This window comes from Nicotiana tabacum, chromosome 16 (assembly GCF_000715075.1).
Source record: "Nicotiana tabacum cultivar K326 chromosome 16, ASM71507v2, whole genome shotgun sequence".
Lineage (NCBI taxonomy): Eukaryota > Viridiplantae > Streptophyta > Magnoliopsida > Solanales > Solanaceae > Nicotiana > Nicotiana tabacum.
In genome coordinates this window covers 91,127,307-91,271,485 of record NC_134095.1, presented here as the reverse complement: position 1 = coordinate 91,271,485, position 144,179 = coordinate 91,127,307, and the positions used below count along the sequence as shown (strand labels likewise).

General features: G+C 37.8%; 2 protein-coding genes and 1 pseudogene across 2 annotated transcripts in view; all 3 read left to right on the top strand.

The window, feature by feature from the left end:
* Positions 1-54,766: 54,766 nt before the first annotated feature.
* Positions 54,767-79,108, top strand: LOC107829632 (protein NRT1/ PTR FAMILY 3.1). Its single transcript, XM_016657082.2, is given in 5 exon segments — positions 54,767-55,065; positions 73,223-73,440; positions 73,518-74,077; positions 78,022-78,193; positions 78,195-79,108. Coding segments are annotated over 5 exon segments (1,815 nt in total). The 5' UTR covers positions 54,767-54,932; the 3' UTR covers positions 78,927-79,108.
* Positions 79,109-87,255: 8,147 nt separating this feature from the next.
* LOC142170729 (glutamate-1-semialdehyde 2,1-aminomutase, chloroplastic-like) lies at positions 87,256-101,501 on the top strand (annotated as a pseudogene).
* A 38,497-nt stretch (positions 101,502-139,998) lies between these two features.
* The window catches only part of LOC107815022 (glutamate-1-semialdehyde 2,1-aminomutase, chloroplastic-like), a 6,856-nt gene continuing 2,675 nt past the window's right edge, over positions 139,999-144,179 (top strand). The window contains 1 exon segment of the mRNA XM_075233051.1: positions 139,999-140,327. Within this exon segment, the coding sequence (XP_075089152.1) occupies positions 140,121-140,327 (207 nt within the window). The 5' untranslated portion in view covers positions 139,999-140,120.

The following is a 144,179-nucleotide window of genomic DNA, read 5'->3' as shown; positions in this document are numbered from 1 at the left end:
ATGAACGATGGACTCGATCTACCACAATAGAATTACCCACCGGTGTAGACACATAAATGGGAGCATGCCCAGATACGGTGCAAAATAGGATGACACATAGGAGTATGTAGACCTTGGATCAAATAAAACTGAAGCATCTCTGCCACAAACCAGAACAGTACCTGTGATAACTGCATCGGAAGCCTTAGCCTCAGGCCTGGCTGGAAGAGCATAACATCGAGGTTGGGCCCCACTACCCTGGACTACATTTCTAGGATGCCCTGCAGCTGGCTGGCCTCCACCTCTAACGGTCTAAGCTTCACCTCTAACACCTCTACTTCCACCTCTAGCACCTCTACCCCCACCCCTAGCTGGCGGAGCGGGCGGTGGAACACCTGGTGCCTAAACCATAGCATGGGAACCCTGCTGCTGCGACTGAGTACCCACCAACCTCGGACAAGCCCTCCGGATGTGACCATACTCACCACACTCAAAATATCCACCTAAATGTTGTGGCTGAGGAAACTGAGACTAACCCTGACGACCTGAATGACCACCCCCGAAAACTCTGGAGCGGCGGTACACTGATAGGAGCTGGTGGTGCACTGTAGGGCTGTTGATCAGAATATTGCATGTGAGAACCACGACCACCTGAAGCACCGGGAGAAACCTGAAGGGCTGATTGAAAAGGCCTAGTAGGATGGCCTCTACCATACGAATCTCTACCTCTAAATGAGGTACCACTGAATCGGCCTGAATGACGAGGCCTCTTGTCAGACCCCTGACCACCTTCTTATGATAGAACCATCTCAACTCTCCTAGACACATTGGCCGCCTCTTGGAAGGAAATCTCACTCCCCGTCTCCTTGGCCATCTGAAGTCGGATAGGCGGGATAAGTCCCTCAATGAATCTCCTCACCCTCTCTCTCTCTCTCGGTGGGAAGTATGATAAGAGCATGACGAGCCAAATCGGTGAATCTGGTCTCATACTGAGTAACAGTCATAGAACCTTGTTGGAGACGCTCAAACTGCCTCCGATAGATCTCTCTCTGAGTAATAGGGAGAAACTTCTCCAGAAATAGCTGAGTAAACTGCTCCCAAGTCAAATTTGGTGATCCGTCTGATCTAGCCAAGCAATAATCTCTCCACCAAGTCTTGGCGGATCCAGACAAGCGAAAAGTAGCAAAATCAACCCTATTAGTTTTCACTATCCCCATATTCCTGAGAACCTCATGACAGCTGTCTAGAAAATCCTGGGGATCCTCAGAAGATGCACCACTGAAAGTAGTAGGGAAGAGCTTGGTAAACCTGTCCAATCTCCACAAAGCATCGGCAGACATAGCTGTTCCCCCACCGGTCTGAGTTACCACGCCTGGCTGAATTGCTGGAGTTTGGAACTGGGGAGATACCTGCTCTGGAGTGCGAGTAGCAGGATTCTAGGATCCTCCTCCACCCTGAGAGATGGTTGGTGCTACAGGAAGCAAGCCTGCCCGGGTGACACTCTCCATAAGGCCCACTAGACAGATCAGAGCGTCCTGGAATACTAGGGTAGCAATAAACCCTTCTGGGACCTGAACTGGGCCCACCGGAACTGTCTAGGCCGGAACCTCATCATCAAAGTCAACATGAGGCTCTGTCGCTGGTGCTGCTGCTCTGGGATGAGCTCTACCCCAATCTCGGCCTCTAGCACGGCCTCGCCCTCTGCCCCTCGTAAGAGCTGCTGTTGTGGGCTCGGGCTACTGATCGGTAGATGAGGAAGCGCGTGTTCTCGCCATCTGCGAAAGAATAGAGTAGAAATTCAATTAGCTTTGAGAAACCAAACCACACAACAGGGAGAATAAATGAGAAGTTTTTCCTAACTCCGTAGCCTCTAGGGGATAAATACAGACGTCTCCGTACCAATCCCTCAGACTCTACTAAACTTATCTGTGAATTGTGAGGCCTATGTAACCTAGAGTTCTGATACCAATTTGTCGCGACTCGGATTTTCCACCCTCGGGGGTCGTGATGGCGCCTACTCATGAAAGCTAGGCAAGCCGCGTAATATAGAATCCCTAACTCTTTTATTTAGCCTTTTTAACAATTTAAACTAACATGTGATTAACAGTGAAATATTAACGATAAATAGATACAAGCGGAAGACTTAATCTGATAATTAACCATAAACAGTACGACAATGCCAACATACATCTCTACCCAGAATCCGATGTCACAATATCACGGACTGTCTATGAATATTACATACAAGTGTCTGAAAAGAAAGTAAAATCTGTCTCGGAAGCAAATGAAAACAGAATACACATAAAGATAGAAGAGAACGCCGGGCATGCGGCTGCCTGCAGGACTACCTCAGGATCTCTAGCTGGACTGAAGGCAGCCACCCAATGCTACGGTCCAAAAGTTGTCGCTCCGGGATCTGCACATAGTGCAGAGTGTAGTATCAGTACAACCGACCCCATGTGTTGCTAAGTGTCTGGCCTAACCCCGGCGAAGTAGTGACGAGGCTAGGACTAGACTACCAAATAAACTTGTGCAATTATATAATATGCAACAGAAAATAAAATAGGAATAAACAAGTAAAGATGGGAGGGTTACATATTATGGGAATATCAATACCAACAGTAAATTAAGAGAAAAGCATAAAAACAATTTAGAATTTTACAACCAAACAATAAGGAACTCGTAACCAATCTATGAACACTTCGTATAATCAATTGTTGCGGCGCGCAACTCGATCCCAAAACATAATAACTCTATTACGGCATGCAACCTGATCCATATCATTTATCACTGTTGCGGCGTGCAACCCGATCCAATTATATTATTAGCAACCCTATCCAAATATAGTATTGTTGCAGCGTACAACCCGATCCAAATATAACATTGTTGCGGCGTGCAACCCGATCCAAATATATTATTGTTGCGACGTGCAACCCGATCCAAATATAATATTGTTGCGGCATGGTCCAATTATAATATTATTGCGGCGTGCAACCCGATCCACATATATAGTTCAACACCAATCACAACAAGAGTCCCGGCAAGGGATCAATTAAGAAACAACACCATCCCGACAAGGGAATCGACAGTATAAGTAACTACGTCCCGGCAAAGAAAATCAGCTATAACCAAACTTGTTCCAACATCTAACTACCTCAATTAGCACCAATACTCAATCATAAGTACTTCCCACGAGAATAATCATAATCCTTGCAACACAGAGAATCAACAACTTAGGCATTTGTAGGATTTATCAAGAACATAATAATTTCAATTTAGGACTCACAGTCATGCTTGACACCAACGTATAGATACTCGTCACCATGTCTATACTTTGTACTCAATAAATAACATGTAGCACATAGGACACAACTCCTAATCCATCAAGCTAGGGTTAGACCAAACACTTACCTCGATGCCACGAACACAATTCAAGCCTCTACTATCACTTTACCTCGTGATTCCACCACCAACTCGCTCATATCTAGCCACAAGTTACTTAATTACATCACTAAACGCTAAATAAATCAATTCTAATGCATGAAAATGAGTTTTCTAAAGTTTTACCCAAAAAGTCAAAAATCGCCCCTGGGCCCACATGGTCAAAAATCGAGGTTCGAACCAAAACCCGATTACCCATTCCCCCACGAACCCAAATATATAATTTGTTTTGAAATCAGACCTCAAATCGAGGTTCAAATCCCCAATTTTTAAAAAACCTAGGTTCTACCCAAAACACTCAATTTCCCCCATGAAAATCATTGATTTTGAGTTGAAATCATGTGAAAAGATGTTAATGATTGAAGAAAACGAGTTAAAATTGACTTACAATTTATTTGGAAGAAGAGTTGTCTTTGAAAAATTGCCCAAGAGTGTTTTGGTTTTGAAAGAGTGTAAAAAATGGGAGATTTTCGGTTAAGCTATAAAATTGCAGGTTGTAGATATGGGAATTGCGACCAGGGTTCGCAATTGCGACCAGGGTTCGCAATTGCGACCAGGGTTCGCAATTGCGAACCCCGACCTCTGCTATGTTCGCATTTGCGAAGGGGTTCTCGCATTTTCGAGATGGGAAATGTGAACAAAGGATCGCATTTGCGATAACAAGCCCAAAAGGGGCGTATTGTATTTGCGAAGGGAATCTCGCATTTGCGAGGAAGAGCTGGCCTGGGCTTTTTCGTATTTGCGACTCAGCCTTCGCACTGCGAAGCCTAGCAGGCCTGATCACACCAGCTAAAAACCTGCAATTCACCAAGTCCAAAATCCACTTTGTGGCATATCCAAAACTCACCCGAGCCCTCGGGGCTCCAAACCAAACATGCACACCAACCTAAAAATATCATACAGACTCGCCCGTGCATTCAAATCACTAAAATAACATCAACAACTATGAATTTAATATCAAAATCATGAAAATACTCAAGAACTTCAACTTTTTCATTTTTCTCAAATGTGATCCGATTCACGTCGTTTCAAGTCCGTTTCTTACCAAATTTCATAGACTTATCTTAAATCACATATAAGACTTGTACCGGGCGCCGGAACCAAAATACGGGCCCGATACAATCGAGTTTTAAACTCATTTCATTTCCAAAGCTTAGAAACAATTTCAGAAAATAATTTTCTTTAAAAATTCATTTCTCATGCTTGGGACCTCGGAATTCGATTCCTGACATACGCCCAAGTCCCATATTTTCCTTCGGACCCTCCGGGACCGTCAAATCACGGGTCCTGGTCCGTTTACCCAAAATATTGAGTCAACTTAAATCCATTTTAAAGGCAAAATTTTGTCATTTTTCACAGATTTTTACATAACAGCTTTCCAACTACACGCCCGGACTGTGCACGCAAATCAAGGTGATGCCGAAAGAGGTTTTTAAGGCCTCAGAACGCAGAATTAACTTTAAAAGGTCATCACACCAAAGTTGGTCGGTTTTTAAAATGACCGGCAGAATTTACCGACCAAAGTTGGTCGGTTTTTTTAATATTAATTTTTATTTATTTTAATTGTAAAAATCGATCAAAGTTGATCGGTTTCTTGAAAAATAAATTTTGCGGGACTAAAAAATAGTTTCCTGCATTTTTGCGCCAAAGAAAACCAACCAAAGTTGGTCGGTTTCGTAAAAAAATTAAAAATTAAAATATTTTGAAAATTTAAAAATTAAAAATGTTGATTTTGGCCGATTTTTTGATCGACCAAAGTCGGTTTTTTTTGATCGGTTTTTGCGAATTTCTAGTAGTGAAAATCACATTAAGATGCGAAGAAGTCCTTAACTTTACAGAGTATTGTGAATGAAATGTCGTAACCTTTACCTAAAAGAATAAAAATTGGAGTAATAGGATACTGTTGACATCAGCGCTTACGTGAACTGGGATAAATGATTGAAGATGTTGATAGTCACAGGGCGCATGCATCAAAATCACAGTCACCAATTCCACTTACTATAATATTGATAAGGTCAGTCAGTGTAGCAACAGTTATAAATCAGTCAAAGCACAGAACCCACACACTTCATTCTTTCTTGTATTTTTTTAAAGTTCTCCCAAAAACAAATGTATGACCCTATTTACAGTTACGTTACACTTACTATAGGATAAAAGGCAGCTCATGGTCTGCATGCTTGTCGACCGTGGGTTAATCCTGTCAATTGTGGCAACTTTGCCTCCATACGCTGATTAACGCTCTACAAGCTGAACGTTTGGCATCGAAAGACAAAATGAACCATTCCGTAAAGTAACAAATTCTTCCTTTATTCCAATTTAGGTGACATTTTTTTTTCTAATCAGTTTATAAAAAAATATTATTTATATTTAATAATAATTTATTTTTAAAATATTTATTTTATCTTTAATGAGATGATTTACAATCCTCCAGCAACACTTTTAAGATCCTGCTCCAATGTTGCGAAGACTAATCCTTAATAAAATTAGGGGTAGCAAATAGACGGGTTGGGCTGAATTTAGGTGAGTCAAGATGGATTGAATCATTAAATAGGTCATTGTCCAACCTTGCCCAAAGTATACTTGGGCTAATATGGACTGGGTCAAGATGGACTAAACAATGGGTCATAACTCAATCCGTCCAACTTGACCCATGTTTTAGAATCATGCTCCATCTTGCATAAACACAACGTTTTAGCCTTTATACACCTATGTATGTTTCCTACTTTCTTGACTTCCTCAAAATTTAATTATTCCATGCACGGCGATGAATTGCTATATATCTAATTTTAAATTTTTAGCTGAGAAACACATGGATTAATCTTATACTCAACTATTTATAAGCTTTTAACTTTAAACTAAATAATTATTTAAAAGTGTAAAAGAAAGAAGAAGAAAAAGCAAAGAAAATAGCAGTTAAAAATAAAAAGTCAATATTACAGAAAATCTTTTGAAGAAAAGTTTTGTGCAAGATAAAGATTTGGCTAGTTGATTTTTTTTTTCTCGTGTTGAAATTGTTCCATAAACAATTCACTTAGAAAAGAGCCTTCCGGACACACGAAATTTTCAAAAAAAAATTGTCGATATCTTTTAGAGAAAAATAACCCAGACAATTTTTTGTACAAACTTTGATTTATATATATGTTTTTTCTTTGTAATGTAACATAAAAAGCCCTACTCTCCACTTAAGAAGTACTCCCTCCTTTCCAAAAAAATATTATTAATATTTTGAGAATCAATTATATTTTTTTAAAATAACAAATTAGTATTTAAAATTTGTAAGTTGAAAAATATCTTTAATATTATTTCTAAATAAGTAAATTTCACCATAACTCAGTTACAAAATTATTCATATTTACATCAAAACATAAAAACCTTGATTCTCATTTTTAAACTTAGATACATGACTAATGATAGGGCAACTAAGTAAATTTTTAGAAAATCGTTCCGTTCGGTTGAGATTCTTTTATTTTGGGTGAGCTTCATGAGTTGTATTTGCACTACTTTATGGGTCAGAATAGATTATATTTGGGCTAACTTAGACTCAACCTATAAAGATCCATAAACTAAAATATTTGCATTCCAACTCATTTATCTCTAGATAGGTTAAGCAGATTGGATGGGATTGGGCTCAAATTAATACCCCTAAATTAAATGCAAGGGAACTGTGATTGAGGCAAGTCTATGATAAAATTAAATTGGTATCTGACAAAGAGAAAATGACCAGCCATGATAATAGAAGTGGCGAGCTCACAGAACAAGTTAATGATTTTTGAGATTAAAAAGTCTCCATTTAGGTTAAGATGTGACATTAATAAATAAGGCCCAGTCTCCTTATTTATACTCTTTCATTTGAGGTTCTTAGAATTAATTAGTTTTAGTTTACTTGTGTTTCACGTGTGCATTATGTTAATCAATATAAAATATATACAAATTATTAAAAATAGCAATGGAGGTAAAACAAAACGCAATATACGTTTAAATGATGACAATAAATATTAGTACATTGATACAATATATAGTTGAATTCAACATTTTCTGAATGAATTTAGTGTAATTAGTTCAGTAATATTTATAGTTATAAATATTTTATTATATAAGATTAATATGCTATGTTGGTGTATCTCTGTAACGACCCGACCGGTCGTTTTGGGTTTTGGTGTTTTGTTCGATGATTTAAGTTCTTGAGTAGATTCATATGATGTATTATAACTTTTGTGTGTGCTTGGTTTCGATTTTCGGGCAGTTCGTGATGGATTTGGAAGAGTGATTTTTATTTTAGAAGCTTAAGTTGCAAAAGTTGACTGAAAGTTTGGCTTTTGTATAGACGATTCCGTAATAGAGTTTTGACATTTCCAATAGCTTCGTATGGTGATTTTGGACTTTGGCGTATATCCGAATTTCGATTTGGAGGTGTGTAGGTTGGTTTGGCGCTTTTTGGCGAAAGTTGGAAAGTTAAAAGTTTAGAAGGTTGAGAAGTTTGACCGAGAGTTGAATTTGTCGATATCGGGTTCGGATTTCATTTTCGGAGTTGGAGTAGGTCTGTTGTGTCATTTATACATGTGTGCAAAATTTGAGGTCTGTAACGACCCGGTCGGTCGTTTTGAGTGTTGTAGCCATGTTCCCCCATTTGTTGCTTATTCAATGCTCAATTGTTATTTCGTGACTTGTCGGGGTAGTTGGTTTGGTTCCGGGGATGTTTCGGAATGAATTGGGACACTTTGTCCAAAGCTTGGAAGCCTAAGTTGAAAGAGTTGACCGGATATTGACTTATGTGTAAATAGCTCCGGAATGGAGTTCTGATGATTTTGATAGCTCTGTATGGCAATTTTGGACTTAGGAGTGTGTTCGGATATTGATTTGGAGGTCGTAGGTGATTTTGGCTTGAAATGACGAAAGTTGGAAAATTAGAAGATTGGAGAGCTGAGAAGTTTGATCAAGAGTTGACTTTGTAGTTGTTCAACTCAGATTTTGGTTCCGGAAGTTGGAATAGGTCCATTGTGTCATTTATGAGTTGTGTGCAAAATTTGAGGTCAATCGGAGTTGATTTGGTAAGTTTCGGCATCGATTGTAGAAGTTGGAATTCATTAGGCTTGAATTGGGGTGCGATTCATGTTTTTTATGTTGTTTGGTGTGATTTGAGGTCTCGACTAAGTTCGTATCATATTTTGGGACTTGTTGGTACTTTTGGTTGAGGTCCCGGGGGCCTCGGGTGGATTTCGGATGGTTAAAGGATCGAATTTGGCTTAAGTATTATGTTGAGGTGCTTCAGGTCTGGTGTCATCGCACCCGCGGAGGGATTGGCCGCAGGTGTGGAGCAGCAGAAGCGGCTAGGAATGAGTAGATACAAAGAGGAAGAAGGCTACTGGGGATCGCAGGTGCGGAAGGATTTTCGTAGATGCGGATGCGCATCTGCGCATGATCAACTGCAGAAGCGGAAGTGGCCAGGAGGCTGTGGAGTCGCAGAAATTTGGGGTGGTTCATAGATGCGGTCCCGTAGGTGCGAAGCTGGGACTTTGTTTAGTGGGATTCGCAGAAGCAACGTTTTCTCCTCTAAAGCAGGATCGCAGGTGTGAGCCCAGGCTTCGCAGGTGCGGAATGCCTGGGCAGTGTACAAGAATGAAGAGTTCCGAGATTTTTATTCATTTTTGGACTTTGGGAGCTCGGATTAAGATAATATTTTAAGGGGATTGCACGAGATTTGTTGAGGTAAGCCACTTTTGATTATTTTTATTCAATAATATTGATTACCCATTGAATTTCCCACCTAGTTTATGTATTTTTAAGGTGGAATTTTGTGCATTTTGGACTAGGGATTGGAGAGTGAGATTTGGGGATTTGATTGACGATTTAGTGTCAGAATTTGGTAAATTTGGTATTGTTGGACTCGTGGTTGAATGAGTATTTGGATTTTGTAATTTTTTAGGATTCTGAGACGTGGGCTTGTGGTTAACCTTTGAGTTGACTTTTTGATTTTTGTTAAAGAACTTTATTTTTTCATATTGAATTGATTCCTATAGCTTGAGTTGATTGTATCGAGTTGTTTTTTGCTAAATTGGAGGCATTCGGAGGCCAATTCGCGAGGCAAGAGCTTATTGGAGTAGAGATTTGCAAGATTTGAGGTAAGTAACACTTCTAAAATTGGTCATGAGGGTATAAATTCTTTAATTACGTGTTATGTGATTGGTATTGAGGTGATGCACATGCTAGGTGACGGCATGTGGGCGTATACCGTAGAAATTGTGACTCAGTCGATTCCGTGGAACTGTGTCTCGTCATCTTATCTGAATATTATTATTGTACTATATGTGTTGGAGAATTTGAGCTGTGATTTGTGTTAGAAATCATGTTTAGGCTATGTGTTGGTACTATTGGGACCCATAGTGGTCATTATTTGCTGTTGAGTTATTTGCTTAATTTGTAGTTATGTACTTAGTCGCATTCATCATTGCATATCATATCTCACTCTCTGTTATCATATATTATCACATCATGGATCATTGATTTGGACTGCTTGGCATAAGTGTTGTGAGGCCGAGAGACTGGATAGATTGATGTCTAAGTGAGGCCGAAGGTCTGTTTGTGAGTGATATTGATGGGATCGAGCTGCACGATGTAGCGGGTACTATTGACTCATAATGGGATTGGGTTGCACGGCGCAACATGTATTATTGACTCATGATGGGATCGGGTGGCACGCTGCATCAGGTATTATTGATTCATAATGGGATCGGAATGCGTGCCGCAATATGTTTTGTTAGCGCTTGGGCAGGATCCGCTCCTCCGGAGTTTGACATACCAGTAGTGAGCATAGGTACCGTACAATGTTGAGTGATTGAGCGTGATGAGCGAGGATTGAGGCAGTCAGATTGAGTACTCTGAGAGTGTGAGTACGTGAGGTCTTCATTGTGTTGCATCACATGTGACATGTACATTAACATGCAGATATAGAGATGTAACATTCCTCATATCAGTCATGCTTGGCATATTTTATCTGAATTAAGCTTAACTGTTAAACACCTGAAAGCATGTTTACGTTTCTATACTGTGTACCAATAGATTCTGAGTTTCTCTGAGATATTATTATAATATTTTTGTCATTTCTGTAACGTTAAACTTTGTATTTGGACTGTATTGGTTGAGCTCGTCACTGCTTTTAACCCAAAGGTTAGTCTTGTTACTTATTGAGTATATTGATCGGTTGTACTCATACTACACTCTGCACTTCGTGTGCAGATACAGGTATTTTCGGGCATAGTGGTTACAGATATTGGAGCTTTATCAGTTCGAAGATTATCGAGCTAGCTGCTTTGGCATCCGCTGACCTTGACTCTCCTCCTTTTTCCTTTTAGTTTATTTATATTGTTCTACTTTCCTAGACAGTGTTTTCAGCAGGCAGAATATGTTATTGTATAGATGCTCATGTACCCACTGACACCCGAATTTTGAGGAATATTATATTGAGTCGTGGTATTTTCTTATCAGTATTTATAAGATTTCTCTCTTGAACTTATATTACTATGTATTACAAATTTTAAAGATACTTAGTTTTATTGTGATTGTCGGCTTGCTAGTATTGTGATAGCTGCCATCATGACATGTGATATTTAGGTCGTGACAAGTTGGTATCAGACCCTAGGTTACATAGGTCTCATGAGTCATGAGCATGTTTAGTAGAGTTTTTGCGGATCGGTACGGAGACGTATGTACTTATCTTCTAGAGGCTGTCGATACCTTAGGAAAACTTCAATTTTTTGTATTCTTATCGTGCGAATTTGTTAATTCTGGAAATTAAAATTTTGTAATTCTATTCTCTCACAGATGGTAAGGACACGTGCTACCGTACCGGGCGGACGGTCACTAGTACCACCAGTTAGAGCCACAAGAAACTGGGTCTATGGTAAAGGCCGAGGGCCGGCTCGTACAGCAGCTAGAGCAGCCCCTGTAAACCCACCAGTTGCTCCAGCTCAGGAGTAGATTCCATATGTGGTTGAACTGATGGGACCATCTCAGGCACCAGCTATGACCATTGTGATTCCAGGCCTTTAAGAGGCTCTAGCCCAGATATTAACTGTTTGCACTAGCCTTGCTCAGGCGGTTTTGGTTCTGGCCGCACCAGCCACTTCTCAGGTCGGGGGAGGTGCTCAGACTCCCGTCGCCCGTACTCCAAAGCAGGTGGTGTAGAGACTTCAGATGTCGGGGGTACTAACAGCCCAGCCAGTTGCAGTTGCTCAGGCCCAGGTGGGTCTCATTATGAGTGATGAGGAGAAGAAGAGACCAGAGAGGTTCGGGAGGCTCAAGCCTCCATCATTCAGTGGGACTGAGTCAGCGGATGCTCAGGAATTCTTGGATAGTTTCTAGCGAATTCTTCGCACGATGGATATTTTGGATACTAATGGGGTCTTATTTACTACTTTTCAGCTGACAAGGACAGCCTTCAGATGGTGGGAGACCTATGAGCAGAGCAGTCCAGCCAGTGATGCACCACTTTCATGGCACAAGTTCTACGTTCTCTTCTTGGAGAAGTTTGTGCCACCGACTCGTAGGGAGGAGTTTCATAGGCTGTTTGAGCAGCTATGCTAGGAGGGCATGTCTGTGAATCAGTCAAGCTGATATTTTCAGAGTTGGCTCGTCACGCGGTGATGTAAAAGAAGAATCTATGTTAAATTATATTAATTTTGGCCAAAATCATGTTTTAGAGCTCAACTCCAAACATATAGACTTATTTTCAAGAAGCACAAGAAGTCCAAGAAGCTCAAGATTGATTTCAAGAAGCCAAGATTCTTTCCTTCTTAAAATAGGATTTATTTTATTCCTTTTAGAATAATGATTTTTCTTTTAGTAGGATTCTAGTTCCTTTTCCTTGTAGAATATGGAGTTTGCTTTTCTTGTCTTTAGTTATTTTATTTCCTTATTAGAATAGGAATTATAGTCATCAAATAAGAGACCTAAGCCTATATAAAGGGTTCTCTTGCCTTGTAGAATAAAGAATTGATGTTTTAAGGCTTGCCCAGTTTTACAATAGCAATTTTTCTCTATTTTGTCTTCTTTATCCTTGTTTTTGGTTCCAAGCAAGGTGGTGATATTCTTTATCTTGTTAACAATTACGTGTGATATTTCTTTATCACGTTAATTGATTTCAAGTGATGACTTTAGGAACTTATTTAGTTCTTGATCTTTCAAGAACACGTTTCTTGATCTAAATTCGTTCTTTTGATATCATAGAATCATAACTTTCATTGAATTGGTGCAACATCAATATTTAATTATTTTGAACAAGTAAATAGTCCTTCTTATAGTTCATACCGTCATCTTTCAATTCGTTTTTGAATCATCAGATTCCAAGTTCTAAAACTTGAGATATGTTGTTTCTTAAAATCAGCCCGTTCTTTATTAACTCGAACAATCACATCAATTTGGTATCAGAGCTTGATGAATTATCACATCAATTTGGTATCAGAGCTATAACCACAGGTCCAACGGTTGAGAAATCTTCATGTCTAAGATTCAACCAAGAGGAAGATTCAAGAAGATGAAGAAACGAGACAACATGAATTTTTTTCACACTAGATATACCTCCCATGGAAAAGTTTGTTCATTGATCATTGATCATGGGAGTCATATAAATATCGTTTCTGAAGAGATGGTTACTAAATTTAGTTTGCCAACTAAACTTCATCTATATCCGTACATCATCGAAGTTGAAGGTGATGATGGTATAGAGGTAACTCGTCAATGCCTAGTCACTTTTTCTATTGGCAAGATCTATAAAGACCAAATTTGGTATGACATAGTAAAAATGGATACTTGTAACTTATTACTTGAAAGACCATCGATTTATGATAGGTGTGCTAAATATGATGAAGACCTTAGCACCTATTCTTTTACAAAGGATGAACATAATATTATTTTAGTACCATTGAATCCCGAAGAAATTGCTAAAAATCTGAAGCCCAAGAATGACTCTTTTGTGACTAAATTACAAACAATTGACCTAACCAATAAAGAAATGTCTTTAAATGTTTGTATTACTGTGGAGGAGCACAAAGAGGAGGAGCATGCTCTAGATCCACAAGTTGAGGATTTACCTCTGAAGTTTGATGATGATATGTTGGAGCATCCCATATGTGAGCTTAACTTTTCACCTAATAGAGATGCTCAACATAATATTGATTTGATTGTTGATTCTATCCTTCCAAACGAGGCAACATATTGCATTAATCCAGAAGTCTGCGAAATTTTGCAAATACGAGAGAAGGGTTGCTTAAAAGGAGTCCATAATGGAGAGTTTGAGTTCATATTTTGTTCTAGCTTTTTTCTTGCCCCCAAAGGATGAATATTTTCAACAATATGTAGGAACAAGAAATCTCAACACAAATTTCATCTATGTTTATGATCTAGTTCAATATGAGAGCATTGTTGATGATGAATTCCCAAGAAAATATATTTCGATCTCTAAGCTTGATCCAAAGGTACTTGAATTTGATTCTTTTAAAGTTTTTTGTGGTACTAAATCAACTTTTTTGGGCATATCCCATAAGCACCACATTGACATGGAGAAGTTCAAGATTCCTAAAGATAAAAAGAAAATAACTTATGATTATGGATTAATGTTTGAAAATCTATTTCGGAGGATTTATTGCAGAAATATTGGTATAAAGTTACTATTGAGAAAGTGAGATTTAGTTTGGCCACATGCTAAGCTTTGTTACTATAAGATAAAGCTCTTTGACAAGTTAGAAAAATGCAACTTAGAGTCTGGTGAATATGAGTTCAATCAAATCATGGAAATTTCCAATCTTGTGCCATTTGTGGAACCCTTAGACTCAAGGACGAGTCTTTCTCAACCACAGGAGAATGATGTAAAAAAGAATCTATGTTAAATTATACTAATTTTGGCCAAAATCATATTTTAGAGGTCAAGTCCAAACATATAAACTTATTTGCAAGAAGCGCAAGAAGTCCAAGAAGTCAAGATTGATCTCAAGAAGCCAAGATTCTTTCCTTCTTAAAATAGGATTTATTTTATTCCTTTTAGAATAAGAATTTTTCTTTTAGTAGGATTCTAGTTTCTTTTCTTTGTAGAATATGGATTTTACTTTCCTTGTCTTTAGTTATTTTATTTCCTTATTAGAATAGGAATTGTAGCCATCAAAGAAGAGACATAAGCCTATATAAAGGATTCTCTTGCCTTGTAGAATAGAGAATTGACGTTTTTGAGGCTTGCCCTAGTTTTACAATAGCAGTTTTTCTCTATTTTGTCTTATTTATCCTTGTTTTTGGCTCCAAGCAAGGTGGTGATAGTCTTTATCTTGTTTTTAATTACGTGTGGTATTTCTTTATTATATTAATTGATTCCAAGTAGTGACTTTAGGAACTTGTTTAGTTCTTGATCTTTCAAGAACACGTTTCTTGATCTAAATTAAATCTTTTGATATCCTAGAATCATAACTTTTATTGAACTGGTGCAACATCAATATTTACTTATTTTGAATCAGTAAATAGTCTTTCTTATAGTTCAGATCGTCATATTTTACCTCATTTTTGAATCATCAAATTCTGAGTCCTAAAACTTCAGATATGTTGTTTCTTGAAATCAGCCCATAAACCACATTTTCATTTCAAGATCTTGATCTTGGTCGGTTGATTCTTTGTTAACTCGAAGAATCACATCACGCAGTTTGGTTGGTTCCCACAGAGAGGGAGAGGATTAGGAGGTTCATTGATGGCCTCAAGTATGGACTGCACTTTGTTATGGTTCGAGATAATGTATCAGGGGCTATGTTCGACGAGGTTGTTGATATTGCTAGGCTGCTAGAGCTGGTCCGTAGTCAAGAGCGTGAGGAGACGAAGGCCAAGAAGCCTCATGGATCGGGTGGTTTCAGTAGTGTTTCTTCTGGGGGTCAGTCCCACTACAGCATGGGTCGTCCTTATAGGTCTGCTCAATTGCTCGTCGGGGTGATTGTGACGCATAAACTAGCCATGGTTCATACAGTGCTAGCTCGGGTCATTCATCTCTCAGTGCACTTCCAGTTTAGACTTTATCGTGTGCTCCATCAGTTCAGGGTTCATCTATGCCAAGCCCCTCTAATAGTTATTTTGTTTCTCTAGATCCGCTTCAGTACTTGCCGCCATTGTCAGAGCGGGGTTTCTTTGAGTGTTGAGAGTTTGGTCATGTTAAGAGGCATTGTGCCGGCCTTTTAGGAGGTCTAGTTCACTAGATGAGTCAGGTTACGATTTTTTCACTAGTTACTTCACCACCCGCTCAGCTAGTTTGAGGTGGGCTCAGGCAGCTAGGGGTCGCCCTATAGGGGGAGGCCGATTAGGTGGTGGTCAGGCTCGATTCTATGTTATTCCTACTAGGATAGAGGTCGTTGCTTCAGACATAGTGATCACAGGTATTGTCTTAGCATGCAACAGTGATCACAGGTATTGTCTCAGATACAGTTTTGTCATTTGGAACTTGTCCCTAAAGTTTGGCGTCATTCCTAGTTGATTAGATAGGAATTGGACGCGTAGTTATGTTTTAAAAACTTCTTGAGTTTCATGTTGATTCCATATGTTTTGGAGGTCTGATTCATGATTTCGGATGTATTTTGATGATTTGATCGCACGAGCGAGTTCATGTTATTTTATTAGAATTATTAAAACCATTTTTCAACATTTCAACGGCTACCATGACTGATGAATCAGATACCCTTGGAGTCGGCACGCACTTCCCTTCAGGAATTTTCTCTACCGATACCGTGTCAAAAACCTGATAAACCCACGGCCCCTTGTCGTCTTCAAACTCCATGAATGGAACAATGACATCACTGGAAACACACAAATTGTCTTCGCCATATATAACAATTTCCTGTCTATCCCATTCAAACTTAACCATTTGATGCAAAGTGGACAGGACGGCTTTGGCAGCATGAATCCAGGGTCGACCTAACAACAGATTGTAAGAAATAGCCACATCAAGCACCTGGAATTCCATAGTAAATTCAACTGGCCCTATTGTAAGCTCGAGCACTATATCCCCGACTGAATCTTTCCCTCTACCATCAAATCCCCGAACGCAGATACTGTTCTTGTGAATTCTTTCATCATCCACCTTCAACTTGTTCAGAGTGGAAAAAGGGCAAATATTTGCACTAGAACCATTGTCAACTAGTACCCGAGTAACCACGGAATCTTCACATTTCACCGCCAGATAGAGGCTCTATTGTGCTCAGTACCCTCAAATATCTTGTTAGCTATCTTTTCCAAGTGGTTTACTAAGATTTTGTCGGGAACATGGGCTTCGTTCAAGATCTTCATCAAAGCCCGACAGTGCTCGTCTGAATGGATCAATAATGACAAGAGCGAGATCTGAGCCGGTGCCTTCCTTAACTGCTCCACAATGGAATAGTCCTGTACTTTCATCTTTCTCAGAAATTCTTCTGCTTCTTCCTCGGTCACCACTTTCTTCACGAACATTGGATTATCTTTTGAGGTCTTAGCTTTTCTCAACTCTTCAGGGGCAAAGCAACTCCCCGATCGAGTCAAACCATGAGTCTCACATACTTCTTCTTTAACCTCTTTCCCCTTGTAAGTCACTGTCACTCGTTCATAATTCCATGGGACTGCCTTGCTGTGACTATGGGTAATTGAGTTACCAGTTTGATAATGACAAAATCTGTGTGGGCGCCCTTCACAATTACTACAGGCTTGTTCATCATTCCTGGCACAACCACATTCGCTCTTTCGTGTTTTCCTGCAATGTCACTTGAGGACCCCTTCTTGACCTCCACAGATGGTTCATTATTTGCCTTGTTCAACTTGATCACAAACTTCTCACTTGTTGACTTTTCAAATGGTTTGGCTTCACTAGCCCGAATCATCATAACGGTTTGCGAAGGCTTCTTAGCTCCCCTACCTTATGCACTATCTCAATCATATTAGTCTCATGATGGGCCGGCAACGGGTTTTGGTTGATGTTGGGTGCCTCCGGGGCTTGGACCTCAATCCGATTAGTATCAATGAGTTCTTGAATAGTTGTTTTCAATTTCCAGCATTTCTCTGTGTCGTGACCCGGGGTCCCTGAACAATACTCACAACTCACCGAGCAATCAAGATTTCTGGGAGGGGGATTTGGCAGTTTAGCCTTGATTGGGTTCAACATACCCAACTGTCTCAGTCGGTGGAATAGATTAGCATATGATTCTCCAAATGGAGTGAAAGTCTTCTGCCTCTGCAACCTCTCATTCTTAAAGGCTTGATTTGGCTGAAAACCTGTTCCAGGGGGATTTCTGTAGGCTCTTGGGGGTGGATGGGCATTTTGTGGAGCTAGGTATGGACTTGGTGGAGCCGGCGCATGCCATTGTGCATAAGTAGGAGGTTGGGTATAGGTTTGTGTGTGATGGACGGAAAAATGGGGATCGGGCGGTAGGTATTAGTGTTGTGGTGGACTATATGGAGTGTGGGGGTAAGTTTGGTGGTAGGGTCGAGGTGGGTTATAGTAACAAGGAAGGTTCCTGGATCCAACCCAAGCTCCCGACTCAATTGTAGCAACATCCTCTTTCTTCTTCTTCCCGAGTACACCTCCAGTACCGTTTTGAATGGCCTGGGTGGTTGCTTTGATTGCTGAATAACTCATGATCTTGTTGGACTTGAGTCCCTCCTCAACCATGCCTCCCATTTTTACAAATTCATTAAAGGACTTGCCCACTGCTGACACCAAGTGACCAAAATAAGTGGGTTCCAAAGCCTGCAAGAAATAATCAACCATCTCACTTTCTTTCATCGGAGGGTCAACCCTCGCTGCTTTCTCTCTCCAACGGAATCCATATTGCCTGAAGCTCTCACCGGGCTTCTTCTCAATCTTTGTCAATGACAGATGGTCTGGGATAGTTTCGAGGTTGTATTGAAAATGGCAGACAAAGTCTTGGGCCAAATCGTCCCATGTGTACCACCTGCTGTGATCTTGTCTGGTATACCATTCTAATGCCGATCCACTCAAACTTTAGCATAAATATGCCATCAGCAATTCATCTCTTCCACCTGCTTCTCTCATCTTGCTACAAAATCCTCTTAAGTGTGCTACTGGGTCACCATGCCCGTCGTACAGATCAAACTTGGGCATTTTGAACCCTGCTGGTAACTGAATATCTAGGAACAGACATAAATCTTATAATCCACACTTACTTGACCTCACAACCCCCTTATATCTCTGAACGATTGTTCTAAGCTTTTGACTTTTCTGATCATCTCTTTATGCTCGGGATTTTTGGGTGGCTTCTCGGTCTCTTCCGAGAAATCAAGATGAGGGGTGTAAGAATATGGTTCTGGAACTTTGAAGGTGGGTTCAGGGGGATAGTACTGGTTGGCGTGAGTTTGGAACAGAGGTTCACTGGAAGATCGGTGTAATGTAGCAGGTGGAGGTGCCACAAAAACAGGTGTAATTGGTGGGGGAGGGTATGGGACTTGTTTGGGTGATGGAGCTTGAGAAGTATGGGAAGTGGTGCCATAGCATTGTTGGTAGAGGGGAAAGGCTAGAGATGAGTTCACAATGGGAGGCTCCGGAGGTTGGGCTGATGGTGGGATATAAGCAGGGTTGGCGGGATAAACCGGTGGTGGATGCCCCTTTGCCCAGGCTTGGTACATTTCAGCCATATGCTGCTTTAACTTATACATCACTTCCTTCATTGCATTAACATCCAGTTCTTCCACCTCTTTTGACGGGTCAACAATACTTGTCTCTGGTTCTTGGTTGGCCATATTCAGCCTGTCTTTTAATCGGGTGTTGTATGAGTGAGTTGCCAGAATGCCAAGCAACTAACCACCTGCCTAGACTCAATACATCAACAACAACCTTGTTAGCGATTAGGATTTACACAGATTGGTAACCACATTTTGGGGAATGAATGCACCTAAGCAGTTAATCGCTTCTATTATGCATTTAATCGGCTGCTTGCGTCATCCCGACTTTTCCATTTTCAACTTCCTTCTTTCTTCTTTTTTTCCATTCTGGCCTTTGCTTTTCTTTGTTTTTATCCTCTCATTTCCCTCTTGTTTTGCCATTGTTTTTCTCTTACTTTCTTTCTTTTCTTTCTCTTGTTTTTCCTCTCTTCTCTTTTTTTTCCTCATTTGGTTATGGTCGAATCCTATGGAGATTGCCTACGTATCATGACCCCGCATGAATTAGACCGAGCGTAGTTCTGGGAGATAAGTACGAAAGTAAAAAATAATTTTTGGGATTTTCAACTTCATAAAAAGCAAACGCTTTGATTACAAAGACTCAATACTAACGGATTCCAAAAGAAACTAACAGACGGTGATGAAAAGATGAAATACAGACTCCAAAACAAACTATCATACTCCGACAAAAGAAAATACAGACTCGAACACAATTGACAGACTCCAGCAAAAGAAAATACAAACTCAACACAACTGACAGACTCTAACGGAAAAAGAAATACAGACTAAAATGAAAAATCGTGAATACATCAATGCTCCTGGTGCCTGCGGGACATCATTCGGTCTCGCCACGGGCCTATATTCAAGATCCCTGGCCCCCAAAGTTTGCTCGGCCACTTGATTTTGCTCCTAAAGTTGTTGCAGATCTATTTCTAATTGTGCCAATGCCGTATAACAATGTTCTCCTTCAACCTTGAAGTCTTTCCCCTGTTTGATCATTTTGTTTTCTGTGGCGATGGCCCTTTTCTTTAATCCCGCGACCTCATCATTGTACTTTTCTTTCAACTGCTTAACCAGGCGTGCTCGTTCATCTGCATTTTTAGCCAACTATTTTCGAGCCTTGGCTAGTTCACCTTCTGCTTTGTTCAAATCAAAACGATAGTCACTCACTTTCTACCTCAAGTTAGCTATGAGTTTCTCATCTTTGGCACTTCGGACTGGGTTTTCTGCCGCTATTTTCATTTTCCGAATCTGGGCTCGAAGGTCCTCATTTTATATGGCTAGCTTTTTCTTTTCTCCTTCATCCGCCACGGCCTGCAAGCTATTTTCAAACTGAAGGTCCCTGACTTATTTTTCCAATTTGCTTATGGTAGCCCTATACTCATTTTCTTTGGCCAACCAGTCCCATTGCACTTGTGCTCCGTTGGTGAACTGTTGGACATAGGGTCTTTTTGCGGGCCTTTCGGGCTCATGTTGAAACCGGGACCTTTTACCATACCAAGAAGTATAACTAGGCTCTACCTCGCCTCTGGATAGATCTCGTACTTGAGTATTGGGCCCTAAGAATTTGCACTGATGTCAGATCCGGCGCACTTTATCTTCTGGGAAGGCAGCTTTTGGCACTAGCTTAATGACATGCCGACTCAAATCTTCATCGTGTGGGATGGTCTGGTATCGGCCTAACTGACGTAGTACTCTGTGCGGAGCATAAGGCTGGATACTCCGAAGACCCATTAACAACAGAAAGCATTCCTCAGCCGACATGTAGATTACCTCACCGATCGAGAGCCACCCGAATGTCCATTCGATCTTATTTGCAGTCAAAAATCTCAAATGAGCATGCCATGCTTCCGTACCATCCGGGAACCCATAACCCTCTACCTGCTTTTCTTGTTTTTTAATGCACTCGAGGCCAGTCATACCACAAGTCAAGTATCCAGGACGGTGGCCAAGGTGTTCCTCCATCCATAATTGTAACAGCATATTGCACCCTTCAAAAAACTTTCCCCCTTCCCGACAGAGGGTCAGAGCTCGGTAAATTTCCTCCAAGATCAATGGCACTATAGTCCCATTTGCCTTTTTCATCATAAAGTCAGCTATCCCTACAAGTCCCAACTCTATGTTCCCATTTTTCTAGGGCAAACCAAAATACCCAGGAATGTCGCTATAAAAGCTAATCCTCTCTGAGTTTCCCACTTGTTTTGGTTTCCCGCGTGAGTAAGACCGGTATCTGGCGTTTCGAATCCATGGGGATTCCCGTAAAGTCGATACAGAAAGTAGAAGGTATAGAATCATTTGGCCAAATTTCCGTCTCGAATGTCACAACTGATGCTTAACAAGTTCAAAAATTTATGAGGGGTTACTATTCTCGGTGCCACCGGGTATTGACTTCTAAGATTCCCTTCAAAACCGGCATAACCTGCTATCTCTTCCAGTGTAGGAGTTAACTCGAAATCGGCAAAGTGAAATACAATATGTGTTGGGTCCCACAATGGTATTAAGGCCTCGATCGCGTCTTTTCTTGGCTTAACCTTCAAGAGCCTGATAAGACCGCCCAATGCTTTTGTCACAGCTTTTCTTCTATCTTCCCCCAAATCATGCCACCACATATGTAACTCTAAAGAGATCTATTCACAGACTGAGAAAGGTTCATTTTGAATTGTGCTCATCCTGCACATTTATTAAGGTGATTTTAATTAAAAGGAAACTACGACTCGTTTTGACTCAAGAAAAATGACCATCTTTTTTTCCAAAATTTTCACACAAATATTCAGCTTTTCCAATACAGCCTTTCAGCACTTCGAAAACGAAGATTTTAAGGCTGTGTCGGCTAGCCAGCCAAAACCTTTAAAAGTGATTAAAAGTGGTTGTTCTTGCCAAAACAGCCTTCCGGCGCCCTTCTAGGGACATTTGGCTATTTCTGACAAGAATGGCATCACCCTAATTATTTTCAAATTAAAGTAAATTTTTTGTTCTTTTGTGTTATTTTTGCAAAAAAGAAGTTGGACCCGATGGGGGTTGCCTACGTATCTCACACCCTGTGAGAATCAAACTGGCGTAGTTCGGGAAAAAAAATTTAAGAAAATAAACCCAACTTCTTTTTTTCTTTTCCCAAAACACAAAGATTTTTTTTCCTATTTTTCTTTAAAATTCACAAAATTCCCCTCTTTTTTCAAAATTTCGGCAGAGTTTAAGTATACTTTTAAGGACATTGGTTTTCACCGCAGGTAATTAGCTCACACTGCTATTTTCTTTTCCCAAATTCTCTCTCTTTTATTCAAAAGCCGGTTAGCATGCAGGTCCAAAGCAAATAAATGCACAAGTAGCAAGTAAGATGCATCAGGATGGTCTTTTTTATTTTGGGTGCACCTGTCCTAGACAGACCCAACCCCTGTGTTGAGTCTCCAAAGTCAAAATGCACATGATGCAAACAAACGTTCCTACTAGGGATCCGGTATGATGTATTGTTATACTAGGTTTAAAAACCTGGGTTTACTTGTTTTAGACCTGGCTTACCCGAGCAGACAGCTCGAGCCGAGGGGGGTAACGTACCGGGAATATAGAAGCTTCACCAGCTTTGAAACTTGTCCGAACCTCGTTCTAATTTTGGAATATGACTCTAACAGAAAAGAAGTCACACGAAGTGCACACTTCTTCATGATTTAGAAGACTCAGAGAGAAGAGGGATTTCGCAACAGTTTATATACAGTTCATAGAATATCAAAGCGGTAAAAGCAACACTTAGCACATTAGACCCAAACACGCAAAAACCAGATAATAAACAAAACCAACTATAACAATTATTCCAAGCTCGAATTCTGAACCCTGAACCAGAGATTCTGGGTTCGATCCCCGGCAGAGTCGCATGAGCTGTCACACCTCCTTTTTCCTACCCTCGGAAGGGCGTAAAGGAGTTTTTTAAATTAAAGGACAATTGAAACGGGATTATTATTAAAAGATTCAGAGTCGCCACTTGGGAGATTTATGGTGTCCCAAGTCACCGGTTGAATCCCGAATAGAGGAAAGGGTTGACTCTGTTCAACAGTCCGCGAACCAGAAATCCGAGTAAGGAATTTCGTTAACCTGGGAGAAGGTGTTAGGCATTCCCGAGTTCCTTGGTTCTAGCACGGTCGCTCAACTGTTATATTCGACTTAATTATCTAATTTTAAGACATTTTTAAACCTATGTGCATCTTAACTTTAAAACCGCTTTTAATTATTTTAAAGAAGATTTCAACGTTATCTAAAACACATCTTTGGACCACGCCACATGAAATGCACTCGCAGTCCGAGACACATTTTATTTAACGTCGTTAAGATTTGGAGTTGGGTCACATGAAATACACACCCGAGTTTAGGAAGGTAATATTATTAAAATACATGCCTAAAGCAACTACGCATTTGCAGCTTTGCGAGGGCCATGGTAAATTCGCTAAATGGCACGCCTCAATTTATTTGAACTTGATTAAAGAAATGAAAGTCCTAACAGTAATCTAAAACACCTTATTGAAATCCTAATATCTATTTTTTGAAAAGTCCAAAGCCTACTATATTTAATCATTAGTGGACCAGTTACTATTTCAATTCATAAGCCCAAAGGAGCCCAATCCATATAAGGTGCGTACAAGATAAAGACCCCCCAATAGCTGAAGACGGTCAGGCCTTAGCATGCCAGGCCGGAATTGATATTGGGCTTGCGACATACCCAATTCGAACAAAAGCATGCCCAAGTCGAATGAGGAAGAGATCAGAGGATCGAGTCCAAACAACCGCAGGAGGAAAGTTTTCAAACTAAAAAACTGCATGAACGACTGAACTTTAAAAATTTGCAGATTTCCAAACTCGAATCGAATGACCACAAAAACTGAAGCTATGGCAACTGACTACTAAAACATCCATTCACCACAGGGTTAATACTTGTACCAAACACACATTAATCACTTTCATGCTCACATAATATTTCCAACTTTTAAACCTAAACTAACATTTAAACATGAAGCAACTTTGAAGATACTTGACCGGAAACAGTACCCTTATAAATCAAACCACTAATGACTTCCATACTTTGTGAATAACATAGCTCAATTATTAAAGTTCGACCAAATTGTTATATGAAGGTCAAGCTTACACATGCTGACAGTAATGGAACCTAACAATTTCCTAATAACTTCTACATACAGATAACAAGGATTGCAAAATTGGCCTATAACACTAAAGCTAAATAAACAGCAAGATCCAAATATATCATAGTCTCCACAGTTCACAACTAATTACAGCATGAGAATTCAATTACTTAAATGGAATTTAACTAGGACTATACTATGAATAAATGAGGGAATATAAACATCAAGCAAAGAAACAAAGAACTAAAGCACGATGGTGCTTCCATTTCATCCTTGAATCAAGCCTTACATCATGAAAGGTTTAGAACTTGTACCTGGAATTCGAAAAGAAAAATAGAAAAATGGAGAATCAGCAACAGAACAGTAGCAGGCCAATACGAGCAACACCAGCTCAACCAAGATGAACTTGAAAATAAATAGAAGACAATCCCACTCGAACAATACCCAAAACAACTTCAAAATCAAACCTCAAACACCCAATCTCAGTCCATTTTAATACTATATCAATCAGAAACGCTTTTCAAGATTTAAAACCTGAAGGAATTACAGAGCGAATTTTGATGAAACAGTAAGTTTACTCTAATTTTCAGCCGTTTTCCCTTTTTCTAAATTTCAGCTCTCTAATCTCTTGGGTCTGCCTTGAAAGGCAAGAATGATGCCTTTATAGGCAAGAAAGTAGGGCAGCCTCAGCTTGCACTTTGCCCCCTTTCGAATTTTGTTTTTTGCTTAAGTGTCCCTAGCTTAATTTTCCAGAAATCAAATAGGTCCCAAGGTCAGCTTCTAAGAAGCTTCCTATTTCTGTTACAGTAAGATTCCCTATGATGATTGCCCGGAATACCCCTCAAACCCTGGTTAATTACCTTTCAAAAACTAGAACAGGTCCAAATGTGGGCCAAATTGGCTCAACCAAATTGGTATAGGTCTGCAGACCCAAATAAGATCCTACTTAGGCTTTCAATTTTTCAGAAACCAATTAGAAATAGACAGGGATCCCCAAATTAAGAACTGAACCAGAATTCCCAAGAGAAGAAACCCAGAACTTACCAAAGAAGAGGGAGAGAAAGAAGAAAAGGAAAACAAAACATAAGACGGAACACAACTTGAACTCAGAAATTCTAAACGAATTTTAACCAAATTAAAGAAAAGAGGGGGTAAGAGGATAATGAAACTGTGAGAGAAAGAAAAATGCAAGGAGAGCATAGGAACTTACCAAATCGAACCATCGCAACTGGACAGGGACAACGGACTCAACCAAACTTATGTCGATCCTTTGTTCTTTATCAAGAACAATTGAACGACATCAGTTTCGTTTAGTCCAAACCTCAAAGTTTGAAAGAATTGCACTCCATGATTTTGCATGTTACCAGACTTGACTAAAATATGACTTTGAATTTTCTAAGGGTCAGACTCGGCCTCCAGATTTGAAAAGTTTGGGGTTGATTCGAGGGTAAAGGGTTGGATATTTGGGATGGGGAGGTTGTAGATGTGTTGTGGTGTTAGTTTGGTGAGGATTGGAGTGGTCTATGGCGTCGCCGTCGGGCTGAGGCGGTGGAATACTGGGCGGCAGGCTAGGGTTCTAAGGAGATGAGAGACAGGGGTGATGAACACAAGGGAAGAGGGGTTGTTCTGAGTTAATCTCAGAACTTTTGGACATATTTAATCACTGTACAAGAAGCCATCTCCACCGTTGGATGAGCCAAGATTAAAGGCTCAGATCATTTTAAACCTACTAACTCGAAATGACGTCGTATGGTACAGGGGGGTTTGGACCGGGTTGGACCCGGATCTGGGCGGGGTATGGGGGCAATTTGATCGGGTATTAGGTGTAATTGTTTGGGCCTGGAAGAAATTTGATGGGAAAGCCCAAAAAATCCAATTTCTTCTTATTTCCCTTCTTTTCTTTTCCAATTTCAAATCCTTTTCTTTTTTTTCAACTTAAAAATAAAACCTAAATTAAATTTTTGACTAAATTATCCTACCCAATTAGATTAACCAATCACCCTAGTATTTACAATAATTAATTAAATCCTAAGTTCAAAGAAAATATAAAATTCAAAACTAAAGAGTTAAAAATGCAAAATGAGCTATTTTTGTGATTTTTATATCTTATAAAATACTAAATTACTAATTAATTCAAAAAATTAAATCCAAATGCAAATGCAGCATATTTTTGTATTTTCCATTAACTAAAATGTACAAACAAAATGCAAACAATTAACAGAAAATGCCACAAAAATCCACAAAATTGCAAACACTGAAAGAAATTATTTTGTTTTGAATTTATGGGAGTAATTCATATAAGGAAAAAATTACGTGCTCACAATAATTCTCCCTTTACTCTTAATGAGATGATTTATAGCCACAAAAATATTTAAGGCTTGCCGTATATTATATATTTCAAAAGTTTTTTATATTTTCTTAAACTTTATTCTTAGTCAAACGATGCCATAAATTTGGAGAATGTAATTACACGAAGGAACACTACTAGAAATCCAGTAAATACCGACAAAAAAACTGACCAAAATGCGACCAAATACACTTGGACGGTATTTTGATGGTCGTTTTAATATATTGACCAAAGTTGGTCGGAAATTACCGACCAACGTTGGTCGGTCAATTAAATTCAAAAAAAAGTATTGCAAATAAAACCGGCCAACTTTGGTCGGTATTTTAATTATGTAATCAAAAGATTCACCATCTGGGAATCGAACTGGGTGCGTACTGTGGCAGGATACTATTTTACCACTACACTATTGGTGCATTTTGTTTTAAGATTGTTTTATTTTTTATTTATACTCTTTAATTGTATTTTCGCATGAAAATAACCGACCAAAGTTGGTCGATTTTATTAAAAAATAAAATTACCGACCAAATGTCACGACCCAGATTTTCCACCCTCGGGAGTCGTGATGGCGCCTACTCGTGAAAGCTAGGCAAGCCGCGTAATATAGAATCCCTAACTCTTTTATTTAGCATTTTTAACAATTTAAACTAACATGTGAATAACAGTGAAATATTAACGATAAATAGATACAAATGGAAGACTTAATCTGATAATTAATTATAAACAATACGACAATGCCAACATACATCTCTACCCGGAATTCGGTGTCACAATATCACGGACTGTCTATGAATACTACATATAAGTGTCTGAAAAGAAAGTAAAATTTGTCTCGGAAGCAAATGAAAACAGAATACACATAAAGATAGAAGAGAACGTCGGGCCTGCGGACGCCTGCAGGACTACCTCAGGATCTCTAGCTGGACTGAAGGCAGCCACCCAATGCAACGGTCCAAAAGTTGCCGCTCTGGGATCTGCACAAAGTGCAGAGTGTAGTATCAGCACAACCGACCCCATGTGTTGCTAAGTGCCTGGCCTAACCCCGGCGAAGTAGTGACGAGGCTAGGACCAGACTACCAAATAAACCTGTGTAGTTATATAATATGCAGCAGAAAATAAAATAGGAATAAACAAGTAAAAGATGGGAAGGGTACATGTTGTGGGGGAATATCAGTACCAACAGTAAATTAAGAGAAAAGCATAAGAACAATTTAGAATTATACAGCCAAACAATAAGGAACCCTTAACCAATCTATGATCACTTCATATTATCAATTGTTGCGGTGCGCAAACCCGATCCCAAAACATAATAACTCTGTTGCGGCGTGCAACCCAATCCATATCATTTATCACTGTTGCGGCGTGCAACCCGATCCAATTATATTATTGTTGTGGCGTGCAATCCGATCCAAATATAGTATTGTTGCGGCGTACAACCCGATCCAAATATAACATTGTTGCGGCGTGCAACCCGATCCAAATATATTATTGTTGCGACGTGCAACCCGATCCAAATATAATATTGTTGCGGCATGGTCCAATTATAATATTATTGTGGCGTGCAACCCGATCCACATATACAGTTCAAAACCAATCACAACAAAAGTCCAGGCAAGAGATCAATTAAGAAACAACACCATCCCAGCAAGGGAATCGACAGTATAAGTAATTACGTCTCGGCAAAGGAAATCAGTTATAACCAAACTTGTTCCAACATCTAACTACCTCAATTAGCACCAATACTCAATCATAAGTACTTCCCACGAGAATAACCATAATCCTTGCTCAACATGGAGAATCAACAACTTAGGCATTTGTAGGATTTATCAAGAACACAATAATTTCAATTTAGGACTCACGGTCATGCTTGACACCAACGTATAGATACTCGCCACCATTCCTATGCATCGTACTCAACAAATAACATGTAGCACATAGGACACAACTCCTAATCCCTCAAGCTAGGGTTAGACCAAACACTTACCTCGATGCCACGAACACAATTCAAGCCTCTACTATCACTTTACCTCGTGACTCCACCACCAACCCGCTCGTATCTAGCCACAAGTTACTTAATTACATCAATAAATGCTAGATGAATCAATTCTAATGAATGAAAATGAGTTTTCTAAAGTTTTACCCAAAAAGTCAAAAATCGCCCCCGGGCCCACATGGTCAAAACCCGAGGTTCGAACTAATACCCAATTACCCATTTCCCCACGAATCCAAATATATAATTTGTTTTGAAATCGGACATCAAATCAAGGTCCAAATCCCCAATTTTTGTAAAACCTAGGTTCTACCCAAAACACCCAATTTCCCCCATGAAAATCATTGATTTTGAGTTGAAATCGTGTGAAAAGATATTAATGATTGAAGAAAACGAGTTAAAATTGACTTACAATCGATTTGGAAGAAGAGTTGTCTTTGAAAAATCGCTCAAAAGTGTTTTGGTTTTGAAAGAGTGTGAAAAATGGGAAATTTTCGGTTAAGTTATAAAATTGTAGGTTGCAGATATGGGAATTGCGAACCCCGACCTCTGCTATGTTCGTATTTGCAAAGGGGTTCTCGCATTTGCGAGTTGGGAATGCGAACAAAGGATCGCATTTGCGATAACAGGCCCAAAAGGGGCGTATCGCATTTGCAAAGGGAATCTCGCATTTGCGAGGAAGACCTAGCCTGGGCTGTTTTGCATTTGCGACTCAGCCTTCGCATTTGCGAACTCGCATTTGCGAGCGAAGCCTGCAGGCCTGATCACACCAGCTAAAAACCTGCAATTCACCAAGTCCAAAATCCACCCCGTGGCCTATCCAAAACTCACCCGAGCCTTATGGGCTCCAAACAAAACATGCACACTAACCTAAAAACATCATACGGACTCGTTCGTGCATTTAAATCACTAAAATAACATCAACAACTATAAATTTAATATCAAAATCATGAAATTTCTCAAGAACTTCAAATTTTCCATTTTTCTCAAATATGATCCGATTCACGTCGTTTCAAGTTCGTTTCTTACCAAATTTCACAGACTTATCTTAAATCACATATAAGACTTGTACCGGGCGCTGGAACCAAAATACGGGCCCGATACCATCGAGTTTTAAACTCGTTTCATTTCCAAATCTCAAAAATAATTTCAGAAAATAATATTTTTAAAAATTCATTTCTCGGGCTTGGGACCTCGGAATTCGATTTCGGGCATACGCCCAAGTCCCATATTTTCCTACCGTCCCTTTGGGACCGTCAAATCACGGGCCTGGGTCCGTTTACTCAAAATTTGACCGAAGTCAACTTAAATCCATTTTAAAGGAAAAATTTACCATTTTTCACAGATTTACACATAATAGCTTTCCTTCTACGTGCCCGGACTACGCACGCAAATCGAGGTGATGCCGAAAGAGATTTTTAAGGCCTTGGAATGCAGAATTTACTTTTAACACAAGTGATGACCCTTTGGGTCATCACATCCTCCACCTCTAAAACAACTGTTCGTCCTCGAACGGACAAAAGAAGGAAGTACCTGAGTCGGGGAAAAGATGGGGATAACAGCTCCGCATATCGGACTCAGACTCCCAGGTCGATGCCTCATCGAGCTGACCTCTCCATTAAACACGAACAGAAGGAAAACTCTTCGATCTCAACTGGCAAACCTACCGGTCTAAAATAGCTACTGGCTCCTCCTCATAAGACAAGTCCTTGTCCAACTGGACAGTGCTGAAATCTAACACGTCAGATGGATCGCTGTGATATTTCCGAAGCATGGACACATGAAACACTGGATGCACGGCTGATAAGCTCGGCGGCAACGCAAGTCTGTAAGCCACCTCTCCCTATCGATCAAGAATCTCAAATGGGCCAATGAATCTAGGGCTAAGCTTGCCCTTCTTCCCAAATCTCATCACGCCCTTCATAGGCGACACTCGAAGCAATACTCGCTCAGCGACCATGAATGCCAATTCATGAACCTTGTGGTCGGCATAACTCTTTTGTCTGGACTGAGCCGTACGAAGCCTATCCTGAATGATCTTGACCTTGTCCAAGGCGTCCTGAACCAGATCCGTACCCAACAACCGAGCCTCCCCCGGCTCAAACCATCCAACCGGCGACCGACACCACCTACCATACAAAGCCTCATAAGGAGCCATCTGGATACTCGACTGGTAGCTGTTGTTATAGGCAAACTCCGCTAAAGGCAAAAACTGATCCCACGAGCCTCCAAAGTCAATGACACAAGCTCGGAGTATATCCTCCAAAATCTGAATAGTCCGTTTAGACTTCCCGTTCGTCTGAGGATAAAACGTTGTGCTCAACTCAACCCGTGTGCCAACTCCCGCTAAATTGCTCTCCAGAAATGTGAGGTAAACTACGTACCTCGATCCGAAATGATAGACACGGGCACACCATGAAAACAAATAATCTCCTGGATATAGATCTCAGCTAACCTCTCGAAAGAATAGGAGACTGCCACAGGAATAAAATGTGCTGACTTGGTCAGCCTATCAACAATAACCCAAATGTCAAACTTCATCTGAGTCTATGGGAGTCCAACAACGAAGTCCATAGTGATACGCTCCCACTTCCACTCAAGAATATCAATCTTTTGGAGAAAACCACCAGGCCTCTGATGCTCGTACTTAACCTGCTGACAATTCAAACACCGACCCACATATGCAACGATATCCTTCTTCATTCTCCTCCACCAATAATGCTGCCGCAAATCCTGATACATCTTCGTGTCCCCCGGGTGAATAGAGTACCGGGAACTATGGGCCTCCTCTAAAATCAACTCTCGGAGTCCATCTACATTAGGCACACAAATTCGACCCTGCAAACTCAAAACTTCATCATCACCTAAGGTAACCTGCTTGGCACCTCCGTGATGCACCGTGTCTCTAAGGACACACAAATGGGGATCATCATACTGTCAATCACAGATACGCTCCAATAAAGAAGAATGAGTGACCGTGCAAGCTAACACACGGTTGGGCTCAAAAACATCCAACCTCACGAACTGATTGGCCAAAGCCTGAACATCCAAAGCAAGTGGTCTCTCATCAACCGGAATATAAGCTAAGACTGCCCATACTGGCTGACTTCCTACTCAAAGCATCGGCCACCATATTTGTCTTTTCCCGGATGATAAAAGATGGTGACATCATAGTCCTTTAATAGCTCCAACCACCTTCTCTGCCTCAAATTTAGCTCCTTCTGCTTGAACAAATACTGTAGACTCTTGTGATCCGTGAATACCTCATATGCCACGCTATACAGATAATGCCTCCAAATCTTCAATGCGTGAAAAATGGCTGCCAACTCCAAATCATGAACCGGATAGTTTTTTCATGAATCTTCAACTGCCGTGAAACATAGGCAATGACTTTCTCATCCTGCATCAACACCGCACCAAGTCCAATACGAGATGCATCACAATAAACTGTATAAGGTCTTGAACCTGTGGGCAAAACCAACACCGGTGTCGTAGTCAAAGCTGTATTGAGCTTCTGAAAGCTCGCCTCGCACTCGTCCAACCACCTGAATTGGGCACCCTTCTGGGTCAGCCTGGTCATCGGGGCTGCAATGGACAAAAACCCCTCCACAAACCAATGATAGTGGCCTGCCAAACCCAAGAAACTTCGGTTCTTTGTAGCTGATGTTGGTCTAGGCCAGTTTTTGACTACCTCAATCTTCTTCGGATCAACCTGAATACCTTCTGCTAACACAACATGACCTAGGAATGCAACTGAACTCAACCAAAACTCACACTTCGAAAATTTAGCATACAACTGACTATCCCTCAAAGTTTGAAGAACCACTCTAAGATGCTGCTCGTGCTCTTCCCGGCTGCGGGAATAGATCAAGATATCATCAATGAAGACTATCACAAATGAATCCAAATAATGCCTGAACACTCGGTTCATCAAATCCATAAAAGTTGCTGGGGCATTTGTCAACCCGAATGACATCACCAAGAACTCATAATGCCCGTACCGAGTGCGGAAAGTTGTCTTAGGGACATCGGATGCCTTAATCCTCAACTGATGGTAGTTAGATCTCAAGTCAATCTTCGAAAATACCTTGGCACCCTGAAGTTGATCAAACAAATCATCAATCCTCGACAATGGATACTTATTATTGATAGTAACCTTGTTCAACTACTGGTAATCAATACACATTCTCATCGATCTGTCCTTCTTCTTAACAAAAAACACCGATGCACCCCAAGGCGAAACACTAGGTCTAGTGAAACCCTTTTCAAGCAAGTCTTGCAACTACTCCTTCAACTCTTTCAACTCAGACGGGGACATACGATATGACGGGATAGAAATGGGCTGAGTGCGGAGCCAAATCAATGCAGAAGTCAATATACTTGTTGGGTGGCATACCAGCAAGTCTGAAGGGAATACCTCAGGGAACTCACGAACAACCGGCACAGAATCAATAGAAGGAACCTCGGCACTAGAATCACGAACATATGCCAAATAGGCCAAACACCCCTTCTCGACCATAAGCCAAGCCTTCACATAAGAGATAACACTACGGGTAGAATAACCAGGAGTCCCCCTCCACTATAAATGAGGTAATCCCGGCAAGGCTAAGGTCACAGTCTTGGCATGACAGTCCAAGATAGCGTGATAAGGTGATAACCAGTCCATCCCTAATATGACATCAAAATCAACCATGTCCAGGAGTAATAAATCCACACGAGTCTCAAGACCCCCCAATCACAACTATACATGAACGATGGACTCGATCTACCACAATAGAATTACCCACCGGTGTAGACACATAAATGGGAGCATGCCCAGATACGGTGCAAAATAGGATGACACATAGGAGTATGTAGACCTTGGATCAAATAAAACTGAAGCATCTCTGCCACAAACCAGAACAGTACCTGTGATAACTGCATCGGAAGCCTTAGCCTCAGGCCTGGCTGGAAGAGCATAACATCGAGGTTGGGCCCCACTACCCTGGACTACATTTCTAGGATGCCCTGCAGCTGGCTGGCCTCCACCTCTAACGGTCTAAGCTTCACCTCTAACACCTCTACTTCCACCTCTAGCACCTCTACCCCCACCCCTAGCTGGCGGAGCGGGCGGTGGAACACCTGGTGCCTAAACCATAGCATGGGAACCCTGCTGCTGCGACTGAGTACCCACCAACCTCGGACAAGCCCTCCGGATGTGACCATACTCACCACACTCAAAATATCCACCTAAATGTTGTGGCTGAGGAAACTGAGACTAACCCTGACGACCTGAATGACCACCCCCGAAAACTCTGGAGCGGCGGTACACTGATAGGAGCTGGTGGTGCACTGTAGGGCTGTTGATCAGAATATTGCATGTGAGAACCACGACCACCTGAAGCACCGGGAGAAACCTGAAGGGCTGATTGAAAAGGCCTAGTAGGATGGCCTCTACCATACGAATCTCTACCTCTAAATGAGGTACCACTGAATCGGCCTGAATGACGAGGCCTCTTGTCAGACCCCTGACCACCTCCTTATGATAGAACCATCTCAACTCTCCTAGACACATTGGCCGCCTCTTGGAAGGAAATCTCACTCCCCGTCTCCTTGGCCATCTGAAGTCGGATAGGCGGGATAAGTCCCTCAATGAATCTCCTCACCCTCTCTCTCTCTCTCGGTGGGAAGTATGATAAGAGCATGACGAGCCAAATCGGTGAATCTGGTCTCATACTGAGTAACAGTCATAGAACCTTGTTGGAGACGCTCAAACTGCCTCCGATAGATCTCTCTCTGAGTAATAGGGAGAAACTTCTCCAGAAATAGCTGAGTAAACTGCTCCCAAGTCAAATTTGGTGATCCGTCTGATCTAGCCAAGCAATAATCTCTCCACCAAGTCTTGGCGGATCCAGACAAGCGAAAAGTAGCAAAATCAACCCTATTAGTTTTCACTATCCCCATATTCCTGAGAACCTCATGACAGCTGTCTAGAAAATCCTGGGGATCCTCAGAAGATGCACCACTGAAAGTAGTAGGGAAGAGCTTGGTAAACCTGTCCAATCTCCACAAAGCATCGGCAGACATAGCTGTTCCCCCACCGGTCTGAGTTACCACGCCTGGCTGAATTGCTGGAGTTTGGAACTGGGGAGATACCTGCTCTGGAGTGCGAGTAGCAGGATTCTAGGATCCTCCTCCACCCTGAGAGATGGTTGGTGCTACAGGAAGCAAGCCTGCCCGGGTGACACTCTCCATAAGGCCCACTAGACAGATCAGAGCGTCCTGGAATACTAGGGTAGCAATAAACCCTTCTGGGACCTGAATTGGGCCCACCGGAACTGTCTAGGCCGGAACCTCATCATCAAAGTCAACATGAGGCTCTGTCGCTGGTGCTGCTGCTCTGGGATGAGCTCTACCCCAATCTCGGCCTCTAGCACGGCCTCGCCCTCTGCCCCTCGTAAGAGCTGCTGTTGTGGGCTCGGGCTACTGATCGGTAGATGAGGAAGCGCGTGTTCTCGCCATCTGCGAAAGAATAGAGTAGAAATTCAATTAGCTTTGAGAAACCAAACCACACAACAGGGAGAATAAATGAGAAGTTTTTCCTAACTCCGTAGCCTCTAGGGGATAAATACAGACGTCTCCGTACCAATCCCTCAGACTCTACTAAACTTATCTGTGAATTGTGAGGCCTATGTAACCTAGAGTTCTGATACCAATTTGTCGCGACTCGGATTTTCCACCCTCGGGGGTCGTGATGGCGCCTACTCATGAAAGCTAGGCAAGCCGCGTAATATAGAATCCCTAACTCTTTTATTTAGCCTTTTTAACAATTTAAACTAACATGTGATTAACAGTGAAATATTAACGATAAATAGATACAAGCGGAAGACTTAATCTGATAATTAACCATAAACAGTACGACAATGCCAACATACATCTCTACCCAGAATCCGATGTCACAATATCACGGACTGTCTATGAATATTACATACAAGTGTCTGAAAAGAAAGTAAAATCTGTCTCGGAAGCAAATGAAAACAGAATACACATAAAGATAGAAGAGAACGCCGGGCATGCGGCTGCCTGCAGGACTACCTCAGGATCTCTAGCTGGACTGAAGGCAGCCACCCAATGCTACGGTCCAAAAGTTGTCGCTCCGGGATCTGCACATAGTGCAGAGTGTAGTATCAGTACAACCGACCCCATGTGTTGCTAAGTGTCTGGCCTAACCCCGGCGAAGTAGTGACGAGGCTAGGACTAGACTACCAAATAAACTTGTGCAATTATATAATATGCAACAGAAAATAAAATAGGAATAAACAAGTAAAGATGGGAGGGTTACATATTATGGGAATATCAATACCAACAGTAAATTAAGAGAAAAGCATAAAAACAATTTAGAATTTTACAACCAAACAATAAGGAACTCGTAACCAATCTATGAACACTTCGTATAATCAATTGTTGCGGCGCGCAACTCGATCCCAAAACATAATAACTCTATTACGGCATGCAACCTGATCCATATCATTTATCACTGTTGCGGCGTGCAACCCGATCCAATTATATTATTAGCAACCCTATCCAAATATAGTATTGTTGCAGCGTACAACCCGATCCAAATATAACATTGTTGCGGCGTGCAACCCGATCCAAATATATTATTGTTGCGACGTGCAACCCGATCCAAATATAATATTGTTGCGGCATGGTCCAATTATAATATTATTGCGGCGTGCAACCCGATCCACATATATAGTTCAACACCAATCACAACAAGAGTCCCGGCAAGGGATCAATTAAGAAACAACACCATCCCGACAAGGGAATCGACAGTATAAGTAACTACGTCCCGGCAAAGAAAATCAGCTATAACCAAACTTGTTCCAACATCTAACTACCTCAATTAGCACCAATACTCAATCATAAGTACTTCCCACGAGAATAATCATAATCCTTGCAACACAGAGAATCAACAACTTAGGCATTTGTAGGATTTATCAGGAACATAATAATTTCAATTTAGGACTCACAGTCATGCTTGACACCAACGTATAGATACTCGTCACCATGTCTATACTTTGTACTCAATAAATAACATGTAGCACATAGGACACAACTCCTAATCCATCAAGCTAGGGTTAGACCAAACACTTACCTCGATGCCACGAACACAATTCAAGCCTCTACTATCACTTTACCTCGTGATTCCACCACCAACTCGCTCATATCTAGCCACAAGTTACTTAATTACATCACTAAACGCTAAATAAATCAATTCTAATGCATGAAAATGAGTTTTCTAAAGTTTTACCCAAAAAGTCAAAAATCGCCCCTGGGCCCACATGGTCAAAAATCGAGGTTCGAACCAAAACCCGATTACCCATTCCCCCACGAACCCAAATATATAATTTGTTTTGAAATCAGACCTCAAATCGAGGTTCAAATCCCCAATTTTTAAAAAACCTAGGTTCTACCCAAAACACTCAATTTCCCCCATGAAAATCATTGATTTTGAGTTGAAATCATGTGAAAAGATGTTAATGATTGAAGAAAACGAGTTAAAATTGACTTACAATTTATTTGGAAGAAGAGTTGTCTTTGAAAAATTGCCCAAGAGTGTTTTGGTTTTGAAAGAGTGTAAAAAATGGGAGATTTTCGGTTAAGCTATAAAATTGCAGGTTGTAGATATGGGAATTGCGACCAGGGTTCGCAATTGCGACCAGGGTTCGCAATTGCGACCAGGGTTCGCAATTGCGAACCCCGACCTCTGCTATGTTCGCATTTGCGAAGGGGTTCTCGCATTTTCGAGATGGGAAATGTGAACAAAGGATCGCATTTGCGATAACAAGCCCAAAAGGGGCGTATTGTATTTGCGAAGGGAATCTCGCATTTGCGAGGAAGAGCTGGCCTGGGCTTTTTCGTATTTGCGACTCAGCCTTCGCACTGCGAAGCCTAGCAGGCCTGATCACACCAGCTAAAAACCTGCAATTCACCAAGTCCAAAATCCACTTTGTGGCATATCCAAAACTCACCCGAGCCCTCGGGGCTCCAAACCAAACATGCACACCAACCTAAAAATATCATACAGACTCGCCCGTGCATTCAAATCACTAAAATAACATCAACAACTATGAATTTAATATCAAAATCATGAAAATACTCAAGAACTTCAACTTTTTCATTTTTCTCAAATGTGATCCGATTCACGTCGTTTCAAGTCCGTTTCTTACCAAATTTCATAGACTTATCTTAAATCACATATAAGACTTGTACCGGGCGCCGGAACCAAAATACGGGCCCGATACAATCGAGTTTTAAACTCATTTCATTTCCAAAGCTTAGAAACAATTTCAGAAAATAATTTTCTTTAAAAATTCATTTCTCATGCTTGGGACCTCGGAATTCGATTCCTGACATACGCCCAAGTCCCATATTTTCCTTCGGACCCTCCGGGACCGTCAAATCACGGGTCCTGGTCCGTTTACCCAAAATATTGAGTCAACTTAAATCCATTTTAAAGGCAAAATTTTGTCATTTTTCACAGATTTTTACATAACAGCTTTCCAACTACACGCCCGGACTGTGCACGCAAATCAAGGTGATGCCGAAAGAGGTTTTTAAGGCCTCAGAACGCAGAATTAACTTTAAAAGGTCATCACACCAAAGTTGGTCGGTTTTTAAAATGACCGGCAGAATTTACCGACCAAAGTTGGTCGGTTTTTTTAATATTAATTTTTATTTATTTTAATTGTAAAAATCGATCAAAGTTGATCGGTTTCTTGAAAAATAAATTTTGCGGGACTAAAAAATAGTTTCCTGCATTTTTGCGCCAAAGAAAACCAACCAAAGTTGGTCGGTTTCGTAAAAAAATTAAAAATTAAAATATTTTGAAAATTTAAAAATTAAAAATGTTGATTTTGGCCGATTTTTTGATCGACCAAAGTCGGTTTTTTTTGATCGGTTTTTGCGAATTTCTAGTAGTGAAAATCACATTAAGATGCGAAGAAGTCCTTAACTTTACAGAGTATTGTGAATGAAATGTCGTAACCTTTACCTAAAAGAATAAAAATTGGAGTAATAGGATACTGTTGACATCAGCGCTTACGTGAACTGGGATAAATGATTGAAGATGTTGATAGTCACAGGGCGCATGCATCAAAATCACAGTCACCAATTCCACTTACTATAATATTGATAAGGTCAGTCAGTGTAGCAACAGTTATAAATCAGTCAAAGCACAGAACCCACACACTTCATTCTTTCTTGTATTTTTTTAAAGTTCTCCCAAAAACAAATGTATGACCCTATTTACAGTTACGTTACACTTACTATAGGATAAAAGGCAGCTCATGGTCTGCATGCTTGTCGACCGTGGGTTAATCCTGTCAATTGTGGCAACTTTGCCTCCATACGCTGATTAACGCTCTACAAGCTGAACGTTTGGCATCGAAAGACAAAATGAACCATTCCGTAAAGTAACAAATTCTTCCTTTATTCCAATTTAGGTGACATTTTTTTTTCTAATCAGTTTATAAAAAAATATTATTTATATTTAATAATAATTTATTTTTAAAATATTTATTTTATCTTTAATGAGATGATTTACAATCCTCCAGCAACACTTTTAAGATCCTGCTCCAATGTTGCGAAGACTAATCCTTAATAAAATTAGGGGTAGCAAATAGACGGGTTGGGCTGAATTTAGGTGAGTCAAGATGGATTGAATCATTAAATAGGTCATTGTCCAACCTTGCCCAAAGTATACTTGGGCTAATATGGACTGGGTCAAGATGGACTAAACAATGGGTCATAACTCAATCCGTCCAACTTGACCCATGTTTTAGAATCATGCTCCATCTTGCATAAACACAACGTTTTAGCCTTTATACACCTATGTATGTTTCCTACTTTCTTGACTTCCTCAAAATTTAATTATTCCATGCACGGCGATGAATTGCTATATATCTAATTTTAAATTTTTAGCTGAGAAACACATGGATTAATCTTATACTCAACTATTTATAAGCTTTTAACTTTAAACTAAATAATTATTTAAAAGTGTAAAAGAAAGAAGAAGAAAAAGCAAAGAAAATAGCAGTTAAAAATAAAAAGTCAATATTACAGAAAATCTTTTGAAGAAAAGTTTTGTGCAAGATAAAGATTTGGCTAGTTGATTTTTTTTTTCTCGTGTTGAAATTGTTCCATAAACAATTCACTTAGAAAAGAGCCTTCCGGACACACGAAATTTTCAAAAAAAAATTGTCGATATCTTTTAGAGAAAAATAACCCAGACAATTTTTTGTACAAACTTTGATTTATATATATGTTTTTTCTTTGTAATGTAACATAAAAAGCCCTACTCTCCACTTAAGAAGTACTCCCTCCTTTCCAAAAAAATATTATTAATATTTTGAGAATCAATTATATTTTTTTAAAATAACAAATTAGTATTTAAAATTTGTAAGTTGAAAAATATCTTTAATATTATTTCTAAATAAGTAAATTTCACCATAACTCAGTTACAAAATTATTCATATTTACATCAAAACATAAAAACCTTGATTCTCATTTTTAAACTTAGATACATGACTAATGATAGGGCAACTAAGTAAATTTTTAGAAAATCGTTCCGTTCGGTTGAGATTCTTTTATTTTGGGTGAGCTTCATGAGTTGTATTTGCACTACTTTATGGGTCAGAATAGATTATATTTGGGCTAACTTAGACTCAACCTATAAAGATCCATAAACTAAAATATTTGCATTCCAACTCATTTATCTCTAGATAGGTTAAGCAGATTGGATGGGATTGGGCTCAAATTAATACCCCTAAATTAAATGCAAGGGAACTGTGATTGAGGCAAGTCTATGATAAAATTAAATTGGTATCTGACAAAGAGAAAATGACCAGCCATGATAATAGAAGTGGCGAGCTCACAGAACAAGTTAATGATTTTTGAGATTAAAAAGTCTCCATTTAGGTTAAGATGTGACATTAATAAATAAGGCCCAGTCTCCTTATTTATACTCTTTCATTTGAGGTTCTTAGAATTAATTAGTTTTAGTTTACTTGTGTTTCACGTGTGCATTATGTTAATCAATATAAAATATATACAAATTATTAAAAATAGCAATGGAGGTAAAACAAAACGCAATATACGTTTAAATGATGACAATAAATATTAGTACATTGATACAATATATAGTTGAATTCAACATTTTCTGAATGAATTTAGTGTAATTAGTTCAGTAATATTTATAGTTATAAATATTTTATTATATAAGATTAATATGCTATGTTGGTGTATCTCTGTAACGACCCGACCGGTCGTTTTGGGTTTTGGTGTTTTGTTCGATGATTTAAGTTCTTGAGTAGATTCATATGATGTATTATAACTTTTGTGTGTGCTTGGTTTCGATTTTCGGGCAGTTCGTGATGGATTTGGAAGAGTGATTTTTATTTTAGAAGCTTAAGTTGCAAAAGTTGACTGAAAGTTTGGCTTTTGTATAGACGATTCCGTAATAGAGTTTTGACATTTCCAGTAGCTTCGTATGGTGATTTTGGACTTTGGCGTATATCCGAATTTCGATTTGGAGGTGTGTAGGTTGGTTTGGCGCTTTTTGGCGAAAGTTGGAAAGTTAAAAGTTTAGAAGGTTGAGAAGTTTGACCGAGAGTTGAATTTGTCGATATCGGGTTCGGATTTCATTTTCGGAGTTGGAGTAGGTCTGTTGTGTCATTTATACATGTGTGCAAAATTTGAGGTCTGTAACGACCCGGTCGGTCGTTTTGAGTGTTGTAGCCATGTTCCCCCATTTGTTGCTTATTCAATGCTCAATTGTTATTTCGTGACTTGTCGGGGTAGTTGGTTTGGTTCCGGGGATGTTTCGGAATGAATTGGGACACTTTGTCCAAAGCTTGGAAGCCTAAGTTGAAAGAGTTGACCGGATATTGACTTATGTGTAAATAGCTCCGGAATGGAGTTCTGATGATTTTGATAGCTCTGTATGGCAATTTTGGACTTAGGAGTGTGTTCGGATATTGATTTGGAGGTCGTAGGTGATTTTGGCTTGAAATGACGAAAGTTGGAAAATTAGAAGATTGGAGAGCTGAGAAGTTTGATCAAGAGTTGACTTTGTAGTTGTTCAACTCAGATTTTGGTTCCGGAAGTTGGAATAGGTCCATTGTGTCATTTATGAGTTGTGTGCAAAATTTGAGGTCAATCGGAGTTGATTTGGTAAGTTTCGGCATCGATTGTAGAAGTTGGAATTCATTAGGCTTGAATTGGGGTGCGATTCATGTTTTTTATGTTGTTTGGTGTGATTTGAGGTCTCGACTAAGTTCGTATCATATTTTGGGACTTGTTGGTACTTTTGGTTGAGGTCCCGGGGGCCTCGGGTGGATTTCGGATGGTTAAAGGATCGAATTTGGCTTAAGTATTATGTTGAGGTGCTTCAGGTCTGGTGTCATCGCACCCGCGGAGGGATTGGCCGCAGGTGTGGAGCAGCAGAAGCGGCTAGGAATGAGTAGATACAAAGAGGAAGAAGGCTACTGGGGATCGCAGGTGCGGAAGGATTTTCGTAGATGCGGATGCGCATCTGCGCATGATCAACTGCAGAAGCGGAAGTGGCCAGGAGGCTGTGGAGTCGCAGAAATTTGGGGTGGTTCATAGATGCGGTCCCGTAGGTGCGAAGCTGGGACTTTGTTTAGTGGGATTCGCAGAAGCAACGTTTTCTCCTCTAAAGCAGGATCGCAGGTGTGAGCCCAGGCTTCGCAGGTGCGGAATGCCTGGGCAGTGTACAAGAATGAAGGGTTCCGAGATTTTTATTCATTTTTGGACTTTGGGAGCTCGGATTAAGATAATATTTTAAGGGGATTGCACGAGATTTGTTGAGGTAAGCCACTTTTGATTATTTTTATTCAATAATATTGATTACCCATTGAATTTCCCACATAGTTTATGTATTTTTAAGGTGGAATTTTGTGCATTTTGGACTAGGGATTGGAGAGTGAGATTTGGGGATTTGATTGACGATTTAGTGTCAGAATTTGGTAAATTTGGTATTGTTGGACTCGTGGTTGAATGAGTATTTGGATTTTGTAATTTTTTAGGATTCTGAGACGTGGGCTTGTGGTTAACCTTTGAGTTGACTTTTTGATTTTTGTTAAAGAACTTTATTTTTTCATATTGAATTGATTCCTATAGCTTGAGTTGATTGTATCGAGTTGTTTTTTGCTAAATTGGAGGCATTCGGAGGCCAATTCGCGAGGCAAGAGCTTATTGGAGTAGAGATTTGCAAGATTTGAGGTAAGTAACACTTCTAAAATTGGTCATGAGGGTATAAATTCTTTAATTACGTGTTATGTGATTGGTATTGAGGTGATGCACATGCTAGGTGACGGCATGTGGGCGTATACCGTAGAAATTGTGACTCAGTCGATTCCGTGGAACTGTGTCTCGTCATCTTATCTGAATATTATTATTGTACTATATGTGTTGGAGAATTTGAGCTGTGATTTGTGTTAGAAATCATGTTTAGGCTATGTGTTGGTACTATTGGGACCCATAGTGGTCATTATTTGCTGTTGAGTTATTTGCTTAATTTGTAGTTATGTACTTAGTCGCATTCATCATTGCATATCATATCTCACTCTCTGTTATCATATATTATCACATCATGGATCATTGATTTGGACTGCTTGGCATAAGTGTTGTGAGGCCGAGAGACTGGATAGATTGATGTCTAAGTGAGGCCGAAGGTCTGTTTGTGAGTGATATTGATGGGATCGAGCTGCACGATGTAGCGGGTACTATTGACTCATAATGGGATTGGGTTGCACGGCGCAACATGTATTATTGACTCATGATGGGATCGGGTGGCACGCTGCATCAGGTATTATTGATTCATAATGGGATCGGAATGCGTGCCGCAATATGTTTTGTTAGCGCTTGGGCAGGATCCGCTCCTCCGGAGTTTGACATACCAGTAGTGAGCATAGGTACCGTACAATGTTGAGTGATTGAGCGTGATGAGCGAGGATTGAGGCAGTCAGATTGAGTACTCTGAGAGTGTGAGTACGTGAGGTCTTCATTGTGTTGCATCACATGTGACATGTACATTAACATGCAGATATAGAGATGTAACATTCCTCATATCAGTCATGCTTGGCATATTTTATCTGAATTAAGCTTAACTGTTAAACACCTGAAAGCATGTTTACGTTTCTATACTGTGTACCAATAGATTCTGAGTTTCTCTGAGATATTATTATAATATTTTTGTCATTTCTGTAACGTTAAACTTTGTATTTGGACTGTATTGGTTGAGCTCGTCACTGCTTTTAACCCAAAGGTTAGTCTTGTTACTTATTGAGTATATTGATCGGTTGTACTCATACTACACTCTGCACTTCGTGTGCAGATACAGGTATTTTCGGGCATAGTGGTTACAGATATTGGAGCTTTATCAGTTCGAAGATTATCGAGCTAGCTGCTTTGGCATCCGCTGACCTTGACTCTCCTCCTTTTTCCTTTTAGTTTATTTATATTGTTCTACTTTCCTAGACAGTGTTTTCAGCAGGCAGAATATGTTATTGTATAGATGCTCATGTACCCACTGACACCCGAATTTTGAGGAATATTATATTGAGTCGTGGTATTTTCTTATCAGTATTTATAAGATTTCTCTCTTGAACTTATATTACTATGTATTACAAATTTTAAAGATACTTAGTTTTATTGTGATTGTCGGCTTGCTAGTATTGTGATAGCTGCCATCATGACATGTGATATTTAGGTCGTGACAAGTTGGTATCAGACCCTAGGTTACATAGGTCTCATGAGTCATGAGCATGTTTAGTAGAGTTTTTGCGGATCGGTACGGAGACGTATGTACTTATCTTCTAGAGGCTGTCGATACCTTAGGAAAACTTCAATTTTTTGTATTCTTATCGTGCGAATTTGTTAATTCTGGAAATTAAAATTTTGTAATTCTATTCTCTCACAGATGGTAAGGACACGTGCTACCGTACCGGGCGGACGGTCACTAGTACCACCAGTTAGAGCCACAAGAAACTGGGTCTATGGTAAAGGCCGAGGGCCGGCTCGTACAGCAGCTAGAGCAGCCCCTGTAAACCCACCAGTTGCTCCAGCTCAGGAGTAGATTCCATATGTGGTTGAACTGATGGGACCATCTCAGGCACCAGCTATGACCATTGTGATTCCAGGCCTTTAAGAGGCTCTAGCCCAGATATTAACTGTTTGCACTAGCCTTGCTCAGGCGGTTTTGGTTCTGGCCGCACCAGCCACTTCTCAGGTCGGGGGAGGTGCTCAGACTCCCGTCGCCCGTACTCCAAAGCAGGTGGTGTAGAGACTTCAGATGTCGGGGGTACTAACAGCCCAGCCAGTTGCAGTTGCTCAGGCCCAGGTGGGTCTCATTATGAGTGATGAGGAGAAGAAGAGACCAGAGAGGTTCGGGAGGCTCAAGCCTCCATCATTCAGTGGGACTGAGTCAGCGGATGCTCAGGAATTCTTGGATAGTTTCTAGCGAATTCTTCGCACGATGGATATTTTGGATACTAATGGGGTCTTATTTACTACTTTTCAGCTGACAAGGACAGCCTTCAGATGGTGGGAGACCTATGAGCAGAGCAGTCCAGCCAGTGATGCACCACTTTCATGGCACAAGTTCTACGTTCTCTTCTTGGAGAAGTTTGTGCCACCGACTCGTAGGGAGGAGTTTCATAGGCTGTTTGAGCAGCTATGCTAGGAGGGCATGTCTGTGAATCAGTCAAGCTGATATTTTCAGAGTTGGCTCGTCACGCGGTGATGTAAAAGAAAAATCTATGTTAAATTATATTAATTTTGGCCAAAATCATGTTTTAGAGCTCAACTCCAAACATATAGACTTATTTTCAAGAAGCACAAGAAGTCCAAGAAGCTCAAGATTGATTTCAAGAAGCCAAGATTCTTTCCTTCTTAAAATAGGATTTATTTTATTCCTTTTAGAATAATGATTTTTCTTTTAGTAGGATTCTAGTTCCTTTTCCTTGTAGAATATGGAGTTTGCTTTTCTTGTCTTTAGTTATTTTATTTCCTTATTAGAATAGGAATTATAGTCATCAAATAAGAGACCTAAGCCTATATAAAGGGTTCTCTTGCCTTGTAGAATAAAGAATTGATGTTTTAAGGCTTGCCCAGTTTTACAATAGCAATTTTTCTCTATTTTGTCTTCTTTATCCTTGTTTTTGGTTCCAAGCAAGGTGGTGATATTCTTTATCTTGTTAACAATTACGTGTGATATTTCTTTATCACGTTAATTGATTTCAAGTGATGACTTTAGGAACTTATTTAGTTCTTGATCTTTCAAGAACACGTTTCTTGATCTAAATTCGTTCTTTTGATATCATAGAATCATAACTTTCATTGAATTGGTGCAACATCAATATTTAATTATTTTGAACAAGTAAATAGTCCTTCTTATAGTTCATACCGTCATCTTTCAATTCGTTTTTGAATCATCAGATTCCAAGTTCTAAAACTTGAGATATGTTGTTTCTTAAAATCAGCCCATAAATTACGTTATCGTTTGAAGATCTTGATCCTAGTCGGTTGGTTCTTTATTAACTCGAACAATCACATCAATTTGGTATCAGAGCTTGATGAATTATCACATCAATTTGGTATCAGAGCTATAACCACAGGTCCAACGGTTGAGAAATCTTCATGTCTAAGATTCAACCAAGAGGAAGATTCAAGAAGATGAAGAAACGAGACAACATGAATTTTTTTCACACTAGATATACCTCCCATGGAAAAGTTTGTTCATTGATCATTGATCATGGGAGTCATATAAATATCGTTTCTGAAGAGATGGTTACTAAACTTAGTTTGCCAACTAAACTTCATCTATATCCGTACATCATCGAAGTTGAAGGTGATGATGGTATAGAGGTAACTCGTCAATGCCTAGTCACTTTTTCTATTGGCAAGATCTATAAAGACCAAATTTGGTATGACATAGTAAAAATGGATACTTGTAACTTATTACTTGAAAGACCATCGATTTATGATAGGTGTGCTAAATATGATGAAGACCTTAGCACCTATTCTTTTACAAAGGATGAACATAATATTATTTTAGTACCATTGAATCCCGAAGAAATTGCTAAAAATCTGAAGCCCAAGAATGACTCTTTTGTGACTAAATTACAAACAATTGACCTAACCAATAAAGAAATGTCTTTAAATGTTTGTATTACTGTGGAGGAGCACAAAGAGGAGGAGCATGCTCTAGATCCACAAGTTGAGGATTTACCTCTGAAGTTTGATGATGATATGTTGGAGCATCCCATATGTGAGCTTAACTTTTCACCTAATAGAGATGCTCAACATAATATTGATTTGATTGTTGATTCTATCCTTCCAAACGAGGCAACATATTGCATTAATCCAGAAGTCTGCGAAATTTTGCAAATACGAGACGAAGGGTTGCTTAAAAGGAGTCCATAATGGAGAGTTTGAGTTCATATTTTGTTCTAGCTTTTTTCTTGCCCCCAAAGGATGAATATTTTCAACAATATGTAGGAACAAGAAATCTCAACACAAATTTCATCTATGTTTATGATCTAGTTCAATATGAGAGCATTGTTGATGATGAATTCCCAAGAAAATATATTTCGATCTCTAAGCTTGATCCAAAGGTACTTGAATTTGATTCTTTTAAAGTTTTTTGTGGTACTAAATCAACTTTTTTGGGCATATCCCATAAGCACCACATTGACATGGAGAAGTTCAAGATTCCTAAAGATAAAAAGAAAATAACTTATGATTATGGATTAATGTTTGAAAATCTATTTCGGAGGATTTATTGCAGAAATATTGGTATAAAGTTACTATTGAGAAAGTGAGATTTAGTTTGGCCACATGCTAAGCTTTGTTACTATAAGATAAAGCTCTTTGACAAGTTAGAAAAATGCAACTTAGAGTCTGGTGAATATGAGTTCAATCAAATCATGGAAATTTCCAATCTTGTGCCATTTGTGGAACCCTTAGACTCAAGGACGAGTCTTTCTCAACCACAGGAGAATGATGTAAAAAAGAATCTATGTTAAATTATACTAATTTTGGCCAAAATCATATTTTAGAGGTCAAGTCCAAACATATAAACTTATTTGCAAGAAGCGCAAGAAGTCCAAGAAGTCAAGATTGATCTCAAGAAGCCAAGATTCTTTCCTTCTTAAAATAGGATTTATTTTATTCCTTTTAGAATAAGAATTTTTCTTTTAGTAGGATTCTAGTTTCTTTTCTTTGTAGAATATGGATTTTACTTTCCTTGTCTTTAGTTATTTTATTTCCTTATTAGAATAGGAATTGTAGCCATCAAAGAAGAGACATAAGCCTATATAAAGGATTCTCTTGCCTTGTAGAATAGAGAATTGACGTTTTTGAGGCTTGCCCTAGTTTTACAATAGCAGTTTTTCTCTATTTTGTCTTATTTATCCTTGTTTTTGGCTCCAAGCAAGGTGGTGATAGTCTTTATCTTGTTTTTAATTACGTGTGGTATTTCTTTATTATATTAATTGATTCCAAGTAGTGACTTTAGGAACTTGTTTAGTTCTTGATCTTTCAAGAACACGTTTCTTGATCTAAATTAAATCTTTTGATATCCTAGAATCATAACTTTTATTGAACTGGTGCAACATCAATATTTACTTATTTTGAATCAGTAAATAGTCTTTCTTATAGTTCAGATCGTCATATTTTACCTCATTTTTGAATCATCAAATTCTGAGTCCTAAAACTTCAAATATGTTGTTTCTTGAAATCAGCCCATAAACCACATTTTCATTTCAAGATCTTGATCTTGGTCGGTTGATTCTTTGTTAACTCGAAGAATCACATCACGCGGTTTGGTTGGTTCCCACAGAGAGGGAGAGGATTAGGAGGTTCATTGATGGCCTCAAGTATGGACTGCACTTTGTTATGGTTCGAGATAATGTATCAGGGGCTATGTTCGACGAGGTTGTTGATATTGCTAGGCTGCTAGAGCTGGTCCGTAGTCAAGAGCGTGAGGAGACGAAGGCCAAGAAGCCTCATGGATCGGGTGGTTTCAGTAGTGTTTCTTCTGGGGGTCAGTCCCACTACAGCATGGGTCGTCCTTATAGGTCTGCTCAATTGCTCGTCGGGGTGATTGTGACGCATAAACTAGCCATGGTTCATACAGTGCTAGCTCGGGTCATTCATCTCTCAGTGCACTTCCAGTTTAGAGTTTATCGTGTGCTCCATCAGTTCAGGGTTCATCTATGCCAAGCCCCTCTAATAGTTATTTTGTTTCTCTAGATCCGCTTCAGTACTTGCCGCCATTGTCAGAGCGGGGTTTCTTTGAGTGTTGAGAGTTTGGTCATGTTAAGAGGCATTGTGCCGGCCTTTTAGGAGGTCTAGTTCACTAGATGAGTCAGGTTACGATTTTTTCACTAGTTACTTCACCACCCGCTCAGCTAGTTTGAGGTGGGCTCAGGCAGCTAGGGGTCGCCCTATAGGGGGAGGCCGATCAGGTGGTGGTCAGGCTCGATTCTATGTTATTCCTACTAGGATAGAGGTCGTTGCTTCAGACATAGTGATCACAGGTATTGTCTTAGCATGCAACAGTGATCACAGGTATTGTCTCAGATACAGTTTTGTCATTTGGAACTTGTCCCTAAAGTTTGGCGTCATTCCTAGTTGATTAGATAGGAATTGGACGCGTAGTTATGTTTTAAAAACTTCTTGAGTTTCATGTTGATTCCATATGTTTTGGAGGTCTGATTCATGATTTCGGATGTATTTTGATGATTTGATCGCACGAGCGAGTTCATGTTATTTTATTAGAATTATGTTGATGTTTGAATTAGAGCCCTGAGGGCTCGCGTGAGTTTCGGACGCGTTTTGGAGAGTTCATAGAATGTTCAAATTTTTGCCGGTGCTCTAAACTCGCATTTGCGAGAAATATGTTGCATTTGCGACTATCGCATTTGCAGGCTATTCTTCGCATTTGCAAAGTGCACTGTTTCCTGAAGAGTTCACATTTACGAACTCCCATTCGCATTTGTGATACTGGCCTGGGCTGGGGAGGGATTGCTTTTGCGAGCAAGTAGTCACTTTTGCAAAGTCTCCCAGGTTTGCATTTGCGAATTTCATGTCGCATTTTTGACTATAGCAGGGGTGTGATGATTGTTGCATTGCGATCTTTCTTCACATTTGCGACACCTGCGAAGAGGAATTTTAATCTACGATCTTGGGGTAAGTGATTTTGTTTAATTCCCAACTATTTTACATGATTATATATGAAATTAACATCAAAATTTTGAAAATCAAAGGGAAATTTTGAGAAACTTTGTCTATGTTTTAAAAAATGAGAATTTGAGTTTTGAGAGTCGATTTGAACTTGAATTTTAAAACAAAACAAATATATGGACTCATGGGATTATGGTTAGTTGGAATTTGCTCTTGGACCCAGGTTTCGACCGGGCGAGCCCAGGGTTGACTTTTATTGACTTTTAAAAAATTGTGCAAAGATCATAACTTTAATTATTGGAATTGAATTCTCTTACATTATTTGATGTTATTGAGTCGATTTTGGTTAGATTTGAGCCGAGTGGAGGTGAGTTGTAAAGGGAAGCTATTTTAGAGTATTGATTGAAGGCTTTTGAGGTAAGTATCTTGCCTAACTTTGTGTGGGGGAATTACCCCATAGGGATTGGTTTGTTGTATTATTTGAACTACATTAAAAATGTATACACGAGGTGACGAGTGTGTACACGATTTATATGTGAAAATTTGACCAGTTTAAACTCTTAGGTTCTTATGTACATTAAAATAAAGTTTTCTTATCATGTTATATCCTCCATTGCTAAATTTACCTTTACATGCTTTATTTGAAGTTGATTGGTTCATGTTCTATCTTGATTGGTTCATTTTCTATCCTTTATTTCCAAATATACTCTTATATGCTTTAATTGAAGTGGTTGCCTCTTTATTGTCATGTTATCCCTTGCATAGTTGAGCTATCCTTATTTGAAGTTATTATTACATGGTATCTCTTCCATTGTTAATTTATCCTTATTTGAAGTCATTGTTACATGTTATCTCTTCTGTTGTTAATCTATCCTTATTTGATGTCATTGTTACATGTTAACTCTTCCATTGTGATTTATCCTTATTTGAATCGTTGTTACATGTTATCTCTCTTATAGTTGAGTTATTCTTATTTGATATCGTTGTTACATATTATCTCTCTCATTGTTGAGTTATTCTTAGTTGAAGTCATTATTACTTGTTATGTCTTTCATTGTGAGCTCTTTCTTCTATTTCGTTATGTTTTATAATTCTTGTGTTGATTTACTTGTCGTACTCCCGTGTTACTATTGATCTTGTTGTACTCGGTATTGTTGAGTCGTGGGATATATGTGGTTGTGATATTGAAATTGTTGTTGTGGAAATGTTGTGGTATATATGTACATGTGGTGTGTGCTGTTATGTTATGTTGTTATATTTTTGGAACATGTGGTATTGTTGAGAGGATTGTCGGGGTGTTCTCACGTGAGTTGTCCATGCTATTGTTATTATTGATATTGCACATGTTGCGTGACAAGGCAGGCTATATATGTGGGTTTGCACATATGGCGAGACAAGGTAGAAATATTATTATGTGCGTGTGGCGAGACAACATGGACAATTATCTCATTGTTGTGCACACGGCGAGACAAGGGGAACTGTGTCGGAGATGATTCATGATGGCCTGGGGGCATTCTTATTGATGATATTGTGTAGTGGTGTGCCTACCTTGTGTGCGTTATGCATATTACGATTTTATTGTGTTGCTTCTTATATGCCTTTCGTTGTCTCTGATCTTACTTGTCGACTCGAGTTGTGATAGAACATTTGCACAAGCATACACCGTAATTAGTCACTCTTATCTATCCAAGAAGATGAACCTTGCTATCCATTGATCATTTACAATATATTCTTGTATACTTGCCTTCTGTGCGTGAGTTGCACCGTTAGCACGTGAGTTGTCTGCGCGGATATGAGATATTGTTACTGCTAGCACGTGAGTTTTTTGTGTGGTGAGTTGTCCATGCATATATGAGGCATTAATGGTATTGGCACGTGCGTCGTTTGTGCAGCACATGAGTTGTACGTGCAGTTGTGATTTGTAATGCGGGCACAAGATGCCATGTGATTAGGGCTCATGATTTGGGACTCGTGATTTGTGATTATGAGGTGTGGTACCTCGGAGAAATTCTTGTATAAACCTTGTGTGAAAGCGGTTGTTTTATTGGGTTATTACTTTTTTTCCTTACTTGGTTTCACCGGACTTTAACTATATTTTGCTTACTTCACGACGTTATTACCTATTTGCTCCTTCTTGTTAATGGTTGTTTCTAGTTCTTATTGCAAGTATTGTGACATTATTCTTACCATGCTTAACTTTATATTGTTCCCTGTTAGTTTATTCATACTTGTACATGTTATTATATCTAGAAGGTGTCTTGATTGTTCCTCGTCACTATTTTACCGATGTTAGTCTTGATACCTACTGGGTACGCTGTGGTGTACTCCTGCTACGCTTGCTGCATATTTTTGTGCAGATCACGGTACCTCGGGGTGTGTCGACCATTAGATAGCTGATCGAGTATTGTTGTGGAGACTTCAGGGTATACTTGTTGTCGCGTTTGCAGTCCTCGGATTCACCTACTGTAGTTTACTTTGTACTGTTTATTTATATTCTGAAATAGTTGTACTTAGAGATTTTCTAGTGAACTCAGTAGAGCTTATGACTTGTGCTACCAATTTTGAAATGGTATATAGAAACTTTGGATTGTTGCCATTATATAGAAATTTCTGGTTCATGCTTAATAGTGATTGGTTAAAATCTGTTATTGATTCAGTAAGTGTTAGGCTTACCTAATCTTAACGACTAGGTGTCATCACGAATCCTCATGAGGAATTTTGGATAGTGACAAAATAGCATGGGAATATGCATAATTGGTCACAGCGTAAATATAGCAAATAGCATGGTCAATATGTACGATCAATCATATCACATATATAGAACGTTATGCATACAAAAGAGCAACAATCATATATTTTTTCCCTCGTATTTATATTGGTACTCATAACCTAATATATATACAGTACTCCCATATATATATATATATATATACATATATATATATATATATATATATATATATATATATATATATATATATATATATATATATTTAAAATAGTTTTTAGTTTCAAAAAAGTTCCCTCTTTGAGTTCAAAATCTTAACTTACTTCGATCAAGTCAAGACTAATATTCCTCAATATGTTTGCCGCATCTGGGATCCACCTACGATTCCTCGAAAGAATACTCAATGGTGTAATAAAAAACATAAAACAAAAACAAACAAAAAAAACTATGAGACTACAACAACCCAGTATAATCCCACTTAGTGGGGTCTGGGGAGGGTAGTGTGTACGCAGACCTTACCCCTACCCTAGAGTAGAGAGACTGTTTCCAAATAGAAACCCGACATCTTTCCCTCCAAGAACTTCCCACCTTGCTCTTGGGGAGACTCGAACTCACAACCTCTCGGTTGGAAGTGGGGTTGCTTACCATCAGAGCAACCCCTCTTGTCATAATACAAACTATGAGACTCAATTTCATAATACAAAGCTTGATTAAAGTCAATGTCAACCTAAAAAGTCAATCCCTAGTTTACATGGTTAAACCATGAAATCTAAGTCAAATATGGGTTAGCTATAACTCCACGAGCCAAATATTTAGGCATTCAAATCATCAGTCTAGTGATTCTATATTTTGTGTAAAAAATCCTCAAAATTTCACAAATATATCCATTTTTAACAATAAATCTCAAGATATATAGATTCATGATAAAAACTCAAATTTATATTAAAATCATTTACGCTAAGCTAGTGGATGAAAACCTTGCTCAATCTCCCAAAGCCAAGCTCCCAAGGTCTCAAAGTATAGAATAATAAAATAAAATCGTGAAATGGCACTATTTATACTTGATAGAATTTTGCCTTACGCTATAGGTCGCACGTTGAGCGCCCATCACTCGCCCTTGCACTTGTGCGACAGGTCTGCGTCGCCTTTCCATCGCGCAGACTACTTGCTTGTGCTTCAGGCGTGCAGCGCATGCACCAAAGAGCACCATGCAGTTTTCCTATTTTTCTCAAACTTGTCTCAATGGAGGTAACACTCATGGAGGTAAAACTCACCGAGCCCCTTGGGACCCAACCAAACCCCGCTAACGAGTCACAAAATTCCATATGAAGTACGAAGTCTTAAAATATGAAATGGAGGAACCATACTCAAAACAAGGGGGAATCAAAAATAGTCATACTTACAACTGGTAATTAAAAAATAGCCACAGTTTTAAAAGTAATCGAAACTTAGTCACCTTTTATGTAAAGATAAAATCTGAACAAGAACACTCTTAAAAATAAAAATATTCCAGCATAATATGTTGGGGTTCGAATTTTTTACATTTGAGCTTCCAACATAATATGCTCGAATTTTATAATGTGCTAGAGTTCCATCATAATATGTTGGAAATTTATATGCATGAGCTCCATAATCCCGCATATTTTGCTGGAACATTTCGTGTGTGAAGCTCCAACATAATATGCTGGAAGTTTATACGCAGGAGGTCCATAATCCAGCATATTATGCTGGATCTTTGTCTTTTAGCAAAACATTGGCTATTTTTTTAATAACTTTACAAATACTGGTTGTTTTTCAATTACCAGTCCGAAAACTTAGCCCTTACTATTTTTACCAAAACAAGAGGTTGGGTTATCACATATATGCAGCTATCACTATAAAAATGATTTTCCGGATTCTTAAATAAAAAAATCCAAAAATGCCCACAATTTTGCTTCGACATATTTGTTTTTTTTTTAATTTCTGAGAAACAGTAGTAAGTACCCATTTTGAAACACTGCCTGAGCCTCCCTTCCTAAGATAGAAATAAGGAACGATAGTCTAGTACTACCATCCAGCTACTATTCAAATTACTTACCAAGATTCACATCTTCGTTAGAACACGACATAATTTCAAGAGAAGCCAGCGAAAACATTACACGGTTCTAACAAGCGACTCATATCTAGAATGAGAAGACATTCCAAAAAGTTTTAAAATAATTAGAAAAAAAAATTAATAATGGGGCAACCAAACAATAAAATCAGACACACTTCACATGCAGCCATTTTGTATAAATAGTCCCCACAATCTTGTTTGGCTCATTCATCTTAGCATTGCGCTTTGCTTCTTCTTTCTCAAACTAAACTTCAAATCACTAGTGGCTTCTAGCAAGAAGCCCTTTCTTGCTTACATATCTTTTAGCCAGAAAGGGAAAAATGGATTACAAGAGCATGGAAGTAGAGAAGAATGTAGTTGAAAATTACAAAGAGGAAGAGATGGAGAAGGAGGAGACAATAATCAGCAAAAAGAAGCAACTTGGAGGAATCAAAACTATGCCATTTATACTGGGTGAGTTCCCCTTGTCACTTCGTACATACTGAAACCTAATTTTACTTGGCAATATTATAATTCTGAGCTTTAGTTTTATCATGTCTTTATATTACAGAAAATGTTCTGTTACAAGGGATACGAAAAATAGTTCAAATCTAGCCCTCATTATATTCCTTTAGCATTTTAAAGCTATTATTCATGAATGGCTGTTTAACCCTACGCTCTTGGTGGTGATATTAGTTTGGTCTTAACATCTTCTTTTCCGGTTCATGTTTACTATCGCGTCTAACTATTTGACAGATGATCCATCAATTAACCATGATTAAGTGAAGAATATATATATATGCATACATGTCATACTTTTACTAGTTTGATTAAATATTCGGTACAAATAAATTTTTACCATGCATCTCACTGGGATGTGTGCATTCTTCGATAATAATTTTCATCATCTCCAATCATCTTTCTCTTCTCCTTTTTGGAGTGTTAACTAATTTGTATTACAACTTGGTGGGAAGATGGCAAAAAATTAGAACTATTTTTAAATTAATTCACTTCTACGAGGTTAGAATAAATCCATATTTGCGTGTTAAAAGCCAAGAAATTAATACGTACATGCAAGCGAATGGAACGCCTTACAGTCTCCTCAATTACATAATGGGGTGCAAGAAATGGAAGAATATTAATTTGTTCATGGGTAGAGAAATGATATACACCAATTAAGGTTGTGGTAGAATGATAAGTACTTTTTTATCCTTAATTAAAGGTCATTGGTTCAAATTCTGGTATAAAGTCACCTTTGTTGGAGAGGTTTACCCACTTGTGGTCTTTTTGGGGTGCAAATTCGAATTTACTCGGACCGCAATATATGTACCGAACACCTAGTGAGAAATCAACTGTATATATCTTTTATCACCAAATATCGTGCTTTAACCTTTCATATTTTAGATAATATCAGTGTTTTAAAAGGTTATTTCTTGGCGAGCCTCAAAGCGAGACAAACAAAAAAAAACACCGAGGTATACTGACGGGGCTTAAGAATCATGGGATATGAGCCCGAACCTTCCAGGCATTCGCCTAGGCATAAGTCACTGATGGATTATTCTATGCAGCGGAAGCAATCCCAGTATCAAAAATCACATGTAATTTAGACAACTAGCATAAACGGGATTTCACGGGTTACCTCTTGAAGCGTGAACATATCTCTTCTACCACGTGAGCCTTCAGTTCCATAACTTCTCAATGGAATCTCCATCACCAGCACAATCGTGATCCTCGAACGTTCCACGGTCTTCTACTGTGTTACCCAAATAATACCCGAAAATAGCAATTTCGTGTGGGCGAAATTTCTAGGAAAACTTGACTGAAAATTTCAGCCACCATCTACTCCTCCCTCTAGGTGGAAAACCTTATGTATTTTTAGCACAAGTTTTAAGGGTTAAGACCCATTTTCCAAAACCTGTTGGGTTTTCTTTTCCACCAGAAAAATGATTCCTTTATTTCCTATTATTTAGGCACAGTAGGGACCACAGAATTTAATTAACAAGGCTTCAATTATGGAATTAATTTCTAATTTTCGAAATTAATATCTACCATAATTAATTACGAATTATTCCACTAAAAATCCGTAATTGCACTCCTTATCCAATTTCGAAATTCATCCATTAAATCTTATTTAACTCCCCATATTAAGATTCAGATACTAATCAAGTAAATTAAATTACTGACGATTTAATTTATTGATTATTTCCTTTAGACTTTCGCTTAACTTATTTCATGTGTCGGATACAAAATCCACCGGCCGGGGTTACACATGCAAACTTATAAGCTTTCATAAAGGTATATCATCAATCTCTAAACCGAGACATGGATTCCATCAACTAACTATTACTTCGCCAATGTATATTATTATTATCCAATTTACCAGGCATATTGACCCACGAAAGAATCTCGCCTTTTAATAAATCAAAACAATAATAATATACACAGCTAATAATAATTATATCAAGATTAAGAGTATAAGTACATTTAATGGCTAGAGAGTTTATTTTATTAAGTCAGTATAAAATACTTATCTCTACCTGGTCCGTTCAATACATACAAAATGTACTAGCACGAGAAGTTGGAATTAAACCATTCCCATAATCAAGATTAATTATATTTAATCTTGTGTTACAATCATTCCTGATGGTTTGTCCAGTTCCATCATTAGATTGTGAACTCAAACTTTATACTTATAAGAACCGATGATTTAATCTTCCGTGTATAAGCTAAACTCTATACACTAAATCATCTACTATATAAGCAAAAGATACAGACTATTATATGATCTATTTAAAACTTTATTAAAAATGAATAAACAATTATTTCATAATAAATACTATATCTAAACCAAACTCATGGTTAATAGTATATATCCCAACAGTCACATCGTTCTGGGTGTTCATTTGGATAAGCCCCGAGAACTCTTTCCAGTTTGAGCCAAAAATGATTAATAAATTCTATTTTTAAAACTTAATATGCAAAAGTTAACTCATAGTAAATTCTCAAACTAAAAATCTAAAAAGTCAAAAGTTTCTTATTATTTGTCCTAATTTCATAATCTTTTCTTTTTGTCGTTGACTTAGTAATAAATACACCTCTTCTGTGCTTGCATTTTCCTTCTTTATGCTTCATTTTGTTTTTGCAATCTTTTATTTATTCTTTTCAAGTTAGTTTTTGATTTTCTATAACTTATTATTTTGCGGACTCTAATTTTTACGATAAGTATTTGTGACTTGTAATCTAGTTTTAGATTTTTTTAAAATAATATTTTATTTTTAGTATATTTTTTGAATTATTAGGAACTAGAATATTATTTTTACCACTCTATGTATGTTCTATCATTTTTTTTTTATGTAGGTTCTATCATAGTAATATTATATGTGTAGTGTAGTTTTACGTCTTTTACTTTTTCAACTAAATTTATTTTTGTATGATTCGTGCACATGTTATTATATATATATATAAACTTTTATAATTTTAATGCATTTTTTGTTGATATGCTTATTTTATTAATTTATAAAATATTAAAATTAAATATACATGGGGCTTATGCCTCGTACCTCAGTGCTTATGTCTCGTCCCATGTTAGATAAACGGTCCCGCCTCACACTCACGGCTTTTAAAATACTAGTTGCATTTTAGTTTTATGCTACAAGTATAACTTTAACTGTGATTCCAAATTGCATCACGAGGTCTTCTGATTTGATGTCCTTTCTTCATATCTTTATCTCCACCCCTTTTTATCAACTTGATTTTCTTTTTGTCGCTCAACACAAAGTAATACTCCATATGTCCCAATTTAAAATAAATAAATTAACCAATCCCAAAAAATAATACTTTTATGTATTTAAAAATAATAAATTTTAAATTTAATTTTAATAAAATAATTTATAGTCTCTATTTCTTAAGATAGCAGTAAAATCTGCGTACACATTACTCTCTCTGGACTCCACTAGTGAGATTACACTTGGCTTGTTATTGTTATTGTTGTTGTTATTGTTGCTATAGTAATTTATCTATACATTATTTTAGATGACTAGTCTCTGTACACGTGCGTACACGTGTGTCCTATATAAATTAGAACAGATTTTTTTAAAATAATATAGATAATATATTAAAGTATGTGTACAATGAGTAATAAAAAATATAAAACGAAAAAATTACAAGCTCAGTTTGATGAATAATTAGCCTATTTGAATAAAAGATGATAATTTAAAGGTATTCAATATAGTCCTGAAAATTTTCCATATAAGCTTAATATGCTTGTGCCTTTTTACATGATTTTTTTACATTAATATCATTTTTTCTTTAAAACTCTTCCAAGAACTAACAAAAAGATAAAAATACAATCTGTAAGAAAATATTGTCGAAATAATTTGACCTCAAGTTAGAATAGACTTCAAACTTTAAATATCACTATTTGTCTAATGTAGTTACCAGTTCTAACATGGATGAGTCTATCTAAAAAAAATTAGATACTTGCACAGTAACTTTAATTTGAATATCACCATTTATCTATTGTAGTTATCAGTTCTAACATGGATGATGATATATCTCAGGGAAAAAAAACTTGTACAATTCCATGAATACTCGTTGGAAGTAATAAAGAAAAATTAATTTGAAATATAAAACGACCAGCACTGTATAAACACGTAGAAATAGATCTTCAAGGGATAGTGACTCGGAGAAGAATTTAAAATTCTTTTATATAAAAAGATATAGTGACACTTACTTAAAAAAATGAAAAGACAGAAGAGGAAACTGCAATAATCCTCTTGTTGTTAATATACATATATTCTTATGCTTCTTGTTCTCTCGAGGCGACGTCAACGAGAGGCTAGAGATTTGGAGACATGCTCTTGAGTCTAAAGATTTCAAGTTGAGCAGGACGAAGACGGAATACCTCGAGTGCAAATTTGGAGTTGAGCCGACGGAAGCGGGAGTTGAAGTGAGGCTTGACTCTCAAGTCATTCCCAAGAGGGGTAGTTTCAAGTACCTTGGATCGGTTATTCAGGGGATCGGGGAGATTGACGAGGATGTCACACACCGTATAGGGGTGGGGTGGATGAAATGGAGGTTAGCGTCGGGAGTCTTGTGTGACAAGAAAGTGCCACCGTTACTAAAAGGTAAGTTTTATAGAGCAGTGGTAAGGTCTGCCATGTTATATGGAACTGAATGTTGGCCGGTAAAGAACTCACACATCCAGAAGATGAAAGTAGCAGAGATGAGTATGTTGAGATGGATGTGCGGGCATACAAGGATGGATAAGATTAGGAATGAAGATATTCGAGAGAAGGTGGGTGTGGCCCCCATGGAGGACAAGATGCGGGAAGTAAGACTCAGATGGTTCGGGCACATTCAGAGGAGGAGCACTGATGCACCGGTGAGGAGGTGTGAGCGACTGGCTGTAGTGGGCACGCGGAGAGGTAGAGGACGACCTAAGAAGTATTGGGGAGAGGTGATCAGACAGGACATGGCGCGACTTAGGATTACTGAGGACATGGCCCTTGACAGGGAATTATGGAGGTCGAGTATTAAGGTTGTAGGTTAGGGGAGAGTTGTAAATATTTCTACAGCACAATAGAGTGAGACTAGCCAGTTAGGAGTTAGACTAAGAATGTCATTGGTCGTCTATTGATGCAGGGCTTTACCTGCTAGTTTTACTATACCAGCCATCTTTTTCGTATTTCGTATTCTGTATTTCATATCTCTTCATATCTCTTGTATTGTTGTTATTTAATATGCATTTTTATGGTACTAATATATCGGCTCCTGTTGCTTTTTGAGCCGAGGGTCTCCTGGAAACAGCCTCTCTCTACCCTTCGGGGTAGGGGTAAGGTCTGCGTACATATTACCCTCCCCAGACCCCATTTGTGGGATTATACTGGATCGTTGTTGTTGTTGTTGCTTGTTCTCTATTAGAAAGTTTTTGATAGAATACGAGTTGTTTGGTAAAGAAAAAAACCACTAAAAATATTATTTTCGAAGAGATTTTATTTTACTTTACTATATAAAATTTTTAGACACCTTATTTTGCACTTTTATAGAATACTTTGAAGAAAATTATTATTACTTCAGTAGAATATGAAAGATACAAACAATCACTAATAAGTAAGAAAATTTATGTTGCTGTAAAGAATATAAGAAGGTATAGAAAGGCTATTAATATGGAAGATGAAAGAAACAAAACATAAATGTATAATTACATTTACGCACACAATAACATTATAGGAGTAATATTTGATTGATGGACAAAATGGCCATTCAGTTTTTAATGGGCATTTTGGTCTTTTATTTTTTTTTAGGTCTTCACACTTATAATATAGTATGTATATATAATATACGATATGATATATGATAAATAATATTACTGAGTAACACGTATTTTCGGTAAAATAATGCTTAGTACTATGCACCTCTATAAAGTACTAATTGAGAATCAGTCGAAAATACAGTCACGTCCTAAAATTTAGGAAAACTGAGTAGGAAATTAATTCCTCTTTCTGACTCAATTGGTCAATTACTCTCTTTGTCAGTTATTTTTTATCGTGAACTTTTTATATGCCTTTTAAATATTCTATATTACTAAAAAATTTGATTTAAAGTATTTTGTGTAGTTTTCAAATGTGCAAATTATATTTCAAAAAACTTAAAGATATTGCATCTAATTTATGATACTGTACCATATAAATTAAGAGGGGAAATTGTACTTATTTTTTTATTCACACATATTCAACATGATCGACACCACATGTAACGTAGTGGACATATGGTCCCCTTTTGTTCTCTTTGATTGAGTTCTGCAAATTCTTGGACTATTAGAACAGAGTATGTGGTAATGCAATAAAATACAAACTTAGTAGCGGATCGAAAGCTTAATGGGAACGATTGCACTTTTAGATTTGAAAATATAGCTACAATTCTTTTTTATTTTACTAGAATTGTTTTGAAATTATTATATAGGCTTTTAACATATTTATGGATGTGTATATATATATTTTGCTAGATATAGGATGACGAAACATTTCGGGAGCAAATAATAAGAATATCTATTACTCTAACCATGATTAGGTCGGACCTTTAATTAGTTAAACTCGAACAGCAATATTAAAAGGGGACGTGCAGTACTGTAGCACCCGAACAAATAACAACTTGAGAAATTGAAGTTACAGGAAACAAGGTAAAAATAGCACGGGCTAGCCAGTTTTCTGGTTGGTAATTTAAAAATAGTCAGCATTTGTAGAGTTATTGACAAATAGTTATTATTTTGTTGTAACACGGAAAGTTTCAGTATGATATATTGGGGTGCGCATGTGTATGAACTTCCAGCATAATATGTTGGAACTCCAACACACGGAAATTTCCAGCATAATATACTAGAGATCGGAGCACCTGTGTATAAACTTCTAGCATATTATGCTGAAAGTTTACATGTAAAAAATTCGAACTCCAGTATATTATGTTGGAATATTTTTCAAATTTTGAATAGTGTTTTCGTTCAGATTTATATTTGTTTACCCTTAAAAATGAATAACAATTGAATTTATACGCGGGTTTAAGGATATGTAGGTTAATTCAATACAAATGATTAATAACGTTAGATAAGCAAAAAAAGACAGAATAAATGACCAAACCAATGTTAATGGTGAGTCCGGGCTCGGTTAAAGGCTTGACAAGAAGCTCGCATTTAGTTCCTAACTAGTGTTTGTAAAGAACTTATGAACCAAAATAAGAAATTTGAACAACCTTTAGGAACAGAGAAAAATAGATGTATATCGCCTTTGTATGCCTGTTACAATATGTCTAATGAATAATCAACTTCCTTTTATATAGTAAGGGGAGTTTTACCCTAAGTACAATTCTAAGAAAAGGTAAAATCATTCTTTTTGCTAATCACTGATCTACCGCTGATACATGTTGAGATTCATGCCATGATATCTGGTTGGGCAAGGATATTAATACCCTTCGTTAATCGTGTGCGGTCGTTTGGCCATGCTTTCCGAAGTCTCGTTATTCGAATCAGGTTCGGGGGCATGATCTCGATGGCTCGGGGGCAGGTGTTTTGTTCGAACTTTGATACAGGATGCTCCTGCCTTTGATCTTGAATACACGCACTTACGTCCTCTTTTTCGTTCGCCCCATCGGGAATCGGGGTGTTCATTACCTCCAATTTTACCCGTACACAGATAGTTCCCTCGTTTCTCAAAGGGTAGGTTTACCAAAATAATGAGAAACGACAAATGTTATCTGGTTCCTTCTTCCCTACATTATAATAGAAACGACAAAGAAGCCAAAACGTGCCATCAGTCGCACCGTTCTGACTTTAGACAAGTGTCAACCATCGGCTGGTTGCCTCTGAATGTGAAGCGACGCGAATTTTTTTCTATAAAAGCTCTATTCTTTTTTCTTTTCCTACTTTCTGACCAAGCTTGTACTTTCGATCATTCAAGTTATCACCAACTTTCGTCAAACTTTCTTATCTTCATCATTGTTCTTCAAGTTTTCTTAGTAATTTCCAGGTTTTTACCCAGATTTTCCCCAAATCATTACACTCAACTCTTAATCTACCCTTTTTTTCTTCAAATCCTCAAACCTTTCTAGATAGAAATGGCAAAAACCTCTAAATCATGAGGCTGCTTCTTCTTCCCAACCAACCACTGATACCGAGGCAGCTACTCCTGAAGTAGTTTCCCTCGAAATAGCTTCTCCCGAGGTGGCTGCCAATGAACTAGCCCCCGAACCGCTCTTGAAAATGTTTATTCCTGGGGGGCTACCCAATTGCAGATGACTTTAAAGTTGAGAAAGCCTTACGTAAATATGATCGGGGTAAATGGGTATCAAGTTACATATACTTCGTGATCAAATACGTCTTTCCCAAGGTCCGAAGGGTCTGTAATTGGGAAAGAGCCCCACTCCTAAAGACGCGGAGGATGAACATGTTATTGAAAGGGTCAAGCCCTTAAGAGAACAACATAAAGCAATAATAGACCGCCTCTCAAGGTAAGATCGGGTGATGATGTAGTTAAAACAAGCATTGTTGGGTGCATCCAACAATGCGAATGGAAGGGCCCAGATTCCTCTTAGTGTTCTCCCAAATCAGACGGCTCAAAGAACAAATAACAACAACCCAATGGATGAAGTCAGTTTCGACGAAGCCGAAGGGACCAGTAGTGGATCTGGGAACAACAACTTGAGTGATCCTTTCAAAATTGAGTTTATGAGATTCATGAGAGAAATGAACGAACATATGGAACAGAACGCGAAGGAGTTTCATGCTCGGATGGATCAAATCACAGGTGCACCACCGGTGTTAAAGGGTCTAGATTCAAAAAAGTATACAAAGTTGCTGTTTAAACCAAGTGCGACACTAGAGTTAATCCCAAAGAGATTTAAGATGTCGGATATACCAAAGTATGATAGGAATTCGAATCCATCGGAGCACATCACGACCTACACCACAGCAGTGAAAGGAAATGACTTAGTTCAACATGAGATCGAGTCGGTTTTGTTGAAAATGTTCGGAGAAACCCTCACGAAAGATGTCCTGACATGGCATTCTCCCCTACATGAACATTCATCGTTTCTTTTGAAATGGTTGCAGATTAGTTCATCATAGTCCATGCTGGAGCAAGAAAGGTCCAGGCTAGAAAAGCATATATATTCAAATTTTCGTAAGGAGAATCTGAGCTACTGCGAGAATTTGTTATTCGGTTCCTAAAAGAAAAGATGTTACTAGTGGTTCCGGACCAGTAGGCAGTGGGGGCATTTACAAAGGGTCTCAACCCACTAAGTTCTGATGCCTCCCGAAAGTTGAAGGAGAGCTTGCTCGAGTTTCAGTTGACCACATGGGCAGATGTTCACAACTGCTATGAGTCGAAGATAAGAATAAAGGACGATAAACTTGGCTCCTCGGCCTCCTCCAAAGGACAAAATTGTGATCGAAATCAGGATAAATTCAAAAGTGATTTTGACATGGACCGGAGACCCACTAGAGGTCATTTCTAACCTTACGAGAGAGGAGATGGGAATTTAATATCGGATTCTAGTCATCAGATAGGTTCACTTTTGATAGAAGGACGTATCTCGATCGGAGTAGCAGATCATTACAGGAAAAAAGGTATCAGGGTCTCGAGATCCCACATATCCCAAGTTATCTGATTATAATTTTAATATCAGCTTGGTAGATTTGGTGTCGGCAATGAGGAATATTAAAGAAGCCAGGTTCCCGAAACCAATACGATCAGTCCTAGACAAAGAGATCCTAATCAATAGTGCGAATTTTATGGGACTCACGGTCATAGGACTAGTGTTTGTCTACACCTTCTAGAAGAGGTGGCAACGTTGCTAAAAAATGGTCACCTCAGAGGGTTCTTAAGTGACCACACCAAGAACAACTATATGAGAAGCCAGGATAATGCAAAGCTAACAAAACCGGCAACAGGGTCACCTCGAATGACAATCAACATGATCTTCGGAGGGAGCAAAGACAACAGGGTGGCATTTTCAGCAATAAAAAGACGAAAATATCAGTGATTCACGGTAAGAGGGCCCGAAAAGTCTCCGAAGATGAAATTACCTTCACAGAGGAGGATGATGATGAACTTCTTCTACTGTACAATAATTCTTTGGTAATCTCTCTCAATGTTTTAGATTTCATAATTAAACGTGTTTTGGTTTATCTAGTAAGTTCAGCCAAATCATGCAATGGAGAGTGACAACTCGGAGGGAAATTCTTCTGCCCACACGTGCCGAAGGCGTAACAAAGACCACCTTGTTCGAAATGGTAGATGCCGACATGGGTTAAAATGTAATCCTCAAAAGGCTGTGGATACACGAGATAATGGTTGTGTCCTCGACATGTCATCAATTGTTGAAGTTTCTGACACCTGAGGGGATCAAAAATATAAGAGAAGACCAACCGATGGCAAAGGAGATAAAGGCAGTAACTGTTTCCAGCAGCAAGGGCAAAGAAACCAGCAAATAACAATTATAGGAACTGGTGTCTTCTCCATTGCCAATTGAAGATGATAAAGATGAGAAGTCATCGAAATTATATCAGGTGCCGAGATCTTTTCATGTACCAGAAGGGATGGATGCAACCAAGTCAACCGCAGAAGAGCTCTAAACATGTGTCTTTGTACGAAGCGTTTTTGGAAAGGAAATTCCATTTGAGAACGGGGTTGAGTCCTGAGATCAGGTTAAAACTTATAGATTTTCTTAAATCTAACATTGATTGCTTTGCTTGGTCGCATTCAGATATGACAGGAATCCCATTGGAGGTGGCGGTCCACAAATTGAGTTTGGATCCAAACTTTCCTCCTGTAAGGCAGAAGAAACGACTGATAGCTGAGGTAAGAAACATGTTTGTTAAGGAAGAGGTAACCTGATTACTTTACATTGGTCCAATTCGAGAGGTAAAGTATCTGGATTGGCTAACTAACGAAGTAGTAGTGCCTAAAAATAATAACAAATTTAGGATGTGTTTAGACTATAAGGATTTGAATAAGGCGTGCCCCAAAGACTCTTTCCCGTTGCCGAACATTGATCAAATGATGATGCTACAGACGGGCACGAGTTAATGAATTTTCTTGATGTTTATTCCGAGTATAATCAAATTAGAATGAACACGGGAGATTAAAAAACTTCTTTCATCACAAACTTCGGCACATATTACTATAATATGATGCCGTTCGGGCTTAAAAATGCCGGAGCCACTTATCAAAGGCTTGTTAATAAAATGTTTGAAAAACAGATAGGTAGACGATAAAGGTATATATTGATGACATGTTAGTTAAGCCGTTAAATGAAAGAGATCATCTGAAACATCTCCAATAAACATTCGATTTTCTGAGGAAGTACAATATGAAGATTAAACCGGAGAAGTGTGCGTTCAGGGTTAGCTCCGGTAAATTTTTGGGGTTTCTACTCTCACAAAGAGGGATCGAGGTGAACCCTGACAAAATCGAAGCCATTGAGGATATCCTGGACCAGCTAACAAGTGTGAAAGAAGTACAAAGTTTGACCGGTAGGCCGGTGGCTCTAAGAAGGTTCATCTCCAGGTCCCCGGAGAAGTGCCACTTCTTTTCACTTTTAAAAAAGAATAACGACTTCGCGTGGACTCTAGAATGACAACATGCATTGAAGGTACTTATCTAGAGCTTAGTTCTTGTCAGAACCAAGGGAAGGTGAGCAAATACTAATTTATCTAGTGATCTCGAAAGTGGCGGTAAGCGCCATCTTGGATTGGGAAGAAGAAGGTATGCAATTTCCTATTTATTACACTTGTAAAGTATTATCAGGGGTTGAAACATGGTATCTACACCTCAAAAAACTGGTCTTAGCTTTTGTAGTTACCTCTCGAAAGTTGAAGCCTTATTTTCATGCCACCCAATAGCCGTTGTGACAACCTTTTCTTTAAGGAGTATCATTCACAAGCCTGAGTTGTCGGGTCGATTAGCTTAATGGGTAGTTGAAGTTAGTGATTTTGACATAGAATACAAGCCCAAGACTGCATTTAAGTCATAGGTTTTGGCCGATTTTAGTCCTGGGTTATTGCCTTTGGCTGCTACGAAAGCAGTGCTGCTATCGGGAATGGCATTGGGAGTTTGGACCGTGTTTACGAATGGAGCCAACAATTTAAAAGGGTCCAGCCTCAGGGGTTTTTAAATAGTCCTTCAGGGGAAACCCTGAGGCAGGCCGTCAGAACTGTATAATTAACCAACAATGAAGTCAAGTACGAGGCTTTGATTGCAGGGCTTGAACTAGATCTGGGATTAGGTTTCGGGGTCATTGAGATCAAATGCGACTCCCAGCTAGTGGTAAACTAAGTTTATGGAATTTACGACGCCAAAGAAGAGCGCATGCAGCAATACTTGAACAAGATCATTACTTATACGATTAAAAGAGTGGTCAATCATACATATTCCGAGGGAGGAAAATGTAGAGGTAGAGGCATTGGCTAATTTGGGTTCATCCATAGAGATGAAAGGTTCTGATTCGGTGCGGTCGTCCAATTTTTGCATTCGATGTTGGATGTGGACGACTACTGTGAAGTAAATTCAACCAACTTGATTTGGGACTAGAGAAACAAGTTTATTAATATCTCAGACATGGTAAACTACCCGAAGACCCAAAAGTAGTTCGGGCACTATGGACCAAAGCAGCTCGCTACTGTCTTGTTGACAGATAGTTGTACAAAATGTCATTCTAAGGACCATTGTCTCGGTGTCTAGGGGCCTTAGAGGTTGATTACGGGATGAGAGAAGTTCATAAAGGAGTTTGCAAAAATCATTCGGGCACAGATTCACTGGTTCTCAAGTTAGTCAAGGCTGGTAACTACTAGACCTGGATGGAATAAGGCGCTAAAGCATTTGTACAAAAGTGCGACAAATGTCAACACCATGCAGAGTTAGTGCATCAGCCAGTAGAACTTTTGCATTCGGTGGTGTCACCATGGCCATTCATAAAATGGGAATTGACATAGCCAGTCCTTTGCCACAAGGACCCGATAAGGTAAAATTTCTTTTGGTTTTAACTGATTATTTTAATAAGTGGGTTGAATTAGATGCTTACCAGTAAATTGAAGAACGAGAAGTAGTTGATTTTATATGGTACCACATTATCTGCCGATTAGGAATTTCAAAAGAGATTGTTTGTGACAACGGGCCGGAGCTCGTAGGTTCAAAGGTCACAAAGTTTCTAGAATTATTAAAAATCAAACGACTTACATCTTCACCATACCATCCGAGTGCTAATGTGCAGGAGGAGTCAACCAACAAGGTAATCATTCAAAATCTTAAAAAGAGGTTAGAAGATGCCAAGTGCAAATGACCAGATGAACTTCCGGGCGTGCTATGGGCATATCGAACCACGACGAATTCAAGCACGGGTGAGACATTTTTCCCTCGTATATGGTATAGAGTATGTGACACCGATGGAGGTAAGGGAGCTGACCTTAAGGTTTTCTCGGACAAACGAAGAAACAAACAACGAAGCATTGCTGGTCAAGTTAGATTTGCTTGAGGATCACCGGAATCTGGCATACATGAGGATAGTGGCCCAAAAGTAAATGATGGAGAGGTATTACAAACATATGGCAAATCTCTATTATTTCAAATTTGGATATTTGATTCTGAGGAAGGTTACTCAAAACACTCGAGAAGTTAACATCGGGAAGCTGGGACCAACAGGGGAAAGACATTATCGTATTTCATTAATAACTGGTAAAGGCTCATACGAATTGGAAAATCAAGATGGGGTCAAAATACCAAGCAATTGGAACGTGAATCACCTGAAAAGGTATTATTGTTGAAGATCCTCGCTGGTACTGAAAGTATATGCTGCACTATTTTGTCCTTCGAACAATTTTTGTCCCAATCAGGTTTTTTCTAGCAAGGTTTTTAATGAGGCAGAAATTTAAAGCATACTACGAGGGGAGGATCATCAGCAAATGCAAGACAGTCAATATCAAGGCGCTAAAGTTCCTCCACCACTGGATCGACGACCATAAGTTCGTGTGGCAAACAACTTGTGGATGGTTAAATAATCTTTGGTTCGATGGCAAACTTTGCCTCCTAAAACTTAAAGAATATTTAGCCATCCACAAGTTGTCTCCACCGATGAGGTATCAGTATAAAGTATAAAATGAAGGAAAAGGCCTTCCGTGAATGCAAGACTTCCAGTGTTTAAATTCTCATACTTAGTATTCGAACACTGGGGGAGTAATACATGATACAGCACCAAGAGTGCCATATACACTGTGAACCGTTAGAACCAGGATCAATATCTTATCAGGCCCCGGGGAATGCATGATCAGCTCTATAGAAATAAGTTGTATAAGTTAGCCACGTGTATTGGCAGCTTTATTTATTTGAATAAATAGATGTTTATGTAAATGTGCTCTTAAAGATAGAAGGAATAAATCACCTTTTATTCTTATCTTATTTCTTGTCCGAATGATAAGTCAATTTATATTATCCTTTGAGAGTTAATAAAAACTTCAAATGCTTGAGCCGGAATGAACATGAGATGTCCTCTTCAGGAGTATTGTAAACATAAGGGCCTTCTCTTATGAAACCCTCATAGTAAATGGTAGATTTTGGAAGAATTTATGCCAGGAATCGAAGGGTATCAAATGCGAAAATATTCCCAAAACTTTCTTAATTAAATGAAAAGGAATGTTTTTGCACAACACTTAGGCAAAGAGTTTCTTTTATCAAAATAGAGTGCCAAAACTTAGTAAAAAGTTTTGACATAATTACAAAAGTTAAAAGAAAAATTTTATACATCATTCTTTTGTTGCCGGAACCCGAAGAGAGAGAAGGGTCTTCATTTTCTCTGGTGCAAGAAGGTTGTACCACTACCGGTTCGGGGCCTTCATATTCTTCGATTTCCCCTTCAGATCCCGAATACTCAGAATTAGTATTCGAGGAGTCAGATGCAGCGGGACAAGCAGGAAGGTTGTCATGAGCGGTTACCTCCAGTTCTCGGCCTAGGCAACGTAGTCATCAATATTGGCAATGCCTTCTTTGGCCTCTTTCAAAGTCTTCCTCTTCATATGATACATGGCGTAGGTCTTATCGCAGACGAGGTAATCTTCTTGGTCCTGGAGTTTTTCATTGAGCTTCTCAATTTTGGCTTGGAGCTCTTCGTTTTTAGCCTTAATTGCACTAATTTTCAGCCTTTTCTCCTATGAAGAGGGACGCCTTCATCATTAGCCCCTTCTTTATCATCAATGACTAATGTGACCAGTTCAGTTGATGATTTTCTCACCCTCTTCTCCTGATCCTCAGTCGAGGAGGTACATTTCTTCTCTGGTTTCTTACTTTTAGATTGGGGGCTTCAAGAGGAGTCACTCTCGCCAGAGGCTCGAGTAGATCTGCGAGCCCTACTTTGGCTAAGGGCACTTTATGTTACTTGTTTGACCTCCTTGAGGTCATCGAGAGACGTGATGTCGGGGCACACGACGGAACACTTCGGAAGTACTGTGTGGAACAAAAGAACAGTTAACAAATTATTCTTAAGTTGTCGAGATTAAAATAAAGAAAATTCCTTGCATACCATGGTTCTTGGCTCTCCACCCGTATTTGGGAGCCATCTCTTTCCACCGTCAGGATTCTGGCGTGGTAATATCCAGAATCTTCTGTACCCTTCAGTCCAGGACTTGAACCCCTGATGGTTCCCAGCGAGTAGCTGGAACGAAGAAAACTAAAGAAAATAAAATGTCAGCTAAGGAGAATTTTTTTTTTCACAAAAGAAATAAATATACGAAGATTTACGGAAAAGGTTCCTGATTCCGAAAAACCTAACGTTGTACCGAGATGATGTCCCTAGTAGCAATGAAAATGAACCGTTCCATCCATCCACGGTCATTGTCAACACTAGTAAGAAGGGTGTGGTGGCCATGCTTGCTGAGATTCAACACACCCAGTTTTAGCGCATAGTTAGGGGTGTGCATTCGATTTATCGATTCGATTTTGACTCTTATCGATAATTACTTATCGATTATCGATTTGTATATATGCTTATCGTTATCGTTTCAATAAAGTTTCAATTTTTTCGATTTCGATTTATCAATTTTTGGGCTTATCGATTCGGTTATCGATTACACCAATAAGAAAATTTGCGAGATTCCATGAAAAGTATATCGCTATAAGCACGCCTAACTAATATGGAAAAAAAGAAGCTAAAATAAGATGAACACCGTTTATAACATAAAAATTGTATCAACAAGCACATGCAATGAAACTAAAGCAAGGGATCAAATGTATGACACCAACACTCCAACGGTATAAAAAAACAAAACAAAATACATCATCATGGCTATTCTGTTTTCCATTAGTTTGAACTTCATTCCCTTGAGCTTTAAATATGATCATTCCTTAAATGTGGTAGAGGAAATAATAGGGTTAGAGATTTAGGGTAAAGGAAAGGGTATTATAGAATAAGGGTAAAAAAAAATTGTCTTTTTAGTATATCTTATCGGTTTATCAATAAACCGATAATCGAAGAGGACAAAATTGAAATCGAAAGCGATAACTCGATAAGAAAAATTTCGAAATCAAAATCGATAAATCGATAATAAATAATCGATTCGATTTATCGATAAACCGATTCGAATGCACACCCCTACGTATAGTTGGCGGAGGTAGGCCGCCGTACACCATATGAATGGGCCTACCTGTTCCAAGCAAACTTGATACCGGTGGCAAAATTCTATAATTATTGGATCAATTCATTCACCCGCTCCTAAGGTGAAAGGACCCAAAGTAAATGGGTACGTGTAGACATGCGTGAACCCCGAGTTCCAGTAGGTAACTCATTCTACCGCATCAGAGATAACAAATTTGACGTTACCCCAATTACATTCCTCTTCACACCATGAAGGTTTGAAGGGCGAATGGAAAAAAGGTATCTACGGACATGCCAGAACCTGTCACTTTTTGAGTTTAGAGGTGGTTTGCGTTCTTGGTGATCAGATGTTGTGCTAAAATGAAGTGGTATGATGGTGTTTATGGTTGGAGGTTCAGACTCAACGTCAACCTCTTTGGTTTTATTTTTCTTTGGGCCTCTACCGAAGAGAAGGCCGGCATTTTCAAAGATAGCATTATGAGAAGACATGGTGGTAAAAGATCTGTGAATAAGTTTTTACTGAGGATGTTGAGTGTTGCAGAAAAGTTCTAGAGAGATTCGGTAAAGAAGGACTTTTGAGAGTTGTGAAAGTAAAGAATAAAAATAATGAGTAATGGAGAAGTTATAGACGACAAAAATTGTAGTCATGATTATCTCAAAAACCGGAGAAATTACTTGATAAATTACGAACAACACATGTTCGGCTTATTAAATGCGAGAATACATGCGCCTTTTCATGATTTAGAGGAACTTTCTCTCCAAGAAAAGAACTCTTATCTATTTCCCGGTAACACTGAGTTGCGTCACCGAAAAGTAAGGAGACTATCTGTATGGGGTAAAATTGGTCAGTGAGTTAGCGGAAAGATTAGATGACACGTGGAATCAAAGACAGGTAGAACGTGAGTCAGAGGTGACTGGCAACCGGGCGCAAGTGTGTGGTTGGTGTTAGTTGGATCCCGACGGCAGAGTAGCGGGAAATAAAGATTCAAAGATTTGATATCGGGTAGCATTTAATGAGCAGCCATTACAGATAATATCAACATTCAAGACCAACCGTTATGCAGCCATCAATGACGATTTTATTCTCATTCAAGAGGAGTTTGATTTGAGGATCCTGTCTCCCTGATTAGAACTATAAATAGAATCATCATTGATGACAATGATTAAAATTCATTGTAGGGACATGAAGCTTTCTTTACACAAAATCTATGATCTATTCTCTTATTACGCTCAATTGAAACATCATTGCATTTACCCTTGTCATCGGAAAGGTTAAGTTTTTAGTCAGGCTTGTTATCTTTTTAAATTTCTTTTAATAATCTTACCTCTATTTTCGTTCACTTGTTATTTTTGGGCCAAATCGATTCGCTGGTCTATATACCATATTATAAATAAACAGGCAAGGCAACTATGTTAATGTTAGTATGAAAAATGCAAATGTATAAACTAGCTATAGCTTAACTAAGTATGAATTGATAGAGTTGATTATTCTCCGTGACAGCAAATGAAGTATGTGACCGATTTGCCGGCGTTGGTTTTCATGCCAACATGATAACATACCTAACACAGGTGCTAAACTTGCCTTTGGTAAAGGCATCCAACACCCTCACCAACTTTGGTGGCACTTCCAGTTTCACTCCACTTATTGGTGCTCTTATTGCTGATTCTTATGCCGGCCGATTTTGGACAATTATCATTGGTTCCATTATTTATGAGCTGGTACGTACATTTAATTTTCTGTGACTGATCCAATCGGTAAAAGAACAAAATTCTCAACTGTGTGTGTGTGTTTGCAGGGGATGATAAGTATTACCATATCAGCAATCATGCCGCAGCTCCGTCCTCCACCATGTCCAACACAGCAGAACTGCGTAGAAGCTTCCCATCTGCAGCTTTGGGTCCTTTATGTTTGTCTTCTCCTGACATCTATTGGTGCTGGAGGACTTAGGCCTTGCGTTGTCACCTTTGCTGCAGACCAATTTGACTTGAAAAAATCTAAACATGATCAGTCTCAAAGTTGGAATTTCTACAACTGGTATTATTTCTGCATGGGAGTGGCTACACTTGCTGCTCTAACCATAGTAGTCTATATCCAAGACAATGTGAGTTGGGGTTTGGGTTTAGGACTTCCTACCATTGCCATGGCATTATCAATTGTTGCTTTTGTCCTAGGGTCATCTCTTTACAGAAAAGTAAAACCAGGAGGAAGTCCTTTGATTAGATTGGCACAAGTTATTGTTGCCTCAGTGAAGAAAAGGAACGTCGTTGTTACTGATCCTGCTTTATTATATCAGAACAGAGAGTTGGATGCTATTATCTCATCCGATGGCAGGCTTCTGCACACTAACCAGTTCAGGTAAGAGCATTTCAGAATACTTTATAGCATACTCCATTATGTAATATATAGCCCGTCTTTTCAATGGAAAAATGTTGTGGCATGTGTATTTCTTGAGTCCGGAACCAAAATGTGTTTTCTTGAGTCCGGAACCAAAATGTGTGGGGAAAAAAACTGGTGATCAAAATATATATAAAGCTTTATCTAAAGACGTTATACCTTAACAGCCGTTTGCCCAGTTAAGTATATCGCATTTAGCTGAGGCGTTATATTTGAACTCAAACGAGTGGAAAGTATAGCGCCCTAACAAAAGGCGCTATAGTATAACGTCTTTTGTTAAGGCGATGTACTAACAAAAATATGAAATGGACCAGAAGTGATTCGGCACTAGCTGTGATTTGACACAAAAAGAATTATTTTGTTTTGTTACACGAGAAATTACTGTATTTGCATAATATTTATATGATTTATCACAATTTTTGAATTTAACTTTAGAAATCTATTTATTCAAGATCAAAGTCAAATGTTATTTTGTTGTCATTACTGTCGCATAGCACAATTTTTATATGATTTTTTTTACTTTTTCCCAACTCAACCATATTTTATTGTATTGCCAATACAACTATATTTTGTAAAACTATTCCAAAGATCGAGTGTCCCTCAATTTTCATATTTTAAGAACCGGTCAAAGTCTCAAGCCTCCCTCCTTCCACAAAACTCCAGCTTTCAAAATACTCATCTTTCAACCTTTTAATAAAAAATCATGTCTTAAAATTTTCTCCAATTTTCAAGAGAAAACTTTTCCTCTTTTAGGCAATTACTACTTCACACGCCATGGTCCTATACTCTCCTCTTTGCTATGTTAATTTTAACTTTATGATCTCATCACCTCAACTCCAACAGCTCATTCACTGTTTCTCATGGTCCTTTTTCTAAAACTTTCACAAAAATAATGATATAATCTTATACCTACTGCCATGGGATTCTTGACATGTCTTATCTCTCATTTCACAAAGGACTCTTTGCTCTTTGCCACGAGGATTCTTGACATGTCTTATCTCTCATTTCACAAAGGGCTCTTTGCTCTTTGCCACGAGGATTCGCTGTTTGTTTGTTTATGAAATGTTAGTATAGCGCCTTAACAATAGGCATTATACTATAGCGTCTTTTGTTAGTGCGCTATACTTTCCCGCCTGTTTGAGTTCAAATATAACGCCTTAGCTAAAGGCGGTATATTTAACTAAGCAAACGGTCGTTAAAGCATAACGTCTTTAGGTAAGGCTTTATATATATTTTGGTCACCAATTTGTTTCCACACATTTTGGTTCTTTGAATCCAAAAGAACCATATTTTAGTTCCGGATCATGTATTTCTCAGCTAGCCAGCTATTAAAATTATTACACCATCACATACATCATGTCTATAACAACATACTCTCTCCATACTACTTTACGTAATAATATTTCCTTTTTAGATTTTTCTAAAAAGAATGACCCTTTTCTTAATTTGGAAAAAATTTAAAATAAACTTCTAATTTTAAATTTAATGAGAAGTTTTTGTAGCCAAACAAATATTATAGCATATTTAAGACCATAAATTTCATAATAAGTCACTACAAAAAATAGTCTATTTGCGGAGGGTATTTTCACGTTTTGCGGCGGTCAGCAACCCCCACTAATTGATATTGCGGTGGTCTTCAAAACCCCAGCTGTAAGGTTCGCCGCTATTATTTTGCGGCAATTTTTTACAGGCCGCCGTAACCATTTAACGGAGGTTATTTTCCGGCGGTTTAACCCCCACAAATTAAAATTTTAATCAATGCGAAACTTGTAAAAATATTCAACGGGGTTTAAAACCGCCGCAATATATCTTCGAAATATGGCAAGCTCTATTTCGCGACAGCTTTAACCCCCTCAATTTGTTTATTTAATGGCAGTTGTAACCTTCCCTATTCTATGAAGACCTTTTATTTGGCAGGGCAATTGTGGGAATACCTGTTTTTCTAATACAATATTTTAATTATATTAAATAAATTTTAAGAGGCATTAACATAATACTAAAGATGCATAAATGTTAAGTAACATCCACATATTATAGAATCATAAGCAATTGAGAGATAGTATTGTCATTAATCTCAAAAACTAAACTTAAACACAAAAATTGTCTACTTCTTCTTAGTAGCTTTCTTTTTCTTCTTAGTTCATCATATCAGAAATAAGAAGAAACCTTCTTCTTCTTTTTCTATAACAAAAAAGGAGCAGAGAGAACCTAAATCAAATCACATGAAAAAATTATTGAAATTGGAGCAGAGAAACCTAAATCAAATCACATGCAGAAACTATTGAAATTCAGATATTAGGAAAACGTAATCAAAACCCTAGAGGAATTAAAATCGGATATAAACAGATTAGGAAGGAGAGGGTAGAAAGCTCTAATTCGAGTTGTACCTTTTGTTAGGAGATTCGGTGACAAACATGCTTCAATTCGAGTTGTAATTGCTGGAATTCACATTAAAATCGCACAAATATCAAACTTAGAGGAATTAAAATCGGATATCAACTATTTTCGCAATGCAGACACTGATTTCACACAACTATTTTCGCAATGCACAAATATTTCGCACAAATATTTTCACAATCAGATATCACATTAAATCGCAACGTAGAGTAAACCCTAAATCGTTAGAGTGAAAGACAATGGGAGATTAAAGAAAGAAAGAGAACTTGCCATTTCAGGAGGAGAAAGAATCTGGAAAGCGAACCCTAAATCATTAGAGTGAAGAGCGGAGATTTCTATTGTTGGCGGACATTTCTGGAAAAAAGAGGGAAAGATAAAAATAAAGGCTAGCAGAGATTTATATTGTTAGCGCCTTTTTTTAAGGCTAGCAGAGGTTTCTAAATGCCGCAAATTGAATTTTAGTGCTGAGGTTAATAAGACCCCCCTCCCCTAATTAGATACAATTTGGGGAGGTTAATAATAACTCCCGTAATAAAATCGCCGCAAATAAACTGTTTTTTTGTAGTGAGTATAGCCACATATAGTGGCGTAGCCAGAAATTCTACCAATGATATTCAAACTTTAAACAAGTCAATAATTTTGTTTGCCGATGAATGATGTACACAATTTTTTGTAGATCTTAACTTTTAAATTATAAAACTTATTTAGAAAATAACTTTTAGTTAAAAAAATTACTTTTAATATTAATTATTTATTTTTAAACAAATTTTAAGTTTTAAGAGTTATTTTATTAGGAATTTTTTAGATTGCAAAAGAATCAAATAGACCATACATGGTGCTCTCCATTTAGTTTTGGCAAACAAAATGGGCAGAATTTTGAACTCGTGAATAACACTTCATTTAAACACCCTGAACCGCTAAACTGTCTCACTCAATTGTGTTAAGGGTGTTCAAAGTATAATATATATAACCATATAAGTAATATTTAACGTATATACGCAATATAATATTTTGGCGAAGAGTATGTGCTTGACCATTCTTAACATAAGGTGGTTACGCCACTGGCCACATAAATATTGTACCTTGTTTAGGACCACAAGCTTCAAAAGTCTTCATTTATTTCATAAAATTTGTGCCTTGTGAAATGAGTTCACATAAATTTAAATGGAGGGAGGTACTAGCTGATACTCCCCACGTTTCAATTTAGATAATTTAGTTTGACTTGCCACAAAGTTTAAGAAAAAAGAAAGACTTTTGAAGCAAGTGATGCTAAAAGCTTAAGTGGCAAATGCTTAGTGGAGCCATAATATTTGTGTGGCTATTAAAACTTCTCATTATGAGTAAAGTGGTAAAATAAAAAGTTTAAAGTTAAATTGATTTTTTGGAACGGACTAATAAAGAAAGTGTGTCTTTTAAATTGAAACCGAATGAGTAGTGTTTAATTCTACTCCTTTTAATTTCGGTCAGGCATTAATTAACCTACTTGTTTAATGCTGATCTTAATCAAGGTGGCTTGATCGAGCAGCAGTGGTCGTTGATGGTGATGACATAAATGGGTCGTCGAACAAGCCAAACCTGTGGAGGGTAGCTACTGTGCATAGGGTTGAAGAGCTCAAGTGCATCTTTAGAATGTTGCCAGTTTGGGGTGCGGGAATACTGCTAATCACTTCACATTCACATCTGGGGAAGCTTTACAATCCTACAAGCTCGCAGCATGGATCGTCATATATCCCACAACTTTCAAATACCTCCTGCCAGCCTATCAATATTTACTGTCTTAACTGTACTCATGGGTCTTCCTCTATATGAGCGTATCTTTTTACCATTTGCTCGTCGCTTCACAGGAAATCCAGCAGGAATTACTTGCTTACAAAGAATGGGCATAGGCTTTGCAATTAACATCATTGCCACTATCGTTTCAGCATTGGTTGAGATCAAACGTAAAGCTGTGGCTGCACAACATGGCTTAATTGACCAACCTACTACTGTTATACCTATTAGTGTATTTTGGTTGGTTCCACAGTATTGCCTCCATGGAGCTGCAGAAGTATTCATGGCAGTTGGGCACCTTTATATTCCAACAGATCAATCTCCAGAGAGCATGAGAAGTACTGCAGCTGCACTCAACTCGTTAACAACATCTTTTGGAAATTATTTAGGCACTCTCATGGTATCTTTAGTTCACAATTATACCGGTAACGAGCACAACTGGCTACCTGACCGGAATCTCAACAAGGGAAAATTGGATTATTATTACTGGCTTGTGACTGGAGTACAGGTTTTAAATCTCATATATTACATGATATGTGTCTGGTTTTATAAGTATAAACCTTTGGAGGAGCTGACTGAAAGTATCAAGGAAACTGACGTGGAGTTAGCTAACAACAAAAATTCTTCAAGCACAGCAAATTAACTGGTTCTAAAGGTGATAGAGGAGTAGAACAATAACAACAAGGGGAAATGTTAGACCGTGAACAAGAAATCAAGAAAATAGAATAGTGATTTCATCACTTTACTTCCGCCTACTTGTTCACAGCTGTTGTAAATTGACGTATATGCTTATAATAAGTAATACTCCCTCCGTTACAATTTAAATGATAACTTTCTTTATTAGTCCGTTACAAAAAAAATAACATATTTTTATATTTGAAAACAATTTAATTCTAAACTTTCATTTTACAAACTTTACCCTTAATAAAAAGCTTTTATATAGGCACAAAAATATCATGACCCACAAAACTTTTGACCCTAAATTTTTAGGACCACATGTTTTAAAAATCTTTTTTTTTCTTCTTAAATTTTGTGTCAAGTCAAATTACATCATTTAGATAGAAACAAAAAGAGAAATACTTACTGTAACGGTATATCGTTCTTCCTATTCCCATATTTTTCTTTTCTTCTCCAAGTTGTATGCTAGATCCCAGCCAAGTTTGGTTTGATTTTAATTAGTGGACTTGGTCTTGTTGGAATATAAGCTAGCTATATAGGTTCTCGCTAACATGTCACAAGGTACAAAGAGGATGCATGAAAGAAGATGAACATAAAGCACACTTGATACAAAACAATATTCAGAAGGGGGACAGGGGTATATAGGTACTTAGATGCTAGAAACTAGGTACAACACTAGCTTGGACAGCTGGACTTAGTCACAAGTGTATGAGCTACTAGAAGTTCTACAAATAGAGTCTGAAATAAATATTACTGTTTCGAATGAAATGAACAGTAAATAAGGAAAGAGGAAGGGGACTTCAAGGTCTGCGGACGCCAGCAGATCTACCTCGAGTCAACAAATATGCCAATCCGAGCTGACGCACCTCACGTACAGCTGAGACCAGTACCAAAATCTGCACAGGAAGTGTAGAGTGTAGTATGAGTACAACCAATCCAATGTACTACGTAAGTGTCGAGCCTAACCTCGACGAGGTAGTGACGATACTATGACAGAAAACTCACGAAATTTAACATGTACAAACGAAGATATACGTGCAACATAACAACAAATAGAGATTACATACGTACGATTCGGAGGGGAAATGCAAAAGGGGGTACGAGGTATGGTAACTATAACAGGAATGACAACATGAGACAGTCAAATAAACCATCAACTAATGAAAACGGATAAACATAATGAATAAAGATAGCACGACATCACCCATCATGCTATTACTCATAGCCCTACCATGAAATAATAATAATGGCATGGTATCACCCTTCGTACTTTTAATATTAATCTCTCCATGAAACGATAAATATGGTACGTCATTACCCTTTATGCTTTAACTCTCTTCTTCACTATGTATTAATCAATAAATGAAGAAATAATCGGCACGACATCGCCCTTCGTGCTTTAACACTCTCCCTTACCATGTGGTAATGAATATAAGAATAAGCAAGAATAAATCTTACGTCAAAATGGTTCTGAGATACAAATCCTCAATTTCAAAGAAATACTCCACCATCACCATTTAATTCATCAATGTGGAAAGAACGATCAAATAAAGAACAAACTATTCTAGGCATGAATATCGTAAGTAAAGAAGGCAATAAATTACAAGAAATAAGTCACACCCGCATGCTTTAACCCAACAACAACGCATAAGTACTCCCCACCTCACATATACGTTGTATCCAAATATTTAAACACGTAGCAAATAGGCAAACAAGTCTTAATCTCTCAAGTCAAGGTTCACCAAGAAACTTACTTCGCTCCGCAATCGACTCAAAGTTCAACCATGGCCTTGCCTTTCGAACAAACCTCCGAACCAACCAAATCTAGCAAATTATTAACCAAATGATTCAAAATACGCCTTAAGAACTACCCACGAATGAAAGAGGTTCAATCTAGATCATTATTGAAAAGACAACCTCGGACCCGCTTGGTCAAAATCCAAAATTCGGACCAAAATCCGATTACCCATTCACTCCCGAGTCCGGTTATGTAATTTGTTTCTAAATCCGACCTCAATTATCGATCTAAATTCTAATTTTACAAAAATTCCTAATTCTATCCAAATCCTCAATTTCTACTATAAAAATCCTAGATTTTTGGTTTGAATCTTATGAAATGTAATAGGTAATTAAAAGGAAGTAGGTTAGAGTTACTTACCAATGAGTTGAGGAAGAAAAACTCTTGGAAAAATCGCCTCTAAGGTTTTTAGGGTTGAGAATTTGAAATAATGAGCTAAAATCCCATTTTTTCCTTCTTAAGTCCAGGTGCAGATATCACAAATGCGACATGATTGCGAACCCCGCAAATATATGAAAGTCGTCGCAAATGCAAAGATTCCCATCTCTGCTGCCATCGCAACCAGCACTCATACCTTAACTTGGCCGAGCGAAACTTCTAATTTATTATTTCTATTCTACAATACAAGTAAAACCAATCTAAAATTCAACAAAAAATCTTGATTTTTTCTGAAAAAATCTTAGCATAATTTCAGCTTGTTAAATAATATATCTAAGATCAACTAAATGAAACCATGACAATATCTGGACATTAAATTCTTGACTCTTCTATGTCAATGAAGCCTCTTAGAACTACTGAATAATAAAAGACTGAATTTTAAAATCAATGAAATTCATAAACTAGAATGGAGCTCATCAAATCTGCTCCATGGGAGGAGAATATCCTAGCTCGTAAATTGACATAGGTTAATGTAGGTTCCTACAAGTAGAATGTCAGTACAACATAATTGTTCTTAGTAAGTAAAATAATCCTCTCACTAAAATTGAAACGAGACTCTGAATGAAATACGTTGGCAGGATATGATAAAATTCTAAAAAGTTTCTTTATGAGCAGTTAAAACAAACAACTCATATTTGTGTTGTAAAAATTCTTCTTTCTTTTATTCATGAAAATTCTTCTTTCTTTCTTTTATTTTCTTGTCTGGAACAACTCAAACATATAAACATTTAAACTTTTTCTCCAAAAAATACTTGTAAGTTCCCAAAACATGTTCTTTATTTTTTTTTTCTTTTTAGGGAGTACCATTGATTTTGACATTCTTTCTTATTTTTTTCTAAGAATATCACCATGTGATCAATAATGGCGGATTATCCCAGCCCAATCGCCTGGATCCCATTCCTAGTGGTGCTTCATAGTTTAAGGTTCTAGCATGCTTGCATTCTTGTGCTTATTACCGGTGCATTTCTATCATAGGGACCGGACCAACGATACACTAATCCTACTCCATCACGAGTAGTTTCAGGATTACATAAGCCACTAGAGACTATACGCCCTTCTTAGAAATCTAAGGAAACTTCCAAAATATTTTTATGAGCAATCTTTTAATCATAAAATCTAAAATAATATTATTTCTTCATAATGCTCATCAAAACAGTTTTATCTTATGAAAGAAGCTTCAATAGTTTATAGTATTAAGAAAATATATGCAAGTCATAAAATGCATGCGACATAATTTATGAAATAATGAACCTTTCTTGTAAGATTAAACAGGATAATCCTTTAAATACTTTTCTATAGTTCTAATGAATAATGTGAGTCCGCTCTCTCTAATCAAAAATGCACCTTGACATTCTATATGATTTAATAATAATATGTGGTATGATATTTGTGAGAAGACAACTTTAATAAAAGTATTATCTCAACTCACCTTGATTTTTCCCTTTCGAATACTTTAGTCACTCAATTTCAAGGGATTCAATTCACCAAACCAATCTCTACATTGGTAATTCAAGAATCAATTCTAAAAGTTTCAAAATTTCAAGCTTTGGAAGCCCTAGGTTTGCTTCTTTCTCAATTTTCCAAAGTTTGTACTTAATCTATATTTTTGTAGTATATTATAGGAATGGATATCAACAAAAATCTTCCCTAATAATCATAGTTGAAAGCAGATTGCGGAGTTTAACTTGAATCGCGAAATCCTAAGTTGGAGGAAAACCTTGTTCGCGAATCCTTGTTGAAAATCTAGTGATTCCAAGATGTAATCTTGTTAGAATCGATGTTTGGAAGTAGTAATTTAACTTTAATTGCATTAAAAACTCACCTTATGTAGTATAGGAACTCTTGGATGACTTGGGATTGAGAGAGAAGGTCTAATATTTGAAGAATGAAGTTATTTTCTCTTTCCTTTGTCCCTTTTTATACTTGGAGCAGGGTTTATGAGTGGCCACACGTAGCTATGCGTGGCAACACGTAGCCACACACATTCCCTTATGGGTGGCCACGTGTAGTGTGCAAACGCATGGTCAGATCCCTTCCCTTTTTCCTTGGCTTTCTTGCCGGAAAGGCCACGTCTTCTATATTGCTTTTCCATGCACAACTTGTGCGGTTTTTGGCTTAGGTGTGCGTGGCCTTGGCCCCCTTCCATGTGTCGTCATGGCTGCTCGCAGGAATGTCCAAATGACAAATACGATTTGAAGTGTTTGAAATAAAACTCGCAGATCTTTAATTTGATATATAGGTCATAATTCAATACGTTTTCTACTGGGAGATATGATCGTCTTAAGTTAGGGCATGTGCGACAATGATCATCTTCTTCCTTAAACAATTCCAACTTGTTTCAAACTACTTTAATCTCTTCCAAACATCCATTCAACCTCCCGAACAAAAGATTTAGATTTTATTCACCTGTGTAATTTTTCGAATATCTTTGTGTCCAACTTAGAGCTTGAGCGAGAACATAATACTTAGAGATAATTTTCCGGATTTTACACACCACCCCCTCTCACCTTCATCTCTCACATGATCACTAACATCAAGCCACCAATGACCCTCTATATATCACCTTCTATTATTCTAAGATAGAATATTATTCTCTATAGCGCTTAGAAGCACGACATTTGTATCCCTCGTTGTCGAGCTTGAGTGTTTTAGCGTTTAGGAGTTGTTTTTTATTTCACCCTAAATTGCACACTTTTAGTACTAACTTGAGCAGCCATCTAAGCAAAATAAAGATCTCAGCAGTGTCTATGGGGTCTAAATCGGATTATGGATAGATATCCTACCAAAGTTACCCGAAGGTAACCTACTTTAAAATTTGCATTCCTTTACTTTTTGTGATCATGGATGACTAACAGCTTGTTTAGATGGTTGTTCCTCGTATCATATTGTATTGTTATCCCAAAATAATATTTATTTCGATTGTTTCATTAAAACTGGTTATATTGTATTGTTAAATTCATTGTTTCGGAACAATGAAAAATCCCTTTTTCGAAACAACCGATTTGGTGTGGTGAGTTTATTTCCTATTTTTCTTTCCAATTATGCCCTAACTTATTACTCCACAATTCTATTTTACCCTTTATCTTTTTTTTATTTTAACTCCAAATCTCCAACCTATAACCTACTTTGTTTTTTTCCAGACCAATGCTAAAGGTGTTTGCCGCCTTCTGTTTTATTTTTTCTCCTAATTTGCCTTTAACTCAATTCTAATTAGATGTGCTCCTTTGTTTTGCCTTCTTCTATCTCGCTCCTTTGTTCTGCTTTCTTAAGGTGTTTTGCCTTCTTTTGTTTTGTTTTTTCAAATTATTTTTATACATAAATTTTGATAAATTTAATATTTAAATAATTGAGGATATTTTAGTAAACTTATCAGTTACAATACAGTACGATACAACCAAACCAAATAACAAAATATTATTTAATAATAACAAACAATACAATCTATCCAAACATTGTATTCATAAAATGATACGGTACAATACGATACAGTACAATATAATACATTATAAAACGATGGGATACAATGATCCAAACAGAGTGTAAATGCAAATTTTCTTGTAAAGAATTAATGATTTTGTAAATATATTTCCAAAAGTTGGCTCACATTTTAAAAAAGAAAACAAAGGGGAGGAAGAAAGTTGAGGAGGTAAGCGGAAGGTGAAGAGAAAATAGATCACATATGGCAACAAGGGAAAAGCTCATATTTACTTCTTTTTTCTACTAGCATGTAGTTTTCTTATTGGTTTTGGTTTGTAACGTCAAAGAATCACAAGATAGAGATTCGCACACAATTATAGATTCCGAGCTGTAAAATTTATGTTTAATTGGTAAAGTTTGAATAGTATGAGTTGATAAATAGGTACAATGGAAAAATAAGGTGCCAAATGAAATATTACGCGAAATTTAAAAATAGCCAAATTTACAAGTGGTCATTCAAAAATAGCCACGGTTTCAAAAGTAATCGAAATTTAGTCACTTTTTATGTAAAGATAAATGTGAACGAAAACACTGTTTAAAATCCGAAATTTAATAATATACAACTTTCGCGTGTTGGAGTTCCAGCATAATATGCTGGAAGTTCATACACAGGTGCACCGAACTTCAGTATATTATGCTGGACCGATCTCTGTTGCAGCAAAATAGTGGTTATTTTTCAATGACTTGGCAAACGCTGGCTATTTTTGAACGACCAGTCCGAAAATTGGCTAGCCCGTGTTATTTTACCCAAATTTGAGGGATCGTCACGGTCTAGCCATTTTTCGGACTGGTCATTCAAAAATAGCCAGCGTTTGCCAAGTCATTGAAAAATAACCACTATTTTGCTGCAACAGAGATCGGTCCAGCATAATATACTGAAGTTCGGTGCACCTGTGTATGAACTTCCAGAATATTATGCTGGATCGGTATACTTTGCTGGCTCTAGTATAATATATTGAAGATTGGAGCACCGGTGCTCCAAACTCCAATATATTATGCTGGACAGTTATATTATACTGGAACTTCAGTATATTATGCTGGAGTCTTTTTCCGTATTTTGAACAGTTTTTTCGTTCAGATTTATATTTACATGAAAAGTGGCTAAATTTTGATTATTTTTGAAACTCTGGCTATTTTTGAATGACCACTAATCTGGCTATTTTTGAATTTCTCCCAAAAATGAGCCAGCAGCAATTTGGGCTTTATGTGCCTGAAACAGAAAAGGAATTTTTAACTCTCATAGGAAAGGTTAACACCTTATTTATTTTAAATAAATACCATTTAAAAAAATAATATTCTATAGATAACTTTTAAGGTTTATAGCAAAATATTTAATTTTGGTTACCTGCTAGCCCTAAGCCACTAAATACGCTAATTAGTTACACTATTTTCTTTCTCTCTCTACTTTGATACATCCCATTCTCTCCCCCATCCCACTAAAATTTCCGATCTCCTCCTCCTTCCATCAATTTTCTTTGTATCCCTTCCTACTTTTTCCTTCCTTTACACCAGCGTGATGATCCTTCCGCCACCGTTTTTGGTTGGTTTTCCGATCGCCGAAAAACCTCTTTAAGACCCTTTTTAAAGGATATTGCTTCGTCCGGGTTGATGCCTTTACAAAGCTCCTTCCCATTGAAGAAATCTTGAAGTAATTGCTGAACTTTGGGAATCCTAATTGATCCACCGACGAGAACCACATCATGAACACTGCTCTTATCCATATTGACATACCCTCAAACACTTCTCCACTGGCTCCATACACTTCCTGAACAAATCCATGTTCAGCTCCTCAAATCTCGCTCTAGTAATAGTCGAGTAAAAATCAATACCTTCATACAAAGAATCAATCTCAATTGTGGTCTGTGCAGTCGATGACAGAGTCCTCTTCGCCTTCTCACAAGCAGTCCTTAAGCTCCTTAATGATCCTTCCGCGGTCTTTTTTTTTAAATTGTAATTCAATGTATCTCACTGTATTCCATGTATTTTATTGTATTCTATGTCTTTTTTTTCATTGTATTTCAATGTATCCCATTGTATTCTATGTATTTCATCGTATTCACTGTCTCGCTATATGCCATGAATGTATTCATAAGTTTTTTTTTAATTAATATAATTTATGTATTCAGATGTATTATATAATTTCTCTAAAGATTGCTATGTTTTGGGGGTATTTTTTGGTTGAGAATCTTTTTTATAACTAAAAATACAAATTTTGTGTGTTATAATTGAGTTTGTTGAGTTATATTAGGAGTCTATTATATTAATTGATTCACTTTCCGTTTTAAAAACAGTGTAATCTCCTATTTTACGCCGTGAATAGAGTCGAATACAATAATCTGTCCAGCTGTAATCCCATGTTTCACTCCATGAATACAGTCGAATGCACTCAAATACAACAACTGATTAGCTGGACTTCCCTGATTCGCGCCTATTTTTGCTACTGTATTCATGAATACAATAGCTTAAATACATAAAATACATCTTATAACCATATAAAAGTTATTAAAAATCCGCAATATAGCATCAGCAGCAATTTATCAACACTTTTTACTTCCTTTTGTCACTTTCTATTTTCTTTTAGATTTCCTTTATATTCATTTCTTATCTTCATTCCCAAGCCAAGAAAATTCCACTTTCAAAAAATAGATAGAGGTTTGAGAAGACAAAGTCATTGCAGCAGCTAACCAAAGGAAGAGTCAGTAGACAAATGGCCGCTTCAAGTGGCGTAGGGATTTTATGGCAGTCGAATTTTACTCAGTGTCAAAGACCCACATTGGTTTTCTCTACATCACCCCGCCGATGCATTCCATGTTATTCTTCTACTGCAACTACCATCAGGATGACTGTTTCAGTTGGTGAAAAACAGAAAACCTTTACTCTTCAAAAGTCTGAAGAAGCTTTTAATAAAGCTAAGGTATGACTAGATTTTATGTGTACGGCTTCTTTGCTCTTTATTGTGCTTTTGAAATTATAAGATTAGAACTTAGTTGCCTTCAAGAATTGGCTTTTCCTTGCTAATAATTTTGATAAAAATGATAAATTTTCTTTTTTTTTTTTTTTTTTTGAGGTGGGGATTGTGTAGAAAAATATTCTGTCACGAATGGCATCAATTTGCTGAAATGATGGTGTGATAGTCCCCTAGTAATTGACTTGGTTTTTGGTTGAGACATTATGAGTATCTTTTCGTGTCTAAAATAGGGATATTGGTGGTACATTTGTTATGTTTCGTGATAGTTGTTGATGATTAATTCCGTTAGCTTGCCCCAATCTTTGGGAGCGGGACCGACGCTCAACCGAGGAAACACAGTCAAGCAAGCCTACATAGTGCCTAAAAATAATACGTAGTAGACCACCAACAACATAGAAACAATGCTAATTTCCATAACTTAAAGAGTCCCGTTGATTGTTGACAAAAATGATACAAGTTAATAGTTTTAAGTGGAAACAAAATGACAAAACAACATTTAAATTCCCTCATACATACATGACCCACAATTTGTTTACGAAGTCTCTAAATTGTCATGAGTAAGGTAAAGAAATGACGGGGACAAGACCCTGGCTATACCCAAAAATAATATACAAAAGATCAAGATACAACACGAGGGCCCCGGTGTAGAGTACGGCTCACCACAGTCTATGTGTTGTCGGCTGAGGTACTACCTACATCCATTAAAGATGCACTGCCCCCGCAAAAAGGACGTTAGTACATATGGAATAGTACTAGTATATAAAGCTAAGTACTCTCACATGAAATGGAATGTCAACAACTCAACATAAGAAGAGAACACATGGAAATAGGGAGAAAAATCGAAAGAAATTAATATGACATGTCAAAACATAAGGAAAAAGTGTAACATAAGTAAAACCTTAAAATAAACATTGACATTTTTAGTTGGGACATCATTTAGTTACCGAAAGGAACATATAATCACCATGTGCGCGACATGGCGTCTGATCTCGGTTCGATCGGCTAAGCCATCTCACCACATTGCTGTGTGGATCGACGTGTCTTTGCTAGCAATACATTTATCCCAATTAAGGGGCATAATCTCATCACAGTGCGAAGGGACTCATTCCCAATCGTCTTTCTACGCCGGCACGTATAGTTTCAGGTATATGTTTTTGCAATATATACCTTCTCGGTTACATGATAATACTCCCAAAAATATTTCTTTAAAATATCTCATAAAACCTTTCTTTTCATTGTCACTTTTGGACATATATCATCATTCCCACTTTTGGCAAAAATAGCCACATATCATCTTCATCCTTTCATTTTATTCACATGCCATGAATTTTTCGAAGGTCATAATAATGTATTTAAAACATTGTAAAGCCATAAGTACAAACGCATGAGTACATAAAAGCTTAAACACTTGAAATAAATTTCAAAGAGGAGAGCATAACGATGGCAAGTGTAACATAAATCGAGTTCGTACGCTTTTGGTAGTTCAAACATTTGAGGCAATTCAAAACAAAAGGAATAGGAACTTGAACAAACCATACTTGGAGTTGATAAGGAGTTCATGAAATCCTATTCTATGAACTGCTATAGCCAAACATACCTCAATTAAGCTTATTAGTGATCCTACAACCTCCCCTACTCTTACAACTTTAATCTATGTCAACACAATTCAATTAGACCAATATTAGTAAGAATTTCCATACTTTAGGTAATTTAGGCTTTTTATCAAACACTTCCTCCTTCAATGGAATTTCTTCATCTAACAGCCACCTTTTATACCAATAAATCACCTTACACTCATCCTTAGGCAACCCATAACCTCCATTACCACATGCATGCCCAACAATTCACTCCCAACCCATCAGTCTCATCAGTTAAACCATTTTACAATCTTTAACACAACCTAGGTTACGTATGGATTCCGATCACCATCTTATAAGTCCTAACACATATTTCTTACATAAATAATCACCATAAAGTAGTTAGAGATGGTAGACATACCTCTTGTAGTCAAACTCTTGAAAATCCAAACTTGTGGTGTTCTTGACCAATATGAGAATTTGAATGGAAATCTATGGACTTCCAAAATTAATCCTTGTTAATATAAGTGTTTTGGGAGTAGTAATAAACTCAAAATACTCCAAAAACATTACCTTAGTTCATGGAAGGGATATATGGGACAAATTTCTTTTGTTAGAACAAGCCCTAGATCAAAGAAATGAGGTAGCCACTCTCTCTCCCCGACCTTGGGGTATTTAAAGGGTCCCCGTGTGATGTCGTGCACCTGGGCAAGTCAGAGTGCAGCGGGCGTGCAGAAATCTTTCTTCTGTGCGCTGTCGCGCACTTGCCAACCCCAGCACACAACTGAGTGCCTATATGGGACAGTGTCTAGTAAAATGGCCATAATGTTCTGTAAAATATCCAAATGACAAACGGTTGCGTTGGAAGCTAGACTCAAAGAGCTTTTATTTGATAGGTAGTTCACCACATAAATCATTATACGTTGGGAGTGGTACTCATATGAAGTAGGGTCTTGTGCAAACTCATTTGAAACTTTAGCTCATTGTGTAGTTCCCAACTTGGCTTAGTTCTAGGGCTCTCCTTAGACCCTAAACCACATCTAATACACCTCCTACATTTACTATCATGATTATCTAAGTTGGTTCTAGTCCATAATCTCTTATGGAAGGCAAAAAGGAAATTAAGTAACTCATGAGCATGCTTTAAGGCCTCAGACTTATAGATAATTTTTAGGGGCCTTACACTTGATGAATGTGATCAAGTAGTAAAATGTATGTGCTAAAGCATGTCTTCTGGTTTTTACTTCATTAAAAAAGAAAGCATGTTTTCTGGTTTTTGGATCACTTTTTACTTTTGGTGACCATATCACTCGAAATCTAGTTACAATGGTTGGTACATGTAAGGAGAAACTGCAAAAGCTTTCCATTTTTTTTACGGGAAATTTAGAAGCATCGTGAACTTAGAAAGAAATGAAATTTAATAATAGTTTTAGTCTTTAGGTTGAAAAAGGGAATTATAACATAAAGAAGCTTATGCATGAAAGAAGGGTGTAGAATAAACTAGTGAAACAATGTGTTCCGATCTGATTTATATTTCGTATTTATGAACCTTAAATCAGTATTATGAAAAGCCATCATTTCACCATGCGCTTCAGAGAAATATGCGCTTCAAACAATGACGTATACAATAATCGAAAAGAGAAGTGGATTCTTTGAATCTCAACGTTGAGGAGTTGGACTAATGCTAGCGTCATTGTATACTGTATGCTGAAATTAATTATCCTATAATTTAGTTATTCTAATTGCAATTTGATTATTATTATTGTACGAAAAATTCATATAAGTTTGGTATTTCATAATTTTCCGTAAATTGTACACTTCACCTCAAGAAGCTTGCGCTTTACTTCTAACTTTTCATTACTTTAAATACTGTTGGACGAATAAGTTTAAAGTCACTTTAATATTTTATACTAATCTATTAAAGAAAACATTGCCCTCCTTTGTTTCTTTAGTTTGTTCGTTCTTAATCCACCAATCTTGTGCTTGCTTACCGAATGGAGGAATACTACTTAAAACTTTTGACAATGAAGTATATGGCCCTGACTTCCATTAGTTTACGCTTCATGTTGTTCAGTTTCTAAGATGATGTTTATGTTGCGGAAGCCAAATGTATATAGTGTGAATAAGTCATAACTACTATACCAAAAATTATGACAGCCACCAAATAATAAATAAGACAATAAAACAACAATAAAGGGAACACCAAAATTTACGAGGTTCGGCTAATTTTGCCTACTCCTCGGACACAACCAATATTTTATTCCACTCCAAAAATACAAGTGAAATAATACTAAAGAGAGAAGATACAAATGCCTTAAACAGATGAGAAGACAAATGAGAGGTGTGTTTAAATCCTAAACATTAAGCCTTCTTTTATAGGGGAAAAGTTTCCCACCAACTCCTTAACCCACCGATGTGGGATGGAAATTTGACATAATTCAACAAATCTCCACCTTGGCAAAATTCCACATATTCAATTTTCTCTCGGTAACAAATTTTGGTTGTGTCTTCATCTTCAATCTTCAGTGTTCAACAATGTTGATCAAATCCAAACAATGTTGAAACTTGACCGCAGTCACCACCTTTGTCAGCATATCAGCAGGATTCTCCGTAGTATGAATTTTCTTCACCGTGACTCCACCTTCTTCTATGATTTCTCGTACAAAATGATACCAAACATCAATGTGCTTCGTCCTTGCATGATAAACTTGGTTCTTCGCTAATTGAATAGCACTTTGACTATCACAAAAAATTGTGATACCTTTTTGTTCAACACCAAGCTCCTTTAGCAATCCTTGAAGCCAAATTGCCTCCTTCACAGCCTCTGTAATAGCCATGTACTCTGCCTCTGTTGTAGACAAAGCAACTGTTGACTGCAAAGTAGACTTCCAACTAACTGGTGCCTTTGCAAAAGTAAACACATAACCAGTAGTTGATCTTCGTTTGTCCAGATCACCCGCAAAATCTGAGTCACAATATCCAACTACAGACTGATTGTCTTCCTGCTCAAAAACTAACCCGACATCTACAGTATTATGAATATACCGTAGAATCCACTTCACAGCTTGCCAATGCTCCTTCCCTGGATTGTGCATATATCTGCTAATAACTCCAACAGCTTGTGAAATGTCAGGCCTTGTGCAAACCATTGCATACATCAAGCTACCAACAGCATTTGCGTATGGTACCTTTGACATATACTCTCGTTCAGCTTCATCCATTGGCGACATAGTAGTACTTAGCTTAAAATGGGGAGCAAGTGGAGTACTAACTGGCTTAGTCTTGTCATCTATGCCAAAACGTTGTAGTACTCTCTTCAAATATTCTTTCTGAGATAAACAGAGTTTCTTTGAACGTCTATCTCTAATTATCTCCATGCCAAGAATTTTCTTTGCCTCACCCAGATCCTTCATCTCGAACTCCTTCTTCAGTTGATTCTTCAATTTATCAATTTCTTCCGAATTCTTGGAAGCTATCAACATATCATCAACGTATAGGAGAAGATATACAAAGGAACCATCTTTAAGCTTGCGCAAATACACACAATGATCGTATTTGCTTCTCTTGTACCCTTGCCGCAACATAAACTCGTCAAATCGCTTGTACCATTGTCTAGAAGATTGTTTCAATCCGTACAACGATTTTTCAAGTTTGCACACCATATTTTCTTTTCCAGCAACTTTGAATCCTTCTGGCTGAGTCATGTAGATTTCCTCCTCCAAGTTTCCATGTAAAAACGCAGTTTTTACATCCATCTGAACTAGTTCCAAATCCAATTGTGCTACCAAAGCCAACATAATTCTAATGGAGGAATGTTTTACAACTGGAGAAAACACTTCATTGTAATCAATTCCCTCCTTTTGAGCATATCCTTTGGCCACCAATCTTGCTTTGTAGCGAACATCTACTTGGTTAGGAAATCCTTCCTTCTTTGCAAATACCCATTTGTACCCAATTGCTTTCTTTCCCTTCGGGAGATTGGCCAATCTCCATGTATGATTCTGATGAAGGGACTGTATTTCATCATTCATGGCAATCCTCCACTTATCTTCTTCTGAACTTTGGACAGCATCTTTATAAGTGGTAGGAACATCATCATCTACAATTGAGGTTGCACAAGCAACCGACTCTATGGGACGAACAAGTTTCGTTATTGTTCTTTTTGGCCTGCTGGTTGCTATTAATTCAAGTTGTTGTTGAGGTTCCTGAGTTGGAATCTCCTCTACTGGCTCTCCTTCCAAAGGGTAATCTTCATTTGTTTCCTCCTCTGCTTCTTGTGTAGGAAAAATAAATTTTCCCTCAAACTCCACCTGCTTAGAAGCACCTTTATTTTGTTTGGTATCTTCTGTTACCTTATTTACCATAGCAGATTCATCAAAGGTAACATCTCTGCTGAATATTACTTTCTTTGTCATAGGACACCATAAGCGATATCCTTTGACTCCAGAAGTAATTCCCATAAAAATAGCCTTCTTTGCCCTTGGATCCAATTTTGACTCCGTCACATGATAATATGCAGTTGAGCCAAACACGTGCAAAGAGTTATAATCTACAGCAGGTTTTCCATACCATTTTTCAAATGGTGTATTGCCATCAATAGCAGCAGATGGTAGACGATTAATGAGGTGGCATGCATATGTAACTGCCTCAGCCCAAAATTCTTTGCCCAAGCCAGCATTGGACAACATACACCGTACCTTCTCCAGCAAGGTCCGGTTCATACGTTCAGCCACTCCATTCTGTTGTGGTGTATGTCTGACAGTGAAGTGTCGGACGATGCCATCATTTTGACAGACCTTATTGAAATGATCATTTTTGTATTCACCTCCATTGTCTGTGCGAATACACTTGATCCTCTTGCCTGTTTGATTCTCCACCATCGTCTTCCATTTGAGAAAAATTCCCAGCACTTCATCTTTGTTTTTCATTGTATACACCCACACTCTTCGAGAAAAATCATCAACAAAGGTTACAAAATAGTGCTTCCCACCCAATGAAGGTGTTTTGGAAGGACCCCAAACATCAGAGTGTACATAATCCAAAATGCCTTTAGTATTATGGATCGTTGTACCAAATTTAACCCTTGTCTGTTTCCCTTTGACACAATGCTCACAAAACTCCAAGTTGCAAGCCTTTACTCCTTTTAACAATCCTTGATCTGATAGAGTTTTCAAGGATTTTCCTCCAGCATGTCCCAAGCGCATGTGTCATAGCTTGGTTGCTTCTGCCTCTTTGTCGTCACTGGATGTCACTGTCGCTGTCCCAATAACTGTACTGCCACGATAGCGGTACATATTATTATTCTTCCGATTAGCCTTCATTACCACTAGTGCACCGGAGCATACTCTCATTACTCCATTTTCTGCGATGATTTTGAACCCTTTTGATTCTAGGGCTCCTACAGAGATGAGATTCTTCTTCAAATCCAGTACAAATCGAACATCTGTTAATGTTCTGATCATTCCATCATGGTTCCTTAATCGTATTGAACCAATGCCATATGAGGTAAGAGGGCTGTTATCCGCTGTGTGGATGACTCCATATTCTCCTTCTTGAAATTCCACAAACCAGTCCCTGTTGGGACACATATGATGGCTACAAGCCGAGTCCATCAACCATATGTCTGATGATGTTGATGACTCTGTTGTAACTAATGAGAAGTCTGAATCATCACAATCAGCTACATTTGAATCCATAATGGCCTTTCCATTGTTATGTTTGGCCTTATTCTTCAACTTCGGACAGTCTTTCTTCCAGTGCCCTTTTTCTCGACAAAAGGCACATTCGTCTTTGCTGGGTCTGGATCTTGACTTGGATCTTCCCTTCTTTGTCCTCGTTTGACTTTGAGGACGACCCCTCACAAATAGTGCTTCTCCTTCTCCGCCCTTATGTTTTTCTTGCTTTCTTTGTTCATAACTGTACAAAGCCGAACAAACTTCTCTGAGAGAAACTTCATCATTTCCATTGAGTAGAGTAGTTTCAAGGTGCTCGTACTCATCAGCAAGTGACGCCAACAACATCAAGGCCAAGTCACCATCATCATAAGTTGTATCCATATTTTGCAAATCTGTGACCAACTTATTGAAACTGGTGATATGTTCATTCATCGTGGTACCAGGAACATAGGTGAAGTGAAACAATCTCTTCTTCATGTACAATTTATTTTGACTGTTTTTCTTCAAAAATTTATCCTCCAGTGCTTTCCATAATCTACTTGCAGAAGTTTCCTTTGTGTATGGATATTTCTGCTCTCTAGCAAGGTAGGATCGAATGGTACCGCAAGCAACACGGTTGAGAATCTTCCAATCTTCTTCTCCAATAACATCTGGTTTCTTTTCTTCAATGGCCAAATCTAGCCCTTGTTGAAAAAGGACATCTAGAACCTCGCCTTGCCACATCCCAAAATGCCCGGACCCGTCAAAAATTTCTACCGCAAATTTCGCATTTGACACAATTCTTGTCATAAGCGAAGATGCCAATGATGACGTATTGTTGACACTTGATGTAGATTCTTCTTGTTTATTGTCTCTCATATTTGACACAAATATTATTTAATAGCTGACGACACAAATCAAGATTATTTCCTTTCTGATGTAGAAGATCAGACTAAGCTGCAACTACAGAGCATACTCAGACAGAACCTTGACACAGTTACCAAGATAAATCTTTTTTGATGTGGAAGATCAGACTATGCTGCAACCACAGAGCATACTTAGACAGTACCTTGGCTCTGATACCAATTGTTGCGGAAGCCAAATGTATATAGTGTGAATAAGTTACAACTACTATACCAAAAATTATGACAGCCACCAAATAATAAATAAGACAATAAAACAACAATAAAGGGAACACCAAAATTTACGAGGTTCGGCTAATTTTGCCTACTCCTCGGACACAACCAATATTTTATTTCACTCCAAAAATACAAGTGAAATAATACTAAAGAGAGAAGATACAAATGCCTTAAACAAATGAGAAGGCAAATGAGAGGTGCGTTTAAATCCTAAACATTAAGCCTTCTTTTATAGGGGAAAAGTTTCCCACCAACTCCTTAACCCACCGATGTGGGATGGAAATTTGACATAATTCAACAGTTCATTAGTTTCTTTACGTTTTCTCTAATGGCATCTAATGACAGAGCATGAAAGACTCCCCTTCTGTTTTTGCTTCATTTCAGACTCCCTTCAAGTTCATTGATTTCATCTCCTGTATGATTGTTGGTAGGAGTTGATGCCAGGTGGTGTAAATTCTCCTGTACGTGCTTTCAAGTCAGTTGGCGGACAACCTGTTGTGATCGACTCTGTGAAGGGTTCTCATATGTGGGATATAGATGGTAATGAGTACATTGATTATGTCGGTTCATGGGGGCCAGCTATCATTGGTCATGCAGATGATGAGGTGTACTTCTTTGCTTTAACTCCATATTTAGATGAAAATTTGGATAACCACCATTCATTTCCTTGGCCACGCCCGTTAGCGGGATTACCTGCTTTCTGCTAGAAACCTGGTATTTGGACTCCCGACTCCCTACCTGTACCTGCTGCATTTCTTGATCTCATAGTGGGTTGAAGTAGAAAATCGAAGCCTGTTCCACCGTGAAGTTCGGCTCTAATTTATTAGTAAATCAATTAATCAACAATGTCTCGTTCCCAAATTAGTTTGGGTGGACTACATAATGCTAGTGAGTAAATTATGCTCTACTCAGGTTTGGTTCATTCCAATATTAAATAATGCATCTTTTAAGGCAAATTAAGGATTCTTTTGAAATTAGAGTTTTCCTAAATCACACATTTATCTTTACAAGGGCATATAAGTCTCTTAACAAATACCGGTACCGGATCTAATCGAGGTGTTACAACGACAAGAGCCTTGATCCCCAACAGTTAAATAATATGAATGCTTTGTATTTTCGTGTTCTGTTATTTGCTAACCAGTAAAGATCCCAAGATACTGGAGGTCTTTGCCGAGTTCCCTCCATGTGATTTTAGGTCTACCACATTCTTTTTATCACCTTTAATCTTTATAGTATCACACCTATACACTGGTGCATCTAGAGGTCTATATTAAACATGGCAAGACCATTTCAGGTAAACTGCTGTCATCTCTATCTTGTCATAAATAAGGTTGTTACTTATAGAATAATGTCTAATGACTAATACGAACATGTAGGCTGTTACTTTCTATTAATTTCTTTCACAGAAGTCTGTGTCATGTTGTTGATAGGTCTTTCTATAGGTGCAAAAAAACAAAGACCTATGAGGCCAGTTAAGTTGAAGCAATTCAGTTAGAGCTTGAGCTAACCTTTCTAGCTGATTGAATCCATACAGTCCAGACTTGAGTAGTGTTGAAGTTTGGCAAAATGCCAAAGTCCCACATTGGTTGGGAGTTAAGTTTGGGGGGGATTTTTCCCCTATAAAAGAAGGCCTAATGTTTAGGATTGACACACACCTCTCATTTGCCTTCTCATCTGTTTAAGGCATTTGTATCTTCTCTCTTTAGTATTATTTCACTTGTATTTTTGGAGTGGAATAAAATATTGGTTGTGTCCGAGGAGTAGGCAAAATTAGCCGAACCTCGTAAATTCTGGTGTTTCCTTTATTGTTGTTTTATTGTCTTATTTATTATTTGGTGGCTGTCATAATTTTTGGTATAGTAGTTGTGACTTATTCACACTATATACATTTGGCTTCCGCAACAATACCACTAGTGCACCGGAGCATACTCTCATCACTCCATTTTCTGCAATGATTTTGAACCCTTTTGATTCTAGGGCTCCCACAGAGATGAGATTCTTCTTCAAATCCGGTACATATCGAACATCTATCAATGTTCTGATCATTCCATCATGGTTCCTTAATCGTATTGAACCAATGTCATATGAGGTAAGAGGGCTGTTATCCGCTGTGTGGATGACTCCATATTCTCCTTCTTGAAATTCCACGAACCAGTCCCTGTTGGGACACATATGATAGCTACAAGCCGAGTCCATCAACCATATGTCTGATGATGTTGATGACTCTGTTGTAACTAATGAGAAGTCTGAATCATCACAATCAGCTACATTTGAATCCATAATAGCCTTTCTATTGTTATGTTTGGCCTTATTCTTCAACTTCGGACAGTCTTTCTTCCAGTGCCCTTTTTCTCGACAAAAGGCACATTCATCTTTGCTGGGTCTGGATCTTGACTTGGATCTTCCCTTCTTTGTCCTCGTTTGATTTTGAGGACGACCCTCACAAACAGTGCTTCTCCTTCTCCGCCCTTCTGTTTTTCTCGCTTTCTTTGTTCATAGCTGTACAAAGCTGAACAAACTTCTCTGAGAGAAATTTCGTCATTTCCATTGAGTAGAGTAGTTTCAAGGTGCTCGTACTCATCAGGAAGTGACGCCAACAACATTAAGGCCAAGTCACCATCATCATAAGTTGTATCCATATTTTGCAAATCTGTGACCAACTTATTGAAACTGGTGATATGTTCATTCATCGTGGTACCAGGAATTGATAAGTTGAAGATTCAACTGAAGAAGGAGTTCGAGATGAAGGATTTGGGTGAGGCAAAGAAAATTCTTGGCATGGAGATAATTAGAGATAGACGTTCAAAGAAACTCTGTTTATCTCAAAAGGAATATTTGAAGAGAGTACTTCAACGTTTTGGCATAGATGACAAGACTAAGCCAGTTAGTACTCCACTTGCTTCCCATTTTAAGCTAAGTACTACTATGTCGCCAATGGATGAAGCTGAACGAGAGTATATGTCAAAGGTACCATACGCAAATGTTGTTGGTAGCTTGATGTATGCAATGGTTTGCACAAGGCCTGACATTTCACAAGCTGTTGGAGTTATTAGCAGATATATGCACAATCCAGGGAAGGAGCATTGGCAAGCTGTGAAGTGGATTCTACGGTATATTCATAATACTGTAGATGTCGGGTTAGTTTTTGAGCAGGAAGACAATCAGTCTGTAGTTGGATATTGTGACTCAGATTTTGCGGGTGATATGGACAAACGAAGATCAACTACTGGTTATGTGTTTACTTTTGCAAAGGCACCAGTTAGTTGGAAGTCTACTTTGCAGTCAACAGTTGCTTTGTCTACAACAGAGGCAGAGTACATGGCTATTACAGATGCTGTGAAAGAGGCAATTTGGCTTCAAGGATTGCTAAAGGAGCTTGGTGTTGAACAAAAAGGTATCACAATTTTTTGTGATAGTCAAAGTGCTATTCAATTAGCGAAGAACCAAGTTTATCATGCAAGGACGAAGCACATTGATGTTCGGTATCATTTCGTACGAGAAATCATAGAAGAAGGTGGAGTCACGGTGAAGAAAATTCATACTACAGAGAATCCTGCTGATATGCTGACAAAGGTGGTGACTGCGGTCAAGTTTCAACATTGTTTGGATTTGATCAACATTGTTGAATACTGAAGATTGAAGATGAAGACACAACCAAAATTTGTTATTGAGAGAGAATTGAAAATGTGGAATTTTGCCAAGGTGGAGATTTGTTGAAGTTTGGCAAAATGCCAAAGTCCCACATTGGTTGGGAGTTAAGTTTGGAGGGAATTTTTCCCCTATAAAAGAAGGCCTAATGTTTAGGATTGACACACCTCTCATTTGCCTTCTCATCTGTTTAAGGCATTTGTATCTTCTCTCTTTAGTATTATTTCACTTGTATTTTTGGAGTGGAATAAAATATTTGGTTGTGTCCGAGGAGTAGGCAAAATTAGCCGAACCTCGTAAATTCTGGTGTTCCCTTTATTGTTGTTTTATTGTCTTATTTATTATTTGGTGGCTGTCATAATTTTTGGTATAGTAGTTGTGACTTATTCACACTATATACATTTGGCTTCCGCAACAAGTAGAACCTGAAAAACATTGATTTGTTCAAAATATCTATGCAACCGGTGACAACTTTTAAGAGGAATGGAGCATGTAACTGGTCTCTACTGAACATTGTCGAGGCACATTTGTTAACTATAAACATGTTTTAGGTCCTGTATTCATTGTCAGCTAGGAAGGGCAGCAGAAGAGGAAAGGAGTGAAAGTTATTAATGCTTTTCTCCATTGTTTTGAGGCAGTAAACCTTGAGTTACTTTACTTGCAGGTGCTAGCAGCCTTGGCTGAGACAATGAAGAAAGGAACAAGTTTTGGAGCTCCATGCCTCCTCGAAAATACTCTGGCAGAGATGGTCATTTCTGTTGTTCCTAGTATTGAAATGGTTCATTTCGTCAACTCTGGCACGGAGGCATGCATGGGGGGTTCTACGGTTGGCTCGTGCTTTTACTGGCCGGTCAAAGATTATAAAGTTTGAGGGTTGCTACCATGGTCATGCCGATCCATTTCTTGTTAAAGCAGGCAGTGGAGTTGCCACTCTAGGACTACCTGACTCCCCTGGAGTTCCCAAGGCGGCTACACATGATACTCTGACAGCCCCCTACAATGATATTTCTGCTATTAAGAGCCTCTTTGATGACAACAAAGGAGAAATTGCAGCTATAATACTTGAGCCCGTCGTTGGGAATTCTGGCTTTATTCTACCCAAACTGGAATTTCTAGATGTCCTTCGCAATATTACCAAAGAAAATGGTGCTCTACTTATTTTTGATGAAGTTATGACAGGATTTAGGTTGGCATATGGTGGCGCTCAGGAATATTTTGGAATAACTCCTGATTTGACAACACTTGGGAAGGTTATCGGCGGTGGCTTGCTAGTAGGTGCCTATGGAGGAAGGAGGGATATTATGCAGATGGTGGCACCAGCAGAACCAATGTATCAGGCTAGGACCCTAAGCGGGAACCCATTGGCTATGACTGCTGGTATTCACACACTTAAGCGGTTAAAGCAGCCGGGAGCATATGAACACTTGGACAAAATCACCAGTGAACTTATTCAGGGAATATTGGATGCTGGGAAGAAGACTGGTCATGCAATGTGTGGTGGGTATATTAGCGGAATGTTTGGCTTCTTTTTCACACATGGACCAGTTCATAACTTTTCGGATGCAAAGAAGAGTGATACAGCTAAATTTGCAAAATTTTATAGAGGAATGCTGGAGGAAGGTGTCTATCTTGCGCCATCCCAGTTTGAGGCTGGATTTACTAGCTTAGCACACACTGCAGAGGATATCCAACAGACAATAGCCGCTGCTGAAAAAGTTTTGAGGCAACTTTAATCGCTCCAAGTACTATCTAGGCGGAGGTTTTTACTTTAAGGGTGTGTTTGGTACGAAGGAAAACATTTTCCAATTTTTCCATGTTTGGTTGACTTAAATGTTTTCGAAAACATTTTCCTCTCCTTCTCAACCTTCCCCACCTTTACCAACCCACCCCACCCTCTTTCCAAAAAAGGTTTTTTTTTTCAAATTTCAGTTTTTCCGTTACCACCTACCCAACTACCCCTCCACCCCCCTCCACCCCCCCCCTCCGCAAAAAAAAAATATTTTTTTTACCTTAATTTTCTTTTTTTGCAATTTCAAATTTCTGTTTTTTCATTTTTCTGCACCACTCACCCCAACCCCCACCTGCCCCCCCTTGTAATTTAAATTTCTTTTTTTTTTCCGCTTTACGGCCCCCCAGCCCCCATCCCTCCCCCCTCCCGCCCTGAAAAAAAAATTTAAATATATTTTTCAGTTTTAATTTTATTAATTTATCGGTTTAAAGGCTCAAAATTTTACACGTTCCAAAATTATGAGTTCGGAGGTTTATGTGTTTGGAAGTTGACGGGTTTGAAATTTCGCGGTTTTGAAAATTTAGCGGTTCGAAAGTTTATGAATTTTGTGGGTCCGGAAAGTTGTTGGTTTGAAAGTTTATGGCTTCATGTTTATTATATCTAAATTATTTATGAATACTCTTGAGAAGTCATTTTCCTTAATTTGCGTACCAAACAACAGAAAATAAATAAGATTATTACTTGTTTTCCAAGAAAACATTTTCCGTTATACCAAACACACCCTAAGATTCTCTATTTTTTGTATGATAAATAAAACATGATTGTATGGAAAAGTTTTGTACTATCTTGTTCATTGAGAAACATCCTGCACCATCTTGCGCCTCTTAAAACTTCACTTATTTTTGCGAAAGAGCTTTTCTCCCACTAATGAATAATAATGCGATCGTAATCTCATTCTATGAAGTTAACCGGTTGGGATAAATGAATGCCCTCTAAAGGTTTGAATGAGACAAAAGATCAATCTTCAGCCTGTAGCTAGGGGCTCCTTTCTATTGGGCCCCAAGTAAAGGGTGTGACCCCAAAAGATCCTTCGCCGCTATCATTTTGCGGCAATTTTTTACAGGCCGCCGTAAACATTTAACGGAGGTTATTTTCCGGGGGTTTAACCCCCACAAATTAAAATTTTAATCAATGCGAAACTTGTAAAAATATTCAACGGGGTTTAAAACCACCACAATATATCTTCGAAATATGGCAAGCTCTATTTCGCGATAGCTTTAACCCCCTCAATTTATTTATTTAATGGCAGTTGTAACCTCCCCTATTCTATGAAGACCTTTTATTTGGCAGGGCAATTGTGGGGATACCTGTTTTTCTAATACAATATTTTAATTATATTAAATAAATTTTAAGAGGCATTAACATAATACTAAAGATGCATAAATGTTAAGTAACATCCACATATTATAGAATCATAAGCAATTGAGAGATAGTATTGTCATTAATCTCAAAAACTAAACTTAAACACAAAAATTATCTACTTCTTCTTAGTAGCTTTCTTCTTCTTCTTAGTTCATCATATCAGAAATAAAAAGAAACCTTCTTCTTCTTCTATAACAAAAAAGGAGTAGAGAGAACCTAAATCAAATCACATGAAAAAATTATTGAAATTGGAGCAGAGAAATCTAAATCAAATCACATGCAGAAACTATTGAAATTCAGATATTAGGAAAACGTAATCAAAACCCTAGAGGAATTAAAATTGGATATAAACAGATTAGGAAGGAGAGGGTAGAAAGCTCCAATTCGAGTTGTACCTTTTGTTAGGAGATTCGGCGACAAACACGCTTCAATTCGAGTTGTAATTGCTGGAATTCACATTAAAATCGCACAAATATCAAACTTAGAGGAATTAAAATCGGATATCAACTATTTTCGCAATGCAGAGACTAATTTCGCACAACTATTTTCGCAATGCACAAATATTTCGCACAAATATTTTCACAATCAGATATCACATTAAATCGCAACTTAGAGTGAACCCTAAATCGTTAGAGTGAAAGACAATGGGAGATTAAAGAAAGAAGGAGAACTTGCCATTTCAGGAGGAGAAAGAATCTGGAAAGCGAACACTAAATCGTTAGAGTGAAGAGCGGAGATTTCTATTATTGGCGGACATTTCTGGAAAAAAGAGGGAAAGATAAAAATAAAGGCCAGCAGAGATTTATATTGTTAGCGCCTTTTTTTAAGGCTAGCAGAGGTTTCTAAATGCCGCAAATTGAATTTTAGTGCGGAGGTTAATAAGACCCCCCTCCCCTAATTAGATACAATTTGGGGAGGTTAATAATAACTCCCGTAATAAAACCGCCGCAAATAGACTGTTTTTTTGTAGTGAGTATAGCCACATACAGTGGCGTAGCCAGAAATTCTACCAATGATATTCAAACTTTAAACAAGTCAATAATTTTGTTTGCCGATGAATGATGTACACAATTTTTTGTAGATCTTAACTTTTAAATTATAAAACTTATTTAGAAAATAACTTTTAGTTAAAAAAATTACTTTTAATATTAATTATTTATTTTTAAACAAATTTTAAGTTTTAAGAGTTATTTTATTAGGAATTTTTTAGATTGCAAAAGAATCAAATAGACCATACATGGTGCTCTCCATTTAGTTTTGGCAAACAAAATGGGCAGAATTTTGAACTCGTGAATAACACTTCATTTAAACACCCTGAACCGCTAAACTGTCTCACTCAATTGTGTTAAGGGTGTTCAAAGTATAATATATATAACCATATAAGTAATATTTAACGTATATACGCAATATAATATTTTGGCGAAGAGTATGTGCTTGACCATTCTTAACATAAGGTGGTTACGCCACTGGCCACATAAATATTGTACCTTGTTTAGGACCACAAGCTTCAAAAGTCTTCATTTATTTCATAAAATTTGTGCCTTGTGAAATGAGTTCACATAAATTTTAATGGAGGGAGGTACTAGCTGATACTCCCCTCGTTTCAATTTAGATAATTTAGTTTGACTTGCCACAAAGTTTAAGAAAAAAGAAAGACTTTTGAAGCAAGTGGTGCTAAAAGCTTAAGTGGCAAAAGCTTAAGTGGCAAAAGCTTAAGTGGAAAAATCAATGTTTATCAAGCAGACGGTTCAGCAGCCCCAGCTTTAGCATTACGAAATATTAGTATTTCGTTTGGTAGTGGTAGAGTTTTAGCTTTAAAAGACACATTATATGTACCTTCCGTTAGAAGGAATTTAATTTCGGTTTATAGCGCTATCGCACCTCCTTTTTCCCGCGCCCGCGGGGCGCGTGGGGAGTTTACTCCAATTAAAGGACAGTCGAAACGGGATTTATTTAATTATTTAAGAGTCGCCACCTGGGAATTTTAAGGCGTCCCAAGTCACCAATTTCAATCCCTGAATCGAGGAGAATATGACTCTGTTTATTATTCTGCGAACCAGAAATCCTGAGTAAGGAATTCTGTTAATCCGGAAGAAGGTGTTAGGCATTTCCGAATTCCGTGGTTCTAGCACGGTCGCTTAACTGTTTTTATTATTGGCTTAATTATCTTGATTTTTATTAAATACTTTTTGTTACGTGATTTTTCTACCGCTTTTACTTATTGTGATTAAAGACCATTCTTTTGAATCGAATTACGCGTACGTATATTCGTGTTATAAATTTAAAAATGCGGAATTGTGTCACGCGTACGTGTACACGATAACTTTTGGTAATATATTCATTAAACAATCATTTTTTCGAAATTGTTGTCGAATCAAGAATATTTGTTTTTCTTGAATAGTGAACCGTACATCTCGGGTTTTTATGAAATTGATTTAACGCCTTTGGAAAAATCCTTTTATTAAATATTCGCTCGAAATTGCGCGTACGCATAATCTGAATTTTTGCTTTTAAAAATATAATCAGGGTACGCGAACGTATCCCTAATTGCGCAAAATATTTGTAATGATATTAGGGATTTTCCCACAAATTGTTTATTATATTATGAGAAATCTTCATTTAAGATACCCTTTAATTCTTGAAAAAGAATTCACAATTTATTGAATGTTGCCCGTTGATTGTAATTTCTGCATATAATTTATGTTCATCCAAGGCTATTCAAATTCAAAATAAATAATAATAATATGATTAATCCTATTCTTCACAAATACAACGTATATACATATACCAAAGAATGAGGGACATATAAAACTCACCAAATGATTTATGAAGGGAAGAAATATTTTTGAACAATTTTTATTTATTTCTATTTAGTGCAAGTCCTATTTCTAATTGTCGTTGATAAAAATATTGCAATTTGTATATCTCATCTTATTCTCATATACTTGCTTTTAATCTAATAGGCTTAATTATTTATTTAGGATGGTAAATAGGCATCAAATTGATAATAAAGGGAATTATTGTACAAATTAATTAACAACATTGCTTTACATGCCCCCTATTTGTATGTCTTGAAACATTCGTAGCACTTTAACATCGTAATGAGCCATAACAACTCAACTCACTATCCACTAATGGTTCTATGAATACCTGTTATCATACCACATAAGAACGTACAACTTATATCATTCCATCCATAACTAAATCAAGTATAAGAATAAACTAACAATATAGTTTTGATATTTTCACTCTATTCTAACAACACCATAAGGCCTAATAAATAGCCAATCTTTATGTCATGTTTCTTGCCTTGAAAGTTCAAATATGATTAAACTAATGAGATGAAGGACTAACATTATTACAAAGCTTTATACGAACTTTCAAAGTAAGACAATTAGCTCATAGCTATCAAATTGAATTCACTACTAATTAACTAAAATGAAACAAAAAATGAAATTTAAACTGATGAACTTGGACAAATGAAAAAAAAAGAATTTCAATTCAAGCTTCATTGATGAGTCATGTTGAATCTCTTTCCAACTTAAAATTTAAAAGACATGTACCTGAAAATGAAGGTAGAAGGAGTAAATTTCAGCAGTAGCAGCAGTAACAAAATCAGCAGAATATACCAATAACACAGCAAGTCTGAACAAGACCCGTTAACCCAGATGAACAGTGACAGAGACTTGAGAAAAATTTCAGATTTGGACTGAACAATATTCACAAGCAAACAACGGACAGATTCTAGAAAGATAACATTTCAGATTTCAGTTTCTTTCCTCTTCCTGTTTCAGATTCCTATTTCACATTTCTTTCTTTCTGTTTTTCACAAATGAGTATATATTTCTGTGTGTATTTCCTAATGTTTTGGAAATCACCCTCTCTTAAACAGATAACCTGAAGAAAAAACAAAAACTGCCTTTCTAAATCAGATTGTTCCTCCTCTTAAAATCTACCCAAAATCTCAGTTTTCCTTGTTCTAATCTCTCTGAAAACTGAATTTTAAAATTTCTGTTCTGAAAACTGATTTCTCTCTCTCTGAAAACTCTTAAAGTCTGTCTAAATTCTGTTCTGAAATCTCTCCAGAAAAAAAAACTCTTAAACTCTCTTCAAGTTTTCTGAAAAACTCCCTTAAATCAGTCCCCATTCCCTCTATCTTATACATGTCTGTCCCCCCTTTTTTAGTGCTGCCCGGACCCCCTTTTATCTTTTAAAAACAGAAAAAATTCCATTAAAATCTGCCTTTACTACTTTAAATCCCATCAAGTTAACTTTTTCCTGATTTCTAGCAGCCCATTATCCCTTGTTCCCCATTAGTATCATTAACTAATAGCCATTAACATACCACTTTCAGCCCTCTATTATATCATATTACCTCACTGTTTCATTACCAGTAGTACCCCTGAAAACCTACTGTTATTACTGAAAAATCAGAACCCACTGTAAAACAGATTCTATAATCTGTATAAACTTAATTATCCTTCTGATTTACAGCTATAACCAATCCTATGATTTTGAGACAGTATATCACATTTCTAATAACTGATTGACAAGAACTGAATTTAAACAGGGGATTCTCAACTGAACACTGAATAAAACAACCTTAACATTACACAGAACATGCAGGATTATTTCAACTGAAATTCAAAACTGAACTAAAAGCAAACAAATACAGGAGCATTGTCAATATACTGACAATGCCCTGTTCAGAAAACAATATATACATACCATTGACAAACTTTCTGAATTATTAAAAGAGAATCAATTAATTGGGAAGAACTAATTGACTGAGTTCAATGACAATAAACAATTCCAAACGGATAAACAGGGTATTACAAACAGCATTAATGGCAATAAGAATTTACAAAACAACTAATCGACGAACTTAATCGAGTCGATTACACATATTATGACCACTCGTAAACAACAGAAACAATAGTATAATTCTGATCCAATAGACGAGTATGAGACAGTATAACAGAATTGACTAAAAAAAATATGAAAAATTAAACAGACTAATGAAAACAAACATAGAATACTCATAGAATGCTCATAAGAAACAAAAATTACCTCTGAACCTTTAAATTCAACTGAACTCAACTCGACTTGGATTTGGACTTTGTTTGAAATCAAACAGACCTTAGTCGAAGTATTTTCCACTGAAAATACTTCGACTAAGGTCGATTAAACCTCAATCTTTATTCAATCTGGACAGAATCCAAAAGTCTGGTATTTTAGGGTTCTTGAAAGTTCGATTTGGGATTTACTCATTTCTGGTTAGATTCGAGGGAAACCAAAGGTGTTCTAGGCACGAGGGAGGTCAGGGGGGTAACCGGTGTGGGTTTGAAGTAGGTTGGGATAAGGTCAGGTTGTACTCGAATCTTCAAATGAAGATTCGAGTAGTTCCAGTATGATTCGAACCATGCAACTAACAGATCCGTGATGAGGATGGACAAGGGAAGCTCTGGTGTTATTTTGGAGGTCATCGGAGACAGTTGGTTCTTCAGGCCAACCTTCGATTTAAGATTCGAAGAGTTGGGGCCTGATTCGAAGGAAACTAAGGTCAGATTCGTGTAGAGGATGTTCAGGGGGTTCTAGGGTGTTATTTTGGTGACCGGCGGCATTGATGCCGCCGGGTTTCAGGCGGTGGGATCCTAGGGCGGCTAGGGTTAGGAGTGGGGGTTTGGGGGACGATGATGAACAGTGAGAGGAGGGGGGGGGTGTTCAGTTAGGGGCCGAGGTAGGGGCTTGGGACTTATATAGGGGTGGGGTGGATTGATGCTATCCGTCCGATCAAGTAAGATGAAGGGCCAGGATCAATCCACTTATCAAAACGACATCGTTTGATTTAAGTTGGGGAAAGGGTCAACCCGGGGTTGAAATGGATCGGGTTTGAGTGAGTTAGGGTGATGAGATCTCATCCGTTGATTGGATTTGATCGAACGGTCCATGATGAACCACGACTAAACGCTGTCGTTTTGATTCTTTTCGGACTGGACCGGACCTGGGCTAAAGGGGGTAATTTGGTTTGGGCCTGGATTTAAATCCAGGTCCAATTATTTTTTTTATTTCTTTTTCAACTATTTCATTTTTTCTAATTTAAATTTTCAATTTTAATTATAAAACAATTTTAACTTTACAAAAATATATTAATTACTCTATAACAATTATTTAACACATAGACAAGACATCAATCACACAGTGAAATATTTAAAATAGAATTATTGCACATTTTTGTGATTTTATTTAAATTATCTTTTAAATGCATAATCAAATCCTATATGCATGCAACATGTATTTTATTTTATTTTTTCATTTATTATGACAAAGTAAACACTTACGGATATAACACAAGTATTTAGCATCACGCAAATTCAAAAATTACACAGTAAAAGAAATTTATTTTATTTTTTGATTTATTTTGGAGTAGTTTTCATTAAAGCAAAAATCACGTGCTCACAGCTGCCCCTCTTTGTGCGGAAACTCGAAGAGTTTTCGTGCAAAGATAAAGTGAGCGGATACGAGCGATTTTTGCCCGTTCGAATACTCCGTGGGAAGCATTTTTGAAAGATTTGACCAAACCTCTGCTTCAAAGGTTTCCTACATATCCTTGGCTATAAAGGAATCAGGTCAATGTAGTTCGGGAAGTTTTGGGTAGCTGGGACTACCGTGGGACTGTGATGTTACTGCTGCTTCGTGCTGTTTTTACTGCTTGCTGATCTCCTTATTACACCTTACTTTAAAGGAAATACAAAAATTAAACTAGATTATGGTACAGGAATTATAAAAATCTTATCTAGATCATGCCCTTGCGTTTCTTGTTGTCTTGATATTTTGGTGACTCTTGGGCATTTGGCTTATTCCGTATTCCTTTTCATTGTGTCCCGTATTTTCTTTTGGGACTCTTGTTGTTTCTTGCTGGGGATTCTGTTGGACTCCTCTGCTTTGTTGATTCTAAGTGTGCTCCTTTTTCATATGAGCGGGCTTTTGATTTCAACATTTCAATTTCATTCCCTCGTTCTTCAGGTGGGTGCTTTGACTGCTTCTTTTCTTTATTCATCCTCATTCTCCAGGTGGACGCCTGACTTCTTCAATTCTTTATCCTCATTTTCCAGGTGGACGCCTGACTTCTTCTTTTCTCATCCTCATTCTCCAGGTGGACGCCTGACTTCTTCAATTCTTCATCCTCATTCTCCAGGTGGACGCCTGACTTCTTTAATTCTTCATCCTCATTCTCCAGGTGGACGCCTGACTTCTTCTTTTCTCATCCTCATTCTCCAGGTGGACGCCTGACTTCTTTAATTCTCATCCTCATTCTCCAGGTGGACGCCTGACTTCTTCTTTTCTCATCCTCATTCTCCAGGTGGACGCCTGACTTCTTTAATTCTCATCCTCATTCTCCAGGTGGACGCCTGACTTCTTCTTTTCTCATCCTCATTCTCCAGGTGGACGCCTGACTTCTTCTTTTCTCATCCTCATTCTCCAGGTGGACGCCTGACTTCTTCTTTTCTCATCCTCATTCTCCAGGTGGACGCCTGACTTCTTTAATTCTCATCCTCATTCTCCAGGTGGACGCCTGACTTCTTCTTAACTTCTTCATCCTCATTCTCCAGGTGGACGCCTGACTTCTTCAATTCTCATCCTCATTCTCCAGGTGGACGCCTGACTTCTTTAATTCTCATCCTCATTCTCCAGGTGGACGCCTGACTTATTCAATTTCTTTATCCTCATTCTCCAGGTGGACGCCTGACTTCTTTAATTTCTTTATCCTCATTCTCCAGTTGGACGCCTGACTTCTTCTTTTCTCATCCTCATTCTTCAGGTGGACGCCTGACTTCTTCAATTTCTTTATCCTCATTCTCCAGGTGGACGCCTGACTTCTTTAATTCTCATCCTCATTCTCCAGGTGGACGCCTGACTTCTTCTTTTCTGATCCTCATTCTCCAGGTGGACGCCTGACTTCTTCTTTTCTTTACCAGGTATTTCCTGACACAAATATTGTATTTGCCCCTGTTTTAAATCAAAGAAAACTTCGTTAGTTTAAAGCAGGGTGGTTGACTGGGGTATTCTTGCCGATGGTAATGCTTCTCTTCGTTTCTCTTTGTTGCCTTGGAATGGTTGAAAAGACTGTTTTGTCCTTGTAATTGATTCTTGACTATAGGATTCTCCTCTGTATGTTTTCCTTCGAACCCTTTTAACTGTAATCATATGTCACTTCTGACTTTGCTGATCCACTTTTGATTTCACCTTTCTTACACCCATATCTTTTATCTCCTACCTTTCGTGGCTGTATTTTGTAACCTTGAATCTTGGTAGTATACCTTGACATTCCTTCTTATTTGTTTGGAATAAAACTTATCTCAAAGCTTTTAGAAAGTAAGATTATTAGTAACAAAATATGCTGATTTCGACAATCATAGAATGAAAAGAAAAATCCAAATTTGGATGACTGTTGGAAAAGGAATAAAGGACTTATCTGATTGTAATTACTGGCACCAATGATCAGGGTATGTATTTTGGATTAATCAACCCAGTCTTTTAATCAATCTCCTTTCAATTGTCTCATTTTTGTTTTTGCCAAAATTTCCATAACCCAACTTCATTTTTCATTTCACAGACCTGTTGGACTTGCAACGTCTCAAAGAGTTTTTACCGATAAACTTTCCTCATTTGTTCATTTCTCACTTCCTTTTCGCCTTAGGGTGCCTATGAAGGTTTTCACCAATAAGACTCTCTCCTTTTACTTTTCTCTCAACTTCCGTCGCCTTATGGTGCCCGTGTGGGTTTTCACCTATAAGACTCTCTCATTTTTACTTTCTTTTCTTGTTTGTACCAGAGTATTATGAACCATCTTCATTTGCTTGACTCAGCATTTTTCTAAGATTTTTCTTATTTCCAATACAATTCTTGCCTCAGTTCCTTGATTGGGGTCGCTTGATGTTTCTTTTTGTGCACATTTTAGGTATATTGTGCATCCTATGACCGAGCCGTGAGGCGCCTACGTATCCTTCTTTGAGGAATCAGGTCAAACGTAGTTCACTACATAATAGTGATGATTTTTTTTTTTTAATTATTTCATACTTGATTTTTTTATTGATTCCAAGAGAGGGTAGGAAAGAAACAAGTATGGCTCAAAAGGGAAGCAAATGGTATAGTGTTTGGATAGCAGAATAAATTGCCTTTGTCATTCCAATCTTCGAAATAATGCTAAATACAAACACTCAAAAAGTTATGCATAATATCTCTTTACCGCGTCAGAATTGATCGTCATGTCTATGCATTTGCCTTCAATGTCTGTTAAGCATAGTGCACCATTCGATAATACTCTGGTCACAATGAATGGTCCTTGCCAATTCGGGGCAAATTTGCCTTTTGCTTCAACCTGATGTGGAAAAATACGTTTCAGCACATGCTGACCTACTTCAAACTTCCGGGGACGTACCTTTTTGTTGTATGCTCTTTCTATTCTTCTTTGATATAATTGACCATGGCATACTGCGGTCAATCGTTTTTCATCAGTCAAGTTTAACTGTTCTAGACGGGTTTTGACCCATTCATCATCATCAATCTTTGCTTCGGCGATGATCCGAAGGGAAGGATTCTCAACTTCTGCAGGAATTACTGCTTCAGTGCCATATACCAATAAATAAGGAGTGGCTCCTACTGAAGTGCGAACAGTAGTGCGGTATCCCAATAATGCAAATGGTAATTTTTCATGCCATTGTTTTGAACCTTCTACCATTTTCCGAAGTATCTTCTTTATGTTTTTGTTGGCTGCTTCTACTGCTCCATTCGCCTTGGGTCGATATGGGGTAGAGTTGCGATGTGTAATCTTAAACTGTTGACATACTTCCTTCATTAGGTTGCTGTTAAGATTAGCACCGTTATCTGTGATGATCACCTTCGGGATTCCGAATCGACATATGATATTTGAGTGGACAAAATCGACCACAGCTTTCTTGGTCACTGATTTGAATGTCTTGGCCTCAACCCATTTGGTAAAATAATCAATAGCTACCAGAATGAACCTGTGCCCATTGGATGCTGCCGGCTCAATTGGTCCAATCACATCCATGCCCCAGGCAACGAATGGCCATGGTGCCGACATTGTGTGCAACTCGGATGGTGGAGAATGAATCAAATCTCCGTGTATTTGGCATTGATGACACTTGCGCACAAAACTGATACAATCTCGCTCCATGGTAAGCCAATAGTAACCAGCTCGGAGGATTTTCTTTGCCAACACATATCCACTCATGTGGGGTCCGCAAACCCCTGAATGTACTTCAGACATGACAGCTGTAGCTTGTCTGGCATCTATGCATCTTAATAATCCAAGATCTGGTGTTCTTTTATACAAAACTCCTCCGCTTAAGAAGAATCCATTTGCTAATCGCCTAATGGTCCTCTTTTGATCTCCTGTGGCTTGTGCGGGATATATCCCCATCCTGATATACTCCTTGATGTCGTGGAACCATGGTTCACCATCAAATTCTTCTTCAACCATATTGCAATAAGCGTGCTGATCGTAGACTTGAATATGTATCGGATCTACATAAGCTTTGTCCGGATGGTGCAACATTGATGCTAGGGTAGCCAATGCATCAGCAACCTCATTATGGATTCTTGGAATATGTTGGAATTCCACTGATTGAAACCGCTGACAAAGATCATGTAGACATTGTCGGTATAGGATGAGCTTCAAGTCTCGGGTTTCCCATTCTCCTTGAATTTGATGTACCAAAAGATCTGAATCTCCCATGACTAAGATTTCTCGGATACCCATGTCGGCGGCTAGCCTTAACCCCAAAATGCAAGCTTCATATTCGACCGTATTATTGGTGCAATAAAATCGCAACTGAGCCGTAACAGGATAGTGATGCCCTGTTTCAGAAATGATTACAGCTCCTATCCCAACTCCTTTCATGTTAGCGGCTCCATCAAAGAAAAGTTTCCAGCCAGGCTTTTCAATTCGCTCCACCTCGTCGATATGCATTGTTTCTTCATCAGGAAAATAAGTCTTCAATGGCTCATATTCCTCATCGACCGGGTTTTTGGCTAAATGATCGGCCAGTGCTTGAGCCTTCATTGCAGTTCGAGTCACATAGATGATGTCAAATTCTGTGAGCAATATCTGCCATTTTGCAAGTCTTCCCGTTGGCATAGGCTTTTGAAAAATGTATTTCAATGGATCCAACCGAGAAATGAGGTAAGTAGTGTAGGATGACAAATAGTGTTTTAATTTTTGAGCTACCCATGTTAGGGCGCAACATGTCTTTTCCAGATGAGTATACTTAACCTCATAAGCTGTGAACTTCTTGCTAAGGTAGTAGATGGCCTGTTCTTTTCTGCCAGTGAGGTCATGTTGCCCCAATACGCAACCAAATGAATTTTCCAAAACCGTCAAGTAAAGAATCAAAGGTCTTCCTGGCTCTGGCGGGACCAACACGGGTGGGTTTGACAAGTATCCTTTTATCTTATCGAACGCTTCTTGACACTCATCGGTCCATTTGACCGCAACATCCTTTTTCAACAATTTAAAAATTGGCTCACAGGTTGTTGTGAGCTGAGCAATAAACCTGCTGATGTAATTTAACCTCCCCAACAAACTCATTACTTCAGTTTTGTTTCTTGGAGGTGGCAGTTCTTGGATGGCTTTAATCTTTGACGGATCTAGCTCAATGCCTCGTCGACTGACTATGAATCCCAGCAACTTTCCGGACGGAACTCCAAATGCGCACTTGGCAGGGTTAAGCTTGAGGTTGTACCTGTGAAGTCTTAAGAAGAACTTCCTCAAATCCCCAACGTGGTTGGCCTGATGCTTTGATTTTATGATCACATCATCCACGTATACCTCAATTTCCTTGTGTATCATATCATGAAACATTGTGGTCATTGCTCTCATATAGGTTGCTCCGGCGTTCTTTAGACCGAATGGCATTACCCGGTAGCAATAAGTTCCCCATGGTGTGATGAATGCCGTCTTTTCTGCATCTTCTTCATCCATTAGAATTTGATGATACCCGGCATAACAATCCACGAAAGACCCTATATCATGTTTGGCACAATTGTCGATCAAAATATGGATATTGGGTAATGGGAAATTATCCTTTGGACTTGCTTTGTTGAGATTGCGATAGTCGACGCATACTCTAATTTTGCCATCTTTCTTTGGCACAGGAACGACATTAGCTAACCAAACAGGATATCGAGTGACTCGAATGACCTTTGCTTCCAATTGTTTGGTGATTTCTTCCTTAATTCTCACACTCATATCAGGCTTGAATTTTCTCAGCCTCTGTTTGACAGGAGGCACCGTTGGATCAGTAGGCAATTTGTGGACCACTAAGTCAGTGCTCAAGCCCGGCATATCGTCATACGACCATGCAAAAACATCTTTGAATTCTATGAGTGCTTTAATTAACTCCTCTCGGATCTTGAATTATTACTTCGGAACCCGATTGATTTTTAAGACTGGGCTGAGGATTCCTCATGCATGCCATATCACTAGAGCCAGCGTAAAAGGAACTGTACAGAAAAGAAGAAAAAGAAAAGAAAGCTATTAGGAATGATAATAAAAAGGAAACTGCTTTTTATTGGATGATGAAAGATAACAAGGTTTTGCACACTTCAAACCAACTGTAAGATAAACTTTGGGATTACAACCTTGAAATAACCCAAACAAACTGAAAGAAAATCAAAATAAACTACCAAGACTCCTTTCGAATTGGGAGAGGAGTGGCTTTCCAATTATTGAGCTTTGTTTCTGGCCCAACGAATTGAACTTTTGCGTTGCTACACCCTTCTCCGCTTTCCAACATATTCACATCACTAAACAATTTCTCGAACCTTTCAATTAATTCCTCTTCAGGATTGACCCGGGATTTAGGAATTGTTGTTATCGGGCGATTTTTAGCACTGGTCTTGACAAAAGACTTTTCCAGATGTGGTACTGGTTTTGGAAGAACCCATGCTCGGTGTTTCAACTTCCTGGCCCTTATCACGTCATTGGCGGTGGGTATGAACCCTAAACCGAATGTTCCCCAGTTTTCGGGGAGAGATACTGGTTGTACAATTCCTTGCAGAGATAAGCCCAGACCTTTGCCGGGTATAAAGCCATTCTTTAACATTTCATAAGCTACCATGACTGATGCAGAGGATATCCTTGGATTCGGAAGGTATTTCCCTTCTGGAATTTTCTCTACTGACACTGTGTCGGACACTTGGTATACCTATGGTCCTTGGTCAATTTCTGTTCCCTCGACCGGTACAATGGTACTGTTATGAGCATTTAAACTTTCTTCTCCATGCACGACTATTTCTTGATGATCCCATTCAAACTTGACAGCCTGATGTAGTGTTGACGGGACTGCTTTAGCAGCATGGATCCATGGTCGACCCAACAACAAGTTGTAAGAAACAGTTATGTCCAACACTTGGAATTCCATTGTGAATTCAACTGGCCCTATTGTTAGTTCCAACACTATGTCGCCAAATGAATCTCTGCTTCCACCGTCAAACCCCCGTACGCAGATACTATTTTTCTGGATCCTCTCCTCTTTAATTTTTAATTTGCTTAAAGTGGAGAGGGGGCATATGTTTGCACTTGACCCATTGTCAACCAATACCCTGGTTACTATGGAGTTTTCACATTTCACGGTGAGGTAAAGTTTTCACATTTCACGGTGAGGTAAAGAGCTCTGTTGTGCTCGGTACCTTCCACAGGTAATTCATCATCAGCAAATGTAATTCTGTTTGTCTCAAAGATTCTGTTGGCTATTTTTTCCAAATGATTTACAGAGATCTTTTCAGGAACATGATCTTCATTCAGGATTTTCATCAACGCCAAACGGTGTTCCTCTGAATGGATCAGTAATGACAAAAGTGAAATTTGAGCGGGGGTCTTCTTTAATTGATCCACAATAGAATAATCATGGAGTTTCATTTTTCTTAAAAACTCCTCCGCCTCTTCTTCCGTCACAGCTCTCTTTGTTGGCGTTGGATTGTTTTTAGTTTTTCTCAACTCTTCGGGAGTAAAACATCTTCCCGAACGTGTCAAGCCTTGCACCTCACACACTTCTTCCTTGATTTCTTTGCCCTTGTACATTACAGTCACCCGTTCATAGTTCCATGGGATGGCTTTGTTGTTGATGACCGGCAGCTGGATTACAGGTGCAATAATAACCTGATCTGTACGGGCTCCTTCCACAAATATAATGGGTTTGTTAGCAACCCCTGGTACTATCACTTTCAGCCTTTCTTGTTTTGCGGCAACTTTGCTCGATGATCCCTCCTCGATTATCATAGATGGTCCATCACCATTTCTGTTCTGCTTAGATACCGGCTTCTCCTCCATTAACTGCTTGTCTGGCTTGGTTTCATGAGACTTGATCATCATGACAGTTTGTGACGGCTTCTTTGTCTCCCCATCGGCTTGTATGATTTCTATCATATTAGCCTCTTGATGGACTGGCATTGGATTTCTATTGATATTTGGGGCTTCGGGGGTTTGAACCTCGATTTTATTAGTATCAATCAGCTTCTTGTATTGCATTTTTCAAATGTCAGCACTTCTCCGTATCATGGCCTGGTGCACCGGAGCAATATTCACAGCTAATGGTGTAATCCAAATTCTTTGGAGGAGGATTGGGTAGCTTGGATTGTATTGGTCTCAGCATGTCTAGCTGTCTCAGCCTGTGGAACAAACTAGTGTAAGACTCTCCCAATGGAGTGTAAGTTTTCTTTTTCTGTTCCCTTTCTCCCCTGAATGCTGGCCTAGGCCTGAAACCTGGTCCGGGATAGGCTCGTGGGTAAGTATTTGGTGTGACAGGAGCACGCCAATTGGTGTGAACAGGTGGCTGATTGTATGTTTGAGCATGGTTAATGGAAAAATGAGGCTCTGAAGGGTGATAGTAGTGTTGGGATGAATCATGGTGGTAAGCTGATGGGCGAGGTCGTTGTTGATTATAGTAAAGCGGTGACCCTCTGGGTCCCGGCCAAATTCCTGAATCAACTACCGCTGCTTCCTCCCTCTTCTTCCTTCCAATTCCTCCTACCCCGCCTTGAATAGCTTGAGTAGTTGCCTTAATTGCTGAATAGCTCATGATTTTATTTGTCTTGAGGCCTTCTTCCACCATACCTCCCATCTTCACTACTTTGTTGAATGATTTCCCAACCGCTGAAACCAAGTGGGCATAGTAAGTTGGTTCCAAGGCTTGGAGGAAGTAGTCTACCATTTCGCTCTCCTTCATAGGAGGATCCACTCTTGCTGCCTGTTCTCTCCACCGAAAACCATACTCTCTGAAACTTTCATTGTGTTTCTTCTCAAATTTGGTCAAAGATAATCGATCTGGGATGATTTCCAGATTGTATTGGAAATGGTATGCGAATGCCTGTGCCAGGTCATCCCAGGTGTACCATCTTCCATGGTCCTGACTTGTATACCACTCCAAAGCTGACCCGCTTAGACTTTGACTGAAGTAAGCCATCAATAATTCATCCTTTCCCCCAGCTCCTCGCATCTTGCTACAGAAACCCCTTAAATGGGCTACTGGGTCGCCGTGCCCGCTGTATAGGTCAAATTTGGGCATCTTGAAGCCAACTGGCAATTGTACATTGGGGAATAAACATAAATCTTTGTATGCTACACTGACTTGCCCGCCTAATCCTCGCATGTCTCTGAACGATTGCTCTAGACTCTTGACCTTCCTGAACATCTCTTCTTGTTCAACATTTTTAGTTGGCTTGTCAATTTCGGTTGGGAGATCAAAACGAGGAGCAGTTGAATTAATTTCAGAGGCTTTGAGGGTGGGCTCCGGGGGGTAATATTGGTTGTCTTGGGCCTGGAATGTAGGATCACTAGGATATTTGTGGAATGTAGCAAGGGGAGGTGCTACGAAAATAGGAGTTATAGGTGGAGGAAAATATGGAACGGGTTTCGGAGGTGGAGACTGCGGTGTCTGAGAGGTGGTGCCTCGGTAGTGCTGGTAAATGGGGAAGTTTGGGGACAATTCAGTGGTGATATTATCCTGAGTTTGGGTCATTGATGGAGCAGGGTTATTTGGGTAAGATGGGGGTAACTGTCCTGTAGACCAGGCTTGGTACATCTCAGCCATTTGCTGCTTGAGTTTAAACATCTCTTCTTTCATTTTCCCGACATCCATCTCCTCTATCTCCATACCTGTGTCAACATCTGGGATAGACATACTTTCGGGTATTGGTCCTTTTGATCTTGTGTGATAGTGATAATATGCCAGTATACTCTTTAGAGAAACTAACTGCTTGAATTCTGAAAATGAACAATCTTGTTAGCTTTGAGAGTTTAACACATAATAATCACACGTTGAGATGCTCCTAGACAAATAATCCCTTTCTATTATGCATTTGCTCGGCTGCTTGTGTCGTCCCAGCTTTCTTGATTTTTTTTTATTGTTATTCACTTTTATTTATTATATATATCTTTTATTGTGGTGGTCGAATCTTAGAGATTGCCTACGTATCATGCCCCCACATGAATCAGACCATGCGTAGTTTGGACCAAAGGCAATCACTTTTATTCATTACACAAAGATGGAATTACATTTGAAAACTTTAAGAAAATGGCTTGAAAACACACACACTTAAACCAAAATAAAAAATACAATTCTTAACATCTCGCAACGTGCCCCACTTTCCACTTTTGTTGTCAAATATTGGATTATCTGCTCAATGTGGGGCTTGACCCGGATGGCCTCCCAGCGTTCGATACATCCTTTCCAACTCCATTGCTAGATGACGAGCAAAAGTGGGCGCATGCTCTGTAAACCTTTCATAATCCATTCCTTGGCAATTTACATAACTTTGAGATGTGAAGACTGCCAGGTCGTGGATTTGTGCCCTGAAACCTTGGAGACGTTGGTCTTGGTCTTGCAATTGCTGCTGACGAGTGGTGGCTATATCTCTGACACGGTTCTCACGATCTAGAGCAGATTCTAACAGAGCTCGGAGTCTAGCCTGCTCTAATCTTGCTTGCGCTCTTTCCCTGTCGAGGTCTGCTTGTTGGTGTTCTCTGTTGCATCTTCTTGCCTCTTCTAGTTGTGCACGAAGCTAGTCTTCTGATCGCATCCAACAGTCCTTTTCCTTCTTGAATTGTGCCTTGTCTTTTTCAGATTGCCTATCCTGGCGTTCCTTGTTAGATCTGGCTTCTTCGTTTAATTGTTGGATCCTTTCTTTTGCCTTGCTTAATGCCCTTTCGTTTTCTGCAAGAATGGAATCGTAATCTTACATTCTTTCCAAGAGATTGGCGATGGTTTTTTGATCCTTCCAGCTCCTCTTTGGCGTTCCAGAAACTCTTTTCATTTTTTGGAATCGGGCATGAAGATTTTCATTCTCACAAGCTAGACTCTTCTTCTCGCCTTCAGCTTCTTGTGCTTGCAAATCTTTCTCCAAACTGAGGCTTCTTAGATTTTCTTTTAGGGCATGGATAGTTGCTTTGTACCCTTTTTCTTTTTCTCCCCAGATCAACCGCTCTTGGATTTTATCATTGAAGTTTTGAACATGGGGTCTTTTTGTTGGCCTTTTTAGCTCAGGTTCTGGTACATCATCCACGCGAGACCGTTTTTCGAACCACCTTGCATATCCAGGATTTATCTCACCCTTTGTAGCGTCTAGGACTTGAGTATCGCTTTTCAAGTATCGGCACCCATTCCACATCTGCTGAAGTAGAGCTTCGGGAATAGTGGCTTCTGGGTGTAATTCGATTACTTGTATACTCAAATCTTCATCATTAGGAACTATTTGATATCTCCCTAGTTGCCTTAAGACTCTTAGTGGTGCATACGGCTGAATTCTTCTCAATCCCAATAGTAGTAGATAACTATTTGAGGTTGACATATGTATTACTTCCCTCATCGGGAGCCATCCCAGGGTCCATTCAATTTGATTTGCCGTTAAAGCCTTTAGATGAGATACCCATGCTTCTATCCCTTCTGGAACCTGATAATTTTTTGTTCTTTCCTCATAGCTTTCGATGCAATTATCATTGTTTGACCCATACTGTATGATCTTGGGCTGTTGTTGGAGATGTTCAATCACCCATATTTGCAACAAAATTTTGCATCCTTCGAAGACTTTTGCTCCTGATTTGCATAAAGTCAGAGCCCGATAAATATCTGATAGAATGATGGGGACAAGGGTGTGATTTTCTTTAGTGGTGAGGATTTGCACAACTTTTGCGGTGCGAATATCAATTGTTCGCTCTTTATTTGGGAAGACCATGACTCCTAGAAAAGCCACCATGAAAGCAAATCGACGGTGCATCTGCCAAGTGTCTTTGTTTTGCTTATTAGTAAGGTCTTTCTCATGAATTTCGAACCCATCTGATTTTCCGAACCTTGAATACAAAAAGTTGAAGAAACAACATCCATTGATGACATTGCTTTTCCTGATTTGACTGCTGATGTTCAGAAGACCGAAGAATCGATGTACCGAAGGAGCCTTTGTGAATATCAAGCTTTGATTTCTTAGACTTCCGTCAAAACCAGCATATCCAGCTATCTCCTCTAATGTAGGAGTAAGCTCGAAGTCAGAGAAATGAAAAATATTGTGAGCAGGGTCCCAAAAAGTTACTAACGCCGCAATCAGATCATCACGGGGTTTAACTTTCATAATGTCCGTGAGATTTCCCAAATGCTTGACGACCCATTTTTGACTGTCTTCGCCTAAATCATACCACCACATTTGAAGCTGACATAGAAATTCTTCCGTACTTGTGGATGAGGGGCTTTGTGTGGTGCTCATTTTGTATCTGAAATTTAATTTTGATAAAGTCAAAATTTCATTTTTTGAAAATTTATACTAAAAAAATCATTTTTGAATTTTTTTTTTAATACCTTTATTTCAAAATTTAAAACTATTTATTTATTTTTTTCGAAATTTTTATAAAAAAAAACAACTCATTTTATTCCTTTCTTCTTACCATGATTTTATTTAAGCTGGTCAACAAGCATGTTCGAGGCAAATGAATGCACAAGTACCAAGTAGGATGCATCATGATGGTCTTTTTATTTTGGGTTCACCTGTCCTAGACAGACCCAACCCCTGTGTTGAGTCTCCAAGGCCAAATGCATATGATGCAAATATTCGTTCCTACTAGGGATCTGGTACATGGCTGAGTTATTCTAAGTGTAAAACCTTAGGTTGATTGTTCTAAACCTGGCTTACCCAAACGGACAGTTTGAGCCGAAGCGGGGGCAACGTACCGGGAGCACGAAAGTCTGCCCGACCTAGTTACTTGTCCCAACTCTGTCTTATTTGGTATGACTCTAACAGAAATGTGGGTCACGCGCACGTGTACACCATAAATTCAGAAGACTCAGAAAAAAGGAGGTTTCGTAGCAGTTGCATATATTCATAATTCAAATAATATCAAAGCGGTAAAAAGCAACATTTAGCATATTAGCATATAAACAGTTGAAAAATCATATAATGAATAAAGCCAATTATTGCAGTTATCTTAAGCTCGAATTCTTTAAACCCTGAACCAGTGGTTCTGGGTTACAACACCTATTATCCCCAGCAGAATCGCCAGAGCTGTCACACCTCCTTTTTCCCGCGCCCGCGGGGCGCGTGGGGAGTTTACTCCAATTAAAGGACAGTCGAAACAGGATTTATTTAATTATTTAAGAGTCGCCACCTGGGAATTTTAAGGCGTCCCAAGTCACCAATTTCAATCCCTGAATCGAGGAGAATATGACTCTGTTTATTATTCTGCGAACCAGAAATCCTGAGTAAGAAATTCTGTTAATCCGGAAGAAGGTGTTAGGCATTTCCGAATTCCGTGGTTCTAGTACGATCGCTTAACTGTTTTTATTATTGGCTTAATTATCTTGATTTTTATTAAATACTTTTTGTTACGTGATTTTTCTACCGCTTTTACTTATTGTGATTAAAGACCATTCTTTTGAATCGAATTACGCGTACGTATATTCGTGTTATAAATTTAAAAATGCGGAATTGTGTCACGCGTACGTGTACACGATAACTTTTGGTAATATATTCATTAAACAATCATTTTTTCGAAATTGTGTTGAATCAAGAATATTTTTTTTTCTTAAATAGTGAACCGTACATCTCGGGTTTTTATGAAATTGATTTAACGCCTTTGGAAAAATCCTTTTATTAAATATTCGCTCGAAATTACGCGTACGCATAATCCGAATTTTTGCTTTTAAAAATATAATCAGGGTACGCGAACGTATCCCTAATTGCGCAAAATATTTGTAATGATATTAGGGATTTTTCCACAAATTTTTTATTATATTATGAGAAATCTTCATTTAAGATACCCTTTAATTCTTGAAAAAGAATTCACAATTTATTGAATGTTGCCCGTTGATTGTAATTTCCGCATATAATTTATGTTCATCCAAGGCTATTCAAATTCAAAATAAATAATAAGAATATGATTAATCCTATTCTTCACAAATACAACGTATATACATATACGAAAGAATGAGGGACATATAAAACTCACCAAATGATTTATGAAGGGAAGAAATATTTTTGAACAATTTTTATTTATTTCTATTTAGTGCAAGTCCTATTTCTAATTGTCGTTGATAAAAATATTGCAATTTGTATATCTCATCTTATTCTCATATACTTGCTTTTAATCTAATAGGCTTAATTATTTATTTAGGATGGTAAATAGGCATCAAATTGATAATAAAGGGAATTATTGTACAAATTAATTAACAACATTGCTTTACATGCCACCTATTTGTATGTCTTGAAACATTCGTAGCACTTTAACATCGTAATGAGCCATAACAACTCAACTCACTATCCACTAATGGTTCTATGAATACCTGTTATCATACCACATAAGAACGTACAACTTATATCATTCCATCCATAACTAAATCAAGTATAAGAATAAACTAACAATATAGTTTTGATATTTTCACTCTATTCTAACAACACCATAAGGCCTAATAAATAGCCAATCTTTATGTCATGTTTCTTGCCTTGAAAGTTCAAATATGATTAAACTAATGAGATGAAGGACTAACATTATTACAAAGCTTTATACGAACTTTCAAAGTAAGACAATTAGCTCATAGCTATCAAATTGAATTCACTACTAATTAACTAAAATGAAACAAAAAATGAAATTTAAACTGATGAACTTGGACAAATGAAAAAAAAAGAATTTCAATTCAAGCTTCATTGATGAGTCATGTTGAATCTCTTTCCAACTTAAAATTTAAAAGACATGTACCTGAAAATGAAGGTAGAAGGAGTAAATTTCAGCAGTAGCAGCAGTAACAAAATCAGCAGAATATACCAATAACACAGCAAGTCTGAACAAGACCCGTTAACCCAGATGAACAGTGACAGAGACTTGAGAAAAATTTCAGATTTGGACTGAACAATATTCACAAGCAAACAACGGACAGATTCTAGAAAGATAACATTTCAGATTTCAGTTTCTTTCCTCTTCCTGTTTCAGATTCCTATTTCACATTTCTTTCTTTCTGTTTTTCACAAATGAGTATGTATTTCTGTGTGTATTTCCTAATGTTTTGGAAATCACCCTCTCTTAAACAGATAACCTGAAGAAAAAACAAAAACTGCCTTTCTAAATCAGATTGTTCCTCCTCTTAAAATCTACCCAAAATCTCAGTTTTCCTTGTTCTAATCTCTCTGAAAACTGAATTTTAAAATTTCTGTTCTGAAAACTGATTTCTCTCTCTCTGAAAACTCTTAAAGTCTGTCTAAATTCTGTTCTGAAATCTCTCCAGAAAAAAAAACTCTTAAACTCTCTTCAAGTTTTCTGAAAAACTCCCTTAAATCAGTCCCCATTCCCTCTATCTTATACAGGTCTGTCCCCCCTTTTTAAGTGCTGCTCGGACCCCCTTTTATCTTTTAAAAACAGAAAAAATTCCATTAAAATCTGCCTTTACTACTTTAAATCTCATCAAGTTAACTTTTTCCTGATTTCTAGCAGCCCATTATCCCTTGTTCCCCATTAGTATCATTAACTAATAGCCATTAACATACCACTTTCAGCCCTCTATTATATCATATTACCTCACTGTTTCATTACCAGTAGTACCCCTGAAAACCTACTGTTATTACTGAAAAATCAGAACCCACTGTAAAACAGATTCTATAATCTGTATAAACTTAATTATCCTTCTGATTTACAGCTATAACCAATCCTATGATTTTGAGACAGTATATTCTAATAACTGATTGACAAGAACTGAATTTAAACAGGGGATTCTCAACTGAACACTGAATAAAACAACCTTAACATTACACAGAACATGCAGGATTATTTCAACTGAAATTCAAAACTGAACTAAAAGCAAACAAATACAGGAGCATTGTCAATATACTGACAATGCCCTGTTCAGAAAACAATATATACATACCATTGACAAACTTTCTGAATTATTAAAAGAGAATCAATTAATTGGGAAGAACTAATTGACTGAGTTCAATGACAATAAAAAATTCCAAACGGATAAACAGGGTATTACAAACAGCATTAATGGCAATAAGAATTTACAAAACAACTAATCGACGAACTTAATCGAGTCGATTACACATATTATGACCACTCGTAAACAACAGAAACAATAGTATGATTCTGATCCAATAGACGAGTATGAGACAGTATAACAGAATTGACTAAAAAAAATATGAAAAATTAAACAGACTAATGAAAACAAACATAGAATACTCATAGAATGCTCATAAGAAACAGAAATTACCTCTGAACCTTTAAATTCAATTGAACTCAACTCGACTTGGATTTGGACTTTGTTTGAAATCAAACAGACCTTAGTCGAAGTATTTTCCACTGAAAATACTTCGACTAAGGTCGATTAAACCTCAATCTTTATTCAATCTGGACAGAATCCAAAAGTCTGGTATTTTAGGGTTCTTGAAAGTTCGATTTGGGATTTACTCATTTCTGGTTAGATTCGAGGGAAACCAAAGGTGTTCTAGGCACGAGGGAGGTCAGGGGGGTAACTGGTGTGGGTTTGAAGTAGGTTGGGATAAGGACAGGTTGTACTCGAATCTTCAAATGAAGATTCGAGTAGTTCCAGTATGATTCGAACCATGCAACTAACAGATCCGTGATGAGGATGGACAGGGGAAGCTCTGGTGTTATTTTGGAGGTCATCGGAGACAGTTGGTTCTTCAGGCCAACCTTCGATTTAAGATTCGAAGAGTTGGGGCCTGATTCGAAGGAAACTAAGGTCAGATTCGTGTAGAGGATGTTCAGGGGGTTCTAGGGTGTTATTTTGGTGACCGGCGGCGTTGATGCCGCCGGGTTTCAGGCGGTGGGATCCTAGGGCGGCTAGGGTTAGGGGGAGGGTCTGAGGAAGATGATGAACAGTGAGAGGATGGGGGGTGTTCAGTTAGGGGCCGGGGTAGGGGCTTGGGACTTATATAGGGGTGGGGTGGATTGATGCTATCCATCCGATCAAGTAAGATGAAGGGCCAGGATCAATCCACTTATCAAAACGACATCGTTTGATTTAAGTTGGGGAAAGGGTCAACCCGGGGTTGAAATGGATCGGGTTTGAGTGAGTTAGGGTGATGAGATCTCATCCGTTGATTGGATTTGATCGAACGGTCCATGATGAACCACGACTAAACGCTGTCGTTTTGATTCTTTTCGGACTGGACCGGACCTGGGCTAAAGGGGGTAATTTGGTTTGGGCCTGGATTTAAATCCAGGTCCAATTATTTTTTTTATTTCTTTTTCAACTATTTCATTTTTTCTAATTTAAATTTCCAATTTTAATTATAAAACAATTTTAACTTTACAAAAATATATTAATTACTCTATAACAATTATTTAACACATAGACAAGACATCAATCACACAGTGGAATATTTAAAATAGAATTATTGCACATTTTTTGTGATTTTATTTAAATTATCTTTTAAATGCATAATCAAATCCTATATACATGCAACATGTATTTTATTTTATTTTTTCATTTATTATGACAAAGTAAACACTTACGGATATAACACAAGTATTTAGCATCACTCAAACTCAAAAAATTACACAGTAAAAGAAATTTATTTTATTTTTTGATTTATTTTGTAGTAGTTTTCATTAAAGCAAAAAATCACGTGCTCACAAGCTCTATGAGAGATGGTTATGATTTTAATTGTCATGACGTTGATAAATGTGTTATTACTCATAATAAGCGTTATCTCTCTTCGGCTACATTGATTAATGGTCTTTTTGTTTTTGACTCTATTCCTAAACCGTTACCACCTAAAGAACTGAATAATGTTGAATTACCAAGCAAGAGAAAACGTTCTTCTGAATTGAGTGAAACATATTTATGGCACTTGCGTTTGGGTCATATAAATCTGAACAGAATTTCCAGGTTGGTCAAGGATGGACCTTTAAGTTCATTGAAAGTGGAGGCACTACCAACTTGTGAATCTTGTTTAGAAGGGAAAATGACAAAACGAAATTTCCCCTCAAAAGGAAATCGGGCAAGTGATAAATTAGAATTAATTCATTCTGATTTGTGTGGTCCAATGAATGTCCAAGCAAGAGGTGGTTTTGAGTATTTTGTGACTTTCACAGATGATTACTCAAAATATGGATATATTTATTTGTTGCGTCGAAAGTCTGAATGTTTTGAAAAGTTCAAAGAATTCAAGACTGAGACTGAAAAGCGACATAATAAACATATCAAGACACTACGATCTGATCGTGGTGGGGAGTACCTCTCTACGGACTTCATTGGTTATTTATCAGAATGTGGAATTACATCTCAATTATCTGCACTTGGAACTCCACAACAAAATGGTGTAGCTGAAAGAAGAAATAGGACTCTTATGGAAATGGTTAGATCAATGATGAGTTATTCCGATTTGCCTTCGTCTTTTTGGGGACATGCCTTAGAAACGGCGAATTATGTTCTGAACTTAGTTCCTTCAAAGTCAGTACCCTTGACCCCTACAGAATTGTGGACTGGGCGCAAGCCTAGTCTGCGGCATATTCGAGTTTGGGGTTGTCCGGCACATGTGCTAAAGGGGAAAATGGATAAATTGGAGGAAAGAACGGATGTATGCGTGTTTATAGGTTATCCAAAAGGGACGAAAGGTGGTTTATTCTATTGTCCTAAAGAGAAAAAGGTAATTGTTAGCACAAATGCCAAGTTTCTAGAAGAGGACTATTTGATGAACCATGTTCCTAGAAGTAAACTCGTTTTACAGGAACTTAGCAAAGGAATGGAAACTCAGTCATCTGAAAATCAAAACGACCATATCCAAACCCCAGAAGTCGATTTTGACATACCATTGCACTTTAGTAGTGGGAGAAATGTCAATAGACTTAATGTACCACAAGAACAAGTGCCCGCAGTCATACTACCACAAAGTAGTGGGAGTCATGTTGAGCAGACTGCACAACAGGAAGAAGTCGTTGATATCCCTGTGGATAGCATGGAGACTCAGGTTCCTGATGATGTTGTGGTTCAACCACAAAATCAACGTGATGTAGTTGCAACTGATGTAGTGCGTAGTCGTAGTGGGAGAGAAATAAGACAGCCAGTTCGTTACACGCTCTTGGGAGAATCATATGATAGGATCCTTGAGGAGCCTACCTCCAAACCTGTCAATTACGAACAAGCACTACATGATAAGGATGTCGATAAGTGAGTTGCTGCTATGAAATCAGAGATGGAGTCTATGTACTCTAATCAGGTTTGGGATCTTGTAGAACCAACTGATGGGGTTAAACCCATTGGATGTAAATGGATCTATAAGAAAAAGAGAGGTGTAGACGGAAAAGTACAAACTTTTAAAGCAAGGCTTGTAGCGAAAGGGTTTACTCAGAAAGAAGGGATTGACTATGAGGAAACCTTCTCGCCGGTAGCCATGCTTAAGTCTATAAGGATTCTCTTATCCATTGCTGCTCATTATGATTATGAGATTTGGCAAATGGATGTCAAGACAGCTTTTCTTAATGGAAGTCTTGATGAGTGCATCTATATGATGCAACCAGACGGTTATGGAAAGTGGCAAAGAGCACATGTTGTGTAATCTTAAAAGGTCCATTTATGGACTAAAACAGGCATCTAGGGCATGAAACATTTGTTTTGATAAGGCGATTAAAACTTTTGGTTTTGATCAGTGTCTTAACGAATCTTGTGTATAGAAAAAGTGGAATGGGGACAAAGTGGCATTTTTGATCTTATATGTAGATGACATACTGCTCATAGGAAATAATGTGGGCATGTTGAATTCAGTTAAGCAGTGGTTGTCCACACATTTTGATATGAAAGATTTGGGAGAAGCGGCTCATATCCTTGGGATCAAACTCTTGCGAGATCGCAAGAAAATGATATTAGGCTTGTCCCAAGGTCTTTATATTGATACAATACTCTCCAAGTTTAGCATGCATGATTCCAAGAAAGGATTCCTTCCTTTCAGACATGGAATTTCTCTATCTAAAGATCAGTCTCCTAAGACTGATGAAGAGATAGAAAAGATGAAGGCGGTCCCTTATGCATCAGCTGTGGGGAGCCTCATGTATGCTATATTATGCACTAGGCCTGATATCTGCTTTGCCGTTTGCGTTGTTAGCAGATTTTAGTCTAATCCTGGGAAAGAGAATTGGACGGCGGTTAAACATATAATCAAGTACCTGAAAAGGACTAGGGATTACATGTTGATCTATCAATCGGATGACCTGGTACCTATTGGGTATACTGATTCGGATTTCCTATCAGACAAAGATTCTAGAAAGTCTACCTCAGGTAATGTGTTTACTCTTGGAGGTGGAGCCATAAGTTGGAGGAGTATCAAGCAAACTTGTGTTGCTGATTCCACCATGGAAGCCGAATATGTGGCAGCCTCTGAGGCAGCCAAAGAGGCAGTTTGGCTCGGTAACTTCCTGAGAGAGTTGGGTGTGGTTCCTTCGATTCAAGCGCCAATTACGCTTTACTGTGATAATAGTGGTGCGATTGCAAATTCAAAGGAGCCACAAAGCCATAAGAGGGCAAAGCACATTGAGCGTAAATATCATTTAATTAGTGATATAGTGCAGAGAGGGGATGTAGTGGTCACCAAGATTGCGTCAGAGAACAACTTGGCAGATCTGTTTACTAAGAGCTTACCACAGAAGACTTTTGATAAGCATGTAGAAGGAATGGGTGTCAAAATTGTAGACGCATGGTTATTAGTCTAAGTGGGAGATTGTTAGAATATACTATAAGCCATGCGTATTGTTATAGTATTCTTTATGAACAAATATTTATTTACTTATTTAAATTCAATAAAGTTTCATTTTAAATAGATCATGTGTTGGTTTGTGCATCCATTGCTTACATAGTAGATGATTTAGTGTATAGAGTTTAGCTTATACACGGAAGATTAAATCATCGGTTCTTGTAAGACATAAAAGTTAATGTTCACAATCTAATGATGGAATTGGACAAATCATCGGAATGATTGTAGCACAAGATTAAATATAATTTATCTTGATTATGGGAATGGTTTAATTCCAACTTCTTGTGCTAGTACATTTTGTATGTATTGAACGGATCAAGTAGAGATGAGTATTTTATACTGACTTTATAAAATAATTTCTCTAGTCCATTTAATGTACTTATACTCTTAATCCTGATATAATTATTATTAGCTGTGTATGTCACTTGTGTTTTGATTTATTAAAAGGCGAGATTCTTTCGCGAGTCAATAAGCCTAGTAAATTGGATAACAATGATATACATTGGCGAAGTAATAATTAGTTGATGGAATCCACGTCTCGATTTTGAGATTGATGATACTCCTTTATGAAAGCTTATAAGTTTTCATGTGTAAACCCGGCCGGTGGATTTTGTATCCGACACATGAAATAAGTTAAGTGTAAGTCTAAAGGAAGTAATCAATAAATTAAATAGTCAGTAATTTAATTTGATTGATTAGTATCTGAATCTTAACATGGGGGAGTTAAATAAGGTTTTATAGAAGAATTTCGAAATTGAACAAAGGAGTGCAATTACGAATTTTTAGTGGAACAATTCGTAATTTATTATGATGGAAATTAGTTTCAGAATTTCGAAATTAATATCATAATAAGAAGCCTTGTTAATTAAATTCTGTGGTCCCTACTATGCCTAAATAATAGAAAATAGTGGAAATTGTTACTTAGTGGGAAAGAAAACGTGGAAACCATCCCTTAGTGGGAGAAGGAAACCTAACAGGTTTTGAAAACGGTTTTGACCTAAAAAACGCAGCTATATATATGGATATAAGGGCTAGACGTTTTTTACATGATTCTGACTGCGGTTTCTACTAGAATTTTGCCCACCCAAAATTCTCTATTTTCGGTTATTGTTTGGGTAACACAGTAGAAGACTGTGAAAATCTGCTAGTGTATTTTCAACTGAGGAACTGGAGAACGACCTAGATTTGTTGTGTTTACACTTCAAGAGGTAATCCTAAAATCTCCATATGTGCTAATTGTTTAGATTACACATGAATAAGATTCTATTATTGCTTCCGCTGTGGTATATATTCCAACAGATCAATCTCCAGAGAGCATGAGAAGTACTGCAGCTGCACTCAACTCGTTAACAACATCTTTTGGAAATTATTTAGGCACTCTCATGGTATCTTTAGTTCACAATTATACCGGTAACGAGCACAACTGGCTACCTGACCGGAATCTCAACAAGGGAAAATTGGATTATTATTACTGGCTTGTGACTGGAGTACAGATTTTAAATCTCATATATTACATGATATGTGTCTGGTTTTATAAGTATAAACCTTTGGAGGAGCTGACTGAAAGTATCAAGGAAACTGACGTGGAGTTAGCTAACAACAAAAATTCTTCAAGCACAGCAAATTAACTGGTTCTAAAGGTGATAGAGGAGTAGAACAATAACAACAATGGGAAATGTTAGACCGTGAACAAGAAATCAAGAAAATGGAATAGTGATTTCATCACTTTACTTCCGCCTACTTGTTCACAGCTGTTGTAAATTGACGTATATGCTTATAATAAGTAATACTCCTTCCGTTACAATTTAAATGATATACTTTCTTTATTAGTCCGTTACAAAAAAAATAACATATTTCTATATTTGAAAACAATTTAATTTTAAACTTTCATTTTACAAACTTTACCCTTAATAAAAAGTTTTTATATAGGCACAAAAATATCATGACCCACAAAACTTTTGACCCTAAATTTTTAGGACCACATATTTTAAAAGTCTTTTTTTTTCTTCTTAAATTTTGTGTCAAGTCAAATTACATCATCTAAATAGAAACAAAAAGAGAAATACTTACTGTAACGGTATATCGTTCTTCCTATTCCCATATATTTCTTTTCTTCTCCAAGTTGTATGCTAGATCCCAGCCAAGTTTAGTTTGATTTTAATTAGTGGACTTGGTCTTGTTGGAATATAAGCTAGCTATATAGATTCTCGCTAACATGTCACAAAGTACAAAGAGGATGCATGAAAGAAGATGAACATAAAGCACACTTGATACAAAACAATATTCAAAAGGGGGAGAGGGGTATATAGGTACTTAGATGCTAGAAACTAGGTACAACACTAGCTTGGACAACTCGACTTAGTCACAAGTGTATGAGCTACTAGAAGTTCTGCAAATAGAGTCTGAAATAAATATTACTGTTTCGAATGAAATGAACAGTAAATAAGGAAAGAGGAAGGGGACTTCAAGGTCTGCGCCAGCAGATCTACCTCGAGTCAACAAATATGCCAATCCGAGCTGATGCACCTCACGTACAGTTGAGACCAGTACCAAAATCTGCACAGGAAGTGTAGAGTGTAGTACGAGTACAACCAATCCAATGTACTACGTAAGTGTCGAGCCTAACTTCGACGAGGTAGTGACTAGACTATGACAGAAAACTCACGAAAATTAACATGCACAAACGAAGATATACGTGCAACATAACAGCAAATAGAGATTACATACGTACGATTCGGAGGGGAAATGCAAAAGGGGGTACGAGGTATGGTAACTATAACAGGAATGACAACATGAGACAGTCAAATAAACCATCAACTAATGAAAACGGATAAACATAATGAATAAAGATAGCACGACATCACCCATCATGCTATTACTCATAGCCCTACCATGAAATAATAATAATGGCATGGCATCACCCTTCGTGCTTTTAATATCAATCTCTCTATGAAACGATAAATACGGTACGTCATTACCCTTTATGCTTTAACTCTCTTCTTCACTATGTATTAATCAATAAATGAAGAAATAATCGGCACGGCATCACCCTTCGTGCTTTAACACTTTCCCTTACCATGTAGTAATGAATATAAGAATAAGCAAGAATAAATCTTACGTCAAAATGGTTCTGAGATACAAATCCTCAATTTCAAAGAAATACTCCACCATCACCATTTAATTCATCAATGTGGAAAGAACGATCAAATAAAGAACAAACTAATCTAGGCATGGATATCGTAAGTAAAGAAGGCAATAAATTACAAGAAACAAGTCACAACCGCATGCTTTAACCCAACAACAACGCATAAGTACTCCCCACCTCACATATACGTTGTACCCAAATATTTAAACACGTAGCAAATAGGCAAACAAGTCTTAATCTCTCAAGTCAAGGTTCACCAAGAGACTTACTTCGCTCCGCAATCGACTCAAAGTTCAACCATGGCCTTGCCTTTCGAACAAGCCTCCGAACCAACCAAATCTAGTAAATTATTAACCAAATGATTCAAAATACGCCTTAAGAACTACCCACGAATGAAAGAGGTTCAATCTAGATCAAAAAGTCAACCTCGGACCCGCTTGGTCAAAATCCAAAATTCGAACCAAAATCCGATTACCCATTCACTCCCGAGTCCGGTTATGTAATTTGTTTCTAAATCCGACCTCAATTCTCGATCTAAATTCTAATTTTACAAAAATTCCTAATTCTATCCAAATCCCCAATTTCTACCATAAAAATCCTAGATTTTAGGTTTGAATCTTATGAAATGTAATAGGTAATTAAAAGGAAGTAGGTTAGAGTTACTTACCAATGAGTTAAGGAAGAAAAACTCTTGGAAAAATCGCCTCTAAGGTTTTTAGGGTTGAGAATTTGAAATAATGAGCTAAAATCCCATTTTTTCCTTCTTAAGTCCAGGTGCAGATATCACAAATGCGACATGATTGCGAACCCCGCAAATATAAGAAAGCCGTCGCAAATGCAAAGATTTCCATCTCTGCTGCCATCGCAACCAGCACTCATACCTTAACTTGGCCGAGCGAAACTTCTAATTTATTATTTCTATTCTACAATACAAGTAAAACCAATCTAAAATTCAACAAAAAATCTTGATTTTTTCTGAAAAAATCTTAGCATAATTTCAGCTTGTTAAATAATATATCTAAGATCAACTAAATGAAACCATGATAATATCTGGACATTAAATTCTTGACTTCTATGTCAATGAAGCCTCTTAGAACTACTGAATAATAAAAGACTGAATTTTAAAATCAATGAAATTCATAAACTAGAATGGAGCTCATCAAATCTGCTCCATGGGAGGAGAATATCCTAGCTCGTAAATTGACATAGGTTAATGTAGGTTCCTACAAATAGAATGTCAGTACAATATAATTGTTCTTAGTAAGTAAAATAATCCTCTCACTAAAATTGAAACGAGACTCTGAATGAAATACGTTGGCAGGATATGATAAAATTCTAAAAAGTTTCTTTATGAGCAGTTAAAACAAACAACTCATGTTTGTGTTGTAAAAATTCTTCTTTCTTTCTTTTATTTTCTTGTCTGGAACAACTCAAACATATAAACATTTAAACTTTTTCTCCAAAAAATACTTGTAAGTTCCCAAAACATGTTCTTTATTTTTTTTTCTTTTTAGGGAGTACCATTGATTTTGACATTCTTTCTTATTTTTTTCTAAGAATATCACCATGTGATCAATAATGGCGGATTATCCCAGCCCAATCGCCTGGATCCCATTCCTAGTGGTGCTTCATAGTTTAAGGTTCTAGCATGCTTATATTCTTGTGCTTATTACCAATGCATTTCTATCATAGGGCCCGGACCAACGATACACTAATCCTACTGCATCACGAGTAGTTTCAGGATTACATAAGCCACTAGAGACTATACGCCCTTCTTAGAAATCTAAGAAAACTTCCAAAATATTTTTATGAGCAATCTTTTAATCATAAAATCTAAAATAATATTATTTCTTCAAAATGCTCATCAAAACAGTTTTATCTTATGAAAGAAGCTTCAATAGTTTATAGTATTAAGAAAATATATGCAAGTCATAAAATGCATGCGACATAATTTATGAAATAATGAACCTTTCTTGTAAGATTAAACAGGATAATCCTTTAAATACTTTTCTATAATTCTAATGAATAATGTGAGTCCACTCTCTCTAATCAAAAATGCACCTTGACATTCTATATGATTTAATAATAATATGTGGTATGATATTTGTGAGAAGACAACTTTAATAAAAGTATTATCTCAACTCACCTTGATTTTTCCCTTTCGAATACTTTAGTCACTCAATTTCAAGGGATTCAATTCACCAAACCAATCTCTACATTTTGTAATTCAAGAATGAATTCTAAAAGTTTCAATTTCAAGCTTTGGAAGCCCTAGGTTTGCTTCTTTCTCAATTTTCCAAAGTTTGTACTTAATCTATATTTTTGTAGTATATTATAGGAATGGATATCAACAAAAATCTTCCCTAATAATCATAGTTGAAAGCAGATTGCGGAGTTTAACTTGAATCGTGAAATCCTAAGTTGGAGGAAAACCTTGTTCGCGAATCCTTGTTGAAAATCTAGTGATTCCAAGATGTAATCTTGTTAGAATCGATGTTTGGAAGTAGTAATTTAACTTTAATTGCATTAAAAACTCACCTTATGTAGTATAGGAACTCTTGGATGACTTGGGATTGAGAGAGAAGGTCTAATCTTTGAAGAATGAAGTTATTTTCTCTTTTCTCTGTCCCTTTTTATACTTGGAGCAGGGTTTATGCGTGGCCACACGTAGCTATGCGTGGCCACACGTAGCCACACACATTCCCTTATGGGTGGCCACGTGTAGTCTGCAAACGCATGGTCAGATCCCTTCCCTTTTTCCTTGGCTTTCTTGCCGGAAAGGCCACGTCTTCTATATTGCTTTTCCATGCACAACTTGTGCGGTTTTTGGCTTAGGTGTGCGTGGCCTTGCCCCCCTTCCATGTGTCGTCATGGCTGCTCGCAGGAATGTCCAAATGACAAATACAATTTGAAGTGTTTGAAATAGAACTCGCAGATCTTTAATTTGATATATAGGTCATAATTCAATACATTTTCTACTGGGAGATATGATCGTCTTAAGTTAGGGCATGTGCGACAATGATCATCTTCTTCCTTAAACAATTCCAACTTGTTTCAAACTACTTTAATCTCTTCCAAACATCCATTCAACCTCCCGAACAAAAGATTTAGATTTTATTCACCTGTGTAATTTTTCGAATATCTTTGTGTCCAACTTAGAGCTTGAGCGAGAACATAATACTTAGAGATAATTTTCCGGATTTTACACACCACCCCCTCTCACCTTCATCTCTCACATGATCACTAACATCAAGCCACCAATGACCCTCTATATATCACCTTCTATTATTCTAAGATAGAATATTATTCTCTATAGCGCTTAGAAGCACGACATTTGTATCCCTCGTTGTCGAGCTTGAGTGTTTTAGCGTTTAGGAGTTGTTATTTATTTCACCCTAAATTGCACACTTTTAGTACTAACTTGAGCAGCCATCTAAGCAAAATCAAGATCTCAGCAGTGTCTATGGGGTCTAAATCGGATTATGGATAGATATCCTACCAAAGTTACCCGAAGGTAACCTACTTTAAAATTTGCATTCCTTTACTTTTTGTGATCATGGATGACTAACAGCTTGTTTAGATGGTTGTTCCTCATTGTATCATATTGTATTGTTATCCCAAAATAATATTTATTTTGATTGTTTCGTTAAAACTAGTTATATTGTATTGTTAAATTTATTGTTTCGGAACAATGAAAAGTCCCTTTTTTGAAACAACCGATTTGGTGTGGTGAGATTGTTTCATATTTTTCTTTCTAATTATGCCCTAACTTATTACTCCACAATTCTATTTTACCCTTTATCTTTTTTCTATTTTAACTCCAAATCTCCAACCTATAACCTACTTTGTTTTTTTTTCCAGACCAATGCTAAAGGTGTTTGCCGCCTTCTGTTTTATTTTTTCTCCTAATTTGCCTTTAACTCAATTCTAATTAGATGTGCTCCTTTGTTTTGCCTTCTTCTATCTAGCTCCTTTGTTCTACTTTCTTAAGGTGTTTTGCCTTCTTTTGTTTTGTTTTTTCAAATTATTTTTATACATAAATTTTGATAAATTTAATATTTAAATAATTGAGGATATTTTAGTAAACTTATCAGTTACAATACAATACGATACAACCAAACCAAATAACAAAATATTATTTAATAATAACAAACAATACAATCTATCCAAACATTGTATTCATAAAATGATACGGTACAATACGATACAGTACAATATAATACATTATAAAACGATGGGATACAATGATCCAAACAGAGTGTAAATGCAAATTTTCTTGTAAAGAATTAATGATTTTGTAAATATATTTCCAAAATTTGGCTCACATTTTAAAAAAGAAAACAAAGGGGAGGAAGAAAGTTGAGGAGGTAAGCGGAAGGTGAAGAGAAAATAGATCACATATGGCAACAAGGGAAAAGCTCATATTTACTTCTTTTTTCTACTAGCATGTAGTTTTCTTATTGGTTTTGGTTTGTAACGTCAAAGAATCACAAGATAGAGATTCGCACACAATTATAGATTCCGAGCTGTAAAATTTATGTTTAATTGGTAAAGTTTGAATAGTATGAGTTGATAAATAGGTACAATGGAAAAATAAGGTGCCAAATGAAATATTACGCGAAATTTAAAAATAGCCAAATTTACAAGTGGTCATTCAAAAATAGCCACAGTTTCAAAAGTAATCGAAATTTAGTCACTTTTTATGTAAAGATAAATGTGAACGAAAACACTGTTTAAAATCCGAAAAATAATAATATACAACTTTCGCGTGTTGGAGTTCCAGCATAATATGCTGGAAGTTCATACACAAGTGCACTGAACTTCAGTATATTATGCTGGACCGATCTCTGTTGCAACAAAATAGTGGTTATTTTTCAATGACTTGGCAAACGCTGGCTATTTTTGAACGACCAGTCCGAAAATTGGCTAGCCCATGTTATTTTACCCAAATTTGAGGGATCGTCACGGTCTAACCATTTTTCGGACTGGTCATTCAAAAATAGCCAGCGTTTGCCAAGTCATTGAAAAATAACCACTATTTTGCTGCAACAGAGATCGGTCCAGCATAATATACTGAAGTTCGGTGCACCTGTGTATGAACTTCCAGTATATTATGCTGGATCGGTATACTTTGCTGGCTCTAGTATAATATATTGAAGATTGGAGCACCGGTGCTCCAAACTCCAATATATTATGCTGGACCGTTATATTATACTGGAACTTCAGTATATTATGCTGGAGTCTTTTTTCGGATTTTGAACAGTTTTTTCGTTCAGATTTATATTTACATGAAAAGTGGCTAAATTTTGATTATTTTTGAAATTCTGGCTATTTTTGAATGACCACTAATCTGGCTATTTTTGAATTTCTCCCAAAAATGAGCCAGCAACAATTTGGGCTTTATGTGCCTGAAACAGAAAAGGAATTTTTAACTCTCATAGCAAAGGTTAACACCTTATTTATTTTAAATAAATACCATTTAAAAAAATAATATTCTATAGATAACTTTTAAGGTTTATAGCAAAATATTTAATTTTGGTTACCTGCTAGCTCTAAGCCACTAAATACGCTAATTAGTTACACTATTTTCTTTCTCTCACTACTTTGATACATCCAATTCTCTCCCCCATCCCATTAAAATTTCCGATCTCCTCCTCCTTCCACCAATTTTCTTTGTATCCCTTCCTACTTTTTCCTTCCTTTACACCAGCGTGATGATCCTTCCGCCACCGTTTTTGGTTGGTTTTCCGATCGCCGAAAAACCTCTTTAAGACCCTTTTTAAAGGATACTGCTTCGTCCGGGTTGATGCCTTTACAAAGCTCCTTCCCATTGAAGAAATCTTGAAGTAATTGCTGAACTTTGGGAATCCTAGTTGATTCACCGACGAGAACCACATCATGAACACTGCTCTTATCCATCTTGACATACCCTCAAACACTTCTCCACTGGCTCCATACACTTCCTGAACAAATCCATGTTCAGCTCCTCAAATCTCGCTCTAGTAATAGTCGAGTAAAAATCAATACCTTCATACAAAGAATCAATCTCAATTGTGGTCTGTGCAGTCGATGACAGAGTCCTCTTCGCCTTCTCACAAGCAGTCCTTAAGCTCCTTAATGATCCTTCCGCGGTCTTTTTTTTTAAATTGTAATTCAATGTATCTCACTGTATTCCATGTATTTTATTGTATTCTATGTCTTTTTTTTCATTGTATTTCAATGTATCCCATTGTATTCTATGTATTTCATCGTATTCACTGTCTCGCTATATGCCATGAATGTATTCATAAGTTTTTTTTTAATTAATATAATTTATGTATTCAGATGTATTATATAATTTCTCTAAAGATTGCTATGTTTTGGGGGTATTTTTTGGCTGAGAATCTTTTTTATAACTGAAAATACAAATTTTGTGTGTTATAATTGAGTTTGTTGAGTTATATTAGGAGTCTATTATATTAATTGATTCACTTTCCGTTTTAAAAACAGTGTAATCTCCTATTTTACGCCGTGAATATAGTCAAATACAATAATCTGTCCAGCTGTAATCCCATGTTTCACTCCATGAATACAGTCGAATGCACTCGAATACAACAACTGATTAGCTGGACTTCCCTGATTCGCGCCTATTTTTGCTACTGTATTCACGAATACAATAGCTTAAATACATAAAATACATATTATAACCGTATAAAAGGTATTAAAAATCCGCAATATAGCATCAGCAGCAATTTACCAACACTTTTTACTTCCTTTTGTCACTTTCTATTTTCTTTTAGATTTCCTTTATATTCATTTCTTATCTTCATTCCCAAGCCAAGAAAATTCCACTTTCAAAATAGATAGAGGTTTGAGAAGACAAAGTCATTGCAGCAGCTAACCAAAGGAAGAGTCAGTAGACAAATGGCCGCTTCAAGTGGCGTAGGGATTTTATGGCAGTCGAATTTTACTCAGTGTCAAAGACCCACATTGGTTTTCTCTACATCACCCCGCCGATGCATTCCATGTTATTCTTCTACTGCAACTACCATCAGGATGACTGTTTCAGTTGGTGAAAAACAGAAAACCTTTACTCTTCAAAAGTCTGAAGAAGCTTTTAATAAAGCTAAGGTATGACTAGATTTTATGTGTACGGCTTCTTTGCTCTTTATTGTGATTTTGAAATTATAAGATTAGAACTTAGTTGCCTTCAAGAATTGGCTTTTCCTTGCTAATAATTTTGATAAAAATGATAAATTTTCTGTTTTTTTTTTTTGAGGTGGGGATTGTGTAGAAAAATCTTCTGTCACGAATGGCATCAATCTGCTGAAGTGATGGTGTGATAGTCCCCTAGTAATTGACTTGGTTTTTGGTTGAGACATTATGAGTATCTTTTCGTGTCTAAAATAGGGATATTGGTGGTACATTTGTTATGTTTCGTGATAGTTGTTGATGATTAATTCCGTTAGCTTGCCCCCAACCTTTGGGAGCGGGACCGACGCTCAACCGAGGAAACACAGTCAAGCAAGCCTACATAGTGCCTAAAAATAATACGTAGTAGACCACCAACAACATAGAAACAATGCTAATTTCCATAACTTAAAGAGTCCCATTGATTGTTGACAAAAATGATACAAGTTAATAGTTTTAAGTGGAAACAAAATGACAAAACAACATTTAAATTCCCTCATACATACATACATGACCCACAATTTGTTTACGAAGTCTCTAAATTGTCATGAGTAAGGTAAAGAAATGACGGGGACAAGACCCCGGCTATACCCAAAAATAATATACAAAAGATCAAGATGCAACACGAGGGCCCCGGTGTAGAGTACGGCTCACCACAGTCGGCTGAAGAGAGGGTACACTTCTACGTGAATATGTGCTGTCGGTTGAGGTACTACCTACATCCATTAAAGATGCACTGCCCCCGCAAAAGGGATGTTATTACATATGGAATAGTACTAGTATATAAAGCTAAGTACCCTCACATGAAATGGAATGTCAAGAACTCAACATAAGAAGAGAACACATGGAAATAGGGAGAAAAATCGAAAGAAATTAATATGACATGTCAAAACATAAGGAAAAAGTGTAACATGAGTAAAACCTTAAAATAAACATTGACATTTTTAGTTGGGACATCATTTAGTTACCGAAAGGAACATATAATCACCATGTGCGCGACATGGCGTCTGATCTCGGTTCGATCGACTAAGCCATCTCACCACAATGCCGTGTGGATCGATGTGTCTTTGCTAGCAATACATTTATCCCAATTAAGGGGCATAATCTCATCACAGTGCGAAGGGACTCATTCCCAATCGTCTTCCTACGCCGACACGTATAGTTTCAGGTATATGTTTTTGCAATATATACCTTCTCGGTTACATGATAATCCTCCCAAAAATATTTCTTTAAAACATCTCATAAAACCTTTCTTTTCATTGTCACTTTTGGACATATATCATCATTCCCACTTTTGGCAAAAATAGCCACATATCATCTTCATCCTTTCATTTTATTCACATGCCATGAATTTTTCGAAGGTCATAATAATGTATTTAAAACATTGTAAAGCCATAAGTACAAACGCATGAGTACATAAAAGCTTAAACACTTGAAATAAATTTCAAAGAGGAGAGCATAACGATGGCAAGTGTAACATAAATCGAGTTCGTACGCTTTTGGTAGTTCAAACATTTGAGGCAATTCAAAACAAAAGGAATATGAACTTGAACAAACCATACTTGGAGTTGATAAGGAGTTCATGAAATCCTATTCTATGAACTGCTGTAGCTAAACATACCTCAATTAAGCTTATTAGTGATCCTACAACCTCCCCTACTCTTACAACTTTAATCTACGTCAACACAATTCAATTAGACCAATATTAGTAAGAATTTCCATACTTTAGGTCATTTAGGCTTTTTATCAAACACCTCCTCCTTCAATGGAATTTCTTCATCTAACAGCCACCTTTTATACCAATAAATCACCTTACACTCATCCTTAGGCAACCCATAACCTCCATTACAACATGCATGCCCAACAATTCACTCCCAACCCATCAGTCTCATAAGTTAAACCATTTTACAATCTTTAACACAACCTAGGTTACGTATGGATTCCGATCACCATCTTATAAGTCCTAACACATATTTCTTACATAAATAATCACCATAAAGTAGTTAGAGATGGTAGACATACCTCTTGTAGTCAAACTCTTGAAAATCCAAACTTGTGGTGTTCTTGACCAATATGAGAATTTGAATGGAAATCTATGGACTTCCAAGATTAATCCTTGTTAATATAAGTGTTTTGGGAGTAGTAATAAACTCAAAATACTCCAAAAACATTACCTTAGTTCACGGGAGGGATATATGTGACAGATTTCTTTTATTAGAACAAGCCCTAGATCAAAGAAATGAGGTAGCCACTCTCTCTCCCCGACCTTGGGGTATTTAAAGGGTTCCCGTGTGATGTCGTGCACCTGGGCAAGTCAAAGCGCAGCGGGCGTGCATAAATCTTTCTTTTGTGCTGCCGCGCACCTGCCAACCCCAGCACACAACTGAGTGCCTATATGGGACAGTGTCTAGTAAAATGGCCATAATGTTCTGTAAAATATCCAAATGACAAATGGTTTGATGCGTTGGAAGCTAGACTCAAAGAGCTTTTATTTGATAGGTAGTTCACCACATAAATCATTATACGTTGTGAGTGGTACTCATATGAAGTAGGGTCTTGTGCAAACTCATTTGAAACTTTAGCTCATTGTGTAGTTCCCAACTTGGCTTAGTTCTAGGGCTCTCCTTAGACCCTAAACCACATCTAATACACCTCCTACATTTACTATCATGATTATCTAAGTTGGTTCTAGTCCATAATCTCTTATGGAAGGCAAAAAGGAAATTAAGTAACTCATGAGCATGCTTTAAGGCCTCAGACTTATAGATAATTTTTAGGGGCCTTACACTTGATGAATGTGATCAAGTAGTAAAATGTATGTGCTAAAGCATGTCTTCTGGTTTTTACTTCATTAAAAAAGAAAGCATGTTTTCTGGTTTTTGGATCACTTTTTACTTTTGGTGACCATATCACTCGAAATCTAGTTACAATGGTTGGTACATGTAAGGAGAAACTGCAAAAGCTTTCCATTTTTTTTACGGGAAATTTAGAAGCATCGTGAACTTAGAAAGAAATGAAATTTAATAATAGTTTTAGTCTTTAGGTTGAAAAAGGGAATTATAACATAAAGAAGCGTATGCATGAAAGAAGGGTGTAGAATAGACTAGTGAAACAATGTGTTCCGATCTGATTTATATTTCGTATTTATGAACCTTAAATCAGTATTATGAAAAGCCATCACTTCACCATGCGCTTCAGAGAAATATGCGCTTCAAACAATGACGTATACAATAATCGAAAAGAGAAGTGGATTCTTTGAATCTCAACGTTGAGGAGTTGGACTAATGCTAGCGTCATTGTATACTGTATGCTGAAATTAATTATCCTATAATTTAGTTATTCTAATTGCAATTTGATTATTATTATTGTACGAAAAATTCATATAAGTTTGGTATTTCATAATTTTCCGTAAATTGTACACTTCACCTCAAGAAGCTTGCGCTTTACTTCTAACTTTTCTTGCATTTATTCCTTTTTTTGAAAATTACTTTAAATACTGTTGGACGAATAAGTTTAAAGTCACTTTAATATTTTATACTAATCTATTAAAGAAAACACTGCCCTCCTTTGTTTCTTTAGTTTGTTCTTTCTTAATCCACCAATCTTGTGCTTGCTTACCGAATGGAGGAATACTACTTAAAACTTTTGACAATGAAGTATATGGCCCTGACTTCCATTAGTTTACGCTTCATGTTGTTCAGTTTCTAAGATGATGTTCATTAGTTTCTTTACGTTTTCTCTAATGGCATCTAATGACAGAGCATGAAAGACTCCCCTTCTGTTTTTGCTTCA